Source organism: Carassius gibelio, chromosome A10, assembly GCF_023724105.1.
Source record: "Carassius gibelio isolate Cgi1373 ecotype wild population from Czech Republic chromosome A10, carGib1.2-hapl.c, whole genome shotgun sequence".
NCBI lineage: Eukaryota > Metazoa > Chordata > Actinopteri > Cypriniformes > Cyprinidae > Carassius > Carassius gibelio.
The window spans coordinates 70,957-212,510 of record NC_068380.1 but is presented as its reverse complement, the minus strand read 5'-3'; the positions used below and the strand labels follow the sequence as shown (position 1 = coordinate 212,510).

At 37.3% G+C, this 141,554-nt stretch overlaps 2 protein-coding genes across 3 annotated transcripts; both read right to left on the bottom strand.

Annotated features, from left to right (window-relative positions):
• Nucleotides 1-26,209: 26,209 nt before the first annotated feature.
• On the bottom strand, nucleotides 26,210-71,205 carry LOC128020686 (TBC1 domain family member 22B-like). 2 transcript variants are annotated; one of them, XM_052607289.1, is made up of 13 exons: nucleotides 70,915-71,205; nucleotides 64,314-64,370; nucleotides 63,677-64,032; nucleotides 62,236-62,403; nucleotides 59,585-59,655; nucleotides 55,847-55,975; nucleotides 53,588-53,653; nucleotides 52,142-52,256; nucleotides 45,443-45,549; nucleotides 42,743-42,818; nucleotides 39,508-39,635; nucleotides 33,196-33,291; nucleotides 26,210-30,080 (listed from the first exon to the last, which is right to left on the bottom strand). In XM_052607289.1, the coding sequence occupies exons 1-13, from the start codon at nucleotides 70,968-70,970 to the stop codon at nucleotides 29,952-29,954; spliced, it is 1,554 nt and encodes a 517-aa protein (XP_052463249.1). In that variant the 5' UTR covers nucleotides 70,971-71,205; the 3' UTR covers nucleotides 26,210-29,951. The 2 variants fall into 2 exon arrangements, with proteins under 2 accessions (XP_052463249.1, XP_052463250.1); XM_052607290.1 differs by lacking the exon at nucleotides 64,314-64,370.
• Nucleotides 71,206-85,933: 14,728 nt separating this feature from the next.
• On the bottom strand, nucleotides 85,934-89,819 carry LOC128020685 (serine/threonine-protein kinase pim-1-like). Its single transcript, XM_052607287.1, is given in 7 exon segments — nucleotides 85,934-87,309; nucleotides 87,312-87,440; nucleotides 87,526-87,702; nucleotides 88,519-88,885; nucleotides 88,993-89,043; nucleotides 89,172-89,278; nucleotides 89,450-89,819. Coding segments are annotated over 7 exon segments (948 nt in total). The 5' UTR covers nucleotides 89,523-89,819; the 3' UTR covers nucleotides 85,934-87,265.
• Nucleotides 89,820-141,554: the final 51,735 nt, after the last annotated feature.

Here is a 141,554-nt window from a genome sequence, read left to right as displayed (position 1 = left end):
TCTCAACTGAGTCACTGAATACTTGAAAAATTTAGCTGTCGCTTCTGGTCAGAGAGAAAAATGGGGCTTAACTTTCAACTTCCTGTGAACTGAGCTAAACAGAGAGTGGATATTAGGAAACAGAAGACATGACAAAAAACGTGATGGCTAAAAAGCGTTATAGAGGAGCTCAGAGATACTCTGTGCAACAATAGCTAATCACATGTGACATTAATAACTTTTTAACCTCAATATATCAACACACTGTGTCAACCAAGATCACTTAGATGCTGTTTAATTATGTCCATTTTACTACATTTTCTTAATCATACTGTTTAAATTATTAGCATGGTCTCCAACAGTCTTTTAATCTGTAGTGAAACTTTCCAGACAAACGTTTTGATAGATATTTGATCCTTTTTAACATGAGGTGGAAGGGGACATTCTGTCATGATAAAAGGTAAATCAAGCTTTCAAAGGTGTCAAACCAAAGGTTCATTGTTACTCGTCTACTGTGGAAAAGGGAACAAATGTTTCTTTGGAACAAACATCTAGCATGAGACAGCAATAAAATGAACAAAGATTTAAAGGCATAAAGGAAAATATTATTGTGCAAGAGAAGATTTAATTATTATCCTTATATAAAAATTAAGCAATAAGATACCATAACGAGCACTGATAAGACACGTGTGTGTATATATATTAGGGGTGTAATGGTACACAAACATGATATGTTTTGCACTACACGCCTCTGTGCACTACCTCAGTTTTTACGGCACTGTTTGGTATCATTTTGGTACAGAAGGAGGAAAAAAAAATAAACATTACAATGCAATGACTTAGGTGTCCTTGAGCAAGGCACCGAACACCCAACTGCTCCCTGGGCACCGCTGGATAAATGGCTGGCCATTGCTCTGGGTGTGTGTTCACGGTGTGTGTGTGTTTACTGCTATGTGTGTGTGCACTTTGGATGGGATAAATGCAGAGCATGAATTCTGAGTATGGGTCACCATACTTGGCTGTATGTCACGTCACTTATATATATATATTTTGTTAGGGATAATAGTTTATCTCAGTTTTTACAAACTTAAGTCATAACTTGTTTAAAAAAAATATTTATATTGCTTTAGGAGTGTTAAAAATAGCGGTTTCCCCGGTAGCTCTGTACACAAAGCATCACTGCGCTCACAAACACTCCTTTATGAGGCATTACAGACATGATGAAATTAATCTGAGACCAATTGAACCAATCACCGCAGTAGCGACATTTAATGGAAGGGCTTGGAAAAATGAATCATTAAGTGAATCATTTGAGAGTCACTGAGCAAGTAAGGTAAAAATAAATGCATGTTATAAAACAATGAGACTGTTTTTGACCTTGCATCCATGTCAACCTATTGTTGAGAGGGGTGGTGGTGGTGGGGGGGGGGGGGGGGGTTATATTTAGAATATATATTCTCATTTAGAATGCAGTCATTCAGACCATTCATTTTGTCATTAATTGTAATAATCCAGTGATCCACAGCTAGTGCTCTGATTTCATCGTCATCCAGTCTAAACTGAATGAACTGACATGAACAAACAGAACAAACATTGTATATAATATATATATACACGTATATAAAATTTAAGTGAACCATTTTATATGCTCTCATGATAACATAATATGGCTTAAGATAAAACTGATTGTTTATTCTGAAAGGAAAGCCACTGAAAAAGGAACAAAAATAGTGAACACTGTTTAAGCATCATAACATCTCATGTGTGGTCTCAGCGCTGATCCCAGAAGACACAAACAGTCTATTTTTCTCTCTCTTAAACATGCGCACACACACACACATTCCCGCACAGACTGGTCTCTGTGGATCCCCCCAAAGTAAACGGTTTGGTCTCAGTCTCTAACACGCACAGACAGGCTTAAAATTGTTTGGTGCTGCTCATGGAAGGAGTTCAAGCGTGCACTGATCTGCAGAGAAAAGCGCATATACTGTCCTCGTTACACCTACAGATCATGATACACAATGCTAACGGATGATTCCTCCAGATGAATGCAATACGTTTGCCATTGTGTGCTGCTGGTGGTTTTGCCTGAAATTACACATTTTAAAAGTGAAAACATCGTGGGATGATTCTCACAAAGAAAGGAAAATTATAAAAAAAAATTACATAGGCTATTTATTTTTATTTTTCAAATACATTTTTGACTAAAAGATAATAAAGCCTACTTTAGAACCAAAATAATTGCTTGCAATGTGACAACATTTCCATGACATTAAAGTAATGCAAAGAAAAAAAGAGAGATAATTATACAGCATTTATAAATAATGACTTAAATACATTTAGTAAAATTAATACAATTAAAATGATTAATGTAATAAAACAATATATCAAATATATAATATTATACATATATTTATAATATAATAATTTTCTAGATTTATAAATTAATTATAATATACTATTATCATTGTTTTTGCAAACAAATTGATAATATTAATATAATTTCATTTTTATTTTAGTGTTACTGGTATTTATTTTAATAGAAAAAAATGACAGTATTTACTGTAATACAGTAAAAAAAAACAGAATTACAGTAACAAGAATCCTCATGAAAAATAGGAAACCCTAAAAGAATGAAAAAAAACCCCAACAACACCCTTATTATATCTATCATCATAACGTGAAATAATATTCTTAATGTAAAATCATGTAAAACAATTATTGCAATTAAATGCACACAAAAATCCTGTACCCTTGAACAGACACCAGTGAATTCATGCCATATTTATGATGTAAAAACATAGGCTAATATAGGTTCTCATGATGCGTGTTATTAGCTTTGACTGTTTTCTAAAGCCTTGGGACAGACTTTTCATGTTAGGTGATGATTATGATTCACATCACAGAAACAGACAGTTGTTGCATAATGCAGTCCAATAATCTCATGCATTTGCTTTGTTGCTGTTTACTGTGAATGCTCCCCCGTGTGACACCGCAACATCGCCCTGTACCAAGATAATTTACAAACATCCATCTCTTCGACAAAGATTAACGCTGAAAGTGTACCAACACGACTGAAATATCTGTCCTCTCGCAGTCAGGCCTGTCTGTTCGGCGCATCCACACCATTGCCCCCCAAAAAACTTTCGGCCGGTCTGGAGAGCAGAGCACATAAAAGATGCAGCGAAGAGCTTGTGTAGAATTGTCAGATTGTCAGGCGGTGGAGCGAACGAGAGAACGCTCGGCTGTCTCTGTCGTTTTCGCTAATGCAGCTTCACCCTGACAGCAGCAGAAATGTTCCCCGGCTCACGGCCAACTCAAAGCACAGGTAGAACGGAGAAAAACATCCATTTTTCATTGGGATGTTTTCCCTGGGAGCCAGAAGACGATTTAAAAATCTGCCCCTGCCGGGAAATTGTGCATTCTGCGAGTGGCCTGGGCGAACAGAATAACATTTGAATATAAATTGATTTCGTTTCAGATGGACAGCAGTTTTGAGAGTAGATAAAAGTGCGCTAAAAGACACCGAGTCCAGTCTCTGAGCAATTTTCAGCCACACAGACTAGCTAGGCCTCATATTTAAAACATAGGTTAAAGATGCTATAAGCTGTTAGCCAGGGACCTCGACACCTCGACACACTTATGTCGATTGTAAGAAGTCGTGCTCGACGCTTTAGACTCGCCGCTCTCGAACAACTGTGGCGTGATACATTGCTGCTTTCCAGCGGCTGCCTTTGAGATACTGTTTTAGGTAAAGCTTTGGCTCTGTTAGAGCAATACTGATAAGAGATGGCTATCACGCTGCTCTCTGTGAATGATGAATACTACACACACCATCAGAACCTCACATGAACGCGGTTCTCCAAGCTCTGTGCACACAAGCCAAATCCCTAACCACACATTTCAAACCCGCCATCAAACACCGTACATCCAAGTCCCCAAAAGCAGATTATCTTCCAGAGCTTTGGAGAACTACACTCTAAAAAAGCATGGTTCTTTACACATTGCAGTTTTATTTATAACCATATCTTCCTGAAGAATAATTTTTAATGCTAAAATAGTTACACGTTAGAATTTTTGTTTTTAAATCTTCAACTATCAAAAATTCGTTCAAAGCCATCAAATTATTGATTTTCTGGAGCGCAATCATTCAACTACACAGACTGTCAACATGTTCTTAACAGACACGTGATGTCCTTTTAACCCACATCAGAGCCACCATTAAATATCATCTATTCCAGTCCAGTATAAAGCAAATTATCTAGATCTTTGGAGAACTATAGTCTAAAAAACTATGGCTCTTCAAAAGTTCTTTACACATAGCGTCAGTACTGTTTAGAACCGTAGCTTCCTGAAGCACTATTTTATGCTAAAATGTTTGTGTGTGTTATACTTTAGGTTTCTTTGTTCCTGCCTGTTTTTAAATCTGTAACTGTCAAAAATCATTTAAAGGCACCTCAATATTAACTTTCTGGAGCTCACCCAAACACACTCTCAGCAGGTATGTGGTATCGTTCTCCAACTGTAAGTGACAGAGATATTGTATTTATCATCCATTAGATACAAACAATATTATTTATTAATGTTCCTTGTCAATTATCATTCATCAATGTATTGAGCAAATAACTGTTGCTAGAGCACTGTCAATTTGCTACAATTTCATATCAAATAAAAAACAACAACTAATTAACATCAGTTAACCGTCAGTTTTTAATGTAAAACCCTAATATACTGTAGGCTACAAGGTATATGAAGACATTACGTTAAGAAATAAAACATAAATGTGTTATAATTTAGCACAGTTCTTTATGAATTGGTTCTTCTATTGTCACAAGCTGAAGAGCCCTTATCTGCTCCTGTTTAGAGTGTATTTAACAACATCTCTTCTCGCAATCTGCAGGTTTTTCTCTCTCATTTAACTTGCACTCTCCTCATTTGTGGCTCTCTGGGGAATGCAGAGGGAGAAACCGTTTCTTCGACTTTTGAGAAGTGTATCCTGCGCAGACTTTGGTTTCGTAATAGTGTTGGAGACACCCTTTGTCTGCTCTCTGGGCTTGTGCTGCTTTTGTTCTGGAAAGTTCTTCCCATTCACATCAGGCTTGTGAGTGATAGCACTGCGAGATGCCTTCGGTTGCAGCAGACCTGAACGTGTCTCTGGAACGACAGCGAGGAGTGATTAGCGACTGCCTTGTGATGTTTCTACTTGCGTGAGACTTCTGTTCCAGAGCTTTATTTTTTCTTTCCATTATATCAAGCTTAACACTCTTTAAAAAAAAACAAATCTGAGTGAACAAGTTGCAGAGAAATGAAAACGGAGTCTATGATCAAATCTCACCATTATCCTCCACTGACAGGGCGAATACCAGCTCACAAAATGAATAGTGTGGGGTTGCTAAGCAACGTGCAGATTCTGACGATAACCACGTACTGTAACATGAAGAGAGAACCTGAAGTCTGATCACATGACTGTGACCGAGCAGAAAATCAGAAAGTGCTTTTATCGACTACTGAATTATGTTGACGGGAGCTATATGACAGATTTCAAACAATCATGTTTGCCGGTGTTTGCTAGCTGGATGCCGGATACTGATTGGCCACTTAAAGCAGCTGGAAATGACATGGAGCAGAAACCACAAAAGGAACATTGTGTGGGAGAATTCAGTTCATGGTCTGCTAGGTCAGTGTCAGATGCTTTGAGTCCTTTTAATGTATTATTTTTGGCTATTGTTCCATTTTAATGGATGGCAAAGTAAAAGATTTGACTGAAAGATAAAGCAAAAATTATGAGCCAGAGTCAAACTTGTGGTACCAAAGCTCATTGTGTCAGAGTGCAAATTTGCCAGGTAGGACATGCTTCTGGACTTTGAGTTGGTTATAATGCAACAATTTCATTCTATATTCATAAACTAACTGCCATTAAACACTAGAGGATGTGCAAACTGCATTAAAAATGGAAAAGGCGCACAAGCTTGAAAATGACTCTAAATAAAATGCACGCTTTGAACTGAAGGTTCATTCAGATTTGCATCGATTTGTTGATCAAGGAACATGTCCTACTTAGCAAAATCACAGAAAGTGTGTTGAGCGTATCCGCTAACTACTGGGCGTAACTGGGTAAACAAAAAAAAATAATTGCACTAACAGCCTGTTGGTGCACATCTCAAGCTTTGACTCCTCGTCCGTGCATGAATCTTTCTGCAATTCCAGTGTTTTCATTCATGCGTCTAGGGTTTTGGCTGCTACAAAATAGATTTATCATACAGTATTCATCTACTACCAGCTTCAGCACAGCTCACTGGATTTTCAGAGTGCATAACTGTGCCATTAAGTTGCTTTCAGAGCCTGGTATCTTCCTAGTAGGGGATCCTGACTGTAAGTATCAATAAGCATCACAAACCCACAAGCCACAGTCAATGAGCTGGTGCGCCTCACAGCACTGAGGAAAGCAGTCAGCAGAACATGACTCAGTGCACAGTAAATACACTGACGCAATATGGTACGAGAGGCCATGAATAACCACAACTAAAAAATTTTGATACTTACAGTTTGGACATTTTAAAGTATATTACTATCACAAGGCCACTTCACAATAAAGACATACAAATAATAGACACAAAAAAAGACTACACACTACGGTTCAAAATTTTGAGGTTTTATTTTATTATTATTATTATTTTTAAAAAATTGATTCTTTTATTCAAAAATAATGTGTTAAATGTATCAAAAGTGATGAAAATGCTTTTATAATGTTACAAAAGTTTTCTATTTCAAATAAATGTTGTTCTTTTGAACTTAAAGGTCCCGTTTTTCATGCTTTTTTGAAGCTTTGATTGTGTTTACAGTGTGCAATATAACGTGTTCATGTTTTGCGTGTAAAAAAAAAAACAGTATTTTTCACACAATTCACCTATCTGTATACCGCTGTTTTCACTGTCATAAAAAACTGTCTTCCTTGTTTCTATAAAGTCCCTCCTTCAGGGAAATACGTAGCGAGCTCTGATTGTGCCAGCAGTTCCTGTGTTGTGATTCGGGAATAAAATTTTCGGGAACCGAGTTAAACATAAATTGTAACTATTAATCTCCAAGTACAGTGTACCTGGGAAGGCCAAACAAAGATGATTGGACTCAGAGATGAAAATAACAGCGTTTCGACGACATGGCGACAAACACAAACGTAGCTCTTCCTCTTCTCCGTCAGAGCGCAACAAGCCCACGCCCCCATTTTTGTGTATTCATGTGGGCGGAGGCTAGTCAAAAAACTGTTTTAGTGACGTAATTACTGCAGGAACTAGAGGGATGTAGTCCGAACGGGTCGATTTTTGCAGGTGAATTCTGTTAAATCAAATATCTCGCTTGGCATTGAACTTTGAGCTTTAGAATTTTACAAATATTATTTATACTCTAACAACAACATTACACACTAACTAAAGTTTAAAACATGGGATCACAAAGAAGGGGACCTTTAAAATAATCCGGAAAAAACTGTATTATGATCTCCACACAACATGTAATCTTATGGTACTAGTGTGCACCATTTAAGGGAAAAGAACCTAAGCTAAAGGTACAGTTTTGGCACATTTTTACTAGTCTTCATAATCATCAAACATTTATCACATCATAGTTGTGCTACTTCCAGTCCTAAAAGTTAGATCACAAGGTCTCTACTGTAACATTTCCATAAAATCCTTAAAGCATATTTACTGTCAATTTAATGCATTTCAAATAGTCAAACTTTGATCATTAGACGCCTTCCAGAACTAGAAAAAGCTGAGAAAAGGAAAAGAGAAAAGTGGAGCGAAAGCTATAGAGAGGAAGTAAATAAGTCATATTGTTTTCTCCCACCGACTATTTATGAATCCGGCTAATGCTCTAGGTGACAGTTTTTGGTTTAACATTTAAATAATTTTCACATCAGAATTCCATTCGTGACAGAGAAGGATGAGATGTAAATGTGCAATGAAATTTCACTGCAGAGAACATCCCACGATCCTCCTCGGCACATAGGCACGCTATATGTCGTGCCTCAGCCGCCCGGCCCAAGTATGTCTGTTTTCCATCCCATAATGGAACCTTTGCTTTCTTTTCATTTACATCTGTTTGAACAGGGTACCTGGCATGGCACAGAAATCATTGCACAGCAGGGGAACTATTTGCATTGTAGCTCCATTTGCTCTGATGAATTTTTCAGAAAGATGTGACAACCTCATGCATACTGATATGATGCCTCTGTTTTGCATACAGCTCCTACGAAACTGGTCTTAATCTTGTGTTAAGGCTAAAGCACCTAAATGGACAGTTTGAGAAACAGAAGACATGAGAACCCGGCATTCTGAGGAGGACATAAGACGAGGGCCGATTTAAATAAGTGTCCCCCGTCTCTCGAGGTTACAGCACAAACTCCTCGGCTCAGGCACTCACTAAATAATGAGACAAGACAAGAACAGTAGAACTAATCTAACTGCTTTAAAGAGTGCGAGAGACTGGATGAGTGAGAGGAGAGAGGGAGAGGTGAGGCGATGCGGGGAGAGAAAGAGGAGAAGATAAGACATAATCAGGCGTGAATACAATCTACAAAACGTACAGATATAATTTGGTATTCCAGCAAGGGTTTCTGCCTCAGCAGTGAGGAAAAGCAATCATCATTTGCAGGAGAATGTGCCGAGAGTTCCTTTAGATCACTGCTGCTCAAATGCATCAATCAAGATCTCAGACAAACCCCAGATCAGTGGCTTTGTTCAGACACGCAGTGGAAATACAGTTTAAATACAGAGTAAATACAGGTTTTTAATATGAAACTACTATGTGGAATTGTACTAATCAGACTACAAACAACTAAACAAATGAGAATTGGATCTATATATGTAGTTTTCATCAGGTTTGTAGGATTACATTTTTGCTGAACATTTGGATCCAGAGTCAAATCCATTTAGTTGTTTGTAGTATGAACAGCAGAAACCTCATTTTACAAACTTGATACAAACAGACCCAGCTCACATTTGTGATTGTGTTTTTTTTTTCTTTTTGCCTCTTAAACGATCTGATTTGTAAAAATCAGATTTGCTGATCAAGATATACACAACTAAACATATGATTGCAAATGAATTAGATTTAAATCCATTTAGTTGCTTGTAGTCTAATAAGAATTCTACAAAAAAGGGTTTGGATCCATATGTTTAGTTTGAACAGCAAATCTGTTTTTTTTTTTTTTTAAAAACCCGATCATCAGAAAGGAGCCAATTAACATCCAATATGTTTATAGTCTGAACGGCAGGAAAATAACTGAAATCTCTTTTAATGATCAGGTTTGCTCTTTGCTGTTCATACTACACACTATTAAACATATGGATGTTACAATTAAACTAATCGAATTGTTCATATAGTCTAAAACCACGAATAAATAATGATTAAATATAAACAAATGAATAAATAAATATAAAGAAATAAATTAAAATACATTTGCACAAACAAACATACAACTAAACTGGCTGGATGAATCTAAGCAGCTCCAACTCACATCCATGTGTTCTTCTTCAGTTCAGATGATAAATAGCCAAATAGATTTGAGTGTGATCCATACTGATTCATCAAGTTTGTGTAGCCAGAACTGTTTGTGTTTCAATATTTTTTGAAGATTTTATTTTGGCCTTGAACAGATACTTACTGTAAACACTACCTCAAAGTAATGAACGAACCATCCTGAGGCCAACAAAAATTCAATAACCATATTATTATTTAAAATATGATGCTACTGTAGAAACCCTCTCTCCAAAAGCCAGCCCTCTAAAGACATGTCAGCCAATCTGACGTCAGCAAACCAAACACGTAATATAAGTGACAGGCTTAGAGCTAAAAAAAAAAACTGCATTCTGCTTCCCTGATTGTTCTTTTTCATGGATGGTATATTAGAAAGTCATTTAAAGCACCTACACACTATCATGCCAACAGAGACTGTTAATAATAATAACAATAACATGAAGAAGAATGTTTCAGTAGAGAGACGGAAGTATTGATGTTTAACAGGCTCAGGTGTTCAATATAATTGACAACAACAGCTGCCATGAACAAGCCAAGCATTTCTCTGTCTATTACAAGTCCAATTGTCTTTAAAGAGCTCGCTGCCTCGCGGACTCAGAAAAACACCCTGTCTCGACACCCCCATTAAACCGGAAAATAATGACTGAGCGCAAATGGACCGAGTTCCTTTCGCAACATGAATTACATCATACCGGTAAATAGAGTGACCCGTCCTAATTAGAGGACAGAATAACAGGATTGTTACAGTAATCTCGGCCTATTGCTCTGCGGCGCCGCTGTCACTGACTGAGAGCAAAAAAAAAAACAGGAGCGGGAACTCGAGCTAAATCTATTCATTAGCCATAGTCTCCAATGCAATCAATAACACGCCTTTCCAATTACACCGGCCGAGATCCGCAGGAAATTTGTGCTGTACTTAAAGCAGTTAGCAGCATGGACTGCTGCGAGAGTTCTTCACTAGACTCCCCTTGAGCCTAACAAACTAGAAATGTAGAAACAGCTCTCACCCCTTACTGGGTTCTTCTTATTTTAATATGTGCTCTGAAAATGTGTTTTCATCGTCCTAATTGACTGCAGATTCAATACGGCCTCAGCTGTGATTCAAATACCACTTTTTTTCTTCCCCGGAGCTATAAAAATTCTTTATACGCTTTTTAATCAATGTTTTCATAGATACATCTGTGGGAAATGATCAGGATAATGAAATATAACGCAGTCTGTTTACATCCACTTCAACAGCCCAATCTTGCGACGGAGATTGTGGTGTTCGGCTTAAGGGGCAACAGACGTAATCACCGTATTGTGTTTACAAAACCCTCAATAAGCGACTATTCAGAAGTCAGCTAGCATGCTGAATAAGAGCATTATAGTGCACACTTTAGGGTGAATGTCACATTGCATGACTCCACAACCATTTTGTGGGAACTCAAGCAACCAGAATATTTCCCTTAACATGACAGAAAATAAAGCAGCATCAATTCTGAGAAAAGCCGTTACTTCATTTGTTTGCTTGGATCGATAGCTAATGATAAGTTATTGTTAACTAAAACAACTAAAAGCTGTTTTCAGTAACTTAAAAATAAAGCTGGTTAAAACAAAATCTAAACATTCAGTGAAAAATGTTAAGGCCTTGTTTCACAGACAGGGCTTATCTTATCAGAGCTTTTTTTTTTTTTTTTTTTTTACTTTACATTAAATAATATATTTATAAAATTAAAGTTTTATTCCAAATGCCACATGGATTGATAGCTAAAGGCTCATCCACACAAAGCCAGAGGTTTCCCCATCCAATCTTTTTTCCTCATTCTTCCGTAAACACAGCGTTGTCTCAAAAACTACACAAAACCACTGAAACCAACTCAAAACGTTGTAGAATACATGCCAGACTAGTATGTGGCTCTGTAGTTCTGTCACAGAGATGCACTAAAATTGGAGAAGACTTCTTTGAGCATGCACACAAACCTTACGCGCTGAATACAAACCCAGAACAACAAAAAATAAAAGGTAGTAAAGTTAGTTAAGCTCAGTAGCTTCTGCAGCAAGAACACAAGCATGTAGTCCGCCATTGTTGTTGTTGTTGTTGTTGTTACGTGACATAGCAGTGTATGACTAGTGTCAAGACATGGGGTGATGACATTATTGTTTCACAAAAGATAAGGATTGGCTGTACACACAAAAACACAAGGGGGTCATCTTCAGATTTATCCACTCTGGGACGCGGTTTCAACGAAAAGCGGTTTCAGGCTCCCAAAATTTCAGATCCATCTGAACGAAAAGCCAATATGATAATACATTTTTACGTATACAGCTGTGTGCAAGGGGCCTTAATATGTTCACATTGTAAACTAAAAATTAAACTTGTGAAATAAAGCTGGAATAAATCTAAACATTATATGGGGAAAATATATATATATTTTTAAATACATTTAACTTCAAGATACACAGGAAACAAATTTACACTGAAGTAATAAAATAACTAAAAAGTTAACTAAAAATAAATTAAGTTTTGCTTGTAAATGCCCTTTGGAATTACAGCTAATAACCAGTTTTCTTATTTTTAACTAAAACTAAAACTATTAAAAATCAGTTTTGGTAATGAAAGAAAAAATCTGAAATAAAGTTACATTAGATTAAAAACTTGAACTTATTTATTTTAGTCATTTGCCAAGGCAATATTTCTAATATGCATTTTTTTCAGGTAAAATCACAATCATTCTAATTAGATTGCAAGAGCAGACTGATTGCTATAAAAGGAAGGTAGAAGCACTTCCAGTCATTGTGTTCTTGTTAGCAATGGTTAACTCCAAAGAAAGAAATGCAGCCATCATCACTTTGCATCCAAATGGCCTCACATTCAAGGAAATTGTTACAAGAAATATTTCACCTGAAAGAACCATTTACCGGATCATCAAGAACTTCAAGGAGAGCGGTTGGACTGCAGTGAAGAAGTCTTCAGGACGTCCCATAGTGTCCAGCAAGCGCCAGGACCATCTCCTCCTGAGGAGTCAGCTAGGGAATCATGTCTCTAGCCATGCTGAGCTTGCTCAGGAAGGACAGCAGGTTGGTGTGAGAGCATCTGCATGCACAGTGAGGCCAGGACTTTTGGACAACGGCCTGTGTCAAGAAGGGCAGTAAAGAAGCCACTTCTCTCCAAGAAAGGACAGACTGAAATTCTGCAGGAAGTACAAGGAATGGAAGTGGGAGTGGGCTCTATCATAATTCTGCCCAAATACACTGCCAGGAATAAAGAATGGTATCAAAACGTCCAGCAAGAGCGACTTTCTTCAAAGATCCATGAGCAATTTGGTGATGATCTGTGCATTATCCAGCATGATGGAGCACCATGTCACAAAGCAAGAGTGATAAAGTGGCTCAAAGATCATTACACTGAAATTTTGGATTTGTGGCGAGGCAACTCCCCAGTTCTCAATCCCATAGAGAACCTGTGGTCAGTCCTCAAAAGGCGAGTGGGCAAGCAGAAGCCCACAAATTGTGATCAACTCCAAGAACTGATAAGGCAAGAATGGATCCCCATCATTCAGGATTTGGCCCAGAAGCTAATATCCAGCAACAAAGAAGAAGGCGGCTCAACACTGTAAATATTGACCAATTATAAATTATATATTTTTTGCAAAAATGTATGATCTGCTTATCATTGTTCTTCAGTATACCATAGAAACATGTGGAAAAATAATCTACAAATACTGAAGCAGCAAACTTTGCAAAACACAAAGTTGGTCACTGCCAAAACTTTTGGCCATGACCGTAAACAATATTATATATATATATATATATACTGTATATATATACTGTACACAGACACACACACACACACACACAATACTACAACATAACACAACAAATGATAAAATAGTAAGCAACAAGGGCAGAAATGGAGGCACATAAAATTTCATTTTGCCCTGACCAGACTACGAACAGCACAGATATTCTTCATGTCAGTGCAATCAGTGTGACAGCTGGTCACCAAGGCAACGGACAACAATTCTCAGAGGCATAAATTGCAAGAAGTGCTGTTTTGCATCACCCGGGGGTTTGCGTGCAACAACAGCCCGTCATTTGTTTTACAGACACGCACACACACATCCCCTTTCCGAAACAGTGGCGATAATGCTGTTTACATCATCTCTCACCGAATGGACAGGGACAATCACAATTATCTGGATATATCTGATGAGCTTGCGAGCGTGTGCGGTGACATCCCTATGTGTTTGTGTGATATAAATAGCCCTGTTGTAGCTGGGAGGAAGGGAGTGTGAGCGACTGAACGTGTGCCATAACAATGCTATGATGTCTTCCTGTGGAGGCCTGCACCCCTGGCCCCGCCCCCCACCTGCTTTAGCTGGGTAATGAAATATGTCTGCTGTGATGTATGGCTGCTGGATAGCTCCAAATCGAAAATTAAATCACACTAACTTAATTTGCGGTCAGGGCAATCAAACTACTTGTTTTGGCCAGAGTATTTCAACCCATGCTGGCAATGAATTCATCTTGGTGAGAGGCCTGTCAGAGAGAGGCATGTTTGCGGGTACCACCTCCAGCTGTAGAGAGAGCTGTGTGGTCCAGAGGGCAGCAGGATGCTGGCGGCAACTGTATCAAGAGTATTATCATCTGAAAAACAGCAGTGAGGAGCATCCTGAGGCAGGATTTTCAAGATCTCATAGGAAGAGTAAAAAAAAAAGTTATAGATACCACACTTCCATATGTTGCAATTTAATGTTTCAGTAAACCAAAATATTTTTTGACAATTAAATATGTTATTTAGCGTAAAAAAAGCTCAAACAAAACAAAACATAAACCTAAAAAAAAATCAAAACAAACAAACCAATCCAAAATAAAGCAAACCAATTCAAAACAAAATAAAACAAACAAAAATAAAACATAAAACAATTAAATAAAAAGCTGTTCGAAAATAAAATCAACCCAACAGACAAATCGATCCAATCCAAAAATAAATCTAACTGAAAAACAAAACAATCCAAATCAAAAAGTAAAAACAATTAAAAAAATAAATAATTCAAAACAAAATCCAAAACAAATCAAACCCCAACAAAAAGCAAAATCCAATCCAATCTAAAACAAAAACAAAATTATAAAACAATTCCAAACTAAAAATCAAAAAAACCAAAAACAAATCAATTCATTAAAAAAAAACAAATCCAAGCCAATCCAAAAGAAATCAAACCAATCAAAAACAAAATCCATTCAAAAACAAACAGTCAAAATTGTATACAAATCGATCCAAAACCAAACCCTGGCTGATTAAAAGTGAGGATTTCAAAGTTCCTACTGGAAATGTGCAACATGGCATTTGAAGTCAGATTTCCAATGCATTAAAGTGCCCCATTTGTGATTTATGAAAATTATCTTTCAAGCAGTGTGTAACACAGCTCTAAATGAATGAAAACTTCCTGCAAAGTTTTACATCTGAAAGTGCAGCATGTATGAAGTTATTGTCTCTCAAAAGAAAGTGTTGACTCTAAATCACTGAAACGAGACGTCAACATGAAACATTACCATACTGCCCACCCACTTGTTCCACGCAGACTGGAAAACTTGATTTTGCCACTAGGCGCTGCTTTTCCCTGGATCGTCTGGGAGTCGTGGAGCAATAAGGCAAAAATAAATGTATATTATAAGACAATGAAAGTGTTTTTTGACCTTCCATGCATGTCAACCTGTTGTTGGGGACTCCCAAAACCAAAATATGAACCTTTCATTACCCATTCATTATGGGTAATACCCTTTCATTATGGCAGCTTCCAGTGTTCTAGCATTTTACTTGCTTTAAAAAGTAGTGTTAAACACTCACTTTAAGGCAAATTAAATGCAACGAGTCAAAAAATTACAACATAATAGTGATAATACTTGTTTGCAGAAGCAGGTGCGCAAAATCTTGTAAATTCGCATTTCTGATCATTATCATAATGACTTCTTGACTATTCTATCCCTGCAAAACAAATGCTAGCATTGCATTGCATCATTTATCCTCAAATTAGGTGCTAGGAGACTTCTTTGTCGGCAGTCAAAGCCTGCAAAGCATTGCCACTTGAACACCTGTATGATCTATATGATCTTATGTGAAGATCTATACATAAGTATCTAAAGATAAGATTAAAAACCAACTTAAAGGGGGGGTGAAATGCTCGTTTTCACTCAATATCCTGTTAATCTTGAGTACCTATAGAGTAGTACTGCATCCTTCATAACTCCAAAAAGTCTTTAGTTTTATTATATTCATAAGAGAAAGATAGTCTGTACTGATTTTTCCCGGAAAAACACGACAGGCTGGAGGTGTGACGTGTGGGCGGAGCTAAAGAATCACGAGCGCCAGTAGGCTTTTGCGTTGAGAGCATGTGGAAGCTGTGACATTACCGTGAGGGAAAAACCATCATCCAAAACAAACCATGGCTAACAGTCAGATTCAGCCATTTATTTATGATCCAGAATCAGATCCCGAGGCTGAAACTGAACGAGAACAGCAGCAGCAACGACTCGCTCCGAGCTCGAACCCGGGTCTCCGATGGGAGGTGGATGCACTAACAAGGAGGCAGAGATATGTTAAGCAGTTTTACTCACCGCATGCGGTTCCAACACACGATCTTGACCCTTTTTCGTTGGGATTGCATCATCCTTAAGAAATAAACGATACGCAAATCCGTCGTCAAACTGGGCCTTGTTTGTAAAACAAGCATCTTCGAAATGCAGGGAACAAACAAAAACACTTGCACAACTCCGTCGATGCTCTGTAAAAATAAACTCCATCCACTGGTCCCTTTATGCTGTTTTTTTTTTTTTGGTAATCTGTGCAGGGTTGTCTTGCCCTGGCAACCAAAAACACACTTCTTTTGTGACATTTCGCTCTCGCTCTGATCAGTGAACGTCTGTGCTCTCAGTGCTCTGCTATACTGGAGCGCGCGCTCTTCCAGCAGAAGTGCCCTTATAAGGAAATTCTGCTCCATCTAACGTCACACAGAGCCATACTCGAAAAAAACTTTCCGAAACTTGTGACAAACCAGAAGGAGTATTTTTTGGAACAAAAATACTCTTTCAAACGTACAACTTAATTTTTGAAACTTTGTCCATGTTAAGCATGGGAATCCAACTCTTTAACAGTGTAAAAAACTCAGTATGCATGAAATAGCATTTCACCCCCCCTTTAAATGAAAATTAGAACTGTTGCCTCGGCAAACTAATTGAAGTAAGCCTAAGTACAAAAATAAAAATAAATTAAAGCTAAATAGAAATATGAAAACTAAAACTAATATTACACACACACACACACACACAAAAACACGTATGAACAAAAGCTAATCCAAATTATTATTTAAAACTTCAACTGCATATAACAATTCTAAAATAACACGATGAGATACTCAGAGATTTTTTAAGTGTGACTTAAGTGTTCAAATACTTCTATGGAATATTCACGTTCACATAAAATGGTGAAACATGTTCTATGCAAGTACATGACCGTGAATAGCAGGCCTAGTTTTAAGGCAACTCTTGCGCCCTCTTGAGTACTGGAGAAAGTCAACGCTAAAGTAAGAAGCGAGCATGAATAGAATACTTTGCTTTTAGTTCACAAAAAAAAAAAAAAAAAAAAAGATATCAAACTTCTAAAAACCTTTCCAAAAAAGTTTCAGCTTCAAAGTTTAGTCTTTAGAGTTTTAAACAGAGAGATATCACCATCACAAACTTTCCAAACCGGCCTCCAAAGAGCGTTTGAAGAATGCTTGTGGCCGCTGCAAAGCTGTCTTCAGAGCGCAGATGGTGGAGAGTGAGATGGCCACTTGTTTGGATTCCCCGTCGACGCCTGCGCCGCTCGAAGAAAGAAAATCAATCAGTGAGACAGACTCATCCACCTCTCAAACACTCCAGCACACTCTCACCTGTCACATCATTTATCCAACACAACTGACAGGGCCGGACACACACGCATATTTACACACCTGATACCACACTCGCTCCGTTCAGTCTCTTATGGAATTTCATCCTTTTAGTGCCTCTCTCTTCAAACCATTTATCAGCACTTTATGTGTTTTTGAAGAAGAAAAAGAGAATATATGAATCAGGCCGCATTTGAAACTCGAGCAAGCCTGAAAGGAACACAGAAATGTGCCTCAACAATGAGGCTGCTAAATGAACACAGACACACACACCCAGTTGTTGAAACAAATTTAAACACAAAGACACATTCTCTTTATATTCAATAGCCTGTTTAAATATGTATTCAAGCCTCTCTGCTGCCTCTCTCGTGTTTTATTGAGAGATTCAGGCCATGTGGGGGTTTGGAAGGAAACCCTCCAATTTCGGATTAAATTTAAAGCTGTAAACCCAATCTTCATCCCTTCATCATGACGTCAGGCTCAGAGCTGCCGCATTCATAACCTCACAACACATTCATAAAGCCAGTTTGGCAGCTGTCATAGACCATCAAAGAGATAAGAATTAGCATGGGAGGATCACATAAAAGTTCTGTAATATTCAAGAGAATGAACACAATTTTTTGACAGTATAATAAAAATATTTTATATTATATATATATATATATATATATATATATATATATATATATATATATATATATATATATATATATATATATTCATTTGCCCACGATTCTTTCTTCCATGTAGTTTTTGGAGAAGTTAAGTTTGAAACTTCAGCTTGCTACTCAATTTAAAAAATGTAAACTTTACACTAATTTAGCCCAGTTTCACCATTATAACTAAAACTATCAACTTTTGTTTTGTTAATTGAAACAACTAACTTGGCAACTAACTGAAACACAATAAGTACTAAATATCATAAAACTGAAAAATAAAAATAAATTAAGGTAAATTTTTTTTTTTTTTTGTTACTAATAACACTTTTAAAGCCTCTAGGTTGCTATAGCCAAACTTTCAATCACTCATGCATATGCCAAATGTTGGTTTCAGTGGTGCCAGCATTAAAAATCTTGGGCTTTGTTGTCTTACGAGTCCAATTGTCTTTCCCACATCCAGGAGATTTAAGCCCCAAAAAGGCTTACCACCTAGACCCCTGCGTGTCCAGAGTGAAACACAGAGGTGGATTAGTGATGGTTTGGCCTGCAATATCATGGCATTTCCTACTGTGCTATATGGACACAGTCCTGCCAAGAACTTCCAAACAATGCTGGAGGACCATGTGCCCCCGTGGTTCAAACATTGTATCCTGAAGGTGATGCCGTGCATCAGGATTATTTTGTCAATTTTATGATAACTTCTAATAAATTCATGTTCAAGCAGCAAACTACAGTGAGTTAGAACTTTTTAACTTGTAACAAACACATATTTTTTTTAAAGCTGATTAAAAAAAAAACTGATTTGTGGTTCTGGAACTAAATTATATATTTTTTATTCTTCAAATCCAAATCCACAGTCATCATGGCATAAGCTAAATTACATTTATTTAGCATGTATAATTATTTAATAAATATATTTTACTTGTCACTGGCATTAGTATGGTCATTGCCAAGAGAGACAATGTTATGTGCTCTAACTTTAACATTTCATAAATGTCAAAGATAACAGCATTAAATACTAACAGGCCGTCACATAAAATAACACTTCATTTCAACATTTAATCTCATTATCCAATCTGAAGCAAAGCATGCTGGGAACAAGAAATCCACTACCCAATTTTCAAAGTTAACAAGACAACGTAATTTTTAGATAAATTAAATTAATGCAGAAATTGGAGTTTAAATTATACACAACGTTAATGTAATGATCAACATTGTGTCAACTGAACCCAACAAAGTGTCTGCAACTTGATTAAATGATTAAAGTCGAATTTTTTACTTTTAACATTTTTTAGAATGATACATTTACATAAGTATAAGGTAGTTACAACCCAAAACATAATTAAAAGGACATTCCTCTGAAGCCATTTTACATCTTCATAGTCAAAGTCAATATTTGAAATTCCTTTCCTAGACAACACAGCTCTCAAATCTCTCAAATATTGTGTATCAAAACTCATTGCCCCAAGTTTGACTTCAGTGACAATGGAAACCAAATGATATTTCACTGACATTAAACCTGATGCAGCATGTCTCCATGTACATGTGATACCATCATCTTCATTCCAGCCTCTCATCTTTATTCCATCTCGGTCGGCTACCATGTCTGGCCCACATTCACCTTTTTTTCTTTTTTACTGTTCAGAAGTTGTGCGCTAACTATCACGTCTTTGAAGGTGTGCGCAACATATACTGATTACAAACTCCGAGAATCATGTAGGAGGTACAGGCGTGAAATATTTCAATCCATCTGTGGAAACAAAGATTAAAAATAAAAAAAATCCTGAATCACATACATATGAACAATATAAATACATTTTAAATATTAATACATTAAATGCATGAACTGCCTTTAACCTCTCACATGTCCTGACCTATGACTGAGCTCATGAATATGAAGCTGGGTTTGTGATATTTATTCAAGCTTAATGTTCGTCTGATGTTTGTTACACGAGTTGTGCATTACATAACTGCCTCCAAATGGCACAGCCTCAGAGTCTTTTGGAGATATGAGATCTGCAGAGTTAAAGGGGCAAACACGCTTCAACACTAATCAACACTCACACAAGTCTCAAAGGTGACTGCTGCATTAAATGGGTGGGTGGAGGTTTCCAGATCAATATGTAAGGCCATATCCACCTACATTACTTGTGTAACCAGACTTTTGACCTTACATATGCACTACTGTAAGTTTAGGGTCAGGAAAATTTTACAATATTTTTCAAAGAAGTCTCTTATGCTCACCAAGGCTGCCCTTATTTGATCAAATAATTCAGAAATATATATATATATATATATATATATATATATATATATATATATATATATATATATATATATATATATATATATATATATATATATATATGTATGTGTATATATATATATATATATATATATATATATATATATATATATATATATATATATATATATATATGTATGTGTGTATATATATATATATATATATATATATATATATATATTTTTTTTTTTTTTTTTTTTTTTTTTTTCTGTGATGGCATGAAGCTGAATTTCAGGTTCCATTATTCTAGCCTTCAAAAAGATCCTTCAGAAAATATTCGGCATGCAAGAAACATTTCTAATCACAATAAATGTTGAAAACCGAAAGAATGTATAGATTAATAGAAAGTTCAAAAGAACAACATTTATCATAACAAATATTGGCCATGGACCGTCTGATGCAAACTGAGCGCAACAATGGCAAGCGCTGACTGAAATAGCCAGGTTCAAGGTATTAGGTTGATAAACCAAACATTCGCCCAAGATCTAATGACTGTAATTGGTTTTGAAGAGCTAAAGTAAAGTAAACTCAGTATTTAGTAAATACTGTATGGTCTGAGTAACTTCTGAAACATTATATGTACTTGAACAGAAAAGCCCATACATATTTTTACATACATATGGTGCGTGGGTGGTTGGGGGTTTAATGACAATCTATTAATCAGTGATTTCATTTTACTTCTTAATCAAAAAGCGACCCCAAAGGGACCCCATTGTTTGGAAATGCTAATTCCCTTTCAGGGTCTAGGATTAAAAACTGCACTGTGCTATTACATTGGGATATCTTTGTTTAATGCAAATATTGTCAGCACTTGTAATAAATTACTTACACTGTAAACCACATTTGTAATTTGCTCTGCATAAAAGCCTCTTCTACTGTGAATGAATAAATGTAAATGGGATGCACTGAAACACAAGTTTGGAATAATTCAAATGTTTTTAATTAGCTCTTACGCTCACCAGGGCCACATTTATTTGATCAAAAATAAATGACTGTTCAAAACACTATTGTGGAATACTATTACAACTAAAATAGTAGTTTTCTATTTGAATAGGTTTTAAAATGTAACTCATTCCTGTGATAAAAAGCAGAATTTTCAGCATCATTACTCTTTGTCAAATGATACATCAGGAATCAGTGTAATGTATTGATTTGCTGCTCAAGAGAAGTTGTGTTACTTAATATTTTTGTGGAAACTGTGATATATTACCGTTCAGAGGTTTGAGTTAAGTATGATAAAAACATTTATAATATTATTAAAAAGTACATGCTGTTCTTTTAAGTTTTCTTTTCATCAAAGAATCCTGTTTTCTAAAAAAATATTAAGCAGCAAAAATGGTTTTAAACCATTATTAAATTCTAATAATATTTCCCTGTTCAAATGACAATTCCAAATTACAGTTTTTAATGCATTTTTTTGTAAAAAACAAACAAACAAACAAACAAACAAAAAAACTCAGATTTGAACTTCCTTAACACAAAAAAAAAAAAAAAAAAAAAAAACGGACACCCAGCCCTACCACTTCCTGAACTGCAGATTTCAGTCAGCTCTTGCCAAAAACCAGATCTCCGTGTTCGTGAGTGAGAACACGGTCACATAGAACATGATGATGACTCCGACTTATTGATCTTCTGTTCACGTTGTGTAAAGACAGAGGACAGTATTTGGTTAATGGCACATAGTCTTAATGTTATGTTCCTTTAGACATGTTCAGTGACTACTCAAAGCCAAAAATCAAACCATTATCCCTCCATCTGCAGATAAGAGACAAACAGAGCGAGAGACACAGGTGGAGAGAGAGAAAACGTGGGTTGAGCTGTCAGTCACTGATTAGCTACTGGATGGGAACCAGGAGGAAATAAGGACAGAGGGAAATGGTGAGAGAGAGAGAGAGAGAGAGAGAGAGAGAGAGAGAGAAGCATCAATGACCTTTCAGCAGCAGCTTTTACTCTTCCACAGAGAAAGAGAAAACTCACTCCATCCATTATTGAATTCCTGAATCAGCTTCCCTGAGTAATGCCACTTCAGTTGAAAGGATCTAGAAGTAGGTTCTCTTCCTCTGTCTCTCACTCTCTCTTTCTTATCCCCACTGCGCGCTTCGCTTCCATCGCTTTCAGCACGCCAGAGACTGAAAATGTCACGAGTGCCTCTGGCTATTCCTAATCACAGAAAATCACTCACCTCTGTCTTTGTCACAACGGGCTTTGGGTGGCAGCTCTTCCATGAGCCGGTGTGATCAATATTTCAGCCACAGACCGAGGCCTTCTGCATGGGAGAGCCGTTCCTGCCTCCTGACGGATGGGAGCTCCAGGGGCTGTGGAGCGCAGGGGACGAGGGAGAGGTAATATTTAGACAGATCACAATGGTCCACCTGCAAATAGGGTTGTGGATGAGAGCAAACCAAGTGGAAAGACAGAGAAATGGAGAGTGACAGGAAGTAGAAAGTGGGCTTGGAATGGAAAATGAAACAGCTGTGTTATACTGTTAACATGGTCACAAATAAAGTTTATATCAAGAGTGCATTATTGTTATTATAAAACTGAATAAATTATTACATACTGAAGACACACACACACACACACACACACACACACACACATATATATATATATATATATATATATATATATTTATATATACACAGTATATATACAAAGTATACACAATTATTGGTACCCCTAGAAAGTCTTATGAGTAAAATAAATAAGATAAAGGAATATAAATAGGAGGGCAAACAAAGGCCAAATTCCTTTAATCTTCCATCACAATGAGAAAAAACAAAAAACAGATTTCTGATGTGCAGCAAAAGATAACTGAGCTTCACAAATTAAAAGTGACTTTAAGAAAAGAGCTAGAGCAGTGAAAATTCCCATTTCCACCATCAGGGCAATAATTAAGGATTTACAATCAACAGAAAATATTACAAATCTGCCTGGAAGAGGACATGTGTCTATATCGTCCTAATGTGCGGTGAGGAAGAGAGTTGGAGTCGCTAAAGACTCTACAAGGACCACAGCTTGAGAATTGCAGAAAATAGTTGTCTCAGGGTCAAAAAACCCTGAAAAAGTTACTGACTCTGTTAGAAATCTTATAATGGGCCATGTTTGGAACTTCCAAATGGAAAATAATCCAAAAACAAACCTTAAAAACAACACAAAAATGGGTCACTGGGCACAAAACCAAGTTTCTGCTATGGCCATTTAAGTCCCCTGACCTGAACCCTGAATCTAAAGGATCTGGAGAGATTCTGGATGAAGGAATGGTCTTCTGATCTCATCAGAGAAAACTCAGAGCTGATATTTTCACAAATGGAGGTTTCAGAAATCCTTGCATAAAAAGGTGCCGTTAAAGGTGCAATATGTAATTTTTCTGCTTTAAAAATAGCAGAAATCACTATATCTATGTTATATATATTTTTTAGTTGTGCACTTACATCATCCTGACAGTTTCCACAAACTTTCAAATCCTGAGAAAATTATAGTTTAATTAGAAGACACGGCACGTTTCTTTATTTCCATTTTGTTGCCCGTCTATGGCGTCATATAAACTTTGACCCCTCTAGTTTATGTAACTTCCTGCGGAACCGCCGAACACAAAGGTGAACAGAAACAAAGACGAGACGAAGAAGAAAAAGTAGTAGCCTTGATTGAGACTATTATATTTTATATTTATATTCGTATTTAAACCTCAATCAATAACTTAGTTATGGATCATGATTATGCTTTGCCTGCACGTTCTGTGAAGCGCAAACGCACGGGTGAAATAAATGACCCGAGATGGTTTTGGGACAAGAGAAGCAACAAGACACGGGTAAATATTGGAGTTGCATTTCCAAGATAGAGAGAGCTTCGTGACAAGCTGAAACTACAGAGAGATGCCGAACTCGCTTGCTTTCTGATAAACAGGTATGCATCCATTCAGCTAACTGTATCTATCCGTATATTTTGTGAAACGATATGATGTCTTGTGTAAAACGCAGACGGACTAGCTCTCATGTAAATCTACATTTGTTCTATATCTAGCTGAATAAAGTAGCTTCAAATGCAGTTCTCTAACTTGTTCGATATCATAGTATAACGTAATTATAATTATTAACGAAAGGCGGCCGTGTTTTTTAACATATATTACTACTAGCTAGATGGAATATTGATTTGATAGGGTTCTCATAATTCTCCTTTCGAAAAGACGTGATTGTCAAAATACTAAGTTAGAATGAGTGAGGAATGATAGGGAGCGACACAGAGCGCGTGTTCCAATGAACAACAACTCCCATGAGCCTTACGTTCTTTCCCGACGTCATCAAAGCACGTCTTATGTTATTATTTTGATTCTGGTGGCCAAAAATTCCATACTGCGCGTTTAATTGTGTCTAATGTGTATTAGAATAATGAAATTCCCCCCATTTTAAATTCTTATACTCCAATGAAAGTTTTGATTTTTTAAATGAAAGATCAAAATTACTAACAATGCAAATTTCTTTTCACAGCCTTTTTTGATCATATTTACCAAGGGTGCCAATAACTTGACCAAAACTGTATATATACACACACATTATTTTTATTACATTATAATATTATATAATACTTATATTATTACAAAATAAAATTATAATATACAAAACTAATACACACACACACACACGTTTGTTTTTGTGAAAAGTGGGGACATCCCATAGGCGTAATGGTTTTATACTGTACAAACTTCTATCGCCATTCACCAACCCTACCCCTAAACCTAACCCTCACAGGAAACTTTATGCATTTTTACTTTCTCAAAAAAACTCATTCTGTATGATTTATAAGCATTTTGAAAATGGGGACATGGGTTATGTCCTCATAAGTCACCCTCTCCTTGTTATACCTGTGTCAAACCCATGTCATTATACAGAGTTCTGTCCTGATAGGTCACAAAAACATTAATTTAGACTATTATTAATCAGAATATTGTTTCTCTCTCATTCAAATAGGTTACATTGCTGTAAACAGCAGTGAGGATGACACATTTACTTACTGAAAAAAATGGTTGTGGTTATAAATAATAAATTTAATTTATTGAACAAGTGTTTTTTTCTTATTTTATTCTACAATTAAAATCAATGAGCCATTCAAGGTTGAGCACAAGTGTTTTTACTACAGCTAAAGGGGTCAATGATCACAGTTTGTGTTATTCAGTGAGTTTGTGTTGGGTTGCATGCCGTTACCTTCGGTCCTCTTCAACACTGAGCCCCCTAAAGCAGAAAGCTGCTGACATGTAAAGGCCAAACATTTCACATAATTCAAAATGACTCATTTAAAAATCTTCCTTCGTCATTACTCATGAGGACACTGTACCGCAGAGGCCCAAAACACTTTCCCTGTCAGTCCGTCAGCAGACTCTCTCTCAGTTCACTCTCTCCACGGACTTACTTGTCACCCAATATCGGAGTGTCTGTGAAATCACCTTTTGTCCTTCGCTCTCTTCCCTCCGAAAGTGTCCTGATGTTTGACAGGACGGCTAAAAATAAGCACCGAGCTGCACAATTAGCTGTTATAATGTCCCATAATCCCCACCCCCCCTGAAAATTCGCAGCATCCAGGGGTGCCCATCAACACCTTGGATGTAGCGGTCAAATTGAATAATAAATGTTTAATGCCGGTTGGGTCGCAGTCAGTCAACAGTCAACAGACTGTGGCTGTGGGCAGGGAGACGACGAGGTCATTAACCCTGCCATTTGCTTAACAAGCGCTAATTACAGCTGACATTTCCACAGGGCGCTTCCGAGCGTCAGCTGCCTGGACTCATCAAGAGGACACGGTCATTCTTCACACACACTCACACACAATAATGAAATTAAAACAGAGTACCAACAGTTTAATAGAATCCAAAAATCAAATATACAGCAGAAAACTCCCACATTTCCTCTTTTCTTTAAGGCTAAAAGCAGCATGGACTACAAAAGCACTGATTAAGCAAGAAGAACCCAATGACTCGAGGATTTTGGCATTTTATGCAGAGAGGAAAACACAAACAAAAGAGATCTGGCATTAGGACGCGCCATGAAGCTGCTATAGAGACTCATGTGCATTGCAAACTGTGAAGGCAATCATGACGCTATGAGCCGCATAAACCACAGTACTGTTCTTTCACATCTACATTATCATAAAACTGCACAAAAATTACTCTCTCTACAAGTAGAATGGCTATCTATATCTATTCTATTTGCAGACCCAAGGCAAATATTTGATCCTAAAATTATAGAGTAGATTTTGAATGAATCAAAATAGAAAGCAAGCTTATCTTTTAAACACAGGCCCAATGGATCAAATATGGATAAATGAAGGGAGGAATAATGCCAAGCGGGGAGCCCAAAGTGGAGAGAAGGAAGAAAGCAGGAAATCCCAGGACAAGTCAGTGGAAGGAGACAAATAACTTAAGACGTAGAGGACATGTCTATAAATAGACATGGCGGCCGTACCGGCAGGGCGCTCACTTTTTCTTTTCTTTCTTAAAAAAAGAAAAGCAATGGAAACAAACAAAGAAAAAAGGAAAACAAAAAACATCAAGTCTACCAACCACAACTGACTCGCTCAAAATCAAAAGGGCAGAACCAAGTAAAAAAAAACTTAACAAAATAACACGAATTCATGAATAACATCAGTAAGATTCACAATATGGTAATACTCATTGTACCGTATGCAGATCAAAAACCTGTGGTTTAATGTGTATTTGCAAAAACAAGGTATGAATGCACATGTAAGCAATAGATGTAATACAATCAGATGTGTTTGAGAAATCCCGACTTTTCAAACATTCATGATGAAAGATGCCCAGAAGAGTTCAAGTCAACATGAAACAGCATGTGCAACCAAGTGGAACAGAATATTCCAGAACAAAACGCAGGGTTGGTTGTTAATATTTCATCCATTAGGAATTGATTGGATGATGGAAAGTGAGAGAGAATGAATGGAGTGTAAAGGCCTGTTTTCCTGAAACACCATCCGATCTGACACTGCTGCAGAATCCTATCCTCCTTCCTCAAAGCCATTCTATTGGCCGAGACAGATGTATGGGTGCTCTAAAAGAAATGATAGAGGATTGCTTTTTAAGTGTACGCTACCATTCAAAAACAATTTTGGAAGCAAATGAATAATTTATGAAACAAGGATGAGTTAAATTGTTCAAAAGTGACAGTAAAAAATCTAGAATAAATAAATGCTGTTCTGTTATCAACACTGATAATCAAAAGAATTGTTTCTAAAGCAGCAAATTAGCATATTAAAAAGGTTTCTGGAGGATCATGTGACAGGTGAAGACTGGAGTAATGATGCTGAAAATCCAAAGAAATAAATTACATTTTAAAATATATTCAAATAGAAATCTAAAACTTTACATTTTAACAATATTTCACAATACCACTATTTTTGACAAGATAAATGCAGCCTTGGTGAGCATTAGAAGGCCAAACTTTTGAAAGGTAGTGTATTTATTCTTAAATAAATATCACATTATATTAGTGAATCTATAAATTGTTCAATTAAATATTTCCAGTTCGGTTCCATGTTACACTTTTGACTTTTGCGTTGAGAAAGGGGACAGGTCTGCACAAAAACCCATATTTTGAGAGCCAGACATGGATGTTCACCATTAAGAGAATCTTACTGGTTAACGTTATTCAACAGCCTAACTGACATCAGGAAAAAAGAAAAGATCGATCAAAAGACTAAATCCGGGAGCTAATCTGGAAGTTTACTCAATGCGTCTCATGAATAATTACTGCTCCATTTCCTCACCAGGGTCAGCCATCTCAACCCTCGACAATAAGTCACCGCTTCATTAGCGCACTTTAAAAGGGTTACGAGCAAACTAATTATCTCTGGAGTGAATATCAGCTCATTAATATATGCAAAGACAAAGACATAACACAGAAAGAAAACAAAATACATTCCAGTTCACTTTCAAAATAAGAGTGCAGCACCGCAAACGCTTCATCAAAAATAGATTGTAACAGCGAGACAGGTGCAGCGCAGGTGGTTTCAAATGTCACTGATGGATGAATAAGGACAGCGAGCTGACAAAATGTACATTATTCAAGCGTTTAACATCAGCAAACTCCACAGCGCTGAACTTGAAGTTCAACTGCATCACTTTTAACAGATTCTGACACCTCCATCTAATCGATACACTCCACTTGCTTCAATAATTAAAGCAGAAAGACACTTCTTTAATTTATTATTCAGATTATCCATGCAAGGCTTTGGCCCGAGTTATACGAAATAATTAGTGATTTTGATGAAAACGTTTGCTATTGATAAGTCGAGTCATTCATTTCGCATTACACAGCGATTTATAAAGCTCACACATCTGGTTTGGAAAGATTCAGAAGGTGAACAATTTATCACCAATCAAAACAGATGAGCTTGGAGTTAATAAATACACCGAAAGGTGAAAGAAGGGTTCAAAGGGAAAAGGGTGATAATCAGATCATCTACATCTGATTAGCATAAACATCTGCATAATTTGATTGGCCTGGGAGATCGAATGGACGTGCGAGTGGTAGATGCCTTTTCACAGTGCTTTGAGATTTCATCTGCTGTTCTCCAGCGGTATTTGAGATTAGGATTTGTTTATGTACAGTACCACAGAGTGAAAACCAAAACCCTTCAGTCTGCCTCCAAGTCAGTAGTTTCCTTTCAACACGACTCCAGTCCTGTGGTCTCAGAGGCTGACCTCACATCACACCGATTCATTCTTTATAAAGCCATATTAATATTTCACGTACACCTCAGTAGTAGTCGAATGCTAATACTAAAGCTCTAAAAGTACTCGTTTTCTAAGAAATAATTGTGCTTCATGCGCATACAAAGCCACTGGTTAAAGGATTGTTAAAATTCACAGCCTTGCCTTGTTTAAAAAAAAACAACAACATAAAAACCCAAACACATTGCTCAGGCGGTTGCATATTGATTCTTCAAATCTGAAACGCTCAGCTGCGCCTCTTGAGAAATGACCCTTTACGGCTGCCATAGTTTCATGTATTGCAGAGTTTCAATAACGCAGAGTGATTACGGACGGGAATCGACCCGTGTACCTGCGTGTGGTACAATCAATGTGGCAATGAGCAAAAGGGCCAAAGAGATCACATTACAGTCCAATAACACAAAACACGAGAACGGTGGCGAGAGAGGACGAAAAAAATGAGGATCTGTCAAGAAATAAAAACGAGAGGTGGCTGCTCCACATCTGAGGTAACAAATACAGGAAGATGCGGGGAAGCCTAGGATTCCATGTCCTTCTGTTTTCAGTTTGATAACCGCTTTCTGTTCCTCGGCATCTCACTGTCAGTTATCTTCTGGAGTCATCTGCGGGCAAACTGAACTGTCAGCCATCAAGATCTCTGGGAGGTTCTTCCAAAATATCCGTTTTGTCAGTGGTTGTTTAAGCCGTCTCATTCTTGATGGTGAATTGTAACAGACGATGACACAAATTTGACGTCATAGGCGAGCTCTGTCTTCGCAGTGCAAATTAAATGGAGTGAAGAAGAGCGGTTTGGACTTTGCAGGGTTGCGCCACGGTCCGCTTGCGGGTTCTCATCTCTTGTAGTGGCTTGGAGCGTCAGCGAACATGTATTTGAGTCTGTAGGCCTCCGCCAGTAGCAAACCCACCTCTTCGTTGCCCCAGTGTATTGTGGGAAGGTTCTGCAGGAGCATTAGCAAGCTCTGAAAATACATAAACACACATTTCATAAAACTGGATCATTTAGTGGCTTTAATACAGCTGATGGTAGCAGCCTTCAACTGCAAAAATTATCTGTTCTCTGAAATGCATTTTTACTGTTCTCAACTGGAAAGGCTTGTAATCACGGCATGATTACAATGTTAGGATAATGTGATTCATGATTGAGCTCGTAGGTCGCTGCTTGTGTATTTAGCACGTGTAAGTGTGTGTGTGTGTGTGTGTGTGTGTGTGTGAGTAGGCTTTCCACCACCTACAGCTGCTATAAGTGCACAAGAGCAGATCTATCGTAATCAGCTTCACTCTGTGTAAGATCAGATCTCAGGTTCTTCGGTCTGGGAGTTTTAGCGCAGTAGCATGAAGCTGAAAATCATTGATTTTCAAGTTGCAAACCAGAGTACCTGTGAGCTTTGGGTTAAAAAAAATGGAGCTCATCATTACAGCCTATATATATATCGACTGAAAAGTCTGGCGTGACATCATGTGTGTGCAAGAATATAAACCGACTAATTAAGGATGTTTAACTTTAAACCATTATGGCATTAACCTAATTCTACATCACTATGGCTGTGTTTTGATTGATTATAGTCTGAATTGTCAAAAGCACAGGTGTCTTTGTTCGATTCTCAGGAACAGCAATTCTGTAAATAGAAGCTCGTTTATCAGTAAATAATGGAGAAACACATCAGTAGCGGCTAATTTATTTATAAATCAAATCCAGATGGGACATTTGCAGTCTTTGTATGCAGTAAATTAATTACTATCAAAGCTCAACAAGTGTGAATTATCACCTACAAATGAAACTCAGTCAACATGCTATCTTTTGTACTGTTAAAGCACCAGAAGACTGTCGCAACATCAACAAAATTACTTTGATGTCTGGTGAGAAACTGACGGGATTTTGAGAGCGAAAAAAAAACAACAACATAAGAGTTGGGGTCCAAAAACGAAGACGACACTAAAATGTGGGATGTAAAATCTAATTTAAATACGAGACAAAAAATAACCCAAAAAATGCTTTAGGATGCCGAATACTCAAAACCAATACAACATTAAAATAGATCAAATATTTAATTAATATTTAAAAATTAAAATAATAAAAAATTCTTAATAGTAATAATAATAAATGTATAGTATTATATATATATATATATATATATATATATATATATATATATATATATATATATATATATATATATATATATATTAGGGGTGTAACGGTTCACAAAATTCACGGTTCGGTTCGATACGATACACTGATGTCACGGTTCGGTTCGGTTCGATACGTTTTAGATACAGCAAAATGTAAAAACATCTCAACTTTTCAGAATGCCGCAAGCGCACCGCGGGTCATGTGACAAGAACCAACCAATCAGCTTCATCCTTTCCCGTAACAACGTTGAGAGCTCAGCCAAGATGAAGGAACAGCTGATCATAGTTGTATATGGATTGCAATTTTGAAATAAATTCAGTAGCAGAGCTACTGCAAGCGATTTTTAGAGCTGCAAATCCATTTATCCTTCGCTGAAATTTCCGCGTCTCATGGAGAGAGCACGTCATTGTTGCTTAGCAAAGACAGACGCCTCATGAGAAAGACGCGCTTAGCGTTTTCCATGCGTTTTTAGGCACGATATGTGAACGGCCCCTAAGGCGCTCGCTCACTCAGCACGCGCTGAAGGCTCGTTGCAAAATGTCGAATGCCTTTAACAGACCAGAAATATAAGATCCTAAAATAACCAACAGGTCTGGTGTTTGGGTTGGATTCCCTGTAAGCTATAGTGTCTAAATGCTGCAGGGATAGTTTGCTGCGTGCATTTTTCTCCTTTTTTTCGTCTTTTCCCAGATAGTACTGACGCATATATCCCAGATATTTTTTTTTTTTTTTTTTTTTTAATCCCGCTGGTGTACCCTGTCATGTTGCAGATGCGACATACCGTTGTTTTTTTATCCACCACTCTCTTGCCATCACCATTATAGCTTAAAGGGAATCCAAAGTGCACCCAAACACCAGACCTGTTGGTTATTGGAGGATCTTCTCATTTCTAGTCTGTTAAACGCATTGGCTATTTTGCAACGAGCCTTCAGCGCGTACTGAGTGAGCGAGCGCCTGCTGAGTAGCCTAACATAAACATATAAGATGGTGTTTTTTTCTTCTTCGGGAGTGTCAGGGGCGTTGCCTGTTACGTTGTTTGGGTTATTGGGCTACCTTGTTGAACGCATATCATTATATTTCTTTCTCTCTCTTTTTTTTTTTTTTCAAATATAATTAATTACTCCAACGAACCGTTCGGTATACATAATGCGTACCGCGTACCGAACCGAAAGCGTCGTACCGAACGGTTCAATACGAATACGCGTATCGTTACACCCCTAATATATATATATATATATATATATATATATATATATATATATATATATATATATATATATATATATAAATAAATAAATAAATAAATAAATAAATAAATAAATAAATAAATAAATATATATATATATATATATATATATATATATATATATATATAATTATATTGTATATATTTAAAATTATATAATTTTATTTAATTTTTTAATAGAATAGAAAATGTATGATCATGTGAAAATTCTAATTTTAACAATTGTAAAAATCACATAAAAGCAAAATGTGAACATGATCATCAGTCCATAAATGATTAAATGTGATTATTTTAACCCACTGACAGCCCAAGTATAAACACATGCTCAAATGGCTGTTCATCTAAGCCTTCTCTACCAAGCCTGACAATGAGGCAAATAATAAACGAGAGATTCAGAGATGGGGCCGAGGCGTGGAGATCTTTGGAATAGCGAGAATGGGGGGTGAGTAACAGAATGCTCTCGTTTCGTGGGCGCTGAGGTGTGGTGAATCCGCTGGCCTGTGAAATTCGGTTACAGCAGAGGCTGCTCCAATGGAGGGCCAATTACTCCAATAGTCTCGGGGTAAGTGACGGCTGGGACGCTTTCAAGTGATGCATGCATGTGTGGGAAGCGCAGACGGTCACATGTAAATGAAACACGTTTCTTCACGGAGCCCAGCGGCCGTGACACACGAGACATGCGAGATATTGTGGGTACCTGAAAGTCCACCATGGATAGGATCTCTTTGCGCCATTTGATGAGGAAGGCAGAGCACACGTAGAGGTGAAAATGGGAGAATCCCTCCGACTCCGCCTGAAGATCAAGAGCAGACACAGAGCAGAACACGCATGCTTGCATTAGGAAGTAGTCATTAAGCAGATGATTATCCAAAGTGACATACAGAACACTTATTAGTGACTCAGCCCCTGGGGTTAAGTGCCTTTCTCAAAGGGCGAAATGATGATGGCTTTGAGGTTTGCTCCTGGCAGCGACTGAACCAGCAACCTTTCAGTTACCAGTAGTTTGCTCTAAAGCAATAGTTCACCCAAAATGAAAAATTCTGTCATTATTTAATCGCCCTTGCGATGCTCCACACCCATGCAAGTAGATATGTGAGCTTCTTGTTAAAGCATTTCATGTTTTTTTCCTCACCACAGTCATCTTTGGCTTGCTGACCGCTCATAATTAATGATTGTCTGTTAGCTTATTTTATTTTTATTTTTTTACATTTTCACACTTTTATTTTCCATTCAATAGCAGATTATGGAAAACAACTTGAAAGTGTCAAAAGCATGTACCATATGTGTCATATTTAGAGTCTGCTGAATATCACAGCTTAGAAGAAATTCAGACAAAAAAACTCTGGTGATTTTTAAACACTAACATGAACAAAGATTTGGGAGCTGAAAAAAAAAAAGGAACAATAATTATAAACAATGATTATAATTTCACTCTGTTCCTCACCAGTGCTGCTGTTGTTAACTAAAACTGTTCAAAATAATTTTTCGTAATTAAATAAACTTGATATATGAAAAACTTACAAAATTAGAAAAGTTACTTTGGCAATTAAGATGAAGTTGAAGTACTAAAATGAATAATAATAATAAAAAAAAAAACAACAAAGCTGAATATTGGCTAAAATATATAAACTGATGTAAAATTAAAACTAAAAATGTTAAAGCTAATTCAGAACATTAATAAACAGTGTTATTTTAATATTATTTATGAAATGTTATACTGTTTCTCCCACAAAGGTATCTTACGACTTCAGAAGACTTGTCAATATGAATGGCTGCTGTAAAGCCAAGCAGAGCAAATACAAAGACATTATGAAGAACTGGATAAAATGTATCAGGTCAAAGCATGGGCTGGATTTGAACCCATCTCCCAGTAAAAGCTGGGATATACCTTTAGATTCTGTTGGCTTTGCCATGGCTCCAACATTCCCTCAGCCAGAAATAAAAACAACGGTTTACTTCCATCATGAGTAATAAGAGTTTTAAGACGGCACATACTATTCGTTAAATTATTCAGCTACAGTCGAGCGCCTGCACACAGAGCTCCTAATGTAGTTTTACTATCTATCTAATATATTGGATTGGGAATTAGGTTGTGTTAGTTATTCCCATCGTATCTAGAGAAGACACCACCCACCACCTCATTCCTCATCCCCCTCTACTTGTGCTGTGTACAGTGTTGTACATTCAGCCACTTGAGAAGCAGCAAGCGGTTATTAATAGCTTTGTTTACTTTGTTTCCCTCGGTCCCTCTTGAAGTGAGAAAAGAGGGGGGAAAAGGAGGAAAAAGTTTGATTTTTATGAAAGCACAAAGAAATTGCAAGAAGCAGGAGCGAATCTAGAAGTAGAGTTTATCGCTTCTCAAATCATGAAATGTGTTAGTCCAGAGATGTTTCTTGCATGAAGAGTGAAGAGTCGCAGGGTTCAAAGCTTACTTGACAATTAATCTTTCTGAAAGTAACAACTTATTAATACTGCCAGTAGATACACTGTGTATCAGGAACTAAAGAGCACTTCTGTGTGAAAATAGCAAGAGTGACACTGTTAAGGTGTTTCTAAAAAAGGAAAAAATAAGACACAGGCTACTTTATAAGGTACACCTGTCCAATTTCTTGGCAACACAAATTGCTAATCATTCGATCACATGGCAGTGACTCGATGTATTTAGGCATCTAGATGTGGTGAAGACGACTCGCTGAAGTTCACACCGAGCATCAGAATGGGGAAGAAAGGGGATTTAAGTGACTTTGAAAGTGGAATGGTTGTTGGTGCCAGACGGGCTGGTCTGACTGTTTCAAAAACTGCTGATCTACTGGGATTTCCACACACAACACTCTCTAGGGTTTACAGGGAATTACACCAGTCTTCAGTGTCACATGATCCTTCAGAAAGCATTCTAATGTGTTGATCTGCTGATCAAAAAAAAAAAAAAAAGTGTATTATTCTTATTAGTCGATGTTGAAAAGGTCGAAATACGTTTTTTTTAATATAAAAAAGGATTCTTTGATGAATAGAAAGTTGAATAGTAAATACAACTCTTTTGTAACATTACAAATGCCTTTACAGTCACTTTTAATGAATTGAATGCATCCTTGCTGAATAAATCTCAATTCTTTCAACAAATACACCGTTTTTCCTTTTTCAATATATAGTGGACTAAGTATACTGCAAGTACTGTAGTATTGACATGTATGACATAATTTCTGCACTATGGTACTGAATAAGAAAAAGGAAAGGACTGCTAAAAAGAAAGAAGAGATAGGAAGCCTTAAGAGGATTGAAGACCAAGCAAACGAAAGCAGAAGAAAGAAGCATTCATGATTAAGTCCTCTTTCCCATAAGAACACATTGGAGATGGGGTTATTCACAGCCAAGCGTTCCCTGCTCCAGCTCTCAACAGAAGTCATCTCACTAATGGAGGGGACGTGAGATGCAGATGCTTCAGAACATCAGTCAGACATTAACATGACTTTCCTTTTTGTCTTTACAGCTCCCTCTCTCTCTCATTCTTCATTTCTTTCACTCACATCTCTTTCTTTCTGGCCTGGGCTCTTTGTGCGTCTCTAATTGATCTTGAGGAGCGAGTCTTTGTGCCAAACGTGCAATTACAGGAGGGACCTGATAAAGAAGCCCAGGAGAAGTTGAGGCTCTTTTCTCTGCCTTTTTACACAAAACGCCCTCATCTAATCAACTTGCGCTGGTCCGCCGAACATGCAACATGTGTCTGCTCACTGGATAATACCAATGAATGTATTCATTAACAATTAATCAGAAACATATTATTCAGTGTTATCAGAAAAGCCTAAAGTGTCATTTGAACAATGGTAGTTTAATACAAAATGACAACAAATAGGACTGAAATTAATGCTAGATGGCAACATGAAATCAAAATGTTCCCAATCTGCTTGCCTTCCTGTGCACGCTTCATCAGTCCGTGCTATCATAATGAAAAGATTAAAAATACAAAAAAGTTTTGAAGCTCATTACGACGTCACAATAAGTTATGGCTGAGCTCATGAATATTAACTGGATTATGCAGATGTAGCCTCATAATGGACCTGCCCACTCATGTGATGTAATGAATATTCATGAGTTCTATTCTCAGTTTTGCTTCATATGCACCTCTTGCCAACACAGCATCGAGCTACTTTATATTTTACATGACTTTTTACCATTTTGTTTAACATTCTTAAACAAATCTCCAAAGTATATTGAAATGAAGATAAAGTTTATAGTATTTGTTGTTTTATGAGTCAAATCTGTAATGTCTAGAATTTAACATCACAAATAAAATGTGATGCCAACACTGATGCAAGCGAGAATGTGTATCTAGCGAAAGATATAATGTACACTATTGGTCTAAAATTTGAAATAATTAAGATTTTTTAAATATTTTTGAAAGAAGGCTATAATAACTCACCAAGGCTGCATTTATTTGATTAAAAATAAACAAGAAAAACAGTAATATTGTAAAAAAAAAACAATTTTTTATATATATATATATATATATATATATATATATATATATATATATATATATATATATATATATATATATATATATATATAGATAGATAGATAGATAGATAGATAGATAGATATATTTATAATAAATATAAATGTATAAATATAATAACTATAAAAATCTATATAGTAATATTAACTACCAAACAACATTATTCCCCACCGAATATTCCGTTATATGTGACCCTGGAGCACAAAACTAGTCTTAAGTGTAAATTTTTTTAGAAATTTAGATTTATACATAATCTGAAAGCTGAATAAATAAGCTTTCCATCGTTATTAGGATTCACAATATATGGTCGAGATACAATTATTTGAAAATCTGGAATTTGAGGGTGCAAATAAAAAATCTTAATACTGAGAAAATTGCCCTTGAAAGTGTCCAAATGAATTCTAAGCAATGCATATCACTAAACAAAAATGAAGTTTTGATATATTTACAGTAGGACATTTACAAAATATCTTCATAGAACATGATATTTAGTTAATATCCTAATGATTTTTGGCATAAAAGAAAAATGGATAATTTTGACCCATACAATGTTTTTTTTGGCTATTGCTAAAAATATACCCCAGCAACTTGTGCTCCAAGTTCACATATTTTGTAATTTGACATACATCACATTACACAAGTTAAATGCATTGTGAATAAACAAGGTTTAGGCCCTATCCAAGGATTTGTTCTGAGGTGAAACATCATATTTTTTATTAAACAATTGATCTGCATGTTTCTCTTTGATCTATTATTACATTTGCATACATTTGTGTGTGTGAAGGAAGCAGGGCAGGTCACAAGAGATTGAAAACACATACATCATGGCTCAGTTTCTTCCTGTGTGTTAAGTTGGCCTCGCTGACACATCTCCTGCCTCTACCTCAGTGAGGTGGGTGAATGCCACCTTTCCTGCTCGCCCCGACCCTGACCCTGCTGTGAAAAACGCCTTAGGAAATAAAAGCCAAAAGCCAAAAAAAAAAATCTGGTTCTGTGAAATTAGAACAGATGGAAAATAACCTGGAGAAAAACTGTGCTTGTCAAGCAGAGCATAAGAGGTACATTCAGTAATTTTTTTATGTACAAAATTTACAAATATGTATAAGAAAAACTGTCAAAATCGGTCAAAAGTGTTTTATATGTTTCCTTTAAGGGGCTGATGATCCAAAATGCCCATCAATAATGTTTGGCAACATCACTGATTCAAAACGAACAGAAGCAAATGACATGCAAGCGAGCATAATGGTTCACCGCTCCCCATTTCCTCTCACGGATTGCACTTGTCACCTGACAACTATTCCCCTTTATCCAATAAAACCCACCTTGTGGAAACGGATCCACGTCAAAACGCCATGCATGAGAGATGGAGCAGCAGATAGACGGAGGCAGATGTAAAGGACAAAGAAATGAGCAAGGAGATATATCAAAAGCAAGTCTGAGAAAGGACATGCAGATGGGACACGAAAGGAAATCAGTGGAAGGAAACTCTTCAAAAGAATATTAATGAATGACAGGAATACGAGCAGTTCACCGCTTTTTGCCATTTTAACAAGAAAAAAAAATGTACGGTGGTCTTCAAGGACGTGTCACCCATAACCTCTCAAGCGTTTGAACAATTCTTTGAAGATCAGCTATCATTCAAGGAAATCTGCATTCTTCCTGGAAACCACATAATGGGAGGTGACAAAGGGATGTAAAAAGGCATCAATTATGGAATTTAATAATCAATTATACTCTAATTACCAAAATTAAAGTATACTAAATAAAAACAACAAGTGGACAATTGTGTCAGTTTCTAAATATACAGTATTTGGACCTAAACGTGTGTATGTGTATAATATCTAAGTGTATCTATTATTATTAATCAGAAGCTATAGAAAAACATGTTCTGAAAAATATTGTTGCTATAGATATTAAATCAGATTTCTATGTATGCAGAAACTTCAATACTTACTATTACTATTAATTAACAAAAGTATTATTTATTTAATATTATTTATCAACAAATAAGAATGAAAGCACAACATTCAAGTTAAATTATATATTATTTCTTTATTAAATAATTATGATCTTTTTATATAATAATTTTCTTCTTCTATGCCTACATTCAAGTATGTCTCCTAATATTAATTAGGTGGTATGATTATTTTTCTAAAAAGCTGGGGAAACAGTAAACTTAGAAATTAGCAACAACAATTACTACACCCTTACTTCATTACAGGTGAATTGTGCAGTCGGCAGATTTCAAAAATAATTATGAAGTGCACTAAAGTAACCGAACTAAAAAAAAGCAAATTCTAAGCACAATTAATTACACTCCCACTAGATGTTCAAGTTCTGAGCTAGTAACCAAAGGTTTGTAGGTTCGAACACTCAGCTGATCCATGAACCAGCACCACTGTTCTTAATCAAGACACTTAACCCCAGGCCAATTGACAAATTTGACATAGAAGCACATTTTCGGACATGTTTTGGATGGTATTGGTGCAGCAGTACCTGGTAGGTGTCCCACAGGCGAATGGTACAGCGCAGCGGTAGCTCCCGCATCAGCAGATTATTCATCCAGCGGAAAGCAAACTGCAGATACTCCACCTCACACTTTAGAAAGTGCAGGTGGACATCCTCTGTGGGTGTACAGAAGAAAGCACAGGGGGGTTATATCTATTTGCTCTAGTTTTGACAAAGTGCTGCACTGGGAGTAGCTTTTGTGAACCATGTATGGACTCCCATTGTTTAAAGAAGCACTCTGGCCCTGAACTAAGATCACCAGCTATTGTTGAATTCTCTCCACACCTGTTTCACTGAATTAACATTATAGACCCCTAACGTGTGTGTAATTATATTCGATTGAATGGAGAGAGAGAGAGAGAGAGAGAGAGAGAGAGAGAGAGAGAGAGAGAGAGAGAGAAGGTTGGGGTGGAAAGGAAAGGTAGGCCTTGTGCTTAGCTCATTGAGAGAGGGATTTTTCTGATAAGCTCTCATTCGGCCTTTGAACGGAATAAGAATGGCTTTCGAAAGCAGCTGTATTGACTAGAATCCTGATAGACATTGATGGAGAAAATGTGACGGGTCTCTAAAAGTACTGAGAACTGAAGTCGGACCTATCAGAAGGAAAATGGATACTCTTACTGCGACGTATAAAAGCAAGAATAACATAAAAAATAAGGTTTTAATAATCAACGATCTTCGAGATGTTACATAGGGGTTGCATCATAATGGATTCAACTAATGGAGCAAGTCATTGGTGTGAAGATTGAATATCACAAATTCACTTTTTTCACAATCCCACTTCTTAAAAAAAAAAAAAACAACAACAAAAGGTTTTGCTCATAATGATTCTGATTCAGGCAAACAAAATAAAAGCATAAAATATTACTTGTGTTATAAAATTGAAACCATTGTCATTTTCTGGAAAATATCTTAATTTATTTTTGGGTTTGTGGTATCAAATGTTAAACAGGGAAGGCGAAAAGTTAAAGGGATACTCCACCCCCCCCCAAAAAATGTAAATGTAGTCATTAATCACTTACCACCATGTCGTTCCAAACCCATAAAAGCTTTGTTCGTCTTTGGAACACAATTTAAGATATTTTGGATGAAAACCGGGAGGCTTGTGATTAATGACCAAATTTGAATTCTGGGGTGGAGTATCCCTTTAACATCGATTCAAAGCCAGTGCTTTATTATTAACACAAGACTACTTATCCACAGCTAAGCTTATATATTTCAAGCTAAACGCCGGTCATTTCAACATTTAATTAAAAAATACATAAAAAAGCACCATTTGGTAGATCTACAAGATGCTCGCTAGTGTATTTTCCTGATTAGTCTTCTGAAAGAGCGATTTGTTTTCCCTTCACTCCATTCGTCTCTCCTCTCAGCTCACTTCCATTTGGCTTCACACCCTAATCGCAGGGGCTTATGGGGAATTGATTTCTCTCCTGTGCTCCCCGGCGAGACTGTGGGGTCTGCTATTGCTCACGGTGCTGGTGGATGCTGATGGATGGGAAAGAGGCGCGCGGCGGCTCTCACTGAGAGTTTCAGTGTGGGCTGTTCGGCTTATCACACCAAGCACTTCGAAAAGGGGAGGACAGAAAACAGAAAAAAACAGAGGCGGACTAGTGGCATAATGGAAACGTGTGATTCCAAGACACAGAAACGGCCGACACCATGGGAAAACAAGTCTTTTCCGAGGCGACGAACAAGATCACACCCTGGCAGAAAAACATTTTGCACTGCTATTTATGGTTTGATACAACTAGTGCACACCATTCTGGAGGGCAAAGGGCAAAATAGATAAGATTATTCGAGGGACTCCAGACTTTGTCATTTCATTCTGGCAGTCATGATGTGTTATTTGGGCTGAAGCTTCTGAGGGTGTAAAAAAATGTGTCGCAAAAAGTGGCATATGTTTTGCCCAAAGAAGCTTTGACGACTGCATTTGAACTATTCATAGAAACCCGTCAAAACTGTTATACTCCTAAAAAGAACAATAGCTACAACAAGTGAAAAAAAAAGAAATAAATACATCTACGAGTACAGCTTTGTTGAAATAGCAGAAACAAAGTGCAAAAAGAAACTGTTTTGTTTTAAGAAGCTTCAAAGGTAACTTGCTTGGTGAACAGGACTACCTACCCCAAACATTTTAAATATATGTTTCACTTCAAAGATTTTGCAATCATTTACTCATTTTGATGTTGTTGCTAATTGTTTTTCATGTAGGAACTTAAAATGAGAAACTTGAAAGAATGTTTACGCTGCTCTTTTGTCACAATGAAAACATACAGTGACTAGCGTCTGTTCTACTGCAAAACACAATTTGATTTGAAGATGTTCACTCTTATTCAACTTATTTCGAGAGAGAAAAAATATTTTATATAATCCTGTATTAAAAAACAAAAAAAAACAAAAAAAAAAAAAAAAAAACACATACACTGCCAAACATCAATGGTATCAGGTTTGGCCTTATTAGTTTGTGCTGTTTTACATTCACAGGCACATAGCTAGGATTGTCAGAACGGGGGAAATCAGCCCAAAACCTGCCCGATTATCTTTTGGTGTGTACCCAGCATAAGACGGTGAGCCAAGTTTTTAGAGGTTAAACTGAGGTTAGACCACAGCCCCTCCCAGTCGACCGATAAACTAAGGTCAGATAGTACCCAATTCCCAATTGATCTGATAGTTAGAAGTTTTGAAATGCGATCAATATTTATACTATATATTACAGAAACAGTTGGTTGACCAGACTAGGATGAAAGGAAATAGGAGCTGCCCAAGGAAATCCATATACTTTGAGAGCAGAACGTAACTGAAAAAAGACAAAATATGATGATGCTGGTAAAAAAAAAAAAAAAAAACATTGTGCCATAACGGTGTACTGTAAAAGAATTTGAAGGGTCCTCCTATTTGACGTTAGATTAGACGTTAACTGTTTTCCAGATTCTAATAGAATAAGCTATAACCGGGCCAAACTTGTAATTATCATCTTTTTTTCTCGGTGCCAGCAAATAAAACATCTTGAAGTCTGTTTGGCTTAACCTTGTCAGGTTCAATCACTCTCTATGAAACTTGAGACTGAGGGTCAACCCAATTATGAAAAGCCTTAAGTTGGAACGGCAGTTCCGAGATTTTTGCTGAGAGGAAGCAAATTACCAAAATTCTTATTTTTGTACAATTACTTTAATTCCATGAAGCGTGAAAGGAATTGATGTGTTTGTCAACATGATCTTACCATCTATTCTGCTAACGAGCTCTTCCAGCGCCTTCACTTTATTCTGAATCCCAGGCTGGGCAAATGTATAGTTGTCCTGATAGAGAAAAACAAAGGCAGAATTTAGAACATGAATAATTATTCTGTCAACTCACTAAGGCTCTTTCACAGGACTTATATAAGAGCTTCAATAGCTCAATATTAGCATCATGCACCACTTTGACCTACCTGACATGAAAAGCTGTGCAATTAGTGTTATGGAAGGGCAATTTTTATTCTATGTGGTAGTTATGAAAACTAAACCTGTAAAAATGCTTTTAAGAGCCCTCAAATAAACAATAAATGTTAATATTTATAGACTGCGTATAAAAAAAATGTTGGCTGTGAGTTGCAAGGTTGAAAAGAAGCAGAGTTTAAAAATTGTATTAAATAATTGTATTAAATAAAAACTAATAAAATTAAATAAATAAGAAAAGAAAAGAAAAATAAAACAGTAATGACAAGGGTGAAATTAATTAGTTAGGATTTATTAACTGCTTGTGGAAAAATAAAAAAAACCTAAATAAAATAATTAAATAAAATGTAAGAGAAAACAGTAGCAACAAATGTAAAATAAAATAAAAATAAGATAAAGAAAAAAGCAGTACCACCAATGGTCAAATAAAATAAAATAAAAAAAGAAGAAAGAGAAAACCGAAACAAAAACTGTAAAATAAAATACAATTGAGAGAAATAAAATAAAATAAAAAGAAGGAAGAAAAAACAGTAACAACAATGGTAAAATAAAAAATAAAATAAAATGAAATAAAAAGCAAGTTACTGAAGGACACCTCTGATGCATGGCTTGGTATCAGGTGATTAACTGTAGGAACTGTGGGCACAATATTGTCACATTCATCGTTGTTTCGTAACTAATGTTGTTCCGTCTCTCTATCTCTGTTCCTCATCCCTTGTGGGTCATTAAGGGCCAGTGGCCGTCTGCTGTGCTGCGGCTCATGTTTTAGCCCTGGGGGACGACTGCATAGGAAGACACATTCTGTGTTCTGATCCGTGCATGTGTTCTGCCCTTCAGCTCGGCTCCACTCAGCCAATGAGCACAACACAGAGCAGCCCACGGGACAACCTGACTGCGGCCTGCATCTGACCCTTACTCCCGCCTGCAGACGAGTGCCCTCACATGCTCGCCTCGCTCTAACAGAGGGCCCTTCTCCAGGGAACACAGCCAAAGATCTGAAACCCCCTAGCTTAAGATTTCTCTCCAAGTTTTATTTGTCTCTCTCTCTCCCCTATGCGGGTAAGTGTCTTATCCTCTAGGGCTTAAGCACAGTGCCTTTTTTCAGTCCGTCAGAGAGTCTCTTATTGCATTGTATTCAACTTGTCACTGGCGTTTGGAAAAGAACGAAAGGATAGGATGACCACTACAGGGTTTAGTTTTAATAAAAAGACACCGAATAGATACTGTCCTCAGGGAACTGCAGATGGACCAAGAAGGTCTAATGCCTGGAGAAAACTATTACCATTACTGTCTTAATGGCAGTAGCTCTGCTGGAGCATAATGTATTTTAATTGAATTTTGTGAAGAATGGGATAATTATTATTAAGAACTAAAAGAAGAGAAATAAAAATAAGATGATGATGACATTCAAATCAAAAGAAATGTGGATTTTTGGAATCAGGATTTTTGAGGCTGATCACCGATCACAGAAAGCTTTTTAAGGACTTCTTTATATCAGGTAGAATTATTTAAAGTGATGATCCAATCAAGATTATTAGACATATATTCAGGCCCTGAATTTCATTTTTGAAAATTAATTCCTCTCTTAGGTGACTCTTGTGAGGATTTTTTTTTTTTCATCTGAGGGGTGGAGGGGGCCTTTTTTTCAAAAATATATATTTATCTCACCTAAATGTTTGATCATGCACTGTAAAGCACAGTAGACTTTAATTGTATGCAGTTATGGCGTAATTACTACATTTTTGTGTCAATGCATTTTTATATTTACCGCAAACAACGCAAGGTTTTTACCGCGTGTAGCACAGCATAAAATAGACTATGTGTGGAAACCAGACCACAACCGTGTGTACAGTGTGAACACTTTAATCCATTAACATGAGCGCGGAAAAAATATGCACCTCAAACAAGAGTAATGTGAACCTGGCATTATTTTGTGTGTGTGCGCTGCGAGTGCGCACAGTCTTCAGGAAAACATGTGAGCATTGAATGGTTTAAACAAGGTTAAAGTTTGCGATTTTCGGCCGATTGCGATTGTCAGCCGATCAATCGGAGCACCTACAAATTTAAATATGAAAATTATTAAAACATTTTGTAACAGTACACCAACAAAAAAATATCAAATTATTTTGAATACTACTATTATAGGAGGAGAAGGAAACAGAAATTTTTGATTTTGCTTCCTTTAAATAAAATAAAAGGGATTAGAATAAGAAAGTAAGATAAGAAAGTAACAGACATGAATGACATGAATTAAATTAAACCCAAGTATACATTTATTAACATATTTATATATGTTCATAGAAAATTATAAAAAATATTAACAGTAGCAATAAAAAAAAAATTCTGAAATTAAATGGTTAGGATTTATAAACTGCTTGTTCAAACTAAAATAAAATAGTATAATATATAAATAAATAAAAAAAATCAATAAAAAAAAAGATTAGAATGAATGGCTACTTTTGAATGGAAACAAGTGGAACAAATACCTGTATCCCATCCAACAATTTGCTCATGCACCAAAAGCTGTCGGCCTCAATGTTTCGTTGTGTATCCAGAGGCAAGCTTGCCATTTCGAAGTTTTCCACGTCTTCCTCTAAGGGAAAAAAGACACACAAAACACACATACATTCATGTTCGGTCACCAGCAGACCAAACCAACACACATGCTGCAGGCGTTCTCAGCAGTCTGTGTTTTCTTGCAGGCGACAGCAGCTCTGGTGTGTGACGTGCATCGTATGCACAGACACCATGAAGCCATTAGATCATTAGCTGGCAAACTGCATTCTTTATTCAACACATTCATCAGCCCACTTCCTCGTCCCTCTCCCTCCCACCGCAGGCTTCCCCTCGCAGCCATGACCTTTCCCGACTCTTTAAACAGTATGTGCTAAATGATGCTGATACACACATTATGCCCCAGAGAGCCAGACCTGGCTGCAAGAGACTTCTGTGTGACACTCCACTCACCCACCGCAAAACTAATGTAGTCCTCCATATCTTGATCTTTCTTTCTTGCTCTTTTCTTAATAAGGATGGAGGGATTGGGAAGGGGAAGGAAGGACAAGGAGATATTTTGATGAAGCACTGAGTAAAGAGAAAAAGAGAGAAAGAGAGAGAGAGAGAGAGAGCTCTAGGCATGTTTGCATGCAGCTTGCGCATCGCCAAAGCAATTCAGTCAATCACGCGACTGTTACTGCGGTACATGAGAGCTGAAATATAGATAAGAAGGAGGTCAGATCCAAGGTCAAATACACAATGAAGAATACATGCTCTCGAACGAGCGTAGATACTCAACTGAAGACCATGCTGACAATCTCTGCTGAGGTCTGTGGTCAGAGACAAAATCAAACTGACTGTAAACAGTAAACTATCAGGTGTATAAACCTACATACTCTACATTAGTACGTTTTCCCCTCATAATAAATGAATACTTAATTAGTGAAAGTGACAAAGACATTTGTTTCGTAATGCTTCAAAAGATTTCTGTTTGAAATGCTGTTCTTTTTAATCAAAGAATCCTGAAAACAATGTATCATGGTTTGCACAAAAATATTAGGCAGCACTTGAACTGTTTTCAACACTGATTACAATAAGAAATGTTTCTTGAGCAAGAAATCTGTATATTAAAATGATTTCCGAAGGATCGTGAAACAATGAAGACTGAATGACTCCTGAAAATTCAGCTTTGCATCACAGGAATAACATTTTAAATATATTAAAATATATATATATTTTTTTTTTTTTTATTATAATAATACTTTACTATATTACTGATTTACTGTATTTTTGATCAAATAAATACAGCCTTTATGAGTAGAAGTAACTTTCCAAAACAGCTTATAAATCATATCCAATACCTTTGAATGGTAGCATACTTTCTTCTGAAAACCCCCAAAAGCAAGTCATACAGGTTTGGAATGAAATAAAGGTGAGTAAATGTTGTCTGAATTTAGATTTTTGAGTTATATATATTTTCTATGCAAGTAATTACACCAAATGAAACTGCAAAAGTGCAAAAATAAACTTCCTCTTGTGTTTGTTGATAACATGCACATTTTTATGCCTTGCAAACTAATGCATTTGGTTTTCTGTGATAAACATTGCTGTTGAACATTTTGCTGATTGAAATGTCATCAAGAGAACATTATCTAGCTAGATAACAAAGATGAGGATGCAAATTAAAAATTAATTGTTTAATATCTAAAAACATTTTGAACATATTTAGATTTATTTAGAATATTTCGATTTTTTTTGTCAGAAATAATATGCTTGAATTTTATAATAATTATAATTTATATATATTATAATTATAAAATTCAAGCATATTTCTGACAAAAAAAAATCTAAAATTAGAACTAGAAGTCAATCATGGAGTCTGTTAATTAAGAAAACCTTTAATTAATCAAGTCACTTTTTATAAACAATTTACAGAAAAAAATCTGTATTTACTAAATGTGGCACACAAATGTGAACCAGACTGGTAGCAGGTAAAAACCGGCAAAACCTCTCTGCTCAAACTGTCAGTAAACCTCTGCATTGCAGCAGGAAGAACAGCTGATGTGGGGCCGAGTGAGAGCCCGGACGGGACTCAAGTAAAAAAAAGATGGATGGAGAACGACAGGAAAGAGCTGGCAGGGGGAAAAACTGGAAAAGAAAAGTAAATAGCCCTCTTTGACCACAAATGAAGCATGCAGTGCCCTGCCGGTCATGGGCCGAGCCATATGTCACTGGCTACAGCACTGGAGAGATTCCTGATCCATTTAGCTCTCCACATTTCCACATCACTCCAAAGCTTCGGACACACACACACACACACACACACAGAGCTGCTGCATAAAGCGGCTTTACAGAATGCAGGAGAAATCCTGTTTGTGGCACAAAGAAAGGCTTTGCCACCCTGTTCTCTGACCCCATGGAGAAAAGGGTGTTATTGTGCCATGTGTGATTATAAGCGACCTGAGGGATCATTCAATAATCATGAGTCAAGTCTGCAACTCGTGAAACAATTTACTGCTTATTTAAGTTGCTCCTCCATGTCTCAGGATGAGAATTAAATGATCCGTATTATAGAGCTCAAACTCTAAAAGCGGATTGGATGAGCCATGTTCAAAGCCGTTTATAAAATATGCCGACAGGCGCACACCTGGAGACTGCACATCAATTGAATTCTTTATGAAAGGAGTAGTTCACCCAAAATCCATGATTTTCTCATTCCAAACTCATACGATGACTTCTGTGGTAAACAACACGAGCAATTTGAGTTGAACAGGTTGCCATGTTGCATAAAATTGCAATAAACAGGGACTAGAGCTTTCAGACATTTCAAAAAATGAGGTTAATAGGACTCGTGCACTTTATTTCAAATCTTTCAAGCCATATAACATTTTTGTGTGGACAAATAGACCATAATAAACAAAATTAATCTTGGCATTCACCCTAGCTCTACTTGCCATGTTCATTAGGGGAAGTAGCCATGTCTGATTCAAAACCAATTACATTGATGAATCAGTTCAGAATTCAGTTCACAAAACTGCTCTGAACAAAGCCAAAGTATACTTTATTTTTCTCTCTGCTACTTTCTTTTGTTCTGTCGCTTTAAATTTGTTTTCTGCTATGAACCATCAGTCAGGGACCATCGTTTGGGTACAACTGATTAGAGAAAGTGCAAAACCAAGTCAATGCGCATGGGCGATCTGTGTGTACAAAACACACAATTGGATGTTGCATGTACAGTACACTATTCTGATGATGAAAATTGCATCACGTGCACTGTACATAGACCCTCATGTATGTGTAATAACCAAAGTGTACTTTGGCCTTAATTTGTCAACAAATCACAAATTCAGACCAATCTGGTTCAACCCTTGTGCTCAACAAACTGATTTAATGAGCAAGTCACAACCACTGGAAAAGAAGATTTTCATTGAATAACATAAATTTCAAACTCAAAAAACTATCAGATAGCTTGGAATATAGTGCACAAGCCAAATTTTAAGGTGTTTTTTTCAAACTTAAAGCTCCAGTTGCCAAATGTTTGGAAAAGAGCGCCAGATTCATTCTTTAATCTTTTTCATAGAAGAAAGTCAGTCATACAGATTTGGATTAAAATGTGATTTTACCCTCATGTCATATTGCTCAGATTTAACACTAAAGGCCATTGCACAATGAGTCCGAATTTTTCATTCGAAACTTTTGCACGTTGTGTCAATTTTTACACATTATCTCCAAAACGATCGTCCGTCATAAATTTTTTTTGGATCGGATTAAATTTTCTGCATTTTTCACATCCATAGCAAGCATTTTGAGATGCGTTTTGACAATTCAGAGCCACCAAATAAGGTAATGACAAAATCCAGAATGACGATTGTCCAGTTCAACCACTTTGTCTCACAGCAAAAAGCACGGTAAAGAAATTAGTGGTATGTTTTTATATGTGGCTCTAGTATCTCTAGCAATGCATCAAAGTGAGCCACTGACATCCTGAAATAAATGTTGAATTGCCCGTGATAATCGCAGTCCTTTATAAGGAGATGGAACTCGCCTTTCTCTTTATATTTTATAAAATATTTTTCTCTTTTTAAGCAGCGAGAAGAACAAAATCACCCTCACTGCTCGAAGACTCCATTTAGTAGCCTATTTTATTGCTAATATTTTCGCAACGGATTAATCAATATGCATCTGATTCAGTGTGTAAGGTTTCCATGTGTGACAAACGTTTATGATGACGAATACGAGAAAATGCATACGAAAATTTCAGACTCTGTGTGCAAGGACCAAGAAACCACAAATTCAGTTCACAAAGCTGCTCTGAATGAGTCATTCACAAAATCACAAATTCAGACCAAACTTGGCCTTGAGGTTTTAAGCTTAACTCACTGATTTAATGGTCCAGTCGCAACAACTGAAGGAGAATATTTTCAGTTGATATTTCAATCTCACAAAGCTATTAAATGACTTGGAATATAGTTCACAAGTAGCATGGACTACCTCTATGGTGCTTTTTGCTAGATTGAAATGCTCCAGCTGCCAATATGGAAAAGAGTGACCCATTCATTTTTCACTGATTCGGTTTTCTTCTACAGGAGAAAGTCATATAGGTTTGGATTTACATGTGAGTGATTTTTTTGAATGAACAATTCCTTTAAATAGCCATGTCACTTGACAACTATAAAAAAAAAACTACAGTTTACTATATACTGTTGTTATATGAACATTTTTACTTTTTTTTTTTTTACATTTCCAAGCCACAAAAGCAGTGCATTTGTGATTTTACTCTCTTGTGGCTTATTGTTCAACACCACCACCACCAAACCACAAACTTGTCTCACCCAGACCATCCATCTAACACTAAAACTGCACCTCGATGGCGCAAATAACAGTCCATAAAACCAGGAAGCCAATAAATAATAAGGTGAGAATATTACACACCCTCTTCAGTAATAAAAAAAAGTGTGTGTGTGAGTGAGAGTTGAGAGACGGAGACAGGGCATTGATGCTTTACAGAGGAGATTTCCCCGCTGTCCTCTTTGTCTGTCAGGATAAATGTGATGATTTACCCTTTGAGAATATTCCCTCTCTGTCGGCCACGTCTCTCTCTCCACTTCAAATTCGTCGGCGCATCAATACCAACACTTTAAACCGAAGGGCGCCGTGACTCTCCTTCCTGCCGGCTACTCTTTAAAACGCTACTCGCTGATATTGAGCTAAATGCGAAGCGCCAATACTCTCCTACACCGTCTCTCTCGGAGGACAGTCTCAACAGAAAGTTAAAAAGCTTGCAGAGGAGCCCTAGAAAGCCAGTGAGGCGTGCCAGCCAAGAGAAACAGCGCAGCGAAAGTTGGCAAAACGCTGCGTATGAGAGCAGGCGAAGCCGTTACAGCCTGCGTTCGCCCCGAGGCCTCGACGACGGGGGTGTAACCCGCGTCACAGGGAGAGCGCTAACCTCGCTCTTTTATCTCCCGCTGGCAGCGTGTTGGGATCATGAAGTTCGTTCAGATGTATCGACCGGCGGGGTCGAGCCCCTCACCGTGTGCTCGGCACCCTCGCAAACCTCTGTAAACACTTAAATCCAGCCGATCAATGTGGCTCATTCAACCTGCGGCATTGAGTCGCTCACTCACACACACACACACACAGAGCCAAAAAACAAATTAGAGATAGAAAGGCCCTGCAGACTGACACGAAAGCGCCGGTATGAAAAATCTGCTTTTCGCTAAATGAGCTTTGTGGAAGAACAGAGGGATGAGGAAAAGACAGAGAGGGCGCTGGGCGAGGCAGACAGCCAGAGAGAGAGAGAGGGAGAGAGAGAGACAGACACGGGAGAAATAGAGAAATCGATTGGTGATCCAGGTAATCTGTGGGTATGTCCCGGTGTTTGCACTGGTGACATTGCAGCAGCGGCACACCGGAGAGATCAATGAGCCTCCTATTGTTCTTCTGTAATCCTTAACTATCCATAAGTAATTAACCTTCACATGAGAGCACAGGAAATAAATATGGAAGGGAGGGGAAGGCCGCCGGGTGGAGGGAGAATAGCAATGAGGACCAGTCTTTTTCTGTCCCTCTTCATCTCTCCCTCTATCCAACCATCCATTGATAGACAGACAGATAGAATGATAGAGCAATAGATGGACAGAACAATTGATAGAGCAGACAGCATGATAGATAGAACAACAAAAAGATGAACAGAGTGCTAAAACAACAGAAAGAATAATAGAAAGATAATGATAGAACGATAGACAGATGGATGTAACAATCACTGTCTCCCTCTCTTCCGTCTACCCTTCTGTCCATCACATGGTCTCTGCCCATCTTCTTCCCATCTCCCTTTGTTTCTGTCTGTCACTCTTTCCGTCTGTCTGCCTCTTTCACCATTTGTCTCTTTCTCCATCTCTCACTGTCTATCCTTCAGAGTTTCTTTCAACGATAATTGATATTCTGTATTTCTGTGTCTGACATTTTCACAGGATTTTGTCAGCTTGTTTACATTTACACAACCATTTTCCGACATCATCTGTCAGATGCCGGCCCGTCTGCATCTCTCGGACTCTGCTGGCATATCACACACGTCAATGCGCTATTAGTGGAGCAAACACATCTGATGTGCTCAACCGAAAGAAAGGTGAAAGGTGAAGAATCAGTCAGACGGACCAACTGATCCACGCGGAAGTTTATTAAACACTTACCCACGAATTCAGAGAGGAAGACCACAAAAAAGGGAGTGACCAGATCATTAATGCCCTGCACGTATCCACTAGCGGGGTGACGGATGGCCCAGATGAACAGGATCCGCTCAAACACCTGAAAAACAAGATAATAGCTCTTAATGATTCATTTCTCAACACAAGTATGATTGTTGTGAAAACCTTTGACAATTGATGTTGCTTAATTCATTCTTGACACTCATTCGGATACTCGTTTTTCCAAATGCAGCTGCATTTCAAGTGCTCTGTTCCTTCTGGTTTCTGGTTTACAAGTGTTGCACAGTCCTCTAGAAGTTAAAAACACCACAGCACCCCCTGCTGGTGAGCTCAGTTAAACCAAGGCATGCTGGCAACATCTTTCCAGAACATCAACGAAATTACAGACACAATTGTTCAGTGGTGAAAGGTTTTTGATTGCCTTTTTTTTATCAACCGAACCAAAAGACACAAATGAGACGAAAAGACAATAAGAGAAAAATTCTCAGGACAATAATTACATTTTAATTAAAACATGCTTTTGACAAATATGACAAGGGAAAAAAATGTAGCTGAAACAACTGAACACTGGTAAACTAAACTGCTTCACTATGTTGACAAGAAAAAAAAAATAATAAAAAATAAACACTGATATGGAATAGTAAGCTCTTTCTTGAGTGAATCTCATGAAACCTTTCAAGAATATTCCCTGGTCATACTTTATCCCAAAACAGAAGAAATACAAATTGTTTAGCATTAAATCATCATTTACACGAGAACTGGAAGAATAATTTGCTTCAAATTCATTGTGCATAATTATTTATGCTCGTTTTAAACCAAAAAAAAAAAAACCCCAAAACAAAACACCATATTACAGCTAATTAGAATCTATTGACAATCACCGCTGAGAAAAATGAACATGGAAACTCAAACCATCTCTGTAGCATAATGATAATGATTATGGGAGCAAAATGTGATTGTCTCTAAAAGCAAAAACTATGAATAGTAAGCTCTTTTCTTAAACGAATCTCATGAAATATTTCAAGAATGTGTCTTTATCATATTTCATGCTATTTTATATTTTAAATGATATGTCCTCAATCACAACTGGGAAAAAAAGTAAGTTCAAAATGAATGCATAAAGGTAGTGATAATTTATGACAAAATGTGTTTGTCTAGCAAACAACTGTCACAAATGCAAATAATGATAATAATAAAAACAATATTAAAAAATAATCCTAAAATTCAGCTTTTTTATTTTCTTTTGCTTTCAGGGTGTAAAGTGACCTGGACATGGCTGTGTGTGATTCACTCTCTTATCTTATCTTTATGATTACATGAAGTGTGTAATGCCTGCTGTGTGAGATCAGACGTCTGTATGACGCCGGTGGGTCTGTCACAGGTGCGCTGTGCAGCCAGACTCAGGTGTTGGTGCCTCAGACGATCACCTACCTCCTGCACCAGCGGCTGCTGGAACAAAGGAATCAAAGGGTTCGTCCTCGGGATATCGATGTGAATCTATGGAGAGAGACACACACACACACACACACAGGTGTACACAGGTAAGCTCAAATATACACCCACACAAACACAAACCAGTTACTGAATCAGCACGTCAGGAACACAGGTGACCGGGGGAAAAAATAAGAGATTAAATCAATATGGCCCAAGAGCACTAAATTGAGTTACATGTGCCTTTTCCCTTCCACTAAATGGAGGAAACCCATCAGGGCCCAAACTGCACAGGCTATCGATCTGGTTTCGTAACAAGCTACACACAAAACCTGCATGAATTCACTTGGAAAGCGACCAGCGCAGCGTCCAGCCGCACATACAGGTGGCGACCCTTCGCTTTCATCCGGTTCTCTCTTATTTTCTTCTCTCTCTCTATTTCTACTTCCATCACATGCTTGACGAAATGGCTTTGTAGTAATGCAGGTCACTCGAAGGCCACCGAAGTGCGGTTCACGCGTATTCACCGCCATTCCTCGCCCTCTCAGACTGTGACCACACTAAAAGGTCATTTAGTGTTTCTGCCCAGACAGCCAGGGGCCAGTCCAACGGTTCTGTACGACCATATAAATCCTTTTAAAGGTCTGTGTCCGATTTGTATTGCAGTAGACAAAATGAGGGGCTGGGAGCCAGCAAGCCCCGAGGAACCGGACAAGAGAGGAGAGAAGGCAGCGCATAGCAATCGACTACCAGTCCTGCACCATTAACCTGAGTTTTACAGCCCATAAGAATATTGATCCCGCCCCACTTCGCCCGCATTAATAACACACAGGACAAAATCTGGGTGTTTTACTACAATAGCTTTCTAGAAGCAGGTGTAACCTTGACTAAATCACTGCGTCTGTAGCCTAGTGGTTAAAAGAATGGTTCACCCAAAAATCTAAAGTTTACGAGTCTTCTTCATACTATGAGGTTTGTGTGAGGAGCAGACTGATTTTTACAACAGTATTCACTGATAATCTCTGCAAATGAATCACTGACTCACTTGAACTACAGAATCAGATTAGTTCCATTCATGAAAGAATCATCCTCTAGGATGAAATCTATGCAAGTGTTTTACAAAAGGCCCCTGGGCTAAAGGTTGTCGGTTCAAACTCCACAAGGATCGATTTGTGAATTTTAACCGTTGATCCTCGGAGTAAAACACTTAACCTCAGGCTGCTCCAGAGGGATTGCTCTTAATGGATTGAAGTGTCTGCCAAACCACAAATCAGAAGTAATTAGCAGTAGATATGTGACAATCTCAAGTTCAGTTTAGAAGGTTTTTTTTTTTCTCTAATGAAATGAATACTTTTATTTAGCATGGATGCATTGAATTGAACAAAAGTGACATTAATAATGTTTTAATTAAAGATTTTTAGTTCAAATAAATGCTGTTCTTTTGCACTTTCTATTATTCAAAGAATCAAAAACAAAAGGAATGATTTCTGAAGGATCATGTGACACTGAAGATTGTAGTAATGTCTGCTGAAAATTCAGCTTTGCATCAGAGGAATAAATTACATTTTAAAATATATTCATATAGAAAAGAGTTGTTTTAAACTAGAATAATATATCACAGTATTTCTTACCAATTAAATGTAACCTTGGTGAGCATAAGATTTTCACCGACCCCAAACTGAAGTTTTAAAGAAGCCCTATCAAATAAAGCATGTTTTTGGGATGTGCAGTATGAACACTAAATTCAGCCCTTTAACAGCAAAATGGACAGATATTACAACAAATAATATTTAGAATTGAAAAAAAAAAAAGATCTGTAATCTTGGAAACGATCTTATCAGATCCTTTTCCACTGAATTATCTGGATTCATGCCATTACAGAAAACAGGTTTGCATATTATAATGTTTTCCAACTAACTCAACCTGCATTTGAACAAATATTCTGGGTTGCTTTCAACATAATATCTATGGTTGGCATTCGTGACATCCTGTCCATTAGATCAGACAATGCATTTTCTGTTTACACGCAGTCTGTTATAACAGAAACCATGGTATGGTACATCGACACTACATATATTAACGTACACAGTAAACTCCAAAGTGTTTCGGCAAAACATTACCTAAAACATCCTTAGCTAAAATTATCATTGAACACTTGTGGACTGATTAAAGTGCTCTCTTACTCCTGGAAATCATGGAGAATCAGAATCAGGTTCTTTTTTGGGAACATATTCAGAAGCAGGCTGGGTTGAGATTTACCTGTCTGTATGTGTCTCTGTGATTCTCGTCTGTTCTGGAGTGGTAATACTGTTCAATGAAGCCAAAATACTCCTCCCTCTTCCTCTGGAGAACCAGTTCCCTTCGCTCTCTATTGGCTGGAAGATAGCCCTGAGAGAAAGCACATGGAAAGAAGAAAATGCTAATTTAATAGTGTTCAGAACAGAACTCTTGTACACCCACTTTCTTCATGTCTTCCAAGTGTATCTTGCCCTGTAACCAAAATATAACCTATAAATAATGCAAACTAAAAGATATTAAAAACAGCAGTATGTAAATTCAGTTCAATACTGTAGTCCCATGAAAGAAAAAAAAATGTTGTAAATAAATAAGCTTTTGATCTTGTTTTTTTTTTATCTACATATTGTATCATTTCAGTGAGACAACCTTCTTTGTCATGCTGAAGTCAGATGTTTAGTGAATGTCTTTCAGAATACGATGCAACTGATTTTATGCTACTGGCTTTTTTGTGCTGCTCATACAAACGGCACTTTTTAAAAGGCTTCATATAAGAGAAGAAAATCAGACATATTGCATTTCATTTAAGTTCTTAGCAAATGCTTTCCTTCCAAAGTGCCTTAATGAAAAATAAAGTTCATAAACTGCATTATTATTTAGATGCTAGGGTGGTTCAGAGGTGTCCGGATGCTTTTTAAAGCATTGCCAGGCAGTTGCCAAGATGTTCTGAGTAGTTGCTTAATGCTTATTTGATTAAAATACAAAAAAATCATATATACAATTACATTGTGACATATCATTACCATTTAAAATAACTTTTCTAGTTTAATGCATTTTAAAATGTAATTTATTCTTGTGATGCAAAGCTAAGTTTTTTTTAGCATCATTACTCACATAATTCTCATTATTGTTATTTTTTATTTAGTACTGTCTTGAGTAAGATATTGTACATAAAAGATGTTTACATTTAGTCCACAACACACACAAAAAAATGAACTCCCGAACTGATTCAAATGATTCACGAACCCGATTTGAACTCCCGAACTGACTCAAATGATTCGCGATTCCGCTCCGAACTCCCAAACTGACTCAAATGATTCGCGAACCCGCTACGTACTCCCGAACTGACTCAAATGATTTGCGATCCCACTTACGAACTCCCGAACCGATTCAAATGATTTGCGATCCCGCTACGAACTCCCGAACCGATTCAAATTATTTGCGATCCCCCTCCGAACTTCCGAACTGACTCAAATGATTCGTGAAGTCGCTCCGAACTCCCGAACTGACTCAAATGATTCGCGATCCTGCAATATTAATTATGCAAGAGAAAAATAAGACTCATCTTAAAATTACCAACTTAGTTTCCTTTTTTAGAAAAAAGAAATAAAAATATTGTTATTTTTTAAATGCATAGAATGCAATGCATACATCAAAAATAAACACTCTAATTATTCCCCATTGTTTCTCTGTCTGTACTTGTACTGTGAACAATGACAATAAAGTTGACAGATGAATTAAGTGCATTTAAGCGCCATTCAATTGGGGTTTTAAATAAAGCATTTTCTGAGATGCACATTAAACATTAAACACATTTAATTAAATAAATAAATAAAAATGTGTGCACTTTTTAGGCACGATTTGTTTAATTTTTGAATATACTTGATATTGCTAAAAGTCACATCATTGAAACAAAAAATACGAGTTCATATAATCACACCTAAACACCCTAGGAAAACGTAATTAGAACTAGCTACTAAATTAGTTAAAAATGCCTATCCATATATAGCAATGATTCGCGAACCCCAAACTGACTCAAATGATTTGCGAACCAGCTCAAAACTTCCAAAAAAAGGTTCTTAATACTGTGTGTGGTTACCTGAATGATCCACGACTGTCTTTCTGTTTTGTGATGGTTGTGCATGAGTCCCTTGTTTGTTCTGAACAGTTAAACTGAGAACCATAAAAAAAAAACTAAGGGTTCCCAAACTTTTGAATGGGGTTATTTTAATAATTTCAGCATTATTATCATTTTTTTTTGTCTTGTGAACCATATGCAAACATCTTTTATGTAAAATATCTTACTCAGGAGAGTACTAAATAAAAAAATAACATTAATTTAGTGTGATCTCTCTTATTGTTTGGAAATTATACACATTTTCAAAGATGCTGCAAGGGGTTCCTAAACTTCCGCATGCCACTGTAATTGTATAGTATGAGCAATAATAATAGTGATGCTTGCCTAACTAAAAAACACACTTGAAAAAAACAGAACACAAGCCTCTGATCCCAAAAGTTAAGAAAAAAAAAAAAAGCCACAACTCTGGGAGAAACTTCTAATCAATTAGCTACTAAACTAACACACAGACAGGATGCAACTGTGCTAGTACATACTTACTAGCTACAGATCATTCCCTAAAGAGCAGACAACAAGTGCAGGCTATTTGTAGAGCAGACGTGGAGGCGTGGAACTGTCAGTTAGATCGTTGTCATGACTCTCCATCATGTTTCAGAAAATGGTGTTTTTAAAAGTGCCTTCCCCTCCCATTGTTTCTCAACTCTTGTTTTAATGAGCACACACAGAGCTGCAGAGCGCTTGAACACATAAATGATAACGTACATTCAGAATCCGACTCGATGCAGCTCACGTCTGTTGCTTCAGGCGAATAATAAGTGCACAAACTCTGCTCGTTTGGATTCGCCCCATCATCGGCCCTTCAAAACTTTAATAACGGCTATTAAATTCCATGCTGAAAATCTAAATGATCTTAAAACGGCTTTCCAATGCGATTCCGAGGAGGTCTTGACGAGGTTTGTGTGCTGTAAATCAAGGATCGACGTTGGAAACGTTTACATTTGGTGTCGTAACACAAACGTGATGTAAATCAACAAAATGCAACTGCTGCTCTTTACGATCACAATTTGAATATGAAAAAAAGATCAAATGTTTTTTTGTGTGTGTTTGTCACATTAGCATACGTTTGGCATGCGTCAACCTCTGTAATTTTATAAATATGGAATTATTCCATTTAATCCCCCTAGCAAACAATGCATGAAGCAGTAAAAGCTTGGAGGAGCTGGGTTGGGATTTGCTTGTACAGCTTAGCCCAGAGGTGTGTGTTATTGACTGTGTAAGCATTCGCCAGAAACGCAAATGAGGCTTGTAAAGCATTCTCCGAACATCCGCCCACATAAAGCCACTACACAGCGGCCCACTCTACCCCTCCGATGATGACAGTCACAATTCTGCTGACATTAAGTGCTCAGCAAAACCAATATTACAAAACAAATCAATAATGCACATTAAACTGAAAGTGGTGTGGAAGTTTTATACTCTCTGTGCAGCCTATGCAGAACTAAAATGCTTGCAGGTTTGTTATGCTGGCTTATAATAATAAAAAAAAAAATTACAAATATTTTCCTTTATAAACTATAGTTTATTACGCCATTTTTGTATTATTCATTCGATTGAATATTCATTTGGCTGCATTTCGTACAAGTAATTTCAAAAAAGAAGCTCAAAACATATTTAACAAACCCAACACAAAGAAAAGAAAACATATATTAAGATATATTAGTAATAATTAGGCATTGAAACCAAGGTCTAGTGGTTATGTGTCCATGATAACAATGTAAGCTAAAATACATCTCACAACATATTTCAGTCCTTTCCTTCCACATCTTTTCTTGTCATCGCACTGCTGTTTGTTTGAATAGCAAGCTACAATGAACATGAAATAAACAGTAGTGGTAAATACTTACAGATAAGAGTCTCCAGGTGACTGGCCGAACTTCACGAGGGATTCCCGACCAACTATGCTTCCGTAACTCCTCTGTATGAACAAAACACGTTGCAAAGTTAATCCAAAATGACAAATACTTCAGTAGCACAACTGCTGTGTTGTTTCATAGCTAAAGAGGTGAACATATGCTTTGAGGACACATCATACTGCAGTTTGGACGTGAAACTACAATGTCAAAGTAAAGTTGCAGGAGCAGGTGGAATTAAAGTACATCAGCAGTTAAAACATGTATTAAGAGTTTGTTCATATGCGGTGAGAGAAAATCATGCTTTAAATCAACATTCGTCTGCCTTCACAGGACTGGTGACACTAACTTATAGTTCAATCAACATAATCAATAAACAATTATTTTTTTAATTAGCAAACACACTCAGAGTTTTCACAACCATGCCACCTTGAATTATGGTAACTCCAATAAGACAGCGAGCCATAACTGCAGATTGATTTTAAAGTAATGGCTGGGAAGTTGACGATTCACAGGTGATGGAGCAATGGCTTGGGATGTCAGCATGATGTCTGGAGAGCACATTTAGGCAAACAGCTTAAAAAGCATCTGTGTCGTGGCCTGCTGTCCTGTTTTTCCATACGGCTCATCAGAACTACACTATTTGAGCTTGGTTTCCCTTATTTCACAATTCTGTTATTATCCGAATGCACCATTAAAATTATTTTTTTAAATCAGTATCTGTCTTGATTTCCAGTAAAATATCTAAACACACTTACAAGAAAATACATTTATTTGAAAAGGAAAACTGCAAATCAAGATTTGTTCAGAGAAAGTATCCTAAAATAAGTTTACATTTCTTATCACACTGGCTGTTTCTTGTTTGAATTCTGAATCTCAAATTACGATCGATTTAGGTTTAAAACGAGAGAAAATATTTGCCAATGGGTAAGGAAAAAAAAACTTAATTCAAGACATATTATTAAGTTCAATAATAATATATTATGAATAAGGTTTATATCTTACACAGTTTTGCTTCTCGAGTGAATATTTTTGCTTTAAGTATGTTTGACTGGAAAACAAGACAAATACTGATTAAGAAGATGATTTTGGCAGTTTATTTTCTTTTTTATTATGTCTCTGAATAAAAATAAATTAATTTAACAAAACAAAGAGATTTAGGAGCTACTGAATTTAAATACTTTGGACAATTGAAAACAGACAATTAAAATGTCACAAAGAAAACTCCTAAATTCCACAATAGAGTATTATTATGTGTTTCATGTTACAGTCCGATTTCTTCAAAAAATGTGTCCTTGCAAAACTTGCCATGCAGTTGCTAGGGCATTCTGTGTGGTTGCTAGGCGGTTTTCATACCAGCACCAAGCCAAAATAGCCCCAAGGCTCCAATTACTTACAAAAGCAGATGTCTCCTTAACATGCAAAGTATCAGTAAACAAATCAAGACGAGTTACATGATAGTGCGACTGATCACAATTATGATTCCTGCCTTTGCAATAATCACACACACAAAAAAAAAGTCCATTGCATTGTTCTTTTCAAGTCTTACATTAAAGATCAAAGATAATTGTTGTCAAATCAACCAGATGAATCACAGTAAATATGAACCATTCTCTCCGTCTGGTCCTTTTATTTTTTAATCGAATGGAGCTTCGATTCAACTCCACTGCTCTCAATTACTTATTTTGGTCATTGTTATGAAGTAAACATTACATCACAGGTGGATGCCATTAGACCAGATATCATCGATCCCTCCAGGTGCTGAGGTCTAAACCGCTTTTTAAGGATTGTTTTTGTGGACTCCCGCCAAGCCCTCTGGGTCATTGTGATCCGTGAATGTAAAAACGTCCATGGAAACTTAAGGACTTGCTGAGAAACATCTGGCGAGATCGCTCCTGGGTCGTTCTTGAGTTAGAACAAACACGAAACCGCTATCCAAGCGCTCCTAAAATACTAATGGCACTGGACACCTGCCAACCGTCATATGACAGCAGAATGATGAAAGATCTCAGAAGCTATTATGAACTCAGAACACTGTGCAGGGAAGCCCCTCCAACTGTATCACAAGTGCATTTTTCATAAGTGCTTACGCATTATTTCCTCCCCCGAATGACTGATGGTTCTCATTCCCCCGTGATTTCAGCCTGTCGCTCAGAAAGCTCAGAGCCTGCGGAGGCTGAAACTTAGTTATAAAGCAAAGAAGAGTGAGTCTCTTTGATAGCATCTTTATAGCATCAGCTGCACAAATGAGCGCAGGCAGACACAGAACTTGTTTTTGTTCTGCTAGCTTGCAGGTGCTCTCGAAGAGATGATTGGCTGGAGGACGTGGAGAGAACAGAAGGGCCTCTCAGCGTGAATTCAGGAAGACTAGGATAACATCATGGACTGTTTTCATGCATTCTGCCATCCCACACTGTCTCACCTGGCAAAGAGATTCAGCTAGAGGCGGTAAAGCAGGCGAGAGAATGAGGTGTGAACACATGTGAGGGTTTCTGTTTTGAGATGGTCTCTGATGGATGGGTTTTAATATCTTACACAGATAACCCACAAGTGGCCACTTTTATAATCCTGCTGAAAACAGACCTTATCCCTTGTTTTTTTTGTAATGCTTGCACAAATCTCTAATTGTTCGTTTTAAAGCTTACCCAAATCTGTGTTGGGACTGGCAAGTAGCTGCTTGAATTTATCCAATCGAGTCTTCTCTCTCACCATCATGGGTGGAGCTCCTGAGGCATTTTGGTCCGAAATGCGGGCAACCAATGGGATAACGGGCCGCACAGGAAGTGACTGCTGTTTTTGCAGGGTATTACGAGCTAAACAGGACAAAAAATAAAAACATTTAACATTAATATTAAAATATATATCATAAAAAAATATTATTATTTTTTTAAATAACATCAATATATTTTTTAATTAAGGTACTATTAAATAAATAAATAAAAATTATTTAACATGGATATATATTTTACACACACCTTTTTTTTTTTTTTTTTACACATTTGGTTGTTTTAACAAAATATAATTAAATATTTTGTCATGTTAATGAATTTTATTTATTTATTTATTAATTATATACATTGCCGTTCAAAAGTTTCTGATCAGTAAGATTTTTAATGTTTTTTTTTTTTTTTATGGAGTATCTTGTGCTCATAAAGGCTGTATTTTTTACTGAAAAACAATTATAGTGAAATATTTTTTCAATTTCTAATATTGGTTTTCTGTTTTAATATAAAATGTAAGTCATTTCTGTCTGAATGTTCACATGATCCTTCAGAAATCAGTCTAATATGCTGATTTATTATCAGTGTTGGAAACTGTTGTGCTGCTGCTTCTTTTTCTTTTTCTTTTTTTAAACTGATACTTTCTGAATTCTTTTATGAATAAAAAGTTATAGAACAGTATTTATTTAAAATTAAAATCTTTTCTAACAATACGAGTCTTTACTATCACTTTTTGTCCATTTGACCCATACATAACATAACATAAGTATTTATTCTTTTCAAAAATAAAAAAATAAATGACTGACTCCAAACTTTTGAAAGGTAGTGTATATTGTAACACAGTCTTTCCATTTTGAATAAATGCCGATTTTCATTTTATTTTATATTCAGATTAGAATCCTGAAAAAAGTATCACAGGTTCCAAAAACATGAATGAGCACAATTGTTTCCAGCATTGATAATAAATCAGCATATGCTTTGATCACAGGAATAAATTATATCTTACAGTATACTAAAACAGAAAACCGATATTAAAAATGTAAATAATATCTTACAAAATACGTTTTTTTTTTACAACACAAAATTGTATATACTCAAGTATAAACTCAAGTTGGCTTTTTTTTTTAAAAGGATAGACAGCCAAATTGTTACTTGTTTTTCTAACCCTTAACTGAAAAGGCTATTTGGACATATCTACTAACATACAGTCTGTGATTGGACATTCAAAAACATCATACCAGCCATATAACAAACAGTAATTGGGTAATGACGGGACTTTTTAGATTAAAGGTAGGCTGAAAAAACCCAGATTTGACTGATGACATTCTATCTTTTTACAAGCTTAAAAACAACAACGACCGGATACCTGCATTAACATTGAGCTGGGCTTCGCTACTGGACTTTACTACCCTGCCATTGGCTGGACCGCTTCCCATATCCAGTCGATCTTGAATGGGGTTTGTGCTGATTGGTTCCTGCCTGTCCAGTGAGGGGGGCAGTGCCTCGGTGTCTTCTGGGGTTTTGATGATTTTGAGGCAGGGTGTTTGAGGCATGGATCGTGATTGGACAGGTGAAGATGAGAGCTGTTTAAGACTAAAAATACCATCATCCTCTTCATCATCAATGTCCCATGCATCATTGGTGCTCCGAGCAAATTCGTGGAAAGTGGAAGGTTTTTTGGATTTGGTGTTCAGACTGTTAACCTTTGGAGCATCTTTTAATCTGTAGGCAAACAAGTAAAGAGGTTTTCAAAAATGGTAATATTGCACACACTATAACATATGAACTGGTTACAGTTAGAAAGGATAACGCAAGACAAAAAAAAAAAACTAAGGTTTCAAAGGGTTTATGCAAATCTTGCACTTATTTGGATGGACTTATGATTGATTCAAACCACAACTGAAAGTCAGAAGACATGAATGAAAAGAGTAAAGGCACAAACAACTGGAGAAACAAATGGCTGGTGTGCATGCAGACAGTCGACTGCTAGCAGCAGCACTTACAGACGATGTCTGCGTGGGTCCAGAGGAGGGTGCTGTGCTCCATATACTGGCTGTAAGCTAAGAGAAAGAAAAGCTGATGTGTGCTTTAAAGAGAAGCAGAAACAGGACTGGGTAGGGGTGGGCGATATGACCAAAATGTTATATCACAACATGAGTAATTTTATTTCACGGTAATGATCTATATCACAATATTGTAATTTTTTTTGCTTTAAATAAGATCTTTATTACTTTTTTTTTTTTACTCAAGTGCACTGAAGACAAGTAAATGATCAGCGAATAAATAAGAATAAGAAACTAATTACAAGCAATAGGAGGAAAAAAAAACCTATAGTAGAACAAATAAACAAGAAATGCTACATGCGTTGTGTAACCAAAACGGCATATTCTTCACTGAGTAAAATCATAATAACCAAGGAATTTTGCTGCTGTACCAGAGATGCAGCAGGCGCAATAATATTACGCAGCGCCTGAAAATAGTCCCCAGCAACTCTGCTATGGAACTGGTGGACTATTATCATTGTGCCTGCTGCATCCATGGTACAGCAGCAAAATTCCTTGATTATTACGCAGGAATGAGAGTATAGTCCCTAGCCATATCAGTCTAGAAAATCCCAACTTTTCATTTTCAGTCGGTCTTAGTACACGATGTAACTACAGAAGAGTCAAGTTTTAAAAAGGAATAATATTGAAACTCTTTGGTCATTTTTGAGCAAATGCTAACGGTCTAATCAGATGCAATGATCTATGATTAGCAAAGCTAAAAGTGCTACCGCCAGACCTGGAGATCGGCGGAAAAGATTGGAAAATTAACTCCACTGTTTAACTCTAGGGGAGTTGGAAAAGGAGCCTATTTTCAAAAAAAGTGGAGTGTTCCTTTAAGACTAGAGCTACTGTGTTTAGGAGGATACTTGCAAAGATGGCCATTTTGACACACTAGTGTATGTATTTAACCTTTCAAGGCCTATAAATCGGCCTTAGTACTAAATAAATAGGCCTAACTTCATTCAGTACTCCTGCGTTCTATAGACAACGAGCTCATAAAGCAAATCTGCCAATTACATTTAAATGGTTTAAAAGCTCTTGTTTTTACATCACAATGCTTAAAAATTTTCAAACTATAAGTTTTAGTGACCACGTAGCACAGAAACGTCACGTGAGTGTGTATGTTAACCATGATAGGTGAAAATCTCTGCCGGTTGATACATTTCTACCAGTTAATCATGTCTACCAGTATATCGTCCACCCCTCAGCCTCATGATCATATGAGAGTAACTGATATAATCTCAATAATTTACATAAATACAATCTCATGCTGTTCCAAAACCACACGACTTTCCCTCTTCTATGGAATAAAAAACAAAAGTAAACTTCTATGTAATATCCTGGTCACTTTTCCATTTAATGAAAGGCTGAATGGGAACAGCAACCTTTAAAATGTGATAAAAGGCACCATAAAACTAAAAGTATAAAAGCTTTAAACAAGAGATGCTATCAAAACATTTCTGTGCCCTCATACTTCAGAGTCACAAGACAAGGAAGGACAGTGAAACTAAGTTCATAATGGAATACTAGATTACTGCATTCCACAGGATATAAACCTCGCAACAGTTTCAGACACTACATTACATTCATACCAAAAATTCGATAGGTATGTTTTTTGTTTTTTTTTTCTCGGAAAGAAATATTATTATATATTAAGGATAGAAATAGTACATAAACAAATGTTACATTTGAAAATATATTCAAATATTTTTAACATTTTAATAATAATAATAGTAACAACGATTCACAATTTCACTTCTTCTTTAAACTGTATTTTTGGTAGCTTTGGGAAGCATTAGGCCTAGAGACTTCTTTCTTAAAATTAAAAAATAAATCTTGCGGATCTAAAACATCTGAACAGTAGTTAGGGTTAAGTTCAAACCTGCGGTGTAGACACAAATCACAGCAGACAAACAATAAAGTTAACTTTATTTTATTTATTTTGTATTTAATTAAAGTTAAATACAATGCATTTTGAGATACATAGTGCCTTGATGTATTTTCGATATATGGCAAATAATCTGTCATCAAGGTATGCAATGCATACATAAAAGTTGCATAGTATGAAGAGAACATAATACATAGAAACAGTAAGTATAGTATTACACTATGCTATTCTAAACAGCCTTTAGATTAAATAAAAGTTGCATTAAAATCACTTTCATAATGCTGCTTAACTGTAAACTGTAAATACACTCTGAATATTCTTTAAATATACCCCGGAAACACACAGCGAAAAACTCATATCTGGAAATGCAGTGAAAACATCTGAAAAAACATCTCAAATTAAAAGCGAAGCACACGGCTGGGTCCTCCACATTACTACAACATATAAATATAAATCTGTACAATATCACAGGCTATTGTGAGTTACTGTGCAATATCCTGCGTAATGGTGAGAGAAGTCCAAACATTGCAATGCTAAGCAGAATTTTTACGAGCAACACAGGGCCATAGGTGTAGTTATACTGTTGAAAGGAAAATTAACATGGCTATTATGGTATGGTTGTAATATGGTTGTCACAAGGCCTTTTGGTTGTCCAAGTCAACACAATAATAAAGGCATTATGTGCAAATGGGACCACAGAATAGTTGGCAAAAGCACAATGCAGCTGAAATATGGCTCATCAATTTTCATGCGAGTAGAAAATGAAAGGTAAATTACTTCCAGATATGTAAGCAAGCTGCTCATATTTGCATTAAATATTGGGCTGTGAGCGAGGAGTGTGTTTGAGCAGGAGAACAGTTTGCCAGAGGGCAGCCTTATCTTAAACGTCTGCTAAACACACATACACACACACACACACACACACACACTTTTCCACACTACAATATACATACAAAAGCTAACAGAGTGGGAAAACTGTCAGTGTAATTAATAATTTCCATTGAGAATTGCATTAACATGCTATTATAATGAATTAAACAAGATAATAATTCTGTTATCAACTAACAAGACATATTCTGTGGATGAACAACTTTTTGTGTGCCTCTCTACAATTATAGGACATGTCATTTTACTAGGATGACACCAAAGTCGTCTGGAAGCATCTAGTATTACTTTTGCATGCTCGGTCCCTTCTGTTAAATGAGGTCAATGGTGGGAAAGTGGCCACACCTCTCGTCCACTCATGTTACAGCCGGATCACACCCACTGCGCGTCCTCCAACTGCTGCCGATTCACCTGAACTAGCAACTCAAACAATCTAGAATCACAACCACACCCAAACTATAACATGTTCATCTTTCCCATCACAGAGCGGAATCCCGTCCGTTTCTAACGTCTTCATTGTGTTCTGCTCAATTTTCTGAAGATATGATACCATGAACACTGTAGTAAAATGTATCAAATCTATCAAACATATCAATTTTAAGAGACAAAGAACTGAAAAACAAACAAACAAGAAAACTATTTCCAAAAACAGCAGGAAACTTTGTAAATGAACAAGCCATTACAGTTCAGAAATTAGTGAAATAAATACGTTATATATCCAGAACGCGGCAGCAAGATAAATTTTTAATGAGCCAAAAAGAATGCACGTCACACCTCTGTTTATAAATTTGCACTGGCTTCCAATAGCTGCTCGCATAAAATTCAAGACAATGGCTCTGCACCCATTTACCTAAATTTGTTACTTCAGATTTATGTGCCCTCTAGAAGCTGCGTTCTGCAAGTGAACATCACTTGACTGTGCCATCCCAAGGACTTTAAATTAAATGTTCCCTCCTGGTGGAATGACCTCCCCAACACAATCCGGGTACATGGGTCCTTAGCCATCTTCAAGAATCGGCTTAAAACACATCTCTTCCATCTTTATTTGACCCTCTAACTTTAACACTCACTATTCTAATTCTATTCTTAAAAAAATCTAACTACCTTTCTAATCTTTTTGTAATCTGTTTTCTTTTCATTTATTATGCAATTGTGTATGAGTGTTTGTGTGTATAAAGACCTCTAACACTAGCTTGGTCTATTCTTATTTTATTCTATCTGTTTTGTTATTTATTTATTATATTATTTCAAAGCCCATGCTACGTGTACTGCGTTAACCCAACTGAGACTTGTTATAGCACTTATATTTCATTGCTCTTTTTGTTGTTTTTGATTGCTTCCACTGTCCTCATCTGTAAGTCGCTTTGGATAAAAGCGTCTGCTAAATGAAAAAAAACAAAGATCTCAAATTTGGACTCATCAGACCAAAGCACAGATTTCCACTGATCTAATGTCCATTCCTTGTGTTCTTTAGCCCAAACAAGTCTCTTCTGCTTGTTGCCTTTCTTTAGCAGTGGTTTCCTAGCAGATTTTCTACCATGAAGGCCTGATTCACACAGTCTCCTCTTAACAGTTGTTCTGAGATGTGTCTGCTGCTAGAACTATGTGTACCTTTGACCTGGTCTCTAATCTGAGCTGCTGTTTACCTGCGATTTATGAGACTGGTGACTCGGATGAACTTATCCTCCGCAGCAGAGGAGACTCTTGGTCTTAATTTCCCGGGGCGGTCCGCATGTGAGCCAGTTTCTTTGTAGCGCTTGATGGTTTTTGTGACTGCACTTGGGGACACTTTCAAAGTTTTCCCAATTTTTCGGACTGACTGACCTTCATTTCTTCAAGTAATGATGGCCACTCGTTTTCCTGCTTTTTTCTTGCCATAATACAAATTCTAACAGTCTATTCAGTAGGACTATCAGCTGTGTATCCACCTGACTTCTGCACAACACAACTGACGGTCCCAACCCCATTTATAAGGCAAGAAAACACACTTATTAAACCTGACAGGGCACACCTGTGAAGTGAAAACCATTTCAGGTGACTACCTCTTGAAGCTCATCAAGAGAATGCCAAGAGTGTGCAAAGCAATAATCAGAGCAAAATGTGGCTACTTTGAAGAATCTACAATATGGCATATTTTCAGTTGAATATAGATAATAAAGAAATAAAGAAAACTCTTTGAATGAGAAGGGGTGTCCAAACTTTTGGTCCGTACTATGTATGTGTGTGTATATATATATATATATATATATATATATATATATATATATAAACACAAACACATACATAAGCTCTGAGTACTGTGTTTGAATGGACAAATTCACACACAAAAAATTATGTAAAAATGCCCATCCTGGCAAGTATCCTAGCAGCCGACTGAACATACTGTATCAGTGCATTCTCTTGAATTGACAGCACTTTCTAAATATTAATCAAACAGCAACAAAGAAATCCCTCACTGCTCTTGGTTGAATAGCTTTTGTAACTTTTTGTAACTAAACATGTTTTTTTAATTTACACAGTCAAATACACAATTCTATTTTACATTTGATTACTTTATTCAATTTCTGTACCTAAAAACTAATGATTATTTGTTGTTATTTTCTTTATTTTTATTTAAAAGTATAATTTTTCCCTAAACACAGCACATACCAATCCGTACCAAAACAGTGTCTCTGAAACTGATACAAACCGAACAGTAAGTTGAACCGTTGCACCCCTAATATATATATATATATATATATATATATATATATATATATATATATATATATATAAATTCAGTCTTTGAAAAGTATGTGAGTGTGTGTGTGTGTGTGTATGTACATATTCAATTCAATATACCTCAATAAAAAATAAAAATAGCCCTGAAAATCGATTCCATCATGTGCAAATATTACCTCTTGAAGAAAAAAGTGAATTTCAGTAGCAGCACATCTGCCACACTAACAGCATGAGAGTTCCTCTTTTGCAGGATTATGCAAGGCCTGATATAAATTCTTATCTAGAGGAAACTGTCCAGTCATCACAAGGTAGCGTTCACAGTAAGATGAACTGATTCTGTCTGTAACCATGAAAATCCTAACAACCCGCAATATGAAGCACACTCAGCAAACTATCTGCCCAGAATAAACAAAAGGCCAAATTAGACCAACCTACATGTCTGCTTTAATAGGTTCAAATCCATTTAATTAAATACTGTTTAGAAAACAACCAGAGTAAAGCATATGAAGTTAGATTTGCTTCCTTTATAAAAATAAAATAAATAAGAAACTGCCATGGCAAGTACTTATTAGTACATAGATAGCATTGCATAGTTAATCCAGTTACTGTAACATCATAACAAATTATTATGAAATCATACAGTGTAAGAAACTTTGTTTTAGATTAAAATGAAAGCTAAAAGGCAAGTTAGCATAGTTTAATAGTAGTAAAAATAAGGTATGTCGATGATAGCTATGGTCACCATGTCGAACTTCAGTAAGGACTGATATAAACCAACACTAACTTCGCTACCATATGGCCACAAGTGGAGATCACACCAGCGGTTTCGTGATATGCACAAATAATCCTAATTTTGATCTTTACAACATGAGCAAAAACGCAACACACGTCCAGAATAGCCATGCTGTCAAAACAGACAGCTCACTATGTTTTGGCACACAGCCTCGGTGTCTAGTAAACAAATCAGCTGGTCAGAGTCGATACCTTGATATAAAATGACTTCAGAGTACAAAAAAAACCACACACTTAAACTAGTTCAAAGAGGAAATTAATGATTAAACTCACCTCCCGGGAACCTTTGGGTTTCTCCTCCAGAAATGAATCCTGTTGTCGGTGGCCATGGCGAGAGGACGCCCAATTTCACTCTCAAACAGCCATGAAAGCGAACCCCACGCCGTCAACCGACATTGGCAGATATCCAACGGCGAAAACGATGTTATTAACTGTATTGCCGCATATGTCTTACTTTGTTTTGATTAGTTACTGCGGGTATTTTGCCAACACAGAATGTACCTACAGCGGTTCTGAATGGACGTCGCCATCTTGGAGGTGCATGAGGTCGCTCTGTGATTGGTTGAAATGACGAACAGGTGCATGGGAGCGGACCAATGGGATTTGAGTTTTATTAGACGGAGACTCGTATTTTAGCTTTACTTTGATCTCTACAGCACCTACATTCTTTGAAACCATGTTTACTATAATGTACAGAACAGTACAGTAACCTTTGGAACGTAAAGGTGCAATACAGAAGATACAGAAAAAAAGCATTGTTGCATAATTAGTGCGTAACATAATTGTGCATTCCAAAAGTTCCACAAATCCTGCTACTAAATTTCCCAAACTTAACATCGCCCCTCCTTCGAGGTTTGTTTGTATTACTCGTTATTGCAAATTAATATTCTCGTTATAGTCTCATTAGATTGCTGCAATACAGATATGATAAATCATCCTATTTGGAAAAATAGTTGTTCGTTTTAAATCAGTATAAATTAAACGCAGTAAAACAAATGCAATGATGAATGCTTTAAAAATGATGTCATTATTTACCCGCCCACCCCCCGAAAAAAAAAACGTGATTAATTATATTTTAAATCATTACGCATTTAATGCATTGATGAAAATAGTCGATTCGCAGTTCCTCAATTTGAACACTAGATGGAAATAGTTACACATAAATGTATTGCGCTCCTCTTAGATTTGAATGAAATTGAAAGATGTTCATCTGCTGTCCTGAAGCCTGTAATTGCAGCAATATTCATATTTTACTTATATTATCATCAGCTGAAGTCTTGATTCGTTTCAAAGCATGCGTTAAAAACATAACTTTTAGTATTAACCTTTAAATATACTGAAAAACTGGTATTTCTAAAGCTTTATACCTCTGTTAAATCACAAAATTGCCATGGACTTGGCCTGTGCACTCTGATTATTTTGAAATAACACGTTTTCTAAAAAAAAAATATATATATATAATAATTAGATCGCAGCTTCATAATTCATACTATTGTTAAGTATATTGTGGTAAATTAAATAATAAGTATATATTAAAAGTAATATTAAAGTTGATTGCAGTATTGAGGGTTTCTATATTAGAATGATGGTTAAAATAAAAAGTAAAAAAAAAACAACAACAAAAAAAAAAAAAACGGCTGCAGATGAAAAAAAAAAAAAAAGTAAAGCAATTATACAATTACACAAACATCCTTAGTGGAAAGTTGGACATGATACTTCCTGTGGCCTCAAATAACTTTTGCTATTGTTATTCTAAAAGGGCCCTTAAAAGAGTAGAACTTCCTCAACAGTCACAGTAACACTACTCTCAACACACTGCATTTATCAGGGTTCGTTTACAAAAAGCTGATAGCAAAGTATTATGTTTGTGTCTGTAATGGATGTGGAAATGAGTGCTAAACGGTGTGAATGAGTTCCCTCCTCTCGAGTCTGTGTTTGAGATCCTCCTGCTTGAAGAATTGCCCCCTTGTTAAAGCTCTTCCTCTGAGTTCATTCACGCATGCCACACACATGAAACAAACAGATGAAAGGTCACGTTGCCCGCGTCCTTCAGGAAGCCATGGCATCTGTGGAATGCTGCTTTATTTTCCTCCTAATTGCCCTGTGTTTTGGGTTTTGTGTGTGTGTGTGTGTGTGTGTGTTTTGTTGGTTCTTCAGCGCCACACACTCCCAGAGCCGGGTTATCGAGTGCATGCACTTGGTGTTTCTGTTTCGTTGGTCAGCAGACTGAGACAGGAAGTCGTGAAAGACGATATCCTGCTTCTGCAGCATGTATGTCACTCTTCTCCAAAGGGAAATTATGAGGAAAAAACACCACACAAGCACTTCAACGTCCACCCACAGGAGAATGCTGTTACTCAGAGGTTGCTCTTTCATGGACTTAATTGAGATATAATTAAAGAAATAAAAGATGCAAATGAGACAATTGTTGACATGTAGTGATATTATTGAGCTTTAAAATGATTGTGGAAGGCACACTGCCCTACAAAATTAAAACATGTTTATACATGTTCATGTTTAGTAAAAATCATGAACACGTATAATCTGTCACATGATATATGGATTTGACTCCGATTAACAGAAAAGCTGAGTGAAAACTGATGACAAATAAAAAAACTAACCATTTCCTCAGTTCCAGTTTTGGTGTAGTTAATGTAACGTACAAATGTAAAGTTTTGAGAAATGAGAGTTCTTTTTTTAGTGTGTGTGTGTGTGTAAACTTTGAGTATATTGGCATTGAGTTATTTTAGTATTATTTACACATGCTTTTACAGTATTTCGTATTATTATTATTATTGAATTTGTTCTTTTTAATTTTTATGTTTTCAGATTTCAGTGCTTTTATCATTTTTATCATTTTTATAAGTTTCATTTACACTTCATGTAAACAGCACTTAGCAGCCTACACTTAGTGCTGTTTATACTTAGTGCATATATTGCTACAGTATTTGCACTTATTGTAAATAGTCTTAGTTTGCTCTCCATTTTAATCTCAATACTATCCAGGAGAAAAAATAATAATAATTGTAAAATATATAACAATTAAATATTAGCAATTTAAAAATAATAAAAATGTCAATCATGTTAAATAGAATAATTTCAAAAATATTAATGTCCAGCAATATCCCTATTAAAACTGTGAATGCATCTGGATAAAGGCATCTGCCAGATGCATAAAATGGTAATGTAACAACTCTTAAAGGGATTTAATTTATGTTATTCCTACCCTGGCCATTTACAGATACAATCTTACATTATTGCATCTTTCATCCAGTTCTTGTAATTCATTTAGAACTCATGTACATACATTTATAAAATCCAATTATTACACGTCTGGAATCAATGAATAACCTTCACTGTACTCATTTCATCAGTTTAATAAAATAATCTGAACTTAAGCAGATTCTTTTCTCCTCAATGAGTACTTCTTGTTCTGTCCCAAGGCCTGCCTGACACTTTGCTATCGCCTTCCAGAAGGAGTGTGAACACAATAGCTCCATGCCAAGGACATAGTCTCCGTCTGCGCCACCCACAGACTGAGGAGACAGTTTAGTCATTGACTCCATCCGACTCAAAGTGTGTGTATGTTTGTGTGTGTTTGTGTGTGTCATCATAAGACTGAACGCCGCTCACAGGCGCCATGTTATACAAGAGGCCTGGTTGAGACTGTCACCGCCAGCAGAAGCAAGCGCAAGGTCAAAGTGGAAGTGCAAGAAGAGGGTGAGAGAAGAGAGGAAACCTAGGTCACAACGGCAGAGCACTGACTGGAACAGCAGAGGAACTGAGGAAAAACCGAAGCATCCTCCACCTCCTCTTCTGAGATGTGCTATTTTTAAAACAATCATATGAGTGAATGAATCAAAAAAGAAGAAACACAAACGAGGTCATTGTAATATATAAGTCATTTCTTCTAGGCAGCAAAGATTAAAAGCACAACAAATGGAGACTTTGAAGTGTCCTACTTTTCTGATTTTTTCTCCTGAGAGAAAGGCAAAAAGCATCTTCCTCCATTGATGGACAATAAAAAGCAGCCATGTACACTAGCTCCACCCCTAGATGTGTGATATTGATGGTAAAGAACATAAAAAATCATGGACTACAGCTAGTTTTGGTGGCGTAGATGGTTAATCGAGTATTATAATCTTTTTAACGAGATCGACCCGGGTTCGAATCGTCCTTTTACCAAACTTCTTTTATCACTTTTCAAACTCATATTGAATCAGAAAGGCATTTATTTTCAATAAAAATGAAAGAAATCATCAAAAAATAAAATGAAAATAAAGTATCGGTTAGGGTATGTGTAGGGAGGGCTTTATTGTCCCAATAAGGTGAGATCCATTTAATAATTTGAATTAAAATTATAATTAACACTCAATACGTTATTACTGCATACTATTTTATAATGTAGCCTACTAAAATACTGAGGTGCAGATAAAAATACTGTTATTTTCACTTAGTGTAAATTGAGTCCATCGCTTTTTGCACTTAGTATAAATAGCATTCATCACTATTTGCACTTATTGTAAACAGCCACTTAGTGTAAACCTATCGTTAAGAAAATATGCTATTTTTTACTTTGTGTGAATAGAATCTTATTGCTATTTACACTAAATGTAAATGGCACTTAGTAGCCTACACTTAGTGATATTTACACTTAGTGTTTACACTTAGTGTAAATAGCATCTATTGTTATTTGCACTTAGTGTAAATAGCATATATCGCTAAGAAAATATACAATTTTTTTACTAAGTGTAAATAGCATCTAATTGATATTTACACTTAATGTAAACAGCACTTAGCCTACACTAAGTGCTGTTTACACTTAGTGTAAATAGCATATATTGCTACAGTATTTGCACTTAATGTAAATAGCCTTTATCGCTATTAATACTTAGTGCAAATAGCCACTGCTTAAAAAACCGCAAGCAAAATGTAAATCACGAATATTCCAATACGTTTTAGTATGTCTATTATGTCTTTTTTTGTAAGTAAACTTAAATTAATTTTTAGTTTACATATATAAACTACTGTTAAAATGTATACATGTAAAAGTCAATAAGAGTTTCTAATCATCAAATTATCCTGAAAAAAATAAGAAATAAAAAGGTTCATCACAGTGTTTACAAACAACATAAGCAGCACATGTGACACTGAAGTAATGATACTGAAAATTCAGCTTTGCATCACATGAATGAATTACATTTTCAATTAAAATATCTTTAAAAAGACCACAGTTATTTTAAATTGAAATGATATTTAAAAATATTAACGTTTTTATTGTATTTTTAATTAAATAAATGCAGCTTTGGTGAGCAAAAGAGAATTCTTTCAAAAACAAAACACAGCAACAACAACAACAAAAAAAATCTCCCCAAAATTTTGAAAAGTAGTACAAATTATATACATTTTATATTTAAATAATTTTATATTTTAAAATAAATAAATACATGCTCTTGCTAATGTATTTTATTTAATTATTTTGTAATTGTAATAGCCTATGTATTTATATATATAATATTTAGTATAAAATGAATATCTTTAATTTGACACTGTTTATTTAACAAATGGATTTATTTTCTCTTTAACTGCAATGTAATTTCTTTTTTTTAAATAATGTGTTTATACACACACATACATGCATGTGTGTGTGTGTGTGTAAGTGTACGTTGCCCTCTGTGCATTCCAGTGTAAGAATGCCATTGTATTGCTACAAAGAGTTCAGTTACATCACACATTACAGTCAACAGTGCTCTGAAGGTGTTGATTAAAATTATTCCCGGCAGGGTGATTTATGTTGTGGTTTATGGAGTAATCCTCATCAGAAGTAAGTTTGGATGAGAATATTGTGTAAGTGTGTAAATCCGTCAGGCACCATGTGGAAACACGCCACCCATCATATGAAAAGAACATACTGATCTGATTTCTTAATAGTGTGCACGGTTTAGTCATGACTCCAGCATCGTTTGCTCAAAGACCAATGCAGTCTAAAGTCCAGGACAATGTTGCCAAATATCTGTTTACTTTTATAAAGGATGTTGTTTTATTATGCCATTTATTGCAACTGCATGATCCCAACTGCTGCTTCTTCATCATCAGCGTTCACGTGCTTCATCATGGTGGGTCTTAAACAATATTGTGAGGGTTTAAACGTGACCGTGATTCAGTGCCATACGCTCTCCTCGTGTAGTTTCAAATGTTCCAGTGTTGTAACAATATGACAGGAAGTAGAAATTGTGCCCCAGTGCCCTTTGCCTCATAATGCCAGTAAGGGAAGTGTGGCCTCTTTAAAGCAGCTCTGTTGCAAAAGCTTCAGTGCCGGAGCTCATAACATCATCACCTGCCGCTCAGACCTGACTGTTTACACAAGCCTTTTGTTGTACCTTACCCACAAACCCACATGACCTACATGGACAGTGGCTCACGATAGTATTTGGATAGCCTTACTATACCTGAATGTCACTTACTGCATTATATTAAACATTGAAATGATTTATTATACATTTTTTTGTGATTAAATTAATTATTAAAGTTGTGAAGATGGAATATGCTTTGCTATAAAACTTTTATAAACTATACTTTACTTTTAAATTTTGATCAATTAGTGATGTAATAGGATATGATCAATCAGTTTGTTTTTCAGGAAAATATTTAAGCATTTAATACCATTACGCATTTTTTTTTTTTTTTCGCCATTGTAATCTGACCATCACATGAACTCACGCAGCTTTACTATATTCACACATCAGTTCACTGTGTGTTTGTGTTTAACACAAAAACAAGAGCCATGTTTCCTAGAAACATTTGCATCATCATGAACCTTGGAGAACTGCGGATGCATCATAAAGCTGCTATTAATCCCTTATTTTGTGAAAATGTAAAATGTGGCGTGTAGCGTGAGGCTTTTCGCATTAAAAGTACTTAGTGTATAATTTGTATAATGAAGCCACCTATGATGTGGGAGGGAGACATGAGACGCAGACTGAGAAAAGAGGAAGAAGGTGCAAGTGTTCACTTGTCCATATCTGACTGATCACAAGCTAGGGAATGAGGAAGCGATACGAGGGTTTACGGGAAACCTGCTAGGAGGGGGCTGATGGGAAGGCATGGTGTGTAGGAGGTCTTTCAACAGATGTGCAGATGTGTGTATTCTGATTGAGGTTTTTCTTTTCTTTTCTTTTTTCTGTTGCATCATGTACTCTGTTATGAAACCTCTAGAACAATGCTGACATGTTTGAAATTCTGAAACTTTTTGCAATATTAGTACCATTGTTGGATAATTTCATGTCATGCATAATTAAATGAAACAAAATCATTAGTATAATAGATACTAAATAAAATAAATATATAAATAAATATAATAAAGACTATTATTATTGTTGTTTTTGATGCTGTTTTTGTCATTTCTGAGTGAGGTCATGAAGAGGACTTTGTGAAAAAAAAAAACACCATTAAAAAATTCAATAAATTAAAAATAATTAAATTAAATTAATAATTTCAACATGAATTTAAATATAATTAAAATATTTAATAGTATTTGATATCATACAGTTATTAGCTAATTTCTTAAAGCAAACATAATTAAATATATATATATATTTTCTTTTTAAAAATAAAATATATTTTTCATATGGTTAATTTAAACATTATTGGTGTTTTTTTTATTTGATTTTGTTATTCAAAATGTCATTCTAATTTCAAAAAATAAAATGAAATAAAATAAAATAATGAAATAAATAATAAAAGTTGCCCTTTATGACTGGTAGTAGTGTCAAGATGTTGATAAAATAAATAAAATTAGCTTTCATGGGAGAAAAAGGAAATACACTGAATTCAAAACTAGAATATTTTGTCATCTGGCATGCAAAAGAAATAAATAAATCATAAGTTTGGTCTATGAGGTATCCCTCATGTCAGAAAAACAAATTTGCAAAATGCATAATGTTTTGTTTAAATCTCTCATCCAGAGTGAGAAATAGACAAGAAAACGGTCACCAATACTCCCAGTTCTCAAATTCCCGTTTTTTCCAACGCATATCTCCAGCTTGCATGGATTCCACCCACCACAAGTCATTCTCCACCATGAGAACTGACTCCAGTGGAGTTCTCAAGTCACTCAGACTCCAGTGAGTAACTTCTGTTGGGGAGGAGGACACACACAGAACCTTCCTCATAACTGCATAAGCTCGTCCCGGCCCTCAAATTTGTCCAAACTTGACTGCTGCCACACAGCTATTTACCAAAGGATGAATCACAAGAGGTTTGTCAATATCAGCGTGTTTGCAGTTGCAGGTCAGAATATCGATTCCTGTGTTCTCTTAGTGTAGATGGACAGGAATGTTACTGAGGTTTGTTCTCGGATGATGACCTTTAGCATTGCACTTCATTGCTGAGAGTCGAGTGAGTCACAGAGAAAGGAATGCTGGGTAGTCAAAGGATCCCACTCGCAAAAGCTTGGGAGAAAGAACTTTAACAGGTAGAAACCGATTCTGATGAGAAAAAGAGTCTGGGTCATTCTCAGAGGCACATTCCTATCCGAGTAGCTCCGGAGAGTCCTGGAAACACAGGAAGAGCGGCCTGGAAGCAAACACTGATCGCGCTCCCACAGTTCTTTAAAATACACACACACTCTTCTTTAGAGGCTCACTGTGCATGCTAATGTGCTGAATGACATTTATCACTACAATTAAAAATACAACAGCATTTTATAACAGACTATAGTGTTGTTGTTGTTTTTTTTACTGTAATATAGAATAAAAAAAAAGTTTAACCGGTGTCTCAACAATGCTAACGTGTTCTGAGGGGTTGCTAGCAGGTAATTGGTTTTGAGCAGTTAGTGTTATTGTATTATTTATGTTTTTACCTTGAAATATCAGTTTCAAAATCATTCTGAGGGTATGACTTCTAATTCAGTGACCGGCTTCTGTTTCTTTCCCATGCTCTTCTCCAAACGTTTGATCTGGGAGTGTGTAAATTATACAATATGGATACAATACTCTGTGAAAAGAGCGGATTTCTTTATGGCAGCAACAAATGCATGTGAACAGCCATCAATTGCATTTATGACAGTTGCAGGCATATATTTATTACAGTAAATTACAGTCACTTCAATTTAGAGGTGATGATGAGTAAATATATATACATATAACATTACAAAAACTAATATAACAGGGAAATGAAACTGATCTAAAAGGTTACATAACTATTATTAAAATAAAATAATACAAAAAGGAGAAAATAATGATACAAATAATGCAAACCTCATTAAGATGACTTAAAAATGCTATATATATATATATATATATATATATATATATATATATATGTTGCTGTTTTTATTTATTTATGTATTGTATTTGTTTAAATATAAATGATTAAACAGATAAATATAAACAGTTATAAAAACGAATCTATCAGAAAGAAATAAACTGTACTAATTTAAATCTACATCAAATAAAATAATGTTTTAGTCATAGTTTTGGCAAGACATTTGTTTTTATTCAAAACTGTAGTAAGCTCAGTTGCTCGGTGGTGTCTTGCTGGTCCAGGTCAGAAAGAGTTGAGTCAAATAAAGAGAATATCTCTTGGGCCAAACATGAGCTGTCCATGCAAATTTTAACAGTACTAAAGTTTAACATTGCTGTGCAGTTCCTGGGGAGTTTCTAAGTACAAGAATCCACCCCAAGTCATTATGATATTGTGATATCTAGATATGGCTTACATCCCTCTGTGCATCCTTTTTTTTTTCTTCTTAATACTTTAGGGTTAAGTATTTTGTGTAAATCCCTTGTGTAATTGCAATAATGCTTAACAAGAGCCACTTATGATACAGAGAATGTCATGTTGCTTTAGTATCGCAGCTTTTGTGCATACAATTATGCATGATTATTGTTCAGTTGAATATGAGATTATGGATCCAGCTGGGCACATGAGCAAACAGCCTATCACAAACAGGGTTAAATCAGACAGAGGGCACAATGACCTTGCCCGAATCATTGAGCCCGTGTGTGGCAGAAACTCTGACTCAATGGGACTAATTATCCAGGTGTACGGAGTGTGAGCAAAACACAGACACACCTGCAGGTGCGGGAGAGATCTGAAACCATCTGGGCCGTTTCTGAACACAACAGCGTGGTCTTATTAATATTCTCACTCTCAATTTCCTTTCGGCCGAGCGTTTCAGTGTTGTTCAGACTGTGTGTGTGTGGGAAGATTACTCAACAGATCCGGTTCTTTTAGAGGGAGGAGAGTGTGCTTTGAGCCAGCTGGGTTTCTCTGTCCATTTCCCAGCAGTGTGAAAGAGCGCGATGAGAAAGAGAGGGAGTGAACGGAATAACAACTAGAACTCTTAACCCGAGCGAAGGAAAGTTCAGGGACAGTTGAGATCATGTGTTTGATTATGACGATAATGCATTTTTCCAATCGTCCAGATTCAAAAGGCTGGAAAATGCAAACTGATATTTTGTTGGAAGAAATTCTTTAAAATTATATTTAAACACATTTTGCATTTCCCACAATCTTTAAATAATGTTGATCTGACCTCTGTATATGACTTTGGTTGGTGCAACTCAATTTATTCAGGTCAGCTGAGTTATTTTATACAGAGCCCCGAACCTGACATGCAAGAAAAAATAAATAAATTGTGTACACAATTTACTAATTCGTTCCCTCAATGTAGTAAAACATGCACACGATTACTATTGCATTCCCTTGATTTACTATTGCGTTCCCTCAATTTGCTAAATCATTCGCACAATTGAGCAAATCGAGGGAACAAATTAGTAAATTGTGCGCACAATTTATAAATCGAGTGAATGAAAGAGTATACTGAGGGAATGCAATAGTAATCGTGTGCACGTTTTAGCACATTGAGTGAACGAATTAGTAAATCGTGAACACGATTTAGCCTAATATTTTTTTTTCTGCATGTCATATGCGGGGCTCCATAATATTAAACGTTTGACTGATAAAACCAGTTTGCTTTTATGTTTTAGGTTACCTGACACATTTTTACATGAGTAATTTCAATGTTAAGTGGTGGTGCTCTGGAGTAGGTTCTAGAGACCCCAGATTTGGTCAGATTGTTATTTAAAACAACTTTTATAATTTTGCCAGATTTGATCATCTGCAATTAGATATCACATTTGTCTCCTATTTAGTTTCAGAAGAGATCTCAATGATGTCCTGTATCTATGGAAGCCTGTGTCTGCCACTAAATAAAAAAAACATTTTTTTAAATTCATACTTATTTTATTTTTCTCTGAATTGCAAGTTCATAGTTCAATCGAAATTCTGACTTTATTCAGAATATCCTTTAGTCAAAATTGCGATTGCGAGTTATAGTCGAAATAGTTTTTTGTGATTTGCGAGATATAAACTCGCAATTGCACAAAAAAAACGTTGAGCTTGGACTGCCATAGACTCCCATGGCTAAGGAATGAGTAAAAGAAGAAATGTACACAAATGCTAGATTTAAAATAAAATAAAATAAAGAATAACAAAAATAAAATTCAATAAAATAAAACAATCTGCTCTTAGATAGCACATTTGTCTCCTTTTTAGTTTCAGAAAAGATCTCAACGATGTCCTGTACCTATGGAAGCCTGTTTCTGCCACGAAAAATAAAACTAGGTAATTGCAACTTTTTATTTAAATTTATACTTTTTTTCTCAGAATAGCAAGTTCATAGTTCACTCGCAATCCTGACTTAATTCAGAATATACTTTAGTTAGAATTGCATTTGCGAGTTATAGAAGTTTTTTTTGTGAGAAAAAAGTCAGAATTGCGAGATATAAACTCGCAATTGCACGAAAAAAAAAAAACGCAATTGAGCTTCTCAGAAGCATGTTGAGAAGCATTGTTTCAAACTGTGTCTACTAGTCAGGGATTTCAGTATGAACAAAAACATTCTTCCCAGACAAAGACGTCTGAGCTGATTTCCACATTTCCACAACCCCAATATACTCTTACTGTACGTCATTTCTGGCTATTTCTGCTTCTCCTTGGAAATCCAAAGAGAAACTTCTGAAACAAAGTTCATACATGCAGGCCTATATCTCTGAACAATAAAATATACCTCTGGGTGTGGAAAATGACAAAAATAGGACAGATTTTGCATATAAATGCTATAAATAATACATCACAGGCCAAACATAAAACACTGGCGGTGATACAATACAGTATGCTTATTTGAGGATTTGTCAAGAAAGGAGATTTTTGGCCCAGATTTGTAAATATTCAGATATTGTACAGAACATTTGCTCAGAAACTTGTGCGTGTTTGTACTGTTTTGTGGTGATTATGCAACAGCAGAAGGGATGATTCAGCAGTCAAATGTTCGCTCATAGATTCCAACCATGCAAATATCATGCAGCTATTTGACTCTCATTTTAAAACCAGTTTGCATGCTAGGCTCTCGCCATCCGTTGACTTCCATTCAGCGAACTTACAAACTGGGGAACTAAGCCTTCCCACAGTCACACTGGGAGTTTCACTCTCACAATAGGTTCCTATTAGCACCAAAAAGGGTTTTACAGCCTGATGCCATAGCATAGAAGACCTTTTTTGGAGCCAACATGAAATTATTCCAAAAATCTTTCAACAAAGCCTGAGAACTTTGAAGCGTACCAACTTCTGAAATGAATTTCCTTATCAGCTGGGCCACAAAGGCCACTTAAAGGATAGTTTGCCCCAAAATGTACATTTAGTAGGCCTAATTATTTACTCATTTACTTACATCACATAATTTTAAATCTGAGTTAATGGTTCTAAGGAAGCCAAAGGAGAACTTCTGATGAATCTTCAAGCAACTCTAATATTTTATATACTAAAGGGAATGGCAGCAAAAAACATGAAAGATAAAAATATACTATAAAAGTGGTTTGTATGACTAATAAGGTCTGTGGTGAAAACAAGCTCAAGCTCCTGTGAGTGATTTTTTTGGTCTTCAAAAAGGCAGCTGCTAACAAGTATCTAAATTTGGACTACAGAGACTGTCGTGGACATTAAACATCATGCAATCAGGTGAACTCATCTACTCACAAGTCTGCTTTCGCATCCTTCTTATATTTATAGTTCAAAGTCAAATATATTTATATTCTAAGTCAAAGATTAAGGGAAAATAAGTTGTCAGAAGCTTTATGGTGGTGAGCAGTGTTGGGGAAAATACTATTAAAAGTAATGCATAACAATATTGCATTACTCCATAAAAAAAGTAATTGTGTTCTTTTTTTATGGAAAGAAATGTATTACATTACGTTTTGTCACCTAAGCAGGGCTTCCTTATTTATTTACAATTTTTTTAAAAAAGTTATATTTTTGCTAACAGTGAATCCCCTTTCAAACCAAAAGTAACTTTCATTACTTATTTGAAAAAGTAACTTTTAAAAAGTAATCTGATTAGGTAACTCGCGCTACTTTTAATGCATTAACCCCGACTGTGACGGTGACGTTCGAGTCTATCGTGATTTTTTCTTCTGGTGATTGTATATGGGCTTCAAAATTGACAATTTGTGAAGTTTATCATGATAAACCAAGCATTTAAAACATTTCAAAATCAATCTTTTGTTGGTCACAGATTATTTTCTGTAATAATCAAAAAAACAATTGAAAAATCCTATTGGTTCAATGGAACCAGGGTGATGCGAACTTCTGGGTTGGCCTACAAAAATATGTACTATAGCACTCAATATCCATGCCCTTTTTGTTAGGAATAGACCCAAAATCCAGATTCATGAAACCTGGCTTTGGCACATTATTTTGAATCTAATTATGGATGAAGATTTGAGAACTGAAGAAGATTGTTGAACCAAATGTTTTTTGACTGACTATTGAAGAACCTTTATTTTTAAGCATGTACATTGCTAAAATGTTATTTATGTATTTTTGTTATTGAGGATGCTGACCGATCAGGTGTGCCTCCAGACATATGCGCACATTTTAACTCATTTAGAGCTGCGGGGCAAATGCTGAGAAGGTTTTTGTGAGAGGATTAATGAAAGGCTTAACAAGAACGTTCCCTGCTTGTGCTGTGAAAAGGATCAGGTCAGGACGGTCCATGCTGGGGGCCATGCTGTCCTGGGTTGTACGGTGCATAAGAGGAGAAACAATTAAACAAAAGGCTTATTTCTCGGGCGAGGTTTTCAGGCACAATGTGAAACTGCTCACAGGTGGAGAATTTATAATTATGCCTCTGTTTAACTTTTAACATTCCTGGAGCACCACCGGAGGGTTCCACAGGTATAATTTCAATCAAAGACACTGATTTTCAATTATAGAATGTAAACAGACCTACCGGAGTGGCAACGGTGGCATTTTTTCTTTTTTTTCATGACATATTTCCTACTTAGACAGGAAGTTTGGGTGGGACATAGAGAAGGACTGTGGCTTTTTTAAAATAGCCAACAGGCTTTAGTTTACGTGAACCATTTTTTTTTTTTTTTTGCCATTTGCCATTGCTAAATGGAATCAGGTGGTTCAAAAGAGTATTTTATTGGGTAACAATTTGTATACACCCCCTAGGGTGAGAAAAGTCATCAGTATTTTTGGTCTATTTTCCTCGAAGACTGTAAATATTTAATCAGCTTTTAGGAGTACACAATCACTTAAATGACATTAAAGCTATAAACATGGACTAAATCTAAAATGATTAATACTGATTAAATGAAAATAAAAAATGTGCACTATATATGTATATATATATATATATATATATATATATATATATATATATATATATACACATACATATATTGCATAAAAAACAGTTTGTGATTTATCTCACATCTATTTATCTGCTTGTTTTGGTTCATGGCTCAGGCTTTAAATAAAGAGTTTCTCTGAGATAACTATGGAAAAAAATGAATGAGGAAAAAAGTACTGCTGGAATCAAGGCCACAGAGCAGGTGGGCGTTCACATTCAGGCTTTATGTACAGCTCTGTATCGTTGTACTTTCCAGTGAAGGATATCTTTATAATGCTATTTAAAGCATACCTGGTGCTATCTACAAAACAACTGATAAAGTAAATGCTGTTAACTATCGCATGTATCCGGTTCAGGAGTCCAGCATTAAGGAATCTGGACCCGTGGTCCTAATCGCCTCAGATTAAAGACACACTATCAATATAAAACGATAAGTGTGTTATAAAAGTTAGTTAAATGGATTTACAGCTAATACCACTCCAATCTGTCCATCTCTATTTCTCAAATGACATCTGCTGATTGTCTGTTTAAAGACCACCAACTGATATCACTGTAGTGAGCCAAACAAAGCAAATCATACCCAGGAAACCAGAATGAATGTTAAAAAAATATTTATTGACAATCGTGTAAAAAAAATAGCTTTCTAAACATAATTTACATTGCTAAATCAGAATCTGAGTTGCAATCATGCCTACTAAAGGTGAAAAAGAAACTATGTAAAATCACTCGTTCCTCAAACATTCACGAGGTAATTTCCTCCAACATATGCACAGCAGACAGTTTAAATTAGGTGACAAACACTACTTCAGACTGGTATGGTTTACCATCAGCAGTACTCCATGCATCGAGAAACAGAAGTGCTTTCAAAGATTATTCACAACATATGTACATCTTGTTCTCAAAAAAGGCTTTAAATATGGTAAAAATAGATTTAAATAATTCGTGGGCCCTTCAGTGGTGGAATGAAAAAAACTTTGCAGAAAATTGCTTCTCTATAAATAAATAAATAAATACTTCCACTTCCATCTTGTTTTTTTCTTTTTAAGACACTCCAATAAATAGAATTCACACATAAGCCTCGTCATGGAATTGAGTCATCTGACCGAACTATTTACAATATAAACAACAAAAATATGCAGAAAATGTAGTCTAGTATGTTGTAGTTGCATTGCTTTGTGCATCTGTGACAATGAGTGGTAGTTGTTGAGGGTTACACATTACAAAGGAAGAGGAAAAAGAAACAGCGGTTTGAAAGAGTGAGGTAAGACTTTTCATTCTGCAGAGGTTTGTGAGGTCGATTTGGTTACTCTCTCTGACATACTAGAGTAAGACCGACAGTTACCCGCCAGGAGCAGGTAAAGTGGAAGCAAGAAGGTAAAAAAAGACATCTGGTTAAGGAGTAGAGTGTTACAGTGGCTATTACTCAATTCAAGTATTTCCAAAAAAAAAAAAAAACCTAACCAAAACAAACCCTTGATCTTGCACAGAAGGCACTAAAATAATTAAGCTCGGCTGATCTGCTTCCTAAAGGAACAGCCCTGATGGTGCACCAAAGCCGCAGATCGACCATCAGCACAGCACCACTCCTTGTGGCCGCTGCATCGGTTGTCCCCGAGCTCCTCCCTACACTGGCTGAGATGGGCTTCTCACTCTATCCCAGTCCGACAGCAGTGTTGACAGTCATTTGGTTTCTACGAGCCAGACTCATGGGACCCTGAGCCACGGAGGGGCAGGAGACGAGAGATAACAGATCTCACTAAAAGGTGGACCTTTCCCTTTTTTGGCCTAGCCTAGAACTCCCGCCTAGCAGCAATGCTCAAAACAAAAGAACAACATGTGTTTTTTTTTTTGCACTGCTCAGTCCGCAGGTCCCCTGGGTGGTGTGCTGCTGTAATGGAAAGTCTCTACGTATGTATTCAGATAGAGTCATTTGCACACAGTGACTGCTGGGAAAGCAGCGGGCTGATGCTGTGCAGTCTGATCTCAGTGTTGTCTGTAGGGGGCGCTGTGTTCTGCATCCAAGGGTGGTTGATGATGTCCTCGAAAGACGGGCGTTCCGCAGGGCGGAGGGCCAGGCACCACTTGATAAGCTGCTGGCACTCTGTAAAACAGGATGTGTGATTATAGCCCTGCAATAAACCCATAAACCTCCTAGAAGGCAGCGTCATGTTATCTTTATGTCTTACCTGTGGAGATTCTCCGCCTAAACAGCACCTGTCCGCGTATGATCTCTTCGTCCTGCTCGAACGGGATGTCCCCACACACCATGTCGTACAGCAGGATTCCCAGAGACCACACGGTCGCAGATCTACCGTGGTAACGATGAAATTTGATCCACTCTGGTGGACTGTAAACACGTGTACCTGAAGAGAGAACAGAAAACTGCATTTAATTTCATCATACTGAAACCCAAAAAGCACAATAAAACTGCATTCAAGTCTTTATTTTAGTACCTGATACTACCAAACCCTAAACCAAACACTGTAGTAAAAGGTGCGGCAGGAAAAAGGTGTGTCGTGTTTGAACAGTATTGTTATGGCGCAGCATTAATGTGCACAGTCATGTGCTCGGGAGCGTGACGGCAGGGGCGCGCATGTGAAGAAACTGGTTGCCATGTGACTTGTGTTTACAAACTTTGAGTTGTAATAATTCCGTTTTCCCACCGGCGGGGGCGCCAAACCCACAACCAAGCGAAATGCCTTTTCCCCAAAGCAACATAAAATAAAAATAAACAAATCATCACGCCGAGCGATTTATTAAGATTGATATGTCTAGTTAACGATGGAAGGGGGTCTTAATACATTTACCAGTTGATTAATGCCAGATATGTTTGATACACTCGTTTTAAAACGTAAAAGCATCGCTTCAACATATAAACATACACCCTTCTTAAAGCTTGACAGGATTTCCAAACCTCACAACCATCGAACCTTTCAACGTCTTAACGGATTTAATAATACATCAAGCAATTTTTAGCCCATAATTTTGGGTTGTTTATAAACTTTTCCCCTGACAAAGTCGTAATAATGTTTATGGATTTATTTTTTAATAAACATTTATATCCACGACACAAATTTCCATTGAGGCTAGATAAGCACGTATTTCAATTTTCCACGTTCCCGCCACGTTTTCCGTGACCGTGGGAACCCTGACTTGAAGGTCATGCAAATGGCTCTTACCGTCGAAATCGGTGTAAACGGTGTCTTTGAGTAATGCCCCCGATCCAAAGTCGATGAGCTTCAGATCGCCGGTTCGTAGATCGATGAGAATATTCTCGTCCTTGATGTCACGGTGGACGACGCCGTTGTTGTGGCAATGACGCACCGCTTCCAGGACTTGGCGGAAAAAGTTCCTGGCGAGCTCCTCCGGTAACGCGCCCTTCTCCGTGATGAAATCAAACAAGTCCTTGACGGTCTCCGGTCTTTCCATAACGATAATGAAGCTGTCCGGTCGCTCGTACCAGTCCAGCATCTTGATCACGCCACGGAATCCGGTGGCGACCTTCTTTAACAGGATGATCTCCATAGGGACGCGCGCGCCATTGGGCTGGAAACGAAGGACATGTTCGTTTTAGTGACGCTCTAATTTATTATTTATGTGCGATGTTTTAGATACAAATTATATGAATATAATCATTTTCATTAAATACTCACAAGCTCTCCCCATTCAGTCACACGATCTTTTGCAACATGCTTGATGGCAACCTAGAAATAGTAAATAAATGCATTATTAAGCAGTGAATGACATTATATTTGCATTATATGCAACATAAACATTATATGAACATTCTGAACGTTCACACTTATGTAAACAAAAATACTCAGGAACCTACCGGCGCGCTATCGGCGATCCTCAAACCCGCATACACCGTCCCAAAACCGCCGCTTCCCAGCACGGAGCCGACCTGATACACCTTCTCGAACGGCTCTTTCTCCTTAACTGTCGATAAAAGATACAATAGATTCGTAAGAATTGATAGAAGGCGTAAAATGGTTTAAGAATTTGAAATCTGACGCACGCGCTACTCCCAACACTCAGTCTGCTGACGTTAACTAGCCCAAAACCACAACACACACGCAGATAGACACGCGAGAATAACCGTCGGCTAACCTTGAAGCTGGATTTTCGCCGGCATGTCCACGGTGGAAATGTGAGCGAATGTGTTGAATTTTGATAGTAGCATTTTATAATCCGAAACGAGGGTTCTTCTTGAGGGTTATTCCAATGTTGAGGTCGAAATCCGTCGTGTAGAGATGGATGTAGGGAAGATCTACTTGAGGGATCCGGTCTAGAAGCCTGTAGAAATCCCTTCTCATCGAGGCTCGATGGGTTTTGATTCTCAAAAGTCTCAAGGTCTATTCCAGTTTAGGATATGAAATTAAATAAAGAAACGATTACTATATTTCGAAGATAAATATTATTGTCTAAGGTCCGCGACGGACACAAACACCCGGCTTTCTAAATCGCAAGGGAGGGGCTAGAGCCGTTATATAGTAAAAGGGAGGGTTGGAGTTGTGCGTCAAAGAGTGTCCCCGCCCACAAACACGATTCAGCCAATGAGCATTGCGCCTGCCTCTGCAGAAAAGGTCAATCAAATATGAAAATAAAGGAAAACGTAGACGTGGCGGGAATCAAAACGCGCCAAATAGTCGAGTTTTTTTTTTAGGGCGTTCAACCGGTGTGGGGCAGACATGATGGAGAGTGATTCACATGGACCGTGGCTGAAGCCCCCACTGCAGACTCGGAGTGTTATTTCAGAGAACTATGAAGATGCTTTATACATACATATATGTACGAATGTATATCACACACACACATACATACGTGTGTGTTTGTGTACATATACATATATATATATATATATATATATATATATATATATATATATATATATATATATATATACACACACACATATATGCATTCGTACATATTAATATGTATAAAGCATCGTTTTTTCTCTGAAAATGTTATATATATATATGGCAGAGAGAGCTCAACACACTGTAACTTCAGAAAACACAAATAGAAAAGAAAAATCAATAATTCTGATTTGTACAGTGTATTGTTTGCTTTTGCGACACATATAACCGTGTTACTTAAGCAATTATAGCATTCAAGGATCAGTTCACATGGTCAAAGAGGAAGAAACAACGTAAAAAGTATTCTGCAGTGGAATGCAACCCACGGTTTCCTTTTCTGTACATAAATTTTGTCATCATCCCAATGGACAGCACTTTTGTTTTTTTTTTCAGTCATGTGAAGTAGGTCTACAAAGTGCATATGAAGACCGCATGCACTGCATTACCTCATTATTCTCATGTTTTGTTTCTCCTATTGGCGGGCAACAGGCTTTATTTAAATAGAGAACAATGCTGGGCACTATGGAAATGAGGTGCATACCAGGCATTCTTTCAAATTGGGTGGCCGGTTTTAAACTCGGCGGCAGGATGTGGGAAATTTGAGATAAAAGACTTGCAGACCCATCCCCCATGTCTCTTGTCCTCTTTTTCCCGCGCAGATTATTGTTTGAAAGGAACTTGCTCTCCCTGTCTTCTGTATTTTCCCCGTACTTTAGATAAATATCAACAAAAAAACTGATGTAAACCTATATTATGGCGGTTTCACACCTGGTCACTTCATCTTTACTCATTGTATAGTTAAGTATTGAAGACCAAGTGTAAATGCCCTCAAAGACCCATTTGAGACGTATAGTAATCTGATAACTCAGACTCCCTCAGGAGGTGGTTTCAAATACATACAAAGAAGCAACTTGGCCAAGAGTAAATGCATCTGCTTGTTCAGGCCGGATATGTAAACTTAACTCCTCCCAAACAAAACAGCATCAGTATACACAAGTTTGGGACACGTGGATGAGAGACATAGATGGAGCAACTAAATAAAACTCAAAACTAATTGCCATGTGGGCTGAAGAGGGCATTTAAAGGGGTAATATTGCATTGCTAAAAAGAACATTATTTTATGTATTTTGTCTAATGCAATGTGTTTATGCGGTTTAAGGTTAAAAAACACATTATGTTCCACATACTGTACAGTATTGTTGCTCCTCTCTGCTCTGCCTTTCTGAAACGCGTCTATTTTTACAAAGCACATCATTATGATTGGCCAGCTATCTAGTGAATTGTGATTGGCTGAATACTTCAAGCGTGCAATATTATGAAGCTGCAGACTCGGAGCCTGAGCCTGCTGCATCTACAGTCCCGCACCCAGAGTCCTGTATTCTCAGATCCCTCGTTTTTTTTATATCGATACACAACGCTGTCTCACGACCAATTTATACGTATTTTACGAGGTGGCTAATAATTTGTACAACCTCACTCCTATGATTTTATACAATTTGTCTAAACCCTTGTGTTGGTTAGGTTTAGGGGCGAGGTTAGGTGTAGGTCATTCGTACAAATTCATACGATTTTTGCAACTCTTGTACGAATGCACATCACACTCTTTTTGGCGTCATTATTAACATTTTCCTACACAGTTATGTAGACATGTGGGGCATGTTTAAACGAAGCGTTTTAGGAGGGCGTAGACATTTATAAAGAACATCTCTTTGGGTTTGAGATTTTAGTCTTTGCATCTTTAAGGATCTTATCTATTCACGAACAACTTGTAACACTCCAAAGAGAATGGACAACTTGAAATTGCATCATATGATCCCTTTATCAAACAATTTTGTTGCCCAGCATTAGCATCATCACGGAAGTGAACTCTGTTATATTTGCAAATAGTGTGGGAAGGTTGTATTAATATCTGTTCCGCGGAGACACATTTACGTAGCCAAGTGTAAATAGAATATGCATATCCAATCAGATAGCAATTGATTAAAACACACAAAGTGGCAAAGTATTTTTAATATACAGTATGACATGCAGCATTTTTTGAATGAGCTGTTGAAAAAAGCTCATTATGACTGATATTGCCGACTGGTATTTTTTTATCTTTTTAAATATTGTCATAATTATGAACACACAGGTCTACTAAAATAAAATTGTTAATTCTAAATAAAGCTGATAAGATACAAAACACTAGATGACGAAAATGAGAAATGTTGCCTTAGCTACAAACTGAAATAAGTTAAGACACTAAAATTACTAACTAGAAATAAACACTGAAAGAAACTGAAATAACAATAATAACAAATTCTAAATAAAATTATTAAATAAATAATAAATAAATAAATAATCTAAATAGCAAACGAAAAACTAATAATATTATAAAACATTAAAAACTACATTGGTATATAAATAATAACAAAACGGCACTTTTCCAAGTATGTTTTTGGCCTGCGATAAACCATAAAACTTCACTCACGTTTTCCCTTCCGTTACCATTGAAACAAGTTTGCGCTTCTCAAAAAAAATCCAGTGAGTCATACATTCGCAGATTAATGCGTGTGATTCATAAGTCAGCTTTTGTGCTTGTGTGGTGTTTCTTTTTTTACCCACAATCCTGTTTTTGTACAGTTCAATCACAATGCTGGCGCTCCGTTTTGATGACTCAGAGATCCGAACTCTCTTCTAGATGAAGATATGCACGACTCCCCTGGAGAGCAGAAACAGAAAAATACTCAGAAATGGCTTGCTTTAGAAAGAAAATCAGGGAAAGAATATCAAATGCATAAATAAATAGAAATTCAAGGAATGATGGATAACCAAACGCCGTTTGATTACTATCATTCAGGCAGCAAATTAGAGTGCTTTATGCATGTCAGAATAGTGCCTTTTTCTTCACATCCACATTAAATCTTGTACATCATCTTCTTACAATGCACCGCTAGCCCCCAGCGGGACTCACTCAGGCTGATTTAATAGAGCTGGTTTAACGGCTGCGCCCCGCTATAATGAGTCACCTTCTCCATGCACTTCAGCGCTGATTATGGGCCACGCTTAGGTAAGAGCAAGAGGCGCTCTGAAATGGAGACGCAGTGGGGGTCTATGTAATATAAAGCTGTATGAAGGTATGGCAGCACTGACGTCTATGGCTGCCTGCTCAGCAGAGGAGAGAGTGACAGCCACCCAGTGCCCCGGCTCATCTGACACAAACAGTGCTTGCACTTTTATTAGCTCACAATGATAAAGACGACTCAAGTGCTAGTTTGAAACTTCAGACTCCATTCCTCCAGTGTGCAATCCCCCTCTCCACCCCTGAGAATCTGATTGGAGGGAGGTGAACCATGGGAAAACCCATGAGTGGACTTCAAAGCCATGTGGGAAAGACTACTGAATAGCAGGGGTTTACATGGGGTCAACCTTCATGCCGGCAAAAACACGAGGTCAGAGGTCGCTGACATAGGCTACCTGTTCGGCATTCCACGGCCCTCCTTCAGGAAATTACCCTCACTTGTCTCAATTTGGGGGGCCACCTCAAAGCAGAACTTGGCTTATGCACGACCCAGGATTAAATCATTGTCTCTGTCAGGGCATGAGTGCCAGATGGGTGAGTAAATGAGATGCTTTTGCTTCTGAAATGTTTGTCCGGATTGTCTGGTCTTGGTTTGAGCCTGTAAGAAAATAACGCCAACCAACAGCAGATGATAACGGATATGACTCATTCCATATCAAAATTAACATGCTGAATAATTGGAAGCCTTTAAATATGCAGCTAAAATTGAAAGAACTGCTGTCAGTCCTCTCCATGGGAATGGAAAATTACATAAATCACTTTAATAATGGTTTCTTCTAGACAGCAATAGGATTAGATTGAGAATTTTGATCAAGTGTCCTGCTCCTCAGATTTGTATTTTTTTTTCAATGGAGAGCTTATTGATATCTCAAACTATTATTTGCCAAAATAATAAAATGAACATATTTCATATTTTTCATTAAAATTTCCCAACTGTAAATTTGTCTATGATCGCTCGTATACAAATTCTATTTCAAATAAATTCTGTTTAACTTCACCAATGAATGAAAAAAAATTGTTTTTGTTCCACAAAAATATTAAGCAGCACTGTTTGTAATATTGATTAAGTAATGTTTCTTCAGTATATCAGAAGGATTTCTGAAGGATCATGTGGAGTAATGCTGAAGAATGGAGTAATGCTGAAAATTCAGTGTTACAATCACAGGTATAATTTTTGATCAAATAAATGCAGCCTAGATGAGCATAAGAATATATATACTTAAAAAATCATTACTACATTGAAAAAAACAATCATTTGAGCTGTAGTTTATAACACTTACTGCATGCCAACTATTAATATTTTGTCTCTTTTCAGGGAGTTTTCAAAGAACCTATCTGCAACCTGTCAATCAAACAGATAGCTCCGCCTCAAACTCACGCTATTGGATGAATGTTGCTCTGTCAGGTCTGGTCTCAAAATAACAGAGTAATGTTTGATAGCACCACAGAGACACAGTGTTTACACTTTCCGGGGAAGTCACCCTGCAAATGGCTTTCTTGACTCCCTGACCATAAAGTGAAAGTATTTAGACAATTTAAAGAAATCACCTCTATTAAGTCTTCATATCTCTGCAAAAGCAGTCTTCAGCAATACAGTCTGAAAATTCACATTGTCACATTATCAGCACAATAGAACATAGTTGTTGTCAAGTTCAGGAATGTCACTCTGCTTTGTGTCCCAGACAGTGTCCTATCAGTAAAGCGCAAGCACTGAATGGCAGGTTTTCCTGGCCTCCCACCTGTTTCAGCAGATCTGATAATAACCCCTCACTACTGTAATGCTTTTAGCGGCAAATTACCTTCTGGGATTTGATTCAGTTCAGTGTGGCCAGGAATTTGCTAGAGCAGTTCTAGCGCATGTCACTTCTCCGCTCAGGCTGAAAGAGCGTAAGTACATTTGTCTGCATGCATGGATACGGTGGTCACGTTTAGCTGGACACCAGAAACAGATTAACAATTATCCATTAGCAAAACAGATTACAGAGCACCCATCTGATATATCATCATCACATGGAAATGTCAACGTGTTTTTCTGCTCTGAAGTCTGTATGACTTCTGTTGTTTTTGTGTCCATCTCATTTTTATTCGAGGGGATTTTTCCGAGTCATTTCCTCGTGATGATCGCAACCCAACTGAATCAAAACACAGACGCTTGATCCGTCACAATTACTCAACAGTAACCTCATGGTAAAACCCCACACAAGCTGGGGGAGAGCTGTACACTTCCTCTTGATTTGCATCATGAATGAATCCAACTGTTTAGCTGCCTTGTCAGGCAACGGCCAATCACTTTGTTTGGCAACAGGAAGCTTTGTGACCTCACCGTAGACAATCACAGTTTCAGCTCCCAAATGGAAAAACAGATGTAGAGCCTGAACTAGATTCATGGTCATTGTTTTTTCCCTTTGCCCTGATTAAGTGTTGTAATTTTAGAGTGCTTTGGAGTTTTGGGCTGTTTTGACAAAGAGCAAAGTAAAACAGTGATCTATTATTTTCCGTTTCCACATTACAGTAGTTCCTTGCTTTTTTATTAAGGACCCCTGGAATTGATTTTCAGTGACATTTTATTATTTTATGAGGGCATATTCTAAACATAAACAGAAAAAAGTTCTTATACTTGACAATCAATTAACTGAAATAAATCCTTCCTCTGAAACATGTTTATTTTTAAATCGAGTCAACTTAGAAACATACACAGTTTTGTTGAGAATATTTTTAATTTATTTTTTTTTCTCGTCAGGGCTTCATTTAATTGCTGAAAAAATACAGCAATGCCAAAATTTAAAATATCTATTTTCTATTTTAATATATTTTTTTTAATGTAATTTTTTCCTTTGATGCAAAGCTGAATTTTCAGCTTCAATGTCATTTTTGTGGAAAGTATGATATATATATATTTTAATACTCATTGTATGATGAATAGAAAGTTCAAAAGAACAGTACTAAATAACTTTTTTTATTATTATTATAACTGTAATCTTGATCAGTTAAATATCTTTGTTGAATAAAAGCATTCATTTTCTCTTAACTGTTTTGACTGAACCCAGACTTTTAAATAACATATAAATAACACAAAATAAATCATAACACAAACTCTCTAGAATACATTTTAATTGGCTAGTGGCTATGTTAGATAAACAGCTCAATACTGTTTGATAATTTTTTTTTAATTATTTTTTTTGGAGTCTTTTGTTCCATGCAACAGCTCTGACTAGATCTTAAAATAACTAGACAGGCCTTGAATAGATTATGTAATATCTCCACTCTTAGGTAACAGACAAATTCACGACGAGGGCCATTTGTGTCACTTTTGGTGACAAAAATATTCATTTCCAACCCTGGTTTAAGTGGAAATGAAAGAGTCTGAATTTGAGGTTGAGATTTATGACTTTGACGCTAACGCTTAAATGATTAAACTAGATCCTCAGGGTTGCATTTATTAATGTGAAGTTCTATTAGTTGCAGTTCTCCCTCTGACTCAACATGCCTCCCACCATACACATTCACAGCCACATGCCTACAAGGACTCACTCACTTATCTATATAGGAATATCTTTCTTTGTCCAACAGAGCATGTGTAGACCTTAGGTGTTACCTTTAAGGAGGGTGTGAGATGTTTGTAAATCAAAGGGTGTTCCCCTAATATCGTCAAAGTTCCTTGTAGTAAAATCCGACTGTTGCTTCTCCGGGACACAAGTTACACCCAGCAGTCAAATATACATCAGAGCAGCAGACGTCAATGAAAACAGTGCAGGCCGTGTGCACAAGGCTTAGGAAAACTCTTACTGAACCAGGGTGGGAAGATGCAGCTCTTGGTGTTGGAGATATTAGTGATACTAATCTTTTTTTCGAAGATACAAGTCTTCATGATGCACGATTGATCAGGGCGGTGTGCCGCATAGAAAATATTGATTTGCACCAGCCGGAGCCATATGCCTATAAGGAATTTCATTTCCTTAGGGCCATATTGACCTTGCTTTCTCTGTTGTCTATGAGTGAATAAGGAAAAAGGAAGCACATACTGGGGGTAATGAACCACTGAAGCTTAAATACTGGTGCAGGGTTGAAAGAATAAAGGCCTGTTCACACTAAGAGTGGAAAAGCAAAACAAATCACACATAAAAAGTCTGTTAACACCAAGAGTGAAACGAACTGAAACTGCATTCATCCACATGCTTTAATGCATAATGTGACTATATGAATGCCACTTTACTTTAATGCAACATAAAAGTCATTTTTAGGCATAAGTTTGTTTGTTCTTGGTGTGAGTAGGCTATAAAGGAATAGTTCACCTTAAAAATGTAAATTCTGTCATTTATTTACCCTCATGTCGTCCCTAATTTGTTTGACCTTAACAAATGTTGTTGGACCTCAACATTTGTCAGAATATATTCTTTTGTGTTCTGCAAAAGAGAACAAAGAAAGTCATAGGTTTTAAACAACATGAGGGTGAGTACACGATGAGAGAAATTCCATTTTTGGGTGAACTATCGCTTTAAATGAGAAAATCTAGTAAGTGGATAGTCAAAGCAGTTGCTTTAGCCAATTTATTTTCACAGCCCCAGGACTGCATGTGTGCGACTGTTCTTGTTGTTCAGAACTTGTCATCTGATGACTAGTGCGAGATGAAATGCGGTGTGACACAGATGCTAGCACTCTTAAGTGTCAGAGGAGTAGTGTTTGGAGTCGGGCTAAAGTTTATGACAGGGTCACTGAGATATGACAGGGTCACTGAGATGAGACAGGCACGGGCCCACACGTGCCAGCCTGACACACTGGGCAAGTCACTGGAGAGCTCAGCTTCCAGCTATACACCTCTGTTCCAAGGAGCACAGAGTTTCTGCACTTTAGCATGATGCACATTTTGCACATAATGGAGGATCTCAGTTATACGGTACTGAAATATCAACTTTGACTAGATGTGATATGATAGATCCTACAGTCGTTTTTTGACATTCATGAATAAATTAAATGAGATTAAATTAATCTATACCTCGGGAGCATTTGGTGAGAAGTATTTGAGATCATGCTGAAATCTGAACTCAAATGTGAGCACAGATTGAAACATTGCTGAGATCTTTTCAGATTTACATGACTTTCAAATAACATATTTCTCACCCAGAGCTGGATGAAAAATATTTTATTTGAAAGCCATATCAATTAAAATCATGCAATTAAAAAATAAATGTAATAAAATGTGTAAAAGTCAGAGAAATTAAAAATATGCAATTTGAATACTCTATTTGAAAACAAATGCAATTTAATAAGTGTCATGGAAATTAAAACCATGCAATTAAATAAGATTTATTTCTCAGTTAATAAAATATGTAAAGTTGCAGAAGTTAAAATAATGCAATATATCAAATGGATTTAAAAATATATAAAAGTTATAACATTTAAAGTTATGCAAAAAAAAAAAGAAAACATGAAATGCAATTAAAATAATGTAAAATTTATTTAGATATTTTTTTTTTTATTAATACATATCTTTAAAAGTCAAGGAAATTAAAATAATGCTATTTCTTATATTTCATATATTTTATATTGAAATTGCAATTTACAAAAAAATCATGGAATTAAAAAATTTAATATAATATATACAAATAATGGAATAAAAATTTCATACATATTTCCACACTGTAAATAGAAATTATAACCAGACTCTGCTCTACAGTATTATATGAAATTGCACTTTCTCAGTGAAACTGCTTTAAAATAATTGTTAAAAATGATTATGTAATCATAAACATATGGAAATGGAAAAGTCAAGAATTCATTGTTTCCAAGATATGGGAATCTTAATGTGAAACCACTGAGAAAAAGGCCCTACAGCTAAAACTGAGCAGCAGGAGATTAATTTGATTTCCATTTAATATCACTGCTACCCAGCAGAAACAACTGAGATTATACAGAGGGATCTCATTTGTGATTATTCTTTTTCTTGTCCTCTCTTGACACTGTCTTCAAGTGCCCGTCCATTCAAACAAGAAACAAGAGCAGCCAACATGCTGTTCTAACAATAGCAGGTCTAATTACATACACAAACACGGATTTAGAAGGTCCTCTTTTTCCTGTTATCCACCAATCTCCTTTCCTTCCCGCCCACTCGCTGAAAGGAACAAAGATGTAGGAGTGCTGGAAATTTAAAGCCCTTTCCATGTTTACATTCATGACTGTGGACGTCAGCACGAGGACAGGCCACACGGAGAGTGATGCATCGACACAGACGAGAGCTTCTGTTGACTTATTAGTGTCATGGAGGATGCACATTAATGAAAGGTGGTGGAGGGGGGTTAACTGCACACAAACACATTGTTTACGGGACCTTGGCATTGACTGTGATGGAGATGGAGAAATCCGTTAGCACACGTCATGGCTGATCTCTGCCGGTTCTGTCTTTTCTCATCTGATCTGACCGGAACATCGCCGCCATCTCTGTTGTTCCGCTGACCTCACTGCTAAACATCAGCAAACACATGGTGGCTGATTCAAAACCACTGCTCTTTTGTGACGTCTTGTCATTTGAGGCGACAAATCATGCGGCTTGCTGAAAAGCGTGATATTACTTTTCTAAGAGATCAGGCTTAGCTTTCAGCTTTGCTGTTTGCTAAAACTGGTATTTAAAAAAATCCCAATGGTTGAATCTAGGGATCAGCGTATTATAGAGACAATGACTTTCGACATAAGCCATTATGTAACCACCTAGCAATGCCAGCAAACACCTAACAACACCCTACAAACCATTCAGAGCACTCTAGCAACACTCTACATACCATTCAGTACTCCTTAGCAATGCCTTAAATACTACACAGAACACCCTGGGAATGTCATACATGCCATTCAAAACACACTGGCAACGTCTTATATACTATTCAGAATTATTTGGCAACCACCTCACACCCTAGCAACGCCCTACAAACTATTCCACACACCTTAACAGCTATTTCAAAATCTAGAAATAATTTAGAAATCCCTAGTAACACCTTGATTACCATTTAGAACATCTTGGCAATCACCTCACCCCATCAACACCCTACATATCATTCAAAACACTATGGTAACCACCTCACACCCTAGCAACGCCCCACAAACTATTCCAAACACCTTAGCAGCTATTTCAAAATCTAGAAAACATTCAGAAATCCCTAGTAACACCTTGTATAGCATTTAGAACACCTTGGCAACCACCTCACCCCCTAGCAATGACCTTTATACCTGAACACTTTAGAAATTAACCACCTTACACCCTAGCAACACTTTAAAACATTTAGAATACCTTATCAACCACATATAACACCCTAGCAACATCCTATGTACCATTCAGAACAATCTAGAAACACCCTACAAACCATTCAGAACCCATTAGCAACCATGTCACACCCTAACAATGCCCTTCTTTCCATTTGGAACACCCTTGATACAGTGTAAACACACAGAGTACATACAGAATAAGAACACAATACAAACCATTCAGAACACCTTAGCAACATCCCACAAACATTTATAACACCTTGCCAACCACATATAACACTCTAGCAACACCATACAAACCATTCAGAACACCATAGCAACACCCTACAAACCATTCAGAACACCATAGCAACACCCTACAAACCATTCAGAACACCATAGCAACACCCTACAAACTATTCTGAACACCACAGCAACCACTTGACATATTAGCAACACCCGATAAACATTCAAAACACAATATCCTACATACAATTCAGAACACCATAACAACACCCTACAAACTGTTCAGAACACCTTACCAACCACCTCACATCCTAGCAACACCCTACAAACATTTAGAACACACTGTCAACTATAAAGAACACCATATCAACATTTTACATACTGTTCAGAGCACCCTAGCAACACCCTACAAATTATTAAGAGAACCTTAACAACCACCTCAAACCCTAGCAACACCACACAAACCATTCTGAACACCACAACAACCACCTCACACCCTACACACTATTCAGAACACCTTACCAACCAACTCACAGCCTAACAACATCTTACAAACCATTCTGAACACCACACCAAACACCTCACACCCTACACACTATTCAGAACACCATACCAACCACCTCTCACCCTACACACTATTCAGAACACCATACCAACCACCTCTCACCCTACACATTATTCAGAACCCACACCAACCATTTCAAACCCTATCAACTCCCCACAAACCATTCTGAACACCACACCAACCCACCTCACACCCTACACACTATTCAGAGCACCATACCAACCACCTCACACCCTACACACTATTCAGAACACCATACAAACCACTTCACACCCTATCAACTCCCCACAAACCATTCTGAACACCACACCAACCCACCTCACACCCTACACACTATTTAGAACACCATACCAACCACCTCACACCCTACACACTATTCAGAACACCACACCAACCACTTCACACCCTAGCAACACCCTGCAACCCATTCAGAACACCTTCCATTCGGAAATGGTATTCAGTGCCCTGAATACCATTTAAACCACCTCACACCCTTGGCTTTTTGAAGGTGAACCACTCAAAACACTGAAGCTGCAGATAAACTATTCAAAGATACTGTTCTACATATTGCATTAGGTATGTTTCAAAGAATCTGAAATATTTTGACCACTGATGGTATGTTGTTCTAATTAGTAAATATGCAAAATGAATATCATCATTTCAATACATAATAAAAGTATTCTCATAAGTCTTTTGTTACTTCACACATTCTATGGGTGTGATTTAGGTGTTCGGAGATCAGAGAAAGGGATCTTGAATACAATCAAAAAATTAGATTTGGAAACTCTTAAGACCTCCCTAAAGACATTGTATAATTCTGAAGCCACTTTCTGAATTCAGATGACTGTGGGATGGTTTTGTGCTAGTTTTACTGCAGGTTCTCTTGCACTATGCAATGTGCTGTTGTGAAACAGCTGCTCGAGTGAAAGAGGAGAGTCTGGCCTTTGCTCTGGGGCAAGTTCTTATGTATGAACTTTCTGTATCTTCCACACTTGCAGCAAGTTTGATCAGATTCCACATTCCAACACATTCTGAGAAAGAGAGCGTAAAAAAGGAGAGTATTTAGCCCTGTAAAGGATTATTTAATTGTTGATAATTCATGAACCTATAATGCAAGTGCTGTTAGCACGGCTTAATTTCTCTGATCGATGATGATAATGTCTGTCTGTTACAGTCATGCATCACAGCCAAGAGTCTAAACAGATGTGACTGATCACCAGAATGTTAAAGAGGTAAGAACATGTAGCGAACATTTACATACTCACTCAAGAGACGCAGAGGTGAAACAGACAGATGTTTGGATTGGGCTCCGGGATCCCTCAGATGCATTTTCCCAAATTCAGACCAACACACTAAAGCAAAGCTGTGTGAAATGGCAGAACATTGGGCTCATCATCACTGAACTTTCTGCAACTCTTTTTACATAGGCTATTGAAACTAAAAAGTCCAAAATAGCCACACACACACACACACACACACACACACACATACACGCAAACTATAACACTATTTCTGAAGGCATTCAGTAGCTCTGGAGAAACAGATCAAAATGTATTTAAATAATTTAATCATCATTCTCAGCAATTATTTTCCTCCACTGTCCTCATCATGATTGTTACATCACAAATTTTTTAACACCTTGGCAGCTGAGCATAGCAGACCTCATTTACATACATATACATACAAATACTTCACAATATCACTGTTTTTGATATTTTTATCAAATAAATGTAGCCTTCAATATAAATAATATATATTGTAAAAATATAAATAAATATATATTTAGTCTTGCAATGTTAACTTATATTTCACTTAGGAGTAAGCATAAAGTAATTGAAAGAGGTGCAGGGAGCTTGAGTAAGCAGTGACATTTAAAACAGCACAGAGGAAGCACTTTAAAATGAGCACACACATGCATTACATACTATTTGTGTGTGTGTGTGTGTGTGTGTGTGTATGGGCCTGCATCTGTACACATTCACACACATATCTCTCCTCAGCATGGGACTGCTGTAACTACTAGGATGTTATCTAGTTCTACAGAAAGACCTATAGTTTGGCATGATACAAAGCGTATTTGAATTCAAGAAACACTTTGTGCTTCCCTCTTATATGGTCTTACAATAGTGTTAGGAGAATTTCGGGACACTCCAAGTATGGAGGGAACAGCGTGTCCACTGATCTGATAGGAAGCAAGAACAAGCCATCAAAGCCCACTGTTCTCTACACAGAACAGATATCTGGAGTATGTGCTTGAAAAAAGATTGTGTGTTGGACCTGGATTGAATCTGATGACATTTTATACATTCTATGCTTATTTGGGAAAAAAAATCAGTGAAATGGATTTCATGGTAAGATGTGTTAAAGCAGAGCTCCTAGTACTACATACCTTGTTAATGACAGGTGTTCGAATTCTTTAAAGTAACTTGAGAGCAAGGTTGCACAACATCAGTCAAGAAGTGACATGATTCAGCAAAATCAACGGAGGTAGCCAGCATTGCATTTATGGTGTGTTTATACTTGGCTTGGTTCAATTAAAACAAACTCCATGAGGTTGCTCTTTTAGTGTGATTAATTTGAATAAGTGTGAACAAATGCTCTCTTGGTTCTTCCAAATGCACTCTTGGCATGGTTCAATAGAAATATGGACACAACACCGAACAAAGACATCTAAACCAATAAGATGTTCCAAGATGCGACCCTAAACACTAGAAGGCTCAAGCATACCTGGTTACCAAAATACCAAAGTTACTGCAGTTAATGTTAATATGGTACACCACTGACATCGAATAGTATTTGGCATAGACTTTAACCAGTTTAATCAGTACGACATCAAAACCAACCCTATTTACTCTAATAGACGCAACTGGTCATATCGTGAATAATTCATCAGTGCATGTCATTTCAAAATATCTCTTCTTAATTTCATTGTCGGCTGCCATCATTAAGCCTTCTCATATTTTAACCCCTCCCGTCCAATCACCGGACCTCATTCTGGTACTGAACGCCCACTATGAGCCAAACAATTCCAGATGTATAAAATGAAGTCCCACCCAACATTTGTCTTGCTGAATATCCATCATCACTCGAAAAAATAAACAGGCTTGTGAATGCCATTTAACTTTTGCACTTTTAAAAGTGAGCAAAAAAGTATGAATTGTGCTCCTTAATAAAATAAACTTTAATCAGATACAAATGTCATACCATGTGTGATCCCACAGAAACTTGTAGCAATGAAACACAACAGTGCTGAATGTAATCACTCTGAGAAAAATCCCTCATAACCATAAACACCTTTGTCTTTCTCAGTTTTTCTTACGGCCCGTCAATGGTGGCTTATTCTGTCTTTGATTCATTAAGAAAAGAGTCTGTATGTTTAAAAGAAGGAAGTCTGGTCGAAACTGACCTTAAGAGAACAAAGAGCCCAGAGAGCCTCCAAAAGGATCTGTCAGCTGATTCACACACCAATCTTTTCCCTATCTAATCACTCTCCTCCCTAATGTCTGCGGGGAATGCTTCGTAATGATACAGTGTCCAGAATAAAACCTCCTTAAATCTCTAGCACATCACTCACTGTTACTCACTATTATGGGAAAAGCATGTGTAATCTTTGTAAGGATGCCAGTAAATGTCATTGCTTTAATTCCTTATCCTTAAAATTCCTGAAAAAAGATAAATAAAGACCAAGAAAATTACTTGTCAAGCACAAGTTTTCTTTCCTATGTCAATGTATTTCATATTAAAAGAGATATTAGTTGAGATTAGTTGTTATCCATTTATCCAATTTTTTGTAATTTTTTATGTATTTTTATACCTCACAGCTACAAACCAAGGCTTGCAACTTGATAGTTGGTTGTGGAGGGCATTCTTATTCTAGAAAGCATATGATTGGGCAGAAATCTGTGTAGTGCAGGATGAGTCACCAATATTTATGCTCCTTTCCTCGGGAAGACAAAAAAACATATAAGGAAATGTTTTATCTACTAAAAGTTTACTTTGTCACTTTGGGATACTAGATGCAGTAGATGGCCTGAGAGTAATGTAAAGTTAAGTGAAGTAAAGTAAAATAAAATATTATATTTAATACATATTAAAATAAATTACAATTATTGTACTTTGAATTAAATTTATTTCAGTAATTCAACTATAATTATTTATTTCTTTTAAAGCACTGGACTCAGTGTAACCATGCAATGTGTGTTGAAATCTGTATATCTGCTAAAAGTAAATTTTGTCATTTGGGAAAATATATACAGTTGATGACCTTGAAGCTAAAAGAAATGGAGTGAAAACTCAGACAGATAGATAAGCATGTTCTCATTTTAACTGCATAAAATATTACTTTTAAAGGGGTCATCGGCTGTCCATTTTCCACAGTTTGATATGATTCTTTAGGGTCTTAATGGAAAGTCTATAACATATTTTGGTTAAAATTTATCAGTCGTAGTGTAAAAAAAAACCTTTTTACCCAGTCAAAAACAGCTCTGTTTACAGCAAGCCGTTTTGTTGCATGTTCTTTTAAATGTTAATGAGCTCTGCTGACCCCGTCCCTCTCTTCAGAGCCACTCTCTGAGATGCTGTAAACTTTAGCCGCATTTATTTTGAAACTTGCTAAGTAGCACATTAATAGGAAAGGCGATTTGCAAAGATTTATATATAATAAAAACACTGTAATTCTTCTGTAGATGAAGCTGCATCACAAATTATTTGCATGAAAATAGACATATTTAGTTAAATCGGGGCACATTCCCTTCAAAAACAAAGCAAATTCACTGTGTCTTCATCGGCTCAGATGTCAGGAGTAAATGAAAACTGCTATGTTCATTATTACAACCAAAACGCTAGGCACGTTATACTTTCACTGAAGCAAGCAAACGATCTCGGCGTCAGCGCGGAAAGTGAGGAACTAACTGATCTCTGCTTCATTACAGTTTGCACATATGTTTTCGTCGCGAACGTTGATCTTCCTTCAAAACAGCTGGTAAAAGAGTCGTGCGGTAATGCGCGTCATCACTTCGACATGGAATTAGATATGGCTTTTGTTAACACAGCGCTCGTCCCGGGTCGAACCCCGCAATGTTACTAGGTCCCCGACCCGGGTTCAATTCGGTAATCAAACTCGGGACGTGGTTGCTTTCACACAGAAGGCGACCCGGCAATGTTCCGGAAATATTGCAGGTCTGACGTGCAGTGTGAAAGGGCTTTCAGAGCAGGGCTGTGATAAAACCAAAGACTGACCACTGTCAATCAGCAATCATGGGAGGGGCCTGTGCAGAATTATGTAATTCTGCCAAGAATCTGTGTTAGGCTTGATATGAGAAAGGGGTTTGGATTTATTGAGACTTTAAAAAGCCACTGGGTGGATTTTTATCATTATGTGTGGTTGTGTACACACACTGCCAACACACATTTCAGTTCAAACAACATGTAAAAGTGTTTTTTCCAATCGATGACCCATTTAATAAAATTTAAAGCACTGAACTGTCTAAGCTCCTGCAGAAAACTTTTTTTTATCTCTGTGCGGAGTTGCATTTAGACATATAGAAATATATATTACCAGTCCTTTAAGCCTGTAGCAGCAGGAATGTCTTACATAAACTTGTGCTATTATCATCGCAATGATTACGGGTTTGAAAGAGTGGCGCAATAGTGCTGATTTATGCAATTTGCAGGGAATTGGGGCAGATCTACAGCAACACGGTGAGAAAACCAACGCGACTTGCAAGGGTGACAACTCCGTTATGCACATATGCAATCACACTTGATAAAGCAAAATATTAAACATCAGCAGAAACGCTATACTGAAAGGGTTTCCAAGGAGAAAATACTTGCAAAGTGGCACTGAAGTTTTTTTAACTGCATTCCATTCGAAGTGTTTGACCTTGCTTAATAAAAAAAATAAAACAATATGCTTTTATAGAACAGAAAGCAGACTGAAAAAGGGAAGAACGTGGTTCCCTTTTCTGGAGAATGTGGTTGAGATAACTGAACTGCAATTTAGTGTGGGTTAGAGCTGTGTCACAGTGACATACTAACTGAGCAGCTCATTCACAGAGAGCAGAGTTTGAGCCGGGGGAAGTGACTCTATTAGAAGAGGGGAGAGAGGGAAACTTCCCTGACTCTGTAAACAGCAATTACTGTTAAACAGCTGCGAGGTGCACTTAGCAACAAACACATGTTTTATCGTGCTAAAGACACCTGCGCTGGTCAGAGCTATATTAAAAGGCCATTATGGGGTTAGATGCTGGGATGAGTCATCTGGGTCAATATGGATAGTAAACATACGCACACACGTCGTGTACCTCTCACGGTTACGCACAACTCCCTGCTGTAGATACACCAAAACAAACACAAGTGTCTATCAAATGACAGTACCTGTAAATTCAAACCAATCTGAGTTCATCGCATTACAGTAATGAGAACCCATTTTTTATTATTATATACACATAGACCTATGCTACTGGCCAAAGTTTGGGGTCAGAAAGATTTTGTAATGCAGTAAAATATTTTGAAATAATTACAAAATAAAAAAGCTGCTTTCTGTTTGAATGCATTTTAAAATGTTATTTATTCATTTGATTCAAAGCAGAATTTACTCCAGTCTTCAGTGTCATGTGGTCTGTCAGAAATCATTCTTATATGCTGATTTGCTGCTTGAGAAACATTTCTTATTATTATCAGTGTTGGAAACAGATTTGCTTCTTTAATATTTTTATTTTAGGATTCCTTAAAAATAGAAACACTATATATATATATATATATATATATATATATATATATATATATATAGTAATACATTACACTCTTTTGTTGTTGTTAATGTATGAAAAGGGGCAGATTTAGCGATTTGCTAAAAACTCATTTTGTGTTCCACAGAAAGTGTCAAATGTAGTGACTCACATGAGGTGGGTAGATAAGGATAGAAACTTCAGAGAACCATCTGCAGAAGAACTGTTTGGAATTTCTGCAAACGTAACAAGTTCTCAAATTTCAAATTGCATTAAAATCTGATGGGGAATGAATGATGAATGAGCATGACACTGCAGCCCATTTATGTGGCATTTTAAAGAATTAATGGTGGGGCTGTGAGAAATTTACAAAATGTGCATAATGAGCAGGTGGGGGGGGGGGGGGGGGGGGACTGCATAAGTGTGAAAGAAATGCATGAGAAAGTGTGCACAAGTGTCGCTTGGCATTCATCTGATAACAGACTTCACCCATGGGCTCTGCTCCACCCCAAACAACTATTTTACTACTCATGGTTTCATTTAAGAGAGAAAAGACGCTCTTATGGACTAAAAAAATATGCATACAAACATGAAAGCAAACACATGCTGATGCATGTAAAAATACCAGAACACAATGAAATTCCATACCTGAGAATGCACACATCAAAACTCATCTGTCACCACAGGCATGCAAGCTAAAGAAAACATCATAAGTCAACAAAATCTTCAGATATGAGCCATTAGCTCTTTTCCAAACTTTTGCTGCAGACATAAGCAGCCGCCAGACATAAGTCCCACATATGGGATCGGTTTAGTGCAGTTTACATCGGCTGCATGATGCTAAGCTAATGCTGTATTCCTATTCACAAACACACAAATATTAGGCACATTTATGCATTTCTGTGTAATTAATCATGAAATTTAGTAGTAGGGAAGTAGTTTCGGAGGGAAAATTGTTTCTACATCAGTTGTTTCTCTCTTTTTTTTCGGTGAGGGTTTTAGAACTCTTTCAGTTCAATGTTTACATGTAACACTTCTGTGAAGAATCCATTTCCAAGAACTTTAAGGATATTGTTTATATTTTATTAAAATGTTCCAGGACATTTTGATGCCAAAGAAAAAAGAAAAACAACAACAATAACAAAAAAATGTTCATTTGGGAAGAGTCACACCTGGAGGTGGGGTGAGATGAATAGATGTTTCAGGGCGTTTCCGTGACTTTCGGCGGGAACAAGAGCAAGTTGTACTAAAATGAAAGATTGACAAACGCTAGCACAGATCCCTGAGGGCGCGTTGAGAAGCTCCACAGGTTGGGTTGTAAATGTAAAATCAGAGTATAAACTAAATGCGTTGCTCAATGCACCGCAGAACAGATCCTAGTGCCAATGAAAATACAGGAGTCGCATAATAGGTCACGCCTTTGATATTTGTGGGTAATGGGATTGGTGCTATGACGCACCAATGATTGGCTCATTAAATAAAATCATACAGATTCATGCTGTGACATACAGGAAAAAGGATTGATAAAATGTTGTTGAAATGCTACTGTCAGAACAAATCAGCATAATAATTAACATAAACCGCTAATTATTAATTTATTTCATATTTGTTAATATTTGGAATAATATATATATATATATATATATATATATATATATATATATATATATATATATATATATATATATATATATATAACAATTATATTATAAATAATAATAAATATAATTGTATTTTATAAAATTTCATTTTGCATTACTTCAATATGCTATATAATATGCTATGCTATAATATAATATAATAATACACATATAATATAATATAAATGTCACAATATGTTAACCCCCCCCCCACCGAAAGAATAAAAAAATAAAATAATAAATAAACTAAAAACTAAAAGCTATATAAATAATAAACAGTAAATTAATAAAAAAAATATATAAATAATTGAATATAATATAATATAAAGTCACTATGTATTGGGTAAGATACATTTTAAATTAAAACAGTAAAACAAATAATGGAAGACAAAACATTTAATGAAACATAATTGTATATATATATTTAGAAGATACTATATATATATATATATATATATATATAAATAATTAGTAACATATACCATTTCAGTGCCCTCATAATCACATGTTTGCTGTGTATAAAATATCAACAAAGCACTCTGTGACCTCTAGCCTCTTTAAATGGCTCATAACAAATAAATATTTGGCATAATCAAACCAGCATGTAAACATAAGCCATGTCTACGGTAACAGAGTCATAGAGATGTACACACTCGGAGCTTTGTTTACATCCGAGGACCTCTGCTACTCACTCAACAGCCCAGTCGACACTTACACAGAAATTCAGTGGAAGTAACAGCCTGCTGCTTATCTCTCACTGCCTCACTCTTTTTCGCTCTTTCAGTGTGTCTCGGGTTCCAGGGAAGCAAGAGAACGTTATGAAATGTGACTGGGGGCTGGGAGTGTATCTCTGCTGTGCTGACCATGTGTGCGGCTTCAGGCGGCTGCTCCCTGTGAAGCATTTCATTGGAAACGCACGGGGCCTCAGTTATCATCTGTTGAAAGGATTACAAGCTCCACACAGTCTGGTGCAAAACAATTTGCAACTGCTTTCATTCAGAGGAAGGCCTCAAAAACATTTTCCCGTCGATCAGTAGTGCAACGACCAAGGTTACTGATAACACAGAAACATTCTTGGAAAATGTCAAAACCCCAATAACAATATACTATATTATTTACACAAGCTAGACTAGCAACCTTCCTTCACCTCTGCTTGTCCTTTCTTTTCAATGGCTATATAGTACAATGGTAACCGCCCACTGTTTTATAGTGGCTGTGGTATTTTTTTCACATAAAATTTTCTCCATTATGATTTAAAAACAAAACAAAACAAAAAATCTACATTTAAAATAATAATAATCTTAATAATTAAATTCATTAATGAGGTAATTAACTACTCATCCCATGAAACATAGTAAATGACATAATAGATCAAAGTAATAGTATTAAATAAAAATAGTTTTATACTCGTTCATTATAAGTATTAGAAAAATATATTTTGATATAGTTTATTATAAAATTCAAAGAGTTGGTATGTCGGTTAGAGTTTGTAATGTGCTTTAAAGTCTCATAAATGCTCACCAAGGCTGCATTTATTTGATTAAAAAATACAGTAAAAGCAAGAAAATTGTGAAATATTATTACAATTTAAAATAACCATTTTCTATTTGAATATATTTTAAAAGGCAATTTATTACTGTGATCAAAGCTGAATTTTAAGTATGACTATTTTCCAATCCAATTTTAAAGATAGATCATTGATTTCTGATTAGACCGTTAGCATCTCAGTCAAAAATGACCAAAGAGTTTCGATATAATTCCTATTTAAAACTCGGCTGTGTGTGTGTGTGTGTGTGTGTGTGTACAAATAAACAAGTTTTTAATATAATATAATATATTTAATATTATGTTTTAATAAACATTATTTCTGATTATTATTAATGTTGAAAACACTTGTTCAGTGTTTAATATTTGTGGAAACTGTGATACATTTCAAGTCTTTGATGAAGAGAAAGTTAAAAATAGCAACATTTATTTGAAATTGTGATCTTTTGTAGTGTAAATATACTTATAAATAAAGATAATTTTATGCACTCTTTCTGAATAAAAAGTAATTTCTTCAAATATTATATATATATATATATATATATATATATATATATATATATATATATATATATATATATATATTGTGTGTGTGTGTGCAAATATATGCAGTTTGAGAGTGTGGTCAGGTTTGATTAGATGGTAACAGCGACTTTAGGATTGTGGAAAGTGTAACTAATCAAAATAATTTAAAAGTGAGAAATATATTTCTACAGAAGTATATATCACCAATTAATACACCCTGGAGTTCCCAGTAGGTCTGTCTTGGCTAAATCTAATCTATTTCTCTATGGAGAAAATGAGAGGCTCCAGAACCCTAGAGCTGCTCTCAGGTCTTGTTTCTCACCTCTCCTCACACTCTATTACTCTCAAATGGCGTCAACACACAGGCACAGCAGTGGAAGACGTGAGTTCTCAGAAACCATTGGTAGGTGATCCATTATAAGCTGGAATCACGGGCTGGAACCACTAACATTCTTTCTGAAAGAGCTCACTTTTCCCATGGTGTCCTTCACCGCTCTTTTCTCCTCTCCCTCCCTCCCTCCCTCTCTCCAAGCCTTCTTCTGAGCCTGCACAGCTGTCTCCACAACCAAACTCCAGATAAGTTTTTTTTTTTCTTCTCCATGAAATATGCAGTCTGATTCACTGTCTCTGAATTCCAAGGTTTGGTGGAGCAGGACACACGCCAGGCTCCAGTTTTGGGTGTTGCCCAAATGCATTACCGTAAGGGTCTAATTAGCGGGATTGGGTCATTTTTGCTATGCAGTAAATTTCCATTTCACAATTTTAATATATTGGATTCAATATTAAACTTAAGAAGGTGATGATGGAAATCATATTAATTTCTTTTATCCAAATAAAGGGAATATTTTTTAGACTTTACAGAGTTCAAAAGGTAACAGGAATCACCTACTTTAGTCATTTGAAAAATAAATGTGGGATTGGCAAACGGGAATGCTTATATTTAACCGTTGTGTCTTTTAACCTAATGCAGACAAATTAAATCATCATCGAGGTTAGCTTCTATTTCTATTTGTAGCACAACTAAACAATTACCGCACATTGTTGCTGAAAACAAAAGGTCTGCACAAATAGGTCAAATCAAGTTATTCATAGATGCAGGAGCTGTTTTGGGGGTTTCCACCTGTATAAAAAAATCTGCATTAATATGAATGCATATACTCTGCACAACCAAATGCACAGAAGCAATATCCTGACATATATTCTCATGTGTTATATTAAAAAAGACAAGAAAGGGTTATAAGAATGTGGCATGCATATGCAAAGAATTATTAAAATAAATATATTAAATATAAAACAAATACAACTAAATTAATACACATGTATTTCTTTATAAAAAAAAATTGTTAAGATTTTAAAAAGATTTGTTAAGGTTTTTATAAGAAGTCTCCTTTGCTCAGCAAGGCTGAGCATATAGTAAAAACAGGGATACTTTGAAACAAAATGACAATATAAAATAACTCTGTTAGCGGTCACACTAACAGATCTATAACTGAACCGTGCTCTGGCCCTCCTCTTCCAACCGAGGCAGGGACTGCTAACAGAGCGATTACACTACTCAAACGAACCAGACTTTGGGGATCAAATGCGATCTGCCACGGTTAAAATATATTTGAATATATTTCCATCCATCCATCATCTTCCGCTTATCTGGGGCCGGGTCGCAGGGGCAACAGTCTAAGCAGAGACGCCCAGACTTCCCTCTCCCTAGCCACTTCCTCCAGCCTCCCTACGGAGAAAGCTCATTTCGGCCGCCTGTATCCGGGATCTTGTCCTTTCGGTCATGACCCACAGCTCATGACTATAGGTGAGAGTAGGAATGTAGATTGACCGGTAAATTGAGAGTTTTGCCTTATAGCTCCGCTCCTTCTTCACCACGACAGACCGGTACAGCGACCGCATTACTGCAGAAGCTGCAACGATCCATCTGTCAATCTCACGTTCCATCCTTCCCTCACTCGTGAACAAGACCCCAAGATACCTGAACTCCTCCACTTGAGGCAGGAATTCTCCACCAACCTGAAGTGGGCAATCCACCTTTTTCCGACCGAGAACCATGGCCTCGGACTTGGAGGTGCTGATTCTCATCCCAGCTGCTTCACACTCGGCTGCAAACCTTCCATCATCCGCAAAAAGCAGTGACAAAATCGTATGGTCCCCAAACCAGACACTCTCTGGTGAATTAATCTATTTTAGAATGTAATTTATTCTTGGGAATTTTCAGCATCACTACTTCAGTTTTCAGTGTCACATGACCCTTCAGAAGTCATTCTAATATGCTAATTGGACACCCAAGAAACAGTTATTATTGCACTGCTTAAAAGAACAAAAGAACATTTAGTTTGAAATATATTTTTTGTAACGATCTAAAAGTATTTGATAAATGTATATTGCTCAATAAGAATAAAAAAAATTAACCTCTTTCAAGAAACAAGAAAAAAACGTACTCGGTTACGAACGTAACCTCGGTTCCCTGAGATACGGAACGAGTACTGCGTATGGGGAAAAGCTCCTTTTTTCCTCGATACTGAAGCCTTTTTTCAATAACGCAGTGCAACTGCACTGCCATTGGTTTAATCTGTAAACTTTTTTAAACCAATGACAGCGCTGCGTAGCTGCGCGAGCCTGTGGCGATGCAGCGCGCCAAAGCCCGCCAGAATGGGCGGGGCGAATGGCTATATAAGCAGGCAATCGCCAGAGGAAATCAGGTCATACGACTGAAGCGACGACACTGAACCCGCAGCCTCGTGGCACGGCATATAACGCAGTACTCGTTCCGTATCTCAGGGAACCGAGGTTACGTTCGTAACCGAGTACGTTCCCTTTCGATACTTCACTCATACTGCGTATGGGGAACGAATTCAACCGCGCCGTGCCACGGTAGGGAACGACAAGACTTAACTTGAACACCCTGGGGTCCAGAGGATAAGTGAGAGGGCCGGAGCCATCGAACCCTTGACGCTACACTGCTGAGAGGGAGCTAGCTCCCTGGAGGTGGTATGATGACAGAGTCTGCTAGAGGCTGTCGTATCAAACCGAAAGAACCCGAGCATGCAAGGTCGGGATATCCAAGTTATAGAACCTGACAAAAGTGGACGGCGAGGACCAGCCGGCCGCCTCACAGATGTCCTTGATAGAGACACCACTAGACCAGGCCCATGAAGAGGCCATCCCTCTAGTAGAGTGGGCTCTAACTCCTATGGGGCACTCAAGGCCCATAGAGGAGTAACATAGAGCGATAGCTTCAACTATCCAACGCGAGAGGCGTTGCTTTGAGACCGAAGACCCTTTGGTGCGGTCACCAAAGCAGACAAAAAGCTGGTCAGATTGCCTGAACGGCTGAGACCGCTCAATGTAAATTCTCAAAGCCCTCACTGGGCAGAGTAAATCCAGCTCTCGCTCACCTGACAACGGAGGCAGAGCTGAGAGGGAAATTACCTGTGCTCTGAATGGCGTCGAGAGCACTTTAGGTACGTAGCCATGCCTGGGTTTTAAAATGACCTTAGAGTCATTGGGCCCAAACTCAAGGCATGCAGGGCTCACCGAGAGGGCCTGCAAATCGCCAACACGCTTGACCGATGCTAGAGCAAGTAGCAGAGCGGTTTTGAGCGTTAGGGGCCGAAGGTCAGCTGACCGCAGCGGTTCAAAGGGAGGTCCTTTGAGTGCTCCAAGGACCGTGTGAAGGTCCCAAGTGGGAACGGTAAGAGGGCGTGGGGGCTTTAACCGCCTAGCACCTCTCAGGAAACGCACAATGAGGCTGTGTCGACCCACTGATTGGCCAGCAATAGGAGCATGAAATGCTGCAATGGCTGCTACGTACACTTTGAGTGTGGAAGGGGTGAGACCCTTTTCTAGACGCTCCTGGAGAAATGACAGTATCGGAGATACATCACACTCAACAGGGTCTTTGTTTTGTGCTAAGCACCAGTCAACAAAGACTGACCATTTTTGGGCATAGAGGCGTCTTGTAGACGGGGCTCTTGCCTGAGCAATGGTGTGTAGTACGTCCCCGGGGAGGCTCAGAGGCTCCCATCGAGGGACCATACATGCAGAGCCCAGAGTTCTGGCTGTGGATGCCAGATTGTCCTGTTCGCCTGAGAGAGGAGGTCCCGCCTCAGGGGGATCGGCCATGGGGCTTTCATGGAAAGCCTGAAAAGCTCCGAGGACCAAACTTGGGTCCTCCAGAGTGGGGCCACTAGGAGGACTCTGTGTCTGTCTTCCCTGACTCGTCTGATGACCTGAGGGATCAGAGCAATCGGGGGAAAAGCATAAAGAAGGAGGCTGGGCCAGTTGTGGGCCAGTGCATCTGTTTCCTTTGAAAAATAAGTTGGGCAATGAGAGTTGCTTTCTGAGGCGAAGAGGTCGACCTCTGCCTTCCCGAAAATCTCCCAGATTTTGAGAACTGTCTGGGGATGGAGCATCCACTCGTCCGAGGGGACATTGCTCCGTGAAAGCATGTCTGCTCCCAGATTCGTCTTGCCAGGTATGTGTGTCGTCTTGAGCGATCGCAACCTGGGTAATGCCCATTCCAAGAGGCGCTTTGCCAGTGCGCAGAGGCGGCTGGACGAAAGGCCGCCTTGGTGATTTATGTAGGACACCACTGTCATGCTGTCCGACTGGACTAGGATGTGGCGCCCTTCCAAGATTGCCTGAAAGGATTGAAGGGCTCGTTCTACTGCCAGCATCTCGAGGCAGTTGATATGAAGATGGCTTTCTTCGTGCGACCACGAGCCGAAGGCTGGTCTGCCCTCGCACAGAGCACCCCAACCCAGGTTGGACGCATCTGTTGAGAGTACCGTCCTTCTGGAAACCGCCTGTAGGGGTACTCCACGACTGAACCAAACAGGGTTCATCCAAGGCTCCAGGGCTGCTAGACAGGCCTGGTTGACCCTGATGCGAAAGCGGCCGTGCCGCCAAGCATGAGGTGGGACCCGGAGTTTCAGCCAGTACTGCAAGGGCCGCATTCGTAGGAGGCCGAGCTGTAAAACTGGGGAGGCGGAAGCCATCAGCCCTAGCATCCTCTGAAAGAACTTCAGAGGGAAACAGGCTTTGTTCTTGACAGAGGCCGCGAGCTGCTGAAGTACAAGAGCGCGCTCTGGTGATATGACCGCCCTCATATTGACGGAGTCGAAAACTGCCCCCAGGAACGTAATACGTTGGCTGGGGAGCAGTGAGCTCTTGGCGAAATTGACCCTGAGTCCTAGGCACTGTAAGTGGCTCAGGAGCATGGATCTGTTGTGGTCTAGCTCGGTTCGTGACTGGGCTAGAATGAGCCAGTCGTCGAGATAGTTCAGAATGCGAATTCCCATCTGTCTCAGAGGGGAGAGCGCCTCGTTCATGCACTTCGTGAAAGTGCGGGGAGCTAGAGACAGCCCAAAGGGAAGGACTGTATATTGGTAAGCCACACCCTCGAACGCGAACCTCAAGAATCGTCTGTGATGGGGGGCTATCTGGATGTGAAAGTAAGCATCTTTCAGGTCCAGCGAGAAGAACCAGTCCTCGGGGCAAATCTGCGTGAGGATCTGCTTCAGTGTCAACATCTTGAACTTCCGTTTCATGAGGGAAAGGTTCAGGTGTCTGAGGTCTAAGATGGGTCTGAGACCGCCATCTTTCTTGGGGACAAGGAAATAACGGCTGTAGAACCCCGACTTGCTGTCTGAGGGAGGAACTATCTCTATGGCTCCCTTCCTTAACAGCGTCATCACTTCGGTGCGGAGGACCTGAGCATCGTCCGGCTCTACCGAGGTGGGAATCACTCCGCGAAAACGCGGGGGTCTTCGGGCGAACTGCAGTGAGTATCCGTGTTTTATTATCCCCAACACCCACTTGGACACTCCGGGGATGGCCTGCCAGGCCTCGGCCCGCGTGACAAGGGGCTGGATAGTGTCGGATGGCAGACCGCTGATCAGGGGCCTGAACACCGACGAGTGTGGAAGAGGAAAAGTGCTCTCTTTTTGAAAATGTGAAATATTTATTGTGTTCGCCATAACAACGGCGCTTTGCGTGGACGCAACAACAGTGGGCCCAGGTCGCACAGCAGACAGGCGAGAGAGCTTCTGGGGTGGTCCGGCCGCAGCGGGACTTTGCCCCTTCCTCTTTCTTCCGCAACGATCAGGAGGATTTAGAGGGCGTCGGGTCCAGCACAATCCTTTGCCGGGGGCCCTGACGTCTAGGCGGTTTAGCGCGCCTAGTGGGGCGAGCTGGGTGCTGCTCCTTAGGGGGTGCCGCCTGGGGGGTAGAAGGGGCAGGTTTGCTCTGGTGCTGAGTCGGCGCAGTCCTGGGGCGACTCGGGGCAGAGGTGGAGCGCTTGGGCAGGAAGTGTCGCATGGCTTGGGACGACTTCTGTGCTGCAGTGAAGCGTTCTGTAAACCCTTCTACCGCTGGTCCGAAGAGGCCGCATGGAGAGACTGGGGCATCGAGAAAGGCCACTTTGTCGCTCTCCTTAATCTCTGTTAGGTTGAGCCAGAGGTGGCGCTCCAGCACAACCAGGTTGGCCATGGATCGTCCGATGGCCTGGGCCGTGGCTTTCGTGGCGCGCAGAGCCAAGTCAGTGGCGCTGCGGAGGTCACGGAAAGCAGGTTCACTAGAGCTAGACTCATCCAGGGAACGGAGAAGCTTTGCCTGGAACACCTGCAATATGGCCATGGTGTGCAGAGATGAAGCGGCTTGGCCCGCAGAAGTGTAGGCCCTGCCAGCCATGGCAGAGGTCGTCCTGCAGGGCTTGGAAGGAAGGGCTCTCTTATTTTTCCACCCCACAGCCGCGGGGGGACAGAGGTGAGCAGCCACGGCCTCATCCAGGGGCGACAATTGCTCATAGCCCTTCTCCTGAGAGCCATCTACTGAGCTGAGAGCTGCAGAGGAAGTGCGTAGGCGGGCCGAGTAGGGGGCGCGCCACGACTTTGTCAGCTCGTCATGAACCTCAGGGAAGAATGGGGCAGGTCGCTGGCGGGGGGCCTGGCGGCGTCCTGGCAGGTACCACTCGTCCAGCCTGCTGCGTGTCGGCTCTTCAGGGGGGGCCCACTCCAAATGGAATTCCTCAACAGCCTTGGAGAGGATGCGGAGAAGCTCGGCATCCATCCCAGCTCTGGCGTCGATGGGCTCCAGTGACGGCAGGTGGGCGGGGTCAGAATCGCCGGCCCAGTCCTCCGTTTCAGAAGCCGCGAGTGACATGGAGTCGTCAAGCGGCTCGTCCTCCGATCCGCCAAAAGAGACGAGGTCGCTCGCTTCAGCCGAGGGACGCTGCTCTGGGCGTGAGAAGAGGACAGGGGACGGCTCTCTCATTGGAGAGGGTGAGGCACGCGGGCGCTGAGCCGGCGTGAGCTCACCCAAATCCGGGCGCTGGGCCCCTCTTCCCCGCTGTCTTTTCCTGGCCGGCTCGCGGGAGGAAAAAGACGGGAGGGCGCGAGGGGCGGGATTACTTTCATTAAGAAAGCAATCCGCGAGCGCAGAGAGGCGAGACTCATGCTTTCACAAAAGCAGCATGAAGTCTCAGTGAGTGCAGCCTCAGCATGGGGTTTACCCAGGCAGAAAACACACTCACCATGGCCGTCGTCCTCATGCAGAGGGGCTCTGCATGTGCCACAGCTGTGGCGCGGCATGGCCGTCGCCGTTAAAACGGCGTTAGAAACGCTCTTTTAGAGCGGTGAAAACTGCTGGAAAAAGCTCTTTTAGGATCGCCGGATGGCGGCAGGAGATCGCTGAGAAGCGGCCGGAAGCGGGAAGCGGGCGGCCCGAGATCGGCGCTGAGAGCGGCTGTCTGCGAGTACGCCGGCGCTGCAGGCGGTCGGCGGTCTCAGCTGGTCCGCTGCGGTGCCTCTTCGACGGCGAGAGCTCGTTCCAGGCGAAGGCGTTCAGCAGAGATCCAACGAAGTGAAGTCGTCGCTGAAGGAGTAAGATCTGATTTCCTCTGGCGATTGCCTGCTTATATAGCCATTCGCCCCGCCCATTCTGGCGGGCTTTGGCGCGCTGCATCGCCACAGGCTCGCGCAGCTACGCAGCGCTGTCATTGGTTTAAAAAAGTTTACAGATTAAACCAATGGCAGTGCAGTTGCACTGCGTTATTGAAAAAAGGCTTCAGTATCGAGGAAAAAAGGAGCTTTTCCCCATACGCAGTATGAGTGAAGTATCGAAAGGGAACAATAATAACAAATACTGAACCTAATCTTGAAAAGTAAGGTATACCAACATTAATCACTGCTGGAGCTCTTATTGCTCACTTTTCAATGGTGGCATGTGTACACTGATGGCCAGATATCAGATACACACCTGATTAAGACTCACGTATGGAAGCAGTCCAAATCAGATGGTGTAAATTCAAGCTTCAAGCTTCAAAAATTGTTTTTGCTGTTTCCACACATGCAACAAGATCCAATCTATGCCACAAGTTTGTAGACACACACACACACACAGACACATACACACACACAAAAATTAGGTGACAGTGTAAATGTGGTAGTGGTGTCTGCAAATGACTGAAGAAATTTCCTTCAAATGTGGTTCTCACATTCGATATCAGATGATGAACTAACCCACTATCAAAATAATAAATACACATTAAAACAATGTCCTAACATCCCTAAAAGCATACACCTAAATGTATTTGATTATCATCATTTTTATTATTTATATATGTTAAGCCTAATTGTTATCCAATCAAATGGTGGTCAGTACAAATAACATTCATCCTTGCTGGAAATGTGAACCTGAATCTAAAAGTTGAATTTTATCCCCTTTATCTTTCACAAGTGTAAAAGATGCACACTCAGACAGTAGAGTATCTTTTCAAGAATGAGTGCATGTCACACAACCTGTTCATGTTACATCTGCCACCAAGCGACTGATGAATTTGAAGAAAATGACACTCACTTGCACTCACATAACAACGTGACTCATTGCCTTCATTGTCAACAACAACATCATGGCAAGGGTTTTCCCACGTGCTAAAAAAAGATACGCCTGTTTATTTTTTCAATACTGTAGAATTGTACTATTTGCATATACTGTATCTCATATCCCAGTGGGGCTGCACACCTGAAATACAGAGGATTTGTATAAGTAGCGGTTTCAATCAGCACTTTCAATCCTGGGTTTCATATGGAGGGTCAGGAAATGGGCCAAGCAGCATCAAGCTTTCGAGTCACCTGAAATAGCTTCTTATTGGCTTCCCTGTGGTCTCTTCAACGGGATTCTGTCTCGATCTTTTGCTGCCAAAGTGCTCTCTGGAAAGATCCATGCTGTGCATCTGATGGGTATTTAAGAGCTTCTCTCTCTCTCTCTCTCTCTCTCTCTCTCTCTCACACACACACACACACACACACACACTTTCTCTCGCTTTCACAATCTCTAAAATGCATTACTGATATATCAACATTTCCATCACCATTAGGAAAGAGGTTGAATAATCAGCAGAGAGGTTCTCAGAAGGCATGTCCTCAGCTCGGGGTTATCATGTCAATCCTAACCACACAGCAGCGCCCAACCTCATCCTGTTTCTCACACATCGAAGAGCAGCTCGCCACATATTTCATAACTGTAAACACTTTCAAAACAAAAACACCAGCAACAGTGAGTTTCAGGTTGAGCCGCTTTTTGATGTTGTGCGTGTCAAATAGGCGACAAGAGAAACAACCTGTTTACTCAGGAGACACGGACGAATCTGGGTGAAATACTCACAGTGAAGAATGAAGTGTATGTATACTGTTCGGGACCATACAGAATGCATCCTGGCTTTGAAAAACAACAGGCATGCTAGTGAAATGGGCAAATTCTTTAAGAATCGACCTTATTTCAACGAGTACTGCGCTTTTATAGAGAGCTATTTTAGGCCTGTTTACACCTGAACACTTCATCCGTTTTCTCTGATCAGATAGCCACCCGATCGTGAAAAACACGGGTGTAAATGGCCTTCAAAATGCTTTTCAAGATGGATTTAAACCCATTGCTCAAATAACTTCAGGAGGTGGTCTGGGATACATTCCAGACAAAACTTGCAGTGTAAATGCATCTGGTTGTTGAAACCACATATGTGAATTTTACACCTTCCAAAATATTAAAATAATAAACATGTGAGAGCATGTTATAGTCTATATGACAGCTCTAATGCTACACACGTCTATTCAGTGAGCCGATGTTCAAACTGCTGCAAATAAAACTGAAAGTAAGTCATATTAATTAAAAGTACCTGTAGTATGACTACATTGCATAAGACTAACTTATCTTTCCAGTGCTGATGCCGCTCTCTGTCCTGTTAAGGTCTTTCATCTTGAAAATAGCTGATGATTAATTAAATGGAGCACATACAGTATCTGTTGATTTCGTTGACATGAACGCTGTTAAATATGCAATAATTAAATATCAGATTTAAATCCGTTTTGCGGAGACACATTTATGTAGCCAAATGTAAATGGAAAAGTTTGAACAAAACAGAAAGCTTTCCGATAAGAGAAAACACATGGAGTGACCACGTGTAAACAGGCATGTTGTCATGAGCGAGAAGCTGCAAAAAAAAAAAAAAAAAAATTCCCACAGTGGTCAAACTTTATATTTACATATAAAAACAAAGGAAAAGCATGACTGGTCTTCAACAAGATGAGGAAATCCCACATCACACCTGCTTATCTCTCTGCACTCATTACTGGTTGCAACTTGCATCAAGTTCAAGACAATGAGGTTTGCATTCAGAACAGCCACAGATTCCTTCTACTTCCACTCATTTTTACGAGTCTACATATCCCCAAGAAGCCTGCAGTTGGTAATTGAGCCCTGTCTCGTGGTACTATCACACAGAGGCACAATATCACTTTCCAGGCCATCGCATTCAATGTTCCTTGATAGCTCCGCCACCAATTTCATGAACATGTTATGCATCAGGAGCAGACACTCCCCTACTGATGACTGATGGCTTACTCCACCTTTCTGATTTATTTATCCAGGGCTCTAGACTCTTCCAACTGGTCGTTCTAAATAAAATTGTGACCAACTGAGAAAGTCAGTCACAATTTTATTTATTTTTCTACAACATGGGATTAATCATTGCATGCCGATGAACTTTTATGACAGTTAAGTTATATGGTAACGAAAGTTCTTATTTGTGATTTGAATTCCTCTTTCGCTATGTTATAAACCGGGCTTCATTTGCTTTCACTTTCTCTTTCAAATTCACGATCTTGGTGTCACGTTTTACAAGACAGGGTAATGGTCTGTTTTGCTTATATCTATAGACCTTTTACTTTTTAAGACTAAAACAAAAGATGGATTCATTGTTATTCTTAATTAAAAAGCACAACAAGAAGACAACTGCAGGCTACATTGACAAACAATCTTGCATAACATTTATTAAGATGAGGCATGGTATACACCACATGCTGTATTATATACACAGACAAATACATTACAGAACGTTTAGCAAATACTGAGAAATCAAATAAATTAAAAAAGAAAGAAAGCCTCCATAGAGTAACGTGAGGTAAACAGCAAAGATTACAAGCTTTTTCAAATAAAAACAAAAAGAAAAGTAATGCAAAACTAAACTTTCTCTGTGACAGTGCTTGCATGTTTTTTTTCCCAAAAAGAATACCAGTTTGTTCACCTTCTCTAGTTTAAGAAGTGGTCTTTTACTTTACTTAACCTTCATCTGCCATTATTTCCTTGATATTCATATTATTTTTGCCATGTGCTGCGCACACTTTCATCCTCACACAGACGTGTGGCGTGTACAGGTGCTTCTCAATAAATTACAATGTCGAGGAAAAGTTCATTTCAGTAATTCAACTCAAATTGTGAAACTCATATATTAAATCAATTCAACGCACACAGACTGAAGTAGTTTAAGTTTTTGGTTCTTTTAATTGTGATGATTTTGGCTCATGTGTAACAAAAACCCACCAATTCACCATCTCAACAAATTTGAATACTTCATAAAACAAAAAAAAACAAAAACAAAAAAAAAACATTTAGAATTGTTGGTATGTTAATTTACTGTACATGTACTCAATACTTGGTAGGGGCTCCTTTTAGCTTTAATTTCTGCCTCAATTCAGCGTGGCATGAAGGTGATCAGTTTGTGGCAATGCTGAGGTGGTCTGGAAGCCCTGGTTTCTTTGACAGTGGCCTTCAGCTCATCTGCATTGTTTGGTCTCTTGTTTCTTATCTTCCCAACAACATGGTCATTTAACCAACTTTTGCTGCTTTTGGCAGTGTGGGCAGTTGCCAAATCCTGCTAGAAAATGCAATCAGCATCTTCAAAAAGATGGTCAGCAGAAGGAAGCATGAAGTGCTCCAAGATTTCTTGGTAAATGGGTGCAGTGACTAAAAAAAACAAAAAAAAAACACAATGGACCAACATCAGCAGATGACATTGCACCCCAAATCATCACAGACTGTGGAAACTTAACACTGGACTTCAAGCAACTTGGGCTATGAACTTCTACACCCTTCGACTCTAGGAACTTGGTTTCCAAATGAAATTCAAAACTTGCTATCGTCTGAAAAAAGCACTTTGGACCAATGACAATAGTCCATTTTTTCTTCTCCTTAGCCCAGTTAAGATTTCAGTTTCAATTCAATTTCAATTTCAAAGATTCCCCTGACATTGTCTGTAGTACAGGAGTGTCTTAACAAGAGGAATACGACAACTGTAGCCAGATTCCTTGACCGTTCTGTGTGTAGTGGCTCTTGATGCCTTGACCCCAGCCTCAGTGCATTCCTTGTTAATTTCTCTAAAATTCTTGAATCCAGTTTGCTTGACAATCCTCATAAGGCAGCGGTTCTCTCAGTTGGTTGTGCATCTTTTTCTTCCACACTTTTTCATTCCACTCAGCTTTCTGTTAACATGCTTGGATACAGCACTCTAATTTATTGAGAAGCACCTGTATAAACCAGGCCCTACACCTGAAGTGTTCACACTGAAAGCACCTCTCTTCATGTGATCAGTGAAATCTGACTCCTGCTACAGTGTGCAGCGGCTCTGCAACGCGCGCTTTATGGAGCAGACACATTGGAGCAGTGCAGATGATGCATTCGCACAAATGGGACCACATCAAATTTTGACTTGCACATTCACAAAAAATTGTTGCAAATGCGACCATTTTGGTTGCAGTCTAGAGCCCTGCTGTATAACACTTCTGCTTTTATCCTACTAATTTCTAATCAGAAGAATCTTACACACTTTGTACATTGAAAAGGTTCCATGGATGTTAATAAAGGTTCTTTATGGAACCATCAAAGCCGATAAAGAACCTTTATTTTAAAGAGTTTCCATTGAAACATTACAGAGTGGAGAATGTTACTCAGCATTTGATTTCCTGTATTCCCGATTAGCGCATTATTACACACAAGGGCAAATATTTATCATATCACAGTCGGATTCATCCCTGAGGACCTTAAATCACAGCAGAGAATCCGAGGGAAATGTTATTGATGAGCTTGTAAAAGCAGCCTGACCTGGAGCTAAGGTGAACGTGAACGAACTGCAGACTCCTGCGATTTTATTGGCAAACGCCTGGAATGTGCTCAGGGCAAGCAGCCAGGCCGCATTAACAGACGGACTGCTGACTTCCCAGAATACCACCACTCTGCAAGTCCATTCCGGAAACGGCTCTCGCTCTATATCTGTACAGGGGATGAATTAAGTGCCGTGATGTGGTTTTCCCTCTATCACTCACTCATCCTTCAAAAGCCAAGACATCTATCCTTCCCCCAGAGCTTTGAGAGTTTTGATGCTAGATTTGTAGTGCTCTTAGAGGAGGAAAGAGCCCCCAGCGCTCTAATGGGCCGGAGTAAACCACGCACCACATTCTTAACATCCACCTCAAACCTCATGTTGCATTTTAAGAGATTTAATACTAGCAGTAACATAAGTGAAAGCCATTGGGAATTGTACATATAAGAGTGCATAATAGTTGAAATTAACTCATGCAGATTATCTACATATTTCTGTAAAGTTTGGAAACATTACTATTTTTAATGTTTTTGAAAGAAGTTTCTTCTGCTCATCAAGCCTGCATTTATTTGATCAAAAATACAGAAAAAATGTAATATTGTGATATATTATCACAATTAAAAAAAAAAATTGTTTTTAAATTTATTATACTTTAAATGATCATTTATTTCTGTGATGCAAAGCTGAATTTTTAGGATCATTATCACATGATCCTTTAGAAATATTAATGTATTACTAGAATTTTCTTTTTTTTTTTTTTATATAAATACAGTTCTTTTGAACCTTTTATTCATCAAATATATTAGACAGCAGAACTGTTTCCAACACTCATAATAAATCAGAATATTAGAATGATTTCTAAATGATCATGTGATAGACTGGATGTTACATGTGACACTGAAGCCTGGAGTAATGATGCTGAAAATTCAGCTTTGCATCACAGGAATAAATTATTTTTTAAAAAGTATATTCAAATAGAAAACTATTATTTTAAGTTGTAATAATATTTCACAATTATTTTTGATCAAATAAATCCAGGCTTGATGAACAGATGAAACTTCTTTCCAAAACATAAAAAATATTAATGTTTCCAAACTTTTGGTCTGTACTGTATATATAGTTTCGGCCTTTGTTTTGGCCGCAGAAGCATGGTAGCGGGCCTTGTTCTGAACGCACGACATTTTGTGAAACGTTTGCTTATTCTTCATTTAATTTATTTAGACAAGTAACTGACCAACAAAAATGCATTCAAATTAAGATACACATTATACCAAACAAAATTTGTTCCAAAGAAAATAATTCTACAAACAAAACCTATGAAGTGGTCATAAAATTATGTCTGACCCACTTCCTTTCTTCTGGCGTCATTCGATTTACCGCCCCTTATGACGTTTACAATTTTCTTAATTAGCAAATTGAATTAAACAAACCACAAACCAATAATATTTAAACATAAATAATATACAAGAAAATACACTTTCTTAAATGGCTACAACAGTATTTTTGTATGTATTTTGAATGTTTTTTTTTTTTTTCTTTTTTTTTTTTTTTTACAAAATGCTTTAGAATCAAATTTATTATGAAAAATGCTATTCAAATAAGTCTGAATCGAAAGTCATTTCTGGTTTATACACATAACATCAGAGTGTCAGGTTAATGCAAAGTAAATATTTTCCAGATAATATTTTAATCATTTGCTTTGATACAATAACAATATGAAAAGCGAATTATTTAATTTAGGAAACAAAATGTTGACTTAATAATGTCACAAAAATAAGAAAACATTTCATATTTGGGCTTTCTTGGCATCGCTTTGAAAACCCCAGATTTAAATGAATATTTTTGGGCCTGACAGCTGGAAAAATGTCCTGCCTAATTTGGATGCAGGCGGACGGAAACGTTGAGAGGATTTGGCTGGGATGCTTGATTAGAAAATACAGAGTCTGAGGCTTGGGCCTTCAGGCGGTTACATTATGGAGAAGGTATGTGCAGGTGGCGGAGCTCAGCCAAATGGACTCCCAGAGATTCCCTCCCCAGAGACAGACAGAAGGAACGGGATGAGCTGTACGGCCTCTGTCTGCCACACGCAGATACCTAGCTGCTCCCCTTTCACAACTCGCCTATGATTCAGAGCAGGAGTGAGACACTGTCTGGTGGTTTAGGACTGTGTCTGCTCTTCATGACACGCTCACGCTTTCAGCCAGGCGGGGAGGAAAAAGAAGAAAAACAGTGATGAGACACATGATGAATGTAGGGCAGGAAGGCCACAGCCAGACAGAGTCTTAGACAGCCGTAAACCACTCTCGCAAATGCAGAGATTTGTTGCGTGTAGATGAGAGACCACAAGTGTTTTGCATGCAAACAAGTCATAGATGTTTGGTTTTTGTAAAAAACTTAAATCCTGACTCAGACGTTAAAGCTTTGAGCTTTACATATTACGATCTCCGTCTTGCCCTGTTGGCAACATTTGATCAAATGCTGCTGTAATTAAAAACATGTGGCGGTTGGGAGGACTTGTCCGTGCAGATTTGGAAAAGGACGGCAAGTTTAAGCTCATCCAGAGCTTTGGATTTGGGCCCAATGTAACAGAAAGCCCGGCCACGAAGGTAGCGGCATCTACACAGACGTTTTTTTTTTTTTTTTTTTTGAGGTTCTACCTCCCGTGAACCCCAGACTCGCACATTTGTGGGAGAATTGGCAGCTGTCTGAGAGACCGTCTGCCTTTGTGAAACGCTGCAAAGCACATTCCACTGCGTCTGTGGTCAGGCAGTTGTTTTTATCAGTATTTAGAGGATGAATGGTGGTGGATGGGGTTGTTTGGGTGCTTGGATTTGCTGGATCTGTAAATAGGGGAGGCTTGAGACATCAGGCACACGGCTAACAATTGTGACAGCCTCAGACCGTCTGACATCACAGGCAGAGGCGCCACTGACGTCGAGGGTGGTGAAATCTGGCAGAGGACAAAATAACTCAAATTACTTTCGTTCTAGACTTCATTGTTTCTGTCGAAACAAATATTTGTGGTGTGCTGAGTAAGTACGAAAGCAAGCTACTGCCTATTTTTATGCACAATACACACATAGAGTTACATAAAAAAGTTTCCTGTAGTGGATCGATGCATTTTTGTAAGAAAAATATTAAAAACAATCACTTTAAACTAGCTTGCTCCATCAGTTGTACATGGAAGCAGTTCCAGGGGGATGACGTATGAGGTCGGCGTTGCACATGCGCTGTTGAGTCTCGTGAAAACCAACGTTTGTTTACAGGAGCAAAGGAAACAAAGTTTCCTTATTTTATCAAAGGAAAACCAGTCTCCTCTTGGATTATATCGAAATCTTCTGACATTGTTCTTTACAGATCCTTGATTAGCTCTTCTAATTCGTGACTGTTGTTTTGTTCTCTGCACTGCGCTTCCACATTTGTCACTTCTGATCATCACATGCACAACACCAACCTCATACATCATCTGCCCGGCACTACTTCCATGTACAACTGTTGACACAAGGTAGATTATTGTGATTTTTATGTTTTGAATATGGAAATTTTTCTTAAAAAGCAGCGATTCCCTACTGGAGGACTTTGTTCACCCCCCAGAGCAGTGTACAGCACTTTTTTTTATTTCTATCATGGATGGATATGCTTTATTATACTTCTTTTGGACTGAAGTTGTCAAAGTGCTTCATTATAATAAACTCCCAGAACTGCGTTCATAAACAGCAGGCCTCGAAAATAAGATAACATGACCACGTTTCAACTGCTGGCTCTGAAGCTCGTAATTTACGGTTTATGAAAAATATTATATACAGTGCTTTCTACTATACTGCAGCAAATTTAATTTTTCTTCATGATATTTAGCACAAGTTAATCAAAAAATGATGGTTTTGTTCTCTTCTACTCACTAGATGGAAACGGTGCTTTATTCAAAAATGTTTTATGCGATATTCCAATTTTTTTTATAACTTTGGATGGAAACTTGTACAATTCTGGTAAATAAAACACTACAACCCCCTTTTTTATATTCTGGAAACTGGAACTACTGGTGTTTGGGAAATGTGCTATTCAAATAAACAGAAGCTTTTTGCATGTATTGCATGCTTCACGTTAATAGCATTATGCTAGCCTCTTTTGTGTACGAGTTGCAGCATGTTTCAGATGATAATATTCCTAGAATACACAGTAAGCACTGGTCACAGTCCAAAACAACATTAATTCAGTTGACTTTGGAGTTTGATGCAATTTTAATGCAATCTCCCTTTGTAGTCTCTGGCAAAATGAATATTTGTGGTGTGTTCGGTTCCTTTTAAGTGGCTTTCAAAAGCAAGCTACTTGCTATTTTTGTGTATCCTACCAACTTATATTACAAAGCTAACTAGTGGCTACAATCAAAAACAACATTATTTTAGTGCACTTTGAACACAAGTTTGAGATAATTATTCTTTATTCTCTTGAAAAGCAAAATATATGTGGTGTGTTACATTTGTGATAACTCAGCGGCCACAGCCCAAAACAACCTCTAAATACACTTTTAAGTACACTTTAAATACAATTTTGGGTCTGTTAATCACAAAATGCATCAAATGACCTCAGAAAGCTAAAATATAACAAAAGAGTCATACAATCTACTTTTATAACACTAAAAAAAAGGGAAGTAAAATGTATAATGATTCCCAATTTTATGGCCATAATTCATAGATTTCAATCCTCATATTTCCATTCAGGCACAAATACCAGATCAACGATGCCAAATGTCATCTTAAAACCTACTGCAACACAAAGAAATAAGAATTTTGTGTCACCGTCTTCTTATTTTTGATACTCAAATGTCTTTTATATATTAAGTGTTTTATTGTTGTCCCAGATACATTATCAATCTTAAAATATGAAAATGTATCCTTGATAAAAATAAATAAATAAATAATTTTAAGAACAACTAAATCAAATAATGAAATAAACTATTTGTACAATTATATATATTTTTTTCAAATATTTAGAAATTGTAAAATGTATATAAAATGTAAAATATTTTCAATAAAAACAAAAACAAATTTAAAGTGTGATAAAAAAATAATAATTATGTTGTCATTTCCACCACAATCAACAATACTAAGCCTAGTAATGATTTATCAGAACACTCTAAAAACTACAGATATCTGTGCTAGTGAACTACATTTATCTGTGCTTATGTAACTAACAAGTGCCCACAGTCTACAACATTATTTCAAAGCACTTCAAATAATATTTGGATGTTTTTGATGCATTATAATTTATCATGACGGGTCACTCTTCTAAGCCGAACAGTACCTGAACTTCAGTTACCTCCGAGGTAACAGCAACACCACATGATTTAATGCGCTCCTATCCTCTCTAGAGTTCCAACCAAAATAGCACTCAAGCAAATGGGTATTGGTTACAACAGTATTAACCCTTACGCTGACAGTGTCAGAGCTCAAAACAGATCAGACGAAACATGGCTGTCTCCTGTTCTCAAACAGCTAATTATCTTTGTGCATCTCCCTTCAATTCGCAGGCGCTAGCAGTAGGCCACGCACAGAGCGCAAGTCTCACAGTGACCCACTTTCTGCTAACCTCAATTTCCTGCTCAAAAACCTGCACAGAAGCAGACACTCCTTTTTTCAGGAGGTCATGGAGTACTGATCAAGCCGGGAACGGTTTGATGAAATGATTTTGTTGTATAATATCACTTAACCTGGTATTGAAGTGACCTGTTAAGAGATGAACAAACAAATAATAATAATAATAATAATAATAATAATAATAATATAATATATGTGTGTGTACTACTGGTTATATTTATAATGTATATATAAATGCACACACATGCATGCTTATACATATTTAAGAAAAAATATGCGTCAATATATTATTTATATATATATATATATATATATATATATATATATATATATATATATATATATATATATATATATAATAACTTATATTACTATAAATATATACATTTAAATATTTTCTAAATATATTCTGTACACAGCATAAACAAAAACTTTTTTTTTTTGAGTGTGAGTGATCGCAATAAATCATTTGAGCACTAAATTAGTGACTTTAATATATACACACATACAGATAGCATGCATGTGAGATCTCATCAGTAAAACTCATTACACTCGGCCCCTCCCCCAATGCACAATTATCTACATATAAAGTCCATCCCCTCTCCCCACACTCATGCTGTGCCCGCGCCGCTGCATGAATCATATATGGCTCTTCACATGGATCCTGGCAGCTGCCACCGTCTCTGGCACTGATAAAACAAATATCACAGATTCACAAAAAAATCCTTTAAAATTCCTTCAAAAGTATACAGTCCCCTTTAAGAGCACCAAGCGTGTCAAATTAATTGACGCCCCTCATTTTGTGCCCTTTAACTCTTGCCAAATGAAAGCAATCACACTGAGCTCATTGTGACGCCTGCGGGCCCACTTCATGTTCTTCATATTCTGACCTTTCAGCTCTTATACTGCATACTGGTAAAAGAAACCACAATGTGATCGCCACATGCAGAAACCTTCAGGCTCCTCTGAGAGAAGGATTTTCTGACCAGAGCACAGAGAGAGAGAGGAGAAGGAAAATGCTGGCAGGGCTAAACGCTTGATTCAGACATTGCTGAGTCCCAGCCCCCATCCTGAGCTCCGTCCGAGGGTCTCATATGGGCAGCATTTGGCTGTCTGAATGTGCAGCTATTCCACACAGCAGGTTCTCGTGAAAGACTCTACCTGCTGTTGACATTTTATGCATGTCGTTAGGAACACGGTGTTCCGTGCACATATAGATTCATGGCATAGAATGTCCTTTTTGCTTTTTACTGCCAAAGGTGAAGATTATACAGAAAAACCTCTGGGTTCAGTTGAAGGCCATACTGTAATATTACATGATTGCATCGCTTTAATCTTTTTAAAAAATGATCACCACATAAAAATGAATTACATTATTTTTTTTTCCATAAAGGGGTCATGCAATCCTTTGGTGGTATTTGCCCTGAAAGACAAGCTGTTAACAAGAGCTACGGTGATCATACATGAGACATTTCTTTTTTGATTTCACATAAATAGTGTGTGTTTGCAGTAATGTAGTATATTACTGATTTATGGTGCACCTTTGTTCGGTATGAATCCACAATACTTACAGAATGTGGTGTGAGACCTATAATTTGAGAAAGGGTTATAAGAGACATTTCATGCCTTTGTATACAGGTATCGCTATATATGTGTACTGTAGATTCAAAAGTATTTTATTTTATTTTATTTTAAATATTAAGCACTCAACTGTTTTCAACATGATACAACATGATATTTTTCTTGAACACCAAATCAATATATTAGAATACTTTAAGGATCATGTGACACTGACCATGACAATTGTAGTTTTCTTTATTTAAACAAAAAAACAAACAAACAAACAGAAGTTTTTTGTATTTTATTTTATTTTTTAAGACATGTTTTATTATTATTTTTATTTAAGACATGGATACTTTTATAAAGCAAGAATGTATTTAACTGTTCAAAAGTGATGGCAAAGAGATTTTAATTGTTATAAGATTTCTTTGGAACTATTCATCAAAGAATATTGAAAAAAAAAAAGAATTGTATCACAGTTTCCACAGCAATCTTAACCTGCACAACCGTTTTCCTCATTGATAATAAGACTTTGGCCTTATTATTATCTATGACAGGAATGGGTTGTATTTAAATATACATTCAAATCGAAAACGATTATTTTAAACTGTAATACATTTTACTATAAGGAAAAAAATCTGGGTCAAAATTTGGGTCAGAAGTTACTAAATATGATTTGGTGCTTTCTGATTTATTTATTTTGGTGTTTATTGATACTTTATTTCAGCTGGACTATGCCATTACTCATCTAAATGATCAAACTTGTGATTTAAAATGGATGGAAAATAAATTATCAAGCCAGCAACCAAACAAAAACATTCTGGCAACCACCTTGAATCATGGCGATGACTTTTACACATGCAAGCACCGCTCATATTGTCTCAGAAATGTGCAGTGCGATGATAAATGACCCTAGTGTTAAAATGCCCTCATTAACCCAGTTCACAAATGCAGATGTAAAGCACCAAGCAGCATAAATCTATGATCAACTTCCTCTAACCAAATCACATGGTCAATCTCTGTAAAGGACAATGTTTCCTGAAAGCACAGGCATGGAACAACCGGTCTTCTCACCTTAAAAGACCGGCTGTTGCACTCAGCGGCCGATCTATCTGACAGACATCCTCTTCCTCCCACGCCAGTTCTGTTCTGCTGTGTTCTGGCACAGTGCACCTCTAATCAGGGTTAAATTAAGCGTCAGCTCTGCTGTGCCGTACACCAGTCACTTCGAGCATCCTCAGCTCTCCTGAGACTCAGTGAAAGCTTAAAGTGAAATGCATGCAAGTTTGTTTGGCAGATTATGACCCTATACCATCTGCAACCCTTTTAGATCAAAGCATGCCAATGATGAATAATGCATGGCAGTGCTTGTGCAACCTATACGAGTGCAATAAGTGGCTCCAATGCACCACATGCCTCTTAAAATGCATCCTGGTGGGAGCCGTTTCCATAGCAGTACCATAGGCACAATAATAGATGGAGAAATCTGCAAGAAATTACACATTTCATGCAAAGTTAATGCAACCAGCACAGTATGACAGAAAAAAAAAAAAACATGCAACATTTGCATACGAGTCCACCTGACTGGTCCATCAGTAGTCTTATACAACAAGCCAACAACTATTTATCCTGAATGCAGCTTTTTTTACTTCTTCCCATTCCCATGATTGAGCAAAATGACTGACATGCAGAAACTTCAAAGGCCCTACAGTGACACTTGTAGAATCAAACAATAAATAGTTCATTAGTAAAATATTTTAATGGAAATATTGATTGTTTTACCCTATATTTGAAGTATTAAAATATTGTTTAGTTTTAATGAATCTAAGTATTTTTTTTATGCACACACACACACACACACACAGCATTTAATTATTTCGATTATTTTCATAGATTATTTCATAAATGCATTCTTGTAGCTCAAACAGTAAAAGACGGCAAGAAATGACAATATGAGTTCGATTCCCACGGAATGCAAGAACTGCTAAAATGTCACTTTGTATAAAAGCATATGTCAAATGCATAAATTTACTTGAATTTTTGTAAAATAAAAATATAAATATTTTAGTCAATATTTTTATTATTATTATTATTTGTATTATTATTATTATTATTATTACATTTAAAAAAAAAAAAAAAAAAACATTGTGTCAAAATTGTATTCAGTCTATACATTTTATTTTTTTACCAGTATGTATATATAACATGAAAGTTTCTTGTCCATGCGTAAAGGCCTTTTTTTTTTCCTGCAAACGTCATTTTAGACACTTTAATTGCAAACTGGTTTGAATTTTTTTTTTTATTATTTATTTATTCTTGCATTGGTTTTATCCGTCAAACTATGCTGGATTGCATTAACTTTGCAACCTGACTAGTCCATTATATCTTTTTTTATGTACATTATATGCTCTGTAGCATGTGTTTACAGTAGGTCAGTAGCTCGCTCTCATGCATGATCGTGCATAGATGGCAGGTTGCATGTGAGGCAGCAGTGCAGGCTTTGTTAAATAAATAGATCAGACATGCATTCATACACACTGGCAACAAAACAAACACGCCATGACTACCAAAAGTCACCTGATGCGGTTTCCAGGAAATAGAGTGTGACTGAGCGTATGGCTGTTGTATTGACGAGAGCTCAGGTGCCAGGTTCTCTCCAGGGACACTATCTGGAACCGTTTCTCTAATTATACATGCATCATCATTAACACAATCCATACAGTCATACTATAGCGCAGTCTGGCTTGAAAAACAAAATGTGGTATTTTAAAATAAACAGAATGGATGTCATGTTGGATATTGTATAATTTTATAGAATGCAATATTTAGACATATGTATATCCAATTGTCAGTGAAGCAGTTTCACAAAGAAGATAAAATACTGTTAGACAAAATCATTTGTGCTGTTAAAATTCAAAATCCAAAACCATTATATTTTCTCATGTCAAAAAGAGAGTGATTGTCAATTATTGTATTCTAAAAACAATTAAAATACTTTCTACATCCAATCAGATATGGAGAACTACAGACTTTTCCCATGCAGAGCTTGTTGTTTGATTTTTGCTGATACTTCATGACTGCTCCTGAAATGTTAGTCATTGTAAAACTTCTGTCAAACTAAATTAGTCACAATTCGCTCTTTCACTAAAACCCCATCCTGCAAAGACACTGTTAGATTATTTTGACTGAGGCTATCAGAAATGAAGCAGCACATCATCTCAGTGCTGTCAAACACAAAAGCAGCAAAACAGCATTCTTACACAAGAACTTATGCTGAACTTCCTGTTTCCCATATATGGGCTTCCTATCTTTAAGCAAAATGACAGGAAGAAACCACAGAGTCTCCATAGAGACATTTGCAAAAAAATATATTAATAAAATAAATTATATAAATACATATTATATTATCTTATTAATATTTTAATTCTTGATATATCTTAAATATTAGTTTTTATAAAAATACACACTGTATACAATTTACAACCCCCTGAGCATCTAACTTTTATAAAACTAGATATACATAAACTGAAAATTACAACATTTATTTTATGTACTGTATGGAGTTTGTGGTCATTTCTTCTACTATTTTTTATTATTTTTTTAAATCTTATGAATATCTTAAAAAATTATATCTGTGAGTGATGTGGGTTTAGACACACACACACACACACACACAGTAAATTTAGTTTTCAAAATATTTAAAATAACTACTAAAAAAATATAGATTTGTATAAAATTCAATAAAAATTGATTATTTTTACCAAATATCTGTATGTATTTTTTATAAATATTTAAAAAAACGAACCACTTTAACCCCCCCGAACATCTAAGCTTATAAATCTATATATGAAACAGTAAGTAAAGTATTTTTGTCCTGCAAATATCATTGTAATCTCTTTAAATCACAAATGATTTTGTGATTTTCCATTTTTGTATTAAAGTCATAACAAATAAAAACACACAGAGATAGGTGTGACTCATAAATCAGTGATATCGGTGGTGAAATAAGTATAAGGAAAGGAAAAACCTTGAGGGCCCTCTGGGGTCTGTAATATGCAAAATGCATAGTTTGCAAACAACAAACAGGCCAATCATAAAAGCCCTGTCATACGCTCAGTTGATTTGAATGTGCAGACGGGGCAAACCCTGCTCTGCCTCATCACGGGAAGGGGATGCGAAGTGACAGCAATGAAATTCTGCAGCCACTTGCCCTGGGATGCATGAGGGGATAATGCAGAAACAGCTTGGTGCCAGTGGAGAGTGCAATCATCACGGCATGCAGCGAGAGCCGAGCGAGAACATAGTTGCCTTTCGTTTTGCCTGGGTTCCTCCGGGATGATAGCATTATGCGCACCTGCCGGATGTAACGGTGACCACTGTCATGCTCTATTCCCATTAAACTACATGTCCGCTGCCAGTGGATGAACTCCGCTCAAATCCCAACCCCCTTAACGGCTGTGGTGGTTGTCAAAATGCTGCCACAGCGTGTCAGAGGCCCGCTGCTCAATGAATAATGAAGTACTTCACGGCCTCATGCTGGTGTCAGCAACTGTAAGAGGACTTCAGGTGATTCTGGGAAGGGGTCATGCAATCTGCAATATGCTTTTTTATGTATAAAAAGCATGGTCTTTCGCAAGAGCATTAGCAGAGTCATGTCATTGAGCAATGTCATGTCACTGCGAAAAGGTCACGCTGTTCATAATTCTACTATTTTTTTTTTTTTAATGCTGCAACACATCTATGTGCACTACATTTTCTAGTGCAAATCAAGGAGATTTCTAAAGCACGAAGCTACTTGCTGTGAATAACATTTAAAGGAATAGTTCAGCCTTAAATTCAATCTGCCAGATGTTTACGAACTCTTGTGTTGCTTCAACCCCATTTGTAAAACATTAAAACATACATTTTCGACAGAATGTACAACTTTGTTTTCCATACAGTGAAGCTGGATGGTAATTTTTACTATTAAGACTTATAAATAATTTAAAACTGAACTAAAAATTTAATTCAATTCACAATTTGAAATCAATTTATACTGAGGTAACAATCAGGATGCAAAATTACAGGTTACTAAGAAAAGCAAGAAAACCTCCAATTTCTGCATAAAAAATCCTTGAAAGTTTATGAAATGCCATGGAGAGAGCAAGGAAGAAATGGCAGCTATGGAAATGTGTACGTACATTAGTTTATACATTTGATCATATATAATAAATAAACAAACAGATAAACACATTTCATGATTTTTAATGCATAACCTTTTTACCATGGAATAATTGAAATTGTGGCTTTTTAACTCAATTTGGATTTTATCTGTCACAATTTTAGCTGTAAAAAAATATATTTTTAGAATTGATAGAAACAAACACAGATTTGAAAAATAAACAAATAAAATAAAATTCTGAAATGTAAACTTGTAATTTTGAGGGAACAAAAAAGCTAAAAAATTTTAGAAACTTCTGAATTTCTTTTTTACAGTTTACATTTCACTTTTTGTCACAATTCTGACTTTTTTTTCTTCTCAGAATTCAATTCTGTTTTTTTTTTTTTTTCTATTTTCGGTTTAATTTTTATCTCAAAATTGAGTTTATATTTCAAAATTATGACTTTTTATTCAGAAGTTTATTCAGATTTGTGAGATATGTAACAATGACCTGATGACATGATGACAAGCAAACAACATTCAGTTTTCTCAAACTATATACCTGCAGCAAAGTCTTTTCAAAACTAAGTGGAAAAAGAGATTGATGTGAGTGAGGTGGGCTTTTGATGCACAAAAACTTCTGTAAGCAAGCCAATAAAACAACCATAAGCAAAATTCTCGACATTCTTTCCAAATCAAGGTATCTGTTGCTAAGTAAATCAAGGACAACACTATTTTTGTGGTCAACTTCCTGGATATCTATTGAAATGCAGGTCATGGAGGTGTAGAATGAGAGATGGAGATGAGGAATGTTTCACGCCCATGTGAAGCAGTGATGAACTGGAGAAGGTTTGGGAAGTAATGGGGCTTGGGTTTCTTAAAGATCTTCAAACTGAGGGAGGTGTTGGCATATGGAGAGAATCATGAGCACAGAAGCGTTGAAAATGATAATCTCACAAAGGACTTGATTCATAGGCTACTGTGCTCTAATTCGTAGCATGTTTCGCTGGGTAAGTTCAACTTGTAATTGCTCAATTATTTTCAACATGAGGGAAGATCGAATGCTCTGATCCAAAACCTAATCCGCTTCATAAAAAGATGGCACAGGTGCGCACATCAGTGCACAAAAACTACTGGGTTACAGTGGAGAAAATATTTATCTGATCCCCTGCTGATTTTGTCAGTTTGCCAACAAAGAAATGAAGGGTCTGTAATTTTTATGGTAGGTTAATTCTAATGGATAGGGACAGAATATGGACCAAAAAATCCAGAAAAACACATCATATAAAGGTTAGAGATATATATATATATTATATATATATATATATATATATATATATATATATATATATATATATATATATATATATATATATATATATATAATTTATTTAAGCAAGTCATTTAGTGGACTGTCTAACAGGCAACATACAGCAAAGTTTTCAGAGCTTAAATGTTCTCTAAACACAGAAAACACAGAAAAAGTCACACAGAAAAAAGGGAAATGTTTGCAGATTTCTTTCTGTTCTGGACAAACAGTAACGACAATCCCATAAAGTGCTTTTCTAACAAGGTGCTGTGTTTTAGTGGGAACACGAAGAAAAGAACAGGGTGATAAATAAGCTCATTCTAATGGAGCATGATGTTCTAATGAACCTGGAAAGTTTTCTTGTTCCCAAACTCTGCCGTCTGTCACAGGGAGAAAGAACACGGAGACCCACTGCAGGATTTAAACAGAGATAAAAGTCTGTCTCTACTCTGTTATGATTCTTAATTGAATGAGAGAGACCACTTGAGAGAGAAAACCAGAGAGAAAGAGAGAGAGAAAGCAGCAGGGAAGCAACAATAACAGAATATGAAAAAGCCTTAACAAGCGTCCTGCTGTTAGACATTATTATTCAAGTTCTGTCATTTTCTTTTCTTTAATTACAAGAATTTATGAAGACTCAGAGAATCTTAAGACCTTGGCAGCCAGTTAAACTACAGATTATCAAATAATATCTGTATTAAACTAGATTTTTACATTTTATGAAAAAGAGCGTGGTGCTATTTTACTATTAGTTTTTTAATATTAGACTTTTCATTTCTGTTTTCCCTTTAAAGTTTTAGCAATTTGGTTTTATTTATCTTTTTTTTCTTAATTTATTTTACTTAAGGATTGCTGCCTTGTTAACTAGCTGAAATAAAAGTTTAATATATATTTTTTATATTTGATTTTATTATAGTTAATGTTTATTTTAGGTAAAAACATTTTATATTTATGATTTAATTTAAAACTCTTTTTGGCCTTATCGGCCATCAGATGACAGTTGAGAACCAACCTTACTGAACAATTTGAGAAATATTCATGACTATACAACAAATACTTATGTAATAATGAATAATACTTATGGGAACTAGTGATGCGGATAAACTGAACAGCATTAATAATCAACTAAATATCAATGTAAAATCTATCTCTTCAGATGTCAGATGCAAAAACCAAAATAATCTTTAATAATTGCTCTTGGGTGAGTCAAAATCACAAACAGTCTCAGACTCAGCCTCAGGTATAAGGACAAAGATGTATAACATGGAGTTCCTCCAGAACGAAACCATTCAGGTGAGGATTACCCACACACCCAAACTCATCCCTTCATCTGATCTGATATTTATGGGTAAATAAGCAAACAAATTATGTCTGGAAAGCTGGTTCTGTGAAATGTCTTTTTTGTTCTCACATTGCATCAGCAATGCGCAGTGGATAAGACACATGCCTTTGGTGTGAGAGACCCGGGTTCGAATCCACTGTGAGACACCAATGTGTCCCTGAGCAAGACACTTAACCCCTAGTTGCTCAAGAGGCGTGTGACCTCTGACATATATAGCAATTGTAAGTCGCTTTGGATAAAAGTGTCAGCTAAATGAATAGATGTAAATGTGATGGGCCCAGTGTGAGAGCGGCAGGAACACAGATCATCATTAACTCAGCAGAGGTGCAGCCCTCGTTGCTTCCTGCGGAAAGGAGTTATTTCTTCTTATCTTGCTCAGAACTCAGGGTCAGGATGTTCAAAATAGATTTACAACGATTGTTAATTTCTTAACTGATGCAACTGACAAAGATAATTCTCAGAAAAAAGATTTCTAAGAAACCTTTCTGCTTTTTAGCAAACATGTGGAGTCAGTAAGGTGTTTTTTTTTTTCACAACTGTTTTAAACACTGATAATAATAATAAGAAATGTTTCATTAGCACCAAAGCATATTATAATGATTTCTGAAGGATCATGTGATGGCCTATATATATATATATATATATATATATATATATATATATATATATATATATATATTAGTGCTGTCAAAATTAGCGCGTTAACGCATTCGATTAATTTGAAATATTTAACGCGTAAAAAAAAAAATAACGCAATTAACGCGGTTGCAGTTTTTTTTATTTCCAGTTGTGGCCTATGTGTGTTCAACGTGCAAAGAAATATGGATAAGACCAAGGAAGGACTTTTAGATGGAAAGTTTCAGTATAAAACTCTGCCGGATTACTCTTCAGTCTGCCACAAGAAACATTACTCTTCATTCAGTCTGCCACAAGAAACAGCAACATTAAAATCATGAACTCAAATGTCATTGTTTAAAAAAAAAAAACAATGACTGTTGTAACAGTGCGTAAATCAGACCTTTCTGTAACGCTAACGTTAATAAGCTTAAACGAAAATAACGAAATAATTGTGTAGCGGAGTATTTTTTGTACACAGTGCCGCGAACTGTCAATCACTCCTGTATGCGTGCATCACTGTCCTCCTCGCAGCTGCAGCAACTTGCGCTCTCTCTCTTCATCAAGCTTTAAAACAAAAAGGGGACAAAAAGATCATCTGATTCTGGTCTTGTTCTTGCAGTATTCAGAGTCTGAAGCCAAGAAAACATATTAAGTGTGGTTGTTAACTGTATTTGATTTTTAACCGAACCGAGTGTGGTGTACACTCACAACGAGTTTCACACACCTTCTCCGGCCACGCTGAGTTGTTGACACTTAACAGTGGGAAAAGCGACACATGCACTATTCACTTGTATAACTTAAGGGTGAATGGGTAA

Bases quoted from the DNA above. Each gene is read 5' to 3' on its own strand.
- LOC128020686 (XM_052607289.1), bottom strand. From the start codon at position 70,970: ATGGCCACCGACAACAGGATTCATTTCTGGAGGAGAAACCCAAAGGTT. The intron at 59,656-62,235 runs GTAAGCTTTAAA...TTGTTCATACAG, and splicing joins CAGTCCCAACACAGATTTGG to AGGAGTTACGGAAGCATAGT. The intron at 53,654-55,846 runs GTAAATCTCAAC...CTCTCTCCATAG, and splicing joins ACAGAGACACATACAGACAG to ATTCACATCGATATCCCGAG.